General features: G+C 41.3%; 3 protein-coding genes across 3 annotated transcripts in view; all 3 read right to left on the bottom strand.

Annotated features, from left to right (window-relative positions):
* Positions 1 to 4,241: 4,241 nt before the first annotated feature.
* atpv0e2 (ATPase H+ transporting V0 subunit e2) lies at positions 4,242 to 17,051 on the bottom strand (the record flags this gene model as incomplete). The annotated part of the gene is made up of 3 exons (XM_083905857.1): positions 4,242 to 4,335; positions 9,632 to 9,679; positions 16,948 to 17,051. The coding sequence occupies 3 exons, from the start codon at positions 17,049 to 17,051 to the stop codon at positions 4,242 to 4,244; spliced, it is 246 nt and encodes an 81-aa protein (XP_083761983.1).
* A 9,379-nt stretch (positions 17,052 to 26,430) lies between these two features.
* On the bottom strand, positions 26,431 to 108,375 carry LOC310940986 (venom factor-like; the record flags this gene model as incomplete). The annotated part of the gene is made up of 43 exons (XM_083906057.1): positions 26,431 to 26,575; positions 37,327 to 37,474; positions 46,788 to 46,868; positions 47,141 to 47,224; positions 47,302 to 47,391; positions 47,675 to 47,780; positions 48,493 to 48,582; positions 49,748 to 49,835; positions 50,182 to 50,233; positions 50,584 to 50,674; positions 54,150 to 54,209; positions 54,296 to 54,451; positions 56,100 to 56,263; positions 56,408 to 56,561; positions 56,681 to 56,794; positions 59,357 to 59,519; positions 59,639 to 59,714; positions 61,958 to 62,161; positions 62,247 to 62,330; positions 62,845 to 62,905; positions 63,471 to 63,680; positions 73,423 to 73,562; positions 74,016 to 74,101; positions 75,408 to 75,615; positions 76,306 to 76,590; positions 77,914 to 77,982; positions 78,217 to 78,346; positions 78,468 to 78,623; positions 79,602 to 79,802; positions 84,933 to 85,151; positions 85,739 to 85,882; positions 85,978 to 86,093; positions 90,659 to 90,773; positions 91,609 to 91,711; positions 92,555 to 92,642; positions 92,725 to 92,807; positions 95,504 to 95,595; positions 95,734 to 95,804; positions 96,043 to 96,208; positions 102,580 to 102,769; positions 107,523 to 107,807; positions 107,920 to 108,176; positions 108,277 to 108,375. 43 exons carry the CDS (start codon positions 108,373 to 108,375, stop codon positions 26,431 to 26,433), a joined length of 5,724 nt encoding a protein of 1,907 aa, XP_083762183.1.
* A 12,751-nt stretch (positions 108,376 to 121,126) lies between these two features.
* Positions 121,127 to 121,480, bottom strand: part of yju2b (YJU2 splicing factor homolog B) — a 15,121-nt gene continuing 14,767 nt past the window's right edge. The window contains exon 10 of the mRNA XM_083905522.1: positions 121,127 to 121,480. This exon is cut by the window's right edge and continues 758 nt beyond it. The gene's annotated coding sequence lies outside the window, so the exon portion shown is untranslated.

Genomic DNA, 121,480 nt, shown 5'->3' with positions numbered 1-121,480 from the left:
TCTGTCAACACATTTTTACTAAGATCTACTCTGATCTCCTGTATTTCATCGCGACTGTACTCGATCCTTGTCATAAAGATCATTATGTAAGTGTCATATATGGATGTGTGGATAAAACAGCGCATAGAGAAATGATCTATTCAGCGTTGGACACAAGAGTGCGCTTGGAGCTGCGCACAATGCAGGAGAGAGAGGAGCAGAGTCAGCAGGGCCGGTGCGGGGAACAAAAAGGCCCACACCAGATGAGGGGCACCCTCTAGAATAGCAATGCCTTGACTTTAGTTTTGTAAGTACACACAGTCCCAGTCATAAGAACAAAATTGGATTAAAATACAATGTTACAGAATTGGCCTAATAATTAATTTTGTTTTTTCATATTTTTCTCAACTTACTTCATGAGTCACCATAATGGTCTTTCAAAAAGACTCAGAATGCCCCATTTTGACCTAAATTTTTCAAAAGCTCCGCATGCCCCGCATTTTTTTTTTCAAAATATTTCTTTTTTGGAGGAGGGGGGGGCTGCGGCCCAGCCTCACCCAGACTTTAACTCATGCGGTCCCCAGGCAAATTGAGTTTGAGATCCCTGATTTTGACGATTTACATTCAACGACATTATCTTGATTTGATTAGTCATCATCATGTTTATCTATTCTTTGTAAGTATACTCCAATCAATTCTGAACAAAACAATCATGAACTGTCAATACAACAAGAACAAGTTTGTGACTTCAGAGAATGGGGTGAACTATGCCCAGAGTCCCCGTTGGTGGGTGAATGAGAAATCCTCATCTCTCAATAGGGCCCCTTCCTAGACTCAAAGAGTTCCTAGAACTCTATATGGTCTAGATGTGTCCAACTTCAGAAAAGAAAACTCCCAGTCGGATTTAATATTACACCTTTTTAACACCCACATATGACCTCCGTTTCTGGACGACGTCACCTGGACAATCGTAAATCAAAAAAGATTTGCTTGTTTTTGTCTCAAACTTAACTTGGTTTTCGTGCGAGACCGTGGTGTGCTCTCTGGATGTGAAGCTCTGTTCCTTCAGGTAGCTGGAGTTCTAGCTGGTGTTCTACATAGTTGCTAGTGGAGTTCCCCTCCGTCTCCTCCGTAACGCCGAAGTTCTGGATATTGTTTCTCTTTGATCCCCCTTCGAGGTCGGTTACCTTTTCTTGCACCTTGCGTGTCTGTTCCAGCATTTCCATCATCACTTCTACCGCATCTATTTTCCAACTCTGCTATGAGCTCCTGAGCCTCAGCCATAGTCGCCTTCTGTGTCTGTAGCTCATTTATATTATCTGCTAGCTTGCGCTCGATTTCTTGCTGAAGAGTGGTGATTTCTTGTTTTCATGCTAATTGTCCACATAGTCATTATTATAATTATTTTTATTATTATTTTAAACCTTCAGGGAAGGAGTTTGGCAACACATTGATAATCATGGAGAATGCCTCAGAAATTATTGAATTACTTTCAGTTGACTCTGAGCTATGTGGAAATGTCTGTATGCATCTACGTATGTATGTATCTTTCATTCCTAAGTGGATTCCACCAGGAAATATGAGAATGTTAGCAGAAAATTCACAAAAACAAATATGAGACACATAGTTTCTTATTTTCTTATTTTTATTGGGTGATTCACATACAGTGTCACTCACACAGAAGAATTTACTTCAAACTAATACAAGGTCACATACAGAAACTCACCAACAATTAGATTTGTGATTCAGTCTATTTGTTACCATGGTGATTCCATCTCCATTTGTATGTTGGAAGGAATACTTACTACATACTACAAGATAAAACTGTCTGTGGTTTTCAAAATAACTGAACTAGTTGATAAGAAAGAGAATAATATCACAGATTTAACATTTTCCATGGTGACTTCACATCCAGTGTGAGCTTCTCCGATCAAATGAGAATAATGCCCTTTAATGTCTGATAAATCACTGACTGTGAAAATGTGACTGCTCTGTTTCAGTTTGCAGCACTTTTCTTTTACAAAGTCAAAGCTGGGAACAAACTAGGTTTCTGTGTGTACATGTGATTCTAGAAAATGTCTGTCTTCTTTTTTTCCAAGAATCTCTTGAAAACCCAGCTCTTCCAAGAGCATCATCTGTCCTAGCACTTACCCTACCCCTCCTTCTCCTTCTGCACTTAGATCCACCTCAGCTCTCTTACCTTCAAGATGACTTATATGTAGCTTATTCCTCTCTTGTAAATCACTTTGGATAAAAGTGTCTGCTAAACGCTTAAATGTAAACAACAGGAGAAGCTCTGAATAATTTACAGTGCCTAATCCTGCCGAATACTTGCTCAAATGGGTCCGCCCCTTCCCTGGATGTTACAAAGATTCTCCAGCTGTTGTGAACGCACCTGACCCTGTTAATCTGCTGCATTCATCATGCAAAAACAAATTTTAATCACTTAACAAAAGACTACTAAAATCTACATCAGCTTGAGTTGCAGCTATATCTGACTGTGGGACATCCTTTTCCATGTTGATTCTCCTGCACCAAAATCCATAGAGAAAAAATCAGGGTTTTCTAAATGGACTTTGGTGCAGGGAATGAGGAGTTGCAATTTTGCAACACAATCTTCAGTTTGGATCTGGAAAAGGGCATCAAGCAGAGTCAACCACGACTAAAAAAAACCTGACCTGTCACTTTAGCGGCAATGTGCACCCCCAATTCTGAGAACATTTTTGTCTAAAAACTGCTAAAATCAGCTTTCTTTGGCATGGGAAGATATGATCTGACGTGGTCTCATCCTATGTGATGGCCCCACACATTGTACAGTGCACTGCTGTGCATTCACTGACAGATGCACACACCACCACCATAACTATCAAAGACGGCAGAAGGAAAAGATACAACATAATTTGGTCTTTATAAAAAAGTAGCTGTATATTGATTTAGATTTTTTTTTGGGGTGAAGCAAAGTAGTTTTAGAGGAAGAGAGGAAGGGACAGTGTCAAGGAGGGAGGAAGAACAGGGGTGTAGCTGTGGCGATGACTGGTTGATGAGGAGGCACCAGTGTTTGTATTTAAAGTATATATTTGCCACAATGATGTGGCAAAAAACCTACAAAACATTAAAACATGATGACCAGTTAAAGCTTGGGTCAATAGTTTGTTTCTGAGATATCGCCATGTCCTTGCAGTGTGTGACCAGATTTGGCACAACGCTTACTTGTGTTTTAAGGGCGGAGCTTTAACAAGAGAGCCAGGAAGGGAGTAGGGCGTATTTGTCACATTGTAGCCTGCTAGTGGTGGAAAAAAATGCAGCCTACTTTTGTTATTTTTGTGTGCTTTAAATGCAGTTTCACATCTGCACACAGTATTTTATTTAAAAAAAAGGGTAGAGGGGAGCTGGAATGAATTGTGTGACAGGATCACCATGGCAACAAGGGCCCTCGCTGTGTCAGGTATGAGAGGAATGTGGGAGGCAGATTGGTGCTGAAATGGTCATAAATGGAGCCGATCACTCTTCACTTTTTCCAGCTCTCTGAGATTGTCATTGTCAGTGGCCCAAGCACTCCCACATTCACACACTCACACATGCACCACATCACAATTCTATAACAAGACCATGCGGACACAGCGGTTATTGTGACAAGCTACCATCACAGTCTACAGCTTCACAAAACAGTAAAGAAATGTCAACAAAAACAGAGAAAGACAAACGCATTTCAGGATTGTACATTTCATACAGAAAATATCTACTGCTGACAGGTGACGTCATTGTTTCAATGGTCAGTCTCATCATTAACAGAAAGTGTTTCCTGATTGACTGAGTCATGAGATGAATTTGTATGAATTGTCATTTTATTCTGATAAATTAATCTGATAATAATAATCTGTTAAAATTGCACACACTGTACTCTATACTCCTCCAAGTCTGCAGAGAAGACTGAAGGAGGTCAGGAGGTTTTGCTGATGGGAGACACAAAGTGTTTTTTATTTTTTATGTTGAAATGAATTCAGCAAACCCAAGGGGTAGGAACGAAGGGAGGTGTCACGTCGCATTGTCCTGAAGAAGAATGAAAAATGAGTTACTATCAATGACATTTACCAGGAGGGTCAGAGAAACACTGTGGAAGCATTAACACGATATGGGCTTTGGGACTGATGCTGATATTACAAAGTTGAATGTGACAGATAAAGGCACATCCACTGAGGTGCAGGTTTTCTTTATAGTCTAAATTTGGTAATTTTGTACCTTGATCTGTTGCTGTGACTTGTTTATTCCCAGAAGTAGCGTAGATACCATATAGTCTCGTTCTTCAGCTGAGGGCCGAACAGAGGGTTGGCTTGGGCCAGAATAGCTACCAACCAACTAAAGAGTAAAGAGAAGCAGAGAGAGAGGAAAGAGTTACCAAGAGGGGGAATTCATGCGCAAAGACAAGTATCTGTGATGATGTTTAAAGGCTGTTGCATTGATAATAATCATATTTAATATATCTGTCAAATACACTAAATACTGTATGTGGCCAGCCATGGCAAAACCGGGCAAGTCTACCGAGGGACATTTTGAGTTATTTTACAGATATTTTACAGAAAGTGTGATTTATAAGCTTTCCAACAAAGTCCAACACATGTAAATCAGATAATATTTGAAGAAGATATGGCCATTTGAATGTAGGCTCTCCTCAAACTGTTTTAAGGAGAAATTCAGACACCGTCTGGAAGCCAAGAGACAGAATCATCACATTTACATAGCACAACCCCCTCCTGATCTAAGCTTTCAGTGAAACCACAAATACTATTGTTGTGAGCTACACTGCTACACAGAACAATACATTTACAATACATTCACAAACTGGACATATAGGAAGGGGGATGGCTTATTATGTGATTTCTTGTCCTCACACTCGTGTAGTCATATTTCCATCATCTGTTTTTGTTGTTTCATAAAAATGAAAAACAAAATATACTATAGATACATAAGAGAGAAAGATCAAAGATAGACACATATTTCTAATAGCAAATTGTATTTCCTTAGTGCCTGCCGCCGAAAGCTAGTTGCTAAATCATTGTGCCATTCACACATGATTCAAGCACATCAGCACATTTGCTAGAATAACAATGCATCCACATAACCTTCTGAAACACACAATGAATTAATAGAAGACAAAGCATGTTTTAATCCCTGTATGAGACTTGGAATGAACACTTACGTTACGTAGATTAACAACGTTAATGAAAACTCGCCCCATAAAAAGATATAAGATTAATAAGAGGTTCAGGGTGTTGGTGTCACGTCATCATTTCTCTTTCAGCCACTAAATAATCAATTTCTTTGTTGTTTTTGCGACGATGAAGTCTGCTAACGTTTATGCTAACACATTAGCATTAGAGTTATTAGTTATTAGAGGAAAGGAGGCGCTTGTGCTTAACGAAGCAACACCAGGATCTAGAGGCAAAAATCTGGACTTCCGAATTTGTTCGGCCCAGGTGAATAATAGCAGCGGCTCTTAACCCTTTTAGCACCACAATAATAGATTTTATATACTTTCAGGGGCAGTTTGAATTATTAAAATTGCACCAAGTAGTGAGGAGTTATGGTAATTGTCACCGGTGATCTCCGTGGTTGTAATATATAATGTAAAATATAATTCATATAGTGTACAGTGTATAGAAATATAGACTGTGCATATCAAACTGTAGGTCCTTGAAATGAAAAAAACTCTTGGCTAACGTTACTTGGGTATTCATGATATCATACAGTTAAGTTTAGGTTGAATTAAGACGTTATTGACGATATCAGGATACACAATAGATGGAAGACTCTCCTGGTCGTCATTGATCCAAGATGAGGGAGCCAACTCGTATGGATCTGCACCGCCAAGAATCCGTGACATTTCCAAATATCGTGCCATTTCTTGTTGACCAAGTCCTTCCCTGTATGCCTTTGCACCTATAATTGCACCTATAGTTGTGAGGAGCTTTCTGTGGTTTCTGACATTTTCCATCAGTTTTTAGCTCAATGTACCTTCAATATTGCCGCGCATCCGGGTTACTGCCCCGAACGTGACGTAGGTGAAAACCCTCTACATGAATCAATGTGCGCCCACACCTCCACATGCTCCTCAAGCTCGATCCTGTGCATTCACTGCTTCTTCTTTTAATTTTACAGCGGTTGGCATCCATCTGCAGCTTATTACCACCCCCTTCTGCTCTGGAGTGTGGACCCGCGACAGGCCACCCTCACACCATACACTTGCGCACACATACTCTCACCCTATATAATTCCCCAATTTTATCCTATTTTATACCCTACTATTCTGACTTCTTTTTACTATTTCTTCCTCATTTCCATTACCCCGTTTAAGTTCCATTCTTGATCCCCTAATTTCCTTCGATTATTTTTCATCACCTCTCTATGTGCCTCATATGCCCTACACCTCAAAAGTATGTGCTCCGCTGATTCTTCCTCTTCCTGACACCTCTCACACAGTCCTGTCTGATGATTCCCTACTAATTTAAGTGATTTATTCAGTGCACAGTGCCCTAGCCTTAACCTCATTATCACTACCTCATCTCTCCTGTGTCTCATACCTGCCCTGTTTACCCTGACGCTGTTTTGTATTTGATACAAATGCCTCCCTATACCCTCTCTATCCCACCTCTCTTGCCACATTTCATTGATTTCCCCCCAGATGACACTCTTTACCTTGGCCTTACTGACACTCACTTCCATCTCTACTCTTCCTTTCCTTAATGCCCTCTTTGCCAATTCATATGCCCTCTCATCCCCCTTACCCGTACATGCGCTGGTACCCACATAAATCTAACTTGACCTCCTCTCTTCATTATTCTATTCATAGACTGCAAAACTTCATACAATACGTCCTGTCGGCTATTAGAATGAAATTAATTCATGCTCAACAGAACTGATGATGAATCAGCAAATCAGAACCTTGTTATGCTTAGCCTCTTCCACCCATCTTAGTGCTACCAGCACTGCCAGCATATCCACCGAGTGAACCCCAAACATATCTGATGTTCTCCTACTTAGTCCATTAGCTCCATCCATATATTAGTATAGATTCACTATACTTTCCCATTACATGAAATTTAAATGCACTTACCAAATATATTTGACCATTTCCTTTTCTTTTTAAGCTCTAGATAATGGCAATCTATTTCTGGGCCCTCAAGCATCAATAATGGCGTCACTAGATAAACTATTGTTTGGCTTATTCTCATTTCTAAGACTTCGTTTTCGTTCGTTTGCGAATAGATTTCCCACTCTCCCAAAATGTTCCCTCTGACTCTTCCCATTTTCCCAGAACTCCAGCAGTACCTCTCTCGTTGGGTAAAAATCACTGTGTCCCTTCAAATTCACCCAGTACTTTACCATCATCTGCTTCCTTCTCAGCTCCAGAGCCATCTATCCCATCTCTACCTGTAACGCAGGTACTGGCGTTGTCTTAACAGCCCCACTGCAGACTCTCAGTGCCTGTGCCTGAATCACATCCAGCTTCTCAAACCTTGACCTAGCAGCTGATCCATATGCAATACTGCCATAATCGAACACGGATCTAATTAAGACCATATACACTTCTTGTTATCGCTCCCCAGTCCCTGTGGAGTTAAATTTGTTCCACTGATATTTGTAAATGTGCAAATTGTGATCCACACATATTTCTTGATTTGTATGCGTGTTTTGAGATCCACAAATAAAAAAAAAAACAATTTGTAACTTGCGCCAGAACACGCATTTCTCGCTTTTGTGAATTGTGATTTCACATTTGTGGATCGCCAGAACACACGTTCCTTGCTTTCCACAGTTAACAAGCAGTTTGAGGAGTGCCTACATTCAAATGGCCACATCTTCTTAAAAAAATATCAGATTTACATGTGTTTGACATTGTTGGAAAGCTTAGAAGTCACACTTTCAGAATCTGTAAATAACTCCAAATGTCCCAAAGTAGACTTGTGAACGCTTTTGCCATGGCTGGTCACATATGCCACATTCCTTCCTCTTTTCACATGCCTACCTTTCGGCATAAATTACGATAACAATACATTTTTGATATATTGCCCAGCCCTAGTTGCTGGGCAACTAGACGGTAACAAAGTTTTTGTTACCGTCACCAAGCTGGCAGACCCCGAAGACTGCTGGCTCCTTTAGCTTAGCTCGTACAGCAACCACACATTTAATTACAGGACTCCGTCTGCGTTGAAGAATGGCACTTTTATTTACAGCACTGCAGGGTGATGCACAGCCTCTCTTGTTATGATGCTACTCTCTCACAACAACTAACTGAAACACATGACAGATATTCGCTGCGGCTCGCCAAATGTGTCCAGCCATGGCAAAACTGGTCACAAGTCGACCGAGGGACATTTTGAGTTATTTACAGATTCTGAAAGTGTGATTTCTAGAATTATTTAAACAAAATTAGGCATGCGCATAAGTTTAGGCACCACTAAAGAAAACATCTGTGCATCCTTCTTTTGCAGAAATAACAGCCTCTAAATGCTTCCTATAGCTTCTAATTAGAGTCTGGAATCTGGCGAAAGGTATTTTGGACCATTCTTCTTTACAAAACATCTCCAGTTCAGTTTGATGGTTTTCCCTGGCACAACTTCAACTTTGTCACTGATTCCTGGACAATGATCTCCAGGAATCTCTGTAAATCATATAAACTTTATTTTACTTTAACGTTATATCACTGTGTTTGTCTCCTTATGATATATTTAACTGAAATGTCTTATCCAAAAAACCAATGATTTATAAAGGAAAATCATAAAAATGTACAGGGGTGCCCAAAATTGTGCATACCACTGTACGACTACACGAGTGTAAGGACAAGAAATGATAACAGAATAAGTCTCCCCCCCCCCCTTCCTATATTTTTTAAGTTATTTCATATTATGTCCAGTTTTTTTTATGTATTGTATATGTAGCAGTGTAGCTCACAGCAATAGTATCTGTGCTCATACAGAGAGGTGTGGTTTCACTGACAGCTTAGACCAGGAGGGGGTTGTTCTATGTACATGTGATGATTCTGTCTCTTGGCTCCAAGAAGGTGTAAATCCTTGAGGCTAAAATTCTCCCTAAAGCAGTTTGAAGAGTGCCAGATTGACATGTGTTGGACATTGTTGGAAAGCTTAGAAATCACCCTTTCAGAATGTAAATAACTCAAAATGTCCCTCGGTAGACTTGTGACCGGTTTTGCCATGGCTGGACACATTTTATGAATCAAGTGATTCCTCAAGAAAATAATCGTCACATGAATCATTACTTGTAATATACTGAGGGACAGGTTACTTACTTACCTGCAAACAACTCATCAGAGATATACATTGATATTACAGAGCACATGCATGTGTTTTAATGTTTGTTCTCTGCTCTTCATGAAGTAAAGACTGTGTTTAAATATTTTTTAATATAACTATTTTATCACTATTTATCTTATGTCACACTATGCTTTGCAATATCACGCAAGTTTTCTAAGCTTTCCATAATGCCTCAGTAGATGATATTTCATTTAGAAGCTGCAACACTTAATCACAGAATAATAAAACAAGTTATCATTAAATCATACACAATTTTAACAGAGTAATAGAGTCATATGAAGATGTAAGGTTTTAAAAAGCTTGGAGGAGGAATTTGTACTTACAACAGGTAGCAGCAGACAGCTGTGAGGATTAGACTGGTTACAATCACGCTGTCAAAGAGAACAAAGTGGTCACTTTGATTACAGTGTATATTTAGGGTCCACAAACACAGGCTTAGACAATAAAATCAATACTCATGCTTCTCCCAAGAGGTTAAAAAAAAACTGGTAACGCTTTCTTTTACAGTCCCCTAATTACCTGGTATTTAGCTGGTAAATTCATGGTAACACTAAAGTGTTGCTAGGTAATTACCAAGGGTAATAAGATAAGTAAATACAGTGAAACAGTTGCCAAAATACTGGGTAATGCACGGTAATGTACTCGGTAAGTAAAGTAAAACTGTACTGTAAAAGAAAGCCAAGCTTGTTTCCATGTAATTACACACATTTTTAGGGTTAGGTTTGTTAGATTACCCCTTGGGTAAATAGCTAGTAATTAGGTACCTGCTTATTACCAGTTTATAACCCAATAATACACTTACATTTACCATAGTTTTGCCATAGTTTAGCTGTACATACCTTCTTATTAACAGCAGTAATAACACGCTATAATTAACTATATAGTTACCAGGTAAATGCCCAGTATTTTGGCAACAGTTTCACTGTATTTACTTTCTTATTACCATTGGTAATTACCTAGTAACACTTTGGTGTTACCATGAATTTACCAGGTAAATACCTGGTAATTAGGGGACTGTAAAAGAAAGCGTTACCAAAAAACTTAATGCATTTTCTTTATAAGCGACTTTCCAATACTCAAGGACACTTTATAAAGACAAACAATTATATAAAAAAAAAACAGACAACAGGACAACACAGTGAACAGATAATGGAGTGAAATTACAGAGAGTAAGCTATTTAGAATAAGTGGGTTTTGAATCTTGATTTGAAGAGGGGAAGAGATTTGCAGATGTCAAATGGTAGTCAATTCCAGAGATGAGGAGCAGAGTGGCTGGAAGCTCTGTTCCTCATAGTGCTGAGAAGGGCAGAGGGCACAGTGAGACAGATGGAGGAGGAGGATCTGAGGTCGAAGAGATATGGAGGGGCGAGTTTCTGGATGGCCTTGAAAGCATACAGGAGGATTTTGAATTGAATTAGGCCTGGGTGATAATACAATAACGATATGTATCGCTATAGCCATTTCTGCGATATCAATAGAAAAATGTTCAATAGGACATTTGATGAAGTCACTTTAACTTCGTTAGAAAAAAAAAGCTTGAAAAATAGATTGGTTGCATGAGCAAACTACCTTGTAACCAAGTTGCTACAATGCTTGCAACCTGTAGCGTGGTCAGAGGCTTTGGAGTGGCAGTCAAACAGCCAATCACTGAACAGTCAAGTTTGGTTGTGCCATCATGTTCCCTGTGTCTCACTCACAACAACAGCAGCATGTGAACAATGTCAGAAATTCAACTTGTACCCAATTTAAAAATGTGACAATAGCCAATAAAATAAAATCTGTGGAATATTAGCTTGATTGAATAGTATCTACTGGGTCCACCGAGCCTCTGAAGATAAGTACCCGCGGCGGCCTTAAATCTGGGCTGAAAAATCTGTTTTTCTTCAATAACATAAAAAATAATGAATTGAATGTATATTATCAATTAAAGTTGAATATAAACATATACCTTATGCGTCATTTAGTACCAGTTCTATGTACCAGTAAGTGTAATTTCTTTGGGACCTCAAGGACTGAATTGAATAAGAAATTGGTCCTAAATTGTAACTCACAATATTAGGTATTGTTGTATCCACCTAAAACTTGATATGTGAGACCACAGACCTGCCCTGAACATGTCTGCAAAATGTGACCTCCCAATAGGAAGTGGACCACACTAAACAGGTCATGTAAAAAATTACTCTGGCTCCACAGCCCGTCAGGCGCAGGGACAGCGCCGGTAATAAATAGTAAGGAGGACAAATTCAATGCACACGTGTCGACATGGGCGCACAACGACTTGCACGATTCAAGCTTGAACCTGTTAAAGCGCCCATAGACCAGATGTTCCAAATCACACCGTTGTAGTGTGTGTATCTTGTTTGTCTAACGCTGGGTTTTATTGTATTCTTGGGCTCTGCATGTGCTCTGAAAAAGCCTGGAATCGTGATGTAAGGATCACTTCTCCTAAACAGCGGATCCTCCTGCTCCGGGCACTAGTCCGGGCACATCCGGTTGCATACATTGAACCACAGAAGAAGAAGAACATCAGTTGTGGAGGTGTTTCACTTGCAACAGAGTCTTCTGACTCGAGGTCCAACTGCGGCAGGGAGTCGTGACGAAGCCATTTTTAAACATTGTTAAAACAACGTTTTGATAATGAGTAGCAGTGCATCCACCATTCCAGAGGGGGAGCTGCACTTCCAGGTACCTGGCCAATCACAAGACAGTTGAGAAAGCTCTCCTTGGCTGGCCAATCACAACACAGTTCTGTCTTCATGGGGTGAGATTTCAGTCTGAAACAGCGCGGCTGTCGAGAGCTTCAGTGAGGAGAGATTTCCATCGGCTCATTTGCAGCAACTAGGAGCTTTTTGACCATAAAAACAAGTAAATGTTTGTAAGTAACTCACATATATGTGCCATAGGACCGAGTGGTTGGAGCTTTAATACCACTTGCGGTACTAGTTATTATCGGTGCATGTCGGGCTGTGAAGGCAGAGTAGGGACAGGTCTGTTCAGGGCAGGTCTGTAGTCTCACATCAAGTTTTAGGTGGATATAACAATACCTGATATTGTGAGTTACAATTCAGGACCAATTTCTTATTCAAGGTCCTTGAGGTCCCAAAGAAATGACACTTTTGCCATATCTCAGAAAATAATAATGATACATGAGACATAAAACTGGTACTAAATGATGCGTAATGTCCATGTTTATATTCAACTTCGATTTATAATATAAGAATAATATTATTTCATTATTTTTTATGTTATTGAAGAAAAACTGATTTTTCAGCCCAGATTTAAGGCCGCCGCAGGCACTTAACTTCAGATGCTCGGTGGACCCAGTAGATACTAGTCAATTAAGCTAATATTCCACAGATTTTCTTTTATTTGCTATTGTCACATTTAAAAATTGGGTACAAGTTTAATTTCTGACATTGGGGCAAATGATGCACCCTAAACCTCAGTGACCCTTGACTTCCATACACAGGTGAATCCAATCATGAGAACTAAGGGTATTTAAGGAGGCCAATTGCAAGTGTTTCTCATTTTCTGCATCTTCTCTGAAGAGTGGCAACATGGGTGCCTCAAAACAACTCTCAAATGAAAACAATGATTGTTCAACATCATAGTTCAGGGGAAGGACGCAGAAAGCTATCTCAGAAATTTAAGCTCTCAGTTTCAACTGTGAGGAACATTGTGAGGAATTGGAAGACCACAGGTACAGTTCTAGTTAAGGCCCAAAGTGGCAGACCAAGAAAAATCTCAGATAAGCAGAGGCGAAGGTTGGTGAGAAGTCACAGTCAACCCACAGACCAGCTCCAAATACCTACAACATCATCTTGCTGCAGATGGTGTCACTGTGCATCATTTAACTATTCAGCACACTTTACCCAAGGAGATGCTGTATGGAAGAGTAAGGCAGAAGAAGCCTTTTCTCTGCATCCGCCACAAACAAAGTTGCTTGAGGTATGCTAAAGCACATTTGGACAAACCAGCTTCATTTTGGAATAAAGTGCTGTGGACTGATGAAAGTAAAATAGAGTTATTTGGGTAAAACAAGGGCCATTATGCATGTATTGAAAATAACAGCATTCCAAGAAAAACACTTGCTACCTACAGTAAAATTTGGTGGCGGCCTTAAATGCTGCCACCAAATGCGGCAGGCATTTAAGGCCTGCTGCAGCAGGCCTTAAATGCCATGCTGTGGCCCCACAGCATGGCATCATGCATGGCATCATGCTGTGGGGCTGTGTGGCCAGTGTAGGGACTGGGAATCTTGTTAAAGTTGCGGTCGCATGGATTTCACTCAATATCAGCAGACTGTGGATGAACAATGTCCAGGAATCAGTGACAAAGTTGAAGTTGTGCCAGGGCTGGATCTTTCAACAAGACGACCATAAACACTGCTCAAATTCTACTAAGGCATTCATGCAGAGAAACGAATACGTTTCTGGAATGGCCATCTCAGTCCCCAGACCTGAATATTATTGAAAATTTGTGGTGTGATTTAAAGCAGACTGTCTATGCTCGGCAATCAGGAGGCTTCTTAAGCCTTTGCTGCCCCAGTCACCAGCGTCAGATTGCTTTTGCCCTACAAGTGGTAATGTCAATGAGTTTATTTTGTGACATTTCCAACTCTGACTTCTGGACTACTCACTCGTGCTGTTCTGCCTCAGGTCGCTACGTCTCCTGCTTCCCAGAGAGCTGCGGATTTACCACCACTCATCTCAGCCATTGGACTCTCTCCTGTCTCCATTCATCATTGTGAGTCTGTTCCATTCTAGACATTCCTTGCTCACTGATTCTCGCCCTGGGCTCTCGCCATATTCCCAGTTCAGCTGCATCGTCTCTCCAAGCCGCCCCCCTTTCATGTTCCCGTTGCATTCGCTAGTAACTATATTTGCAATAAACCTTGTTAATTCCTGATCTGTCTCCTCTGCATTTTCTGGTCCAACCAGTCTCTCTACTAAAGAGTGTGACATAACAATCTGACCACCAATGGACCTGGCAGACGGGCATAGCTGGCAACTCGTGATGACTCTCTAAATTTAGATTCCCTTATTGACCTAGCGATTGGTCGAGACAATCGGCTCCGAGAGAGACGCCACGAAAGAGCCAAGGCTCAATGCTTTTTTGAGGGGTTACATCCTCTCTCGTTCACTTCTCACCCCGCATCCGTTAGCCATCAACCCGCGTCCTCACCTCCTGTTACTGCCGGTAATGATACTGAACCCGTGCAGCTGGGTCAGACTCGCTTGACACCCCAAGAGAGACGTATGTTTACCTTATTTTAAAATAAATAAATAATATTAGGTGTTTGGTACGGAAGCGTATTGCCCCCAGACATGTACCAAAAAAAGTGCGGTGCTCAGTATTACGTTATTATGGGAAACTATTAAGTTTCAACAAGAAACTATCGTATTATTTCGAGATAAGATATTTTCTCGTTATAAAGAGAAACTGTCACATTATTTTGAGATTTAAGATGTTTTGACGTTATAACAAGAAAACGTCTTATCTCAAAATAAAGTGATAGTTTATCGTTATAATGAGAAAACAATCTTATCTTGAAATAATGTGATAGTTCATCGTTATAAAGTAATACTGAGCACCCCACTTTTTTGTGTGTGTGGCAGCAATACGCTTCCGTAGTTTGGTCTATAACAGCAGTGTGTAAAATTTATGAAACTTTGTGAAATGGCAGGATGTCAGAAATGTTATGTACAAATTGGTATATTTTAATTGAGTCAGATTTTTCAGAATCTGTCGTGTTTAAACAATAGGTCCAAATATAAAGTTCCCACACCTTGTTAAGGTTCCTACACCTTGTTTGACATCAAATTCAAGGACTGAATGTGCTGACACAGCTTAACTTGGGAGGACTATTTGTAAGAGCTGCTTCACCCACATCCACTTTTATTGACTTTCAGCACGCAAGTGAATGTGATTGTCCTTGGGATCCTGGTCAAAGTCAGTCTTTGTAATTTTCTTTGGTAAATACACAAATCTTGGAAATGTAAATTCTCATGCATTCATTTGCTTTCACTTGCTTAACGTTATTCGCTCATTGTTCTGCATGGAATCTCATGTCAACGGTGGAGAGAGACTGTGGACAGTGTCCACAACACCGCTAGTAGTTATGATTCGACATTTATTTAATTTTTCAGCATAAATTCAGCAGAATTCAGCATGAGCGGAAAAGGAAGTAGGAAAATAAAACATCAGGTTTACTTTTTAAACATTAAACATCCCGTGTTGACACAAAAGCAAGCCTAGTTGCACACTCAACAACACTAGTGAGTAAACAATCAACAACAGGAATGGCAAGCCGGATAATCCTTAAGCAGTCGTCTTGAACTGGAAGTATAGCCATTACTCTTTTCGTAAATCAAATTAAAGGAAATACTTTATGTTAAATGCACATTATGCCCTGGACTAAAGTGCTCCTCCATGTGGGTGTCAAGCAATTCTGACCTAATGAAATGACTTTCAGTGTCACACGCTTCCATGAAGACAGTGCTACGCAATCAAAACAACTGAAGCTTGATATCTTTTTGTCCCAGACCGAGCTTAACAAACTCGTAGCCAGGTATTGGTTAGACTCCCTTTGTCCCACAGCAACATTAAAAAAGTTTAGATTTCTGTACACTGTACATTTCTGTAATTTATTTATGTGTCCATTTCATTATAACATTCAGATTTATCATAAATAATTGAATATGCCCATACATTTTAATTTCTGTTAAATAGGGGGTGAAGGTGAGGTCCAAAATCTTTGAGCATTTAAAATGTACTTGAAAGTAATGCAATAGTTACTTTACTAACTAATTCAGTTACTTTTCGGGAGAGGTAACCAGTAACTGTAACTAATTACTTTTTTAAAGTAATATTTCCATTATTGTACATGACTGTAAATATGTAGGTTTCAAACTGATGGTTTGACAAAGTGTACTTCAACAGATTCAAGTATTGAATATGTTTTAAAGGTACAGTGTGTAAAATGTATCAGCATCTAATGACCCTGCTCCTGATGTAAATATAAAAGGCTCATTCTGGAATAATGAAACAACAGCAATTCATACAACCAGCTGATTGTGCTATTGTATAACACTACATACAATTATTTTCTCTTAAATTTCTGGCAAATAAAAATAATTTAATCTCGGGCTGCAACAATCTTATTGTTTGTCTGCTCCATATAACAAAGCAATCATTCAAATTGAATCATTTTTGGTTTGTGGATATTTGAGAACATAATAGTTTCAAGCTTTGACAAACATTGATCAACATTTTATGGACCAAATGATTACTCATTTAATCAAGAATGAATCAACAGAGGAATCGATGATGAAAATAATCGTGCAGCGTTTATTTCATCACAGCTGTGCTCTGGCGCGACCTAATGGCGATACGAGGTTACATCACATGTGAAAGGACTGACTCGCTGAATGGATGGATGGAGGGATGGATGATAGATGGATGACGCGCACGGCCTCCATCACAAGCTCATGTTATAATAACAATGCTATACGTCTGAATGTGTAACAAACACTGAAAATATGAAGGAAAGAAACTAATGAGTGAATGCGGATAAAATATGAGGGAAAACATAATCGACGGAAACGGCAGCCAATTAACGCCAGTAAAGACCACCTACCCTCGGTTGGGTCCTTTAGGCACCAAAAACGGGGCTACGACCCCCACCAGCGCCCAAAGCGTGGTGAAGCAGATCATGGGCAGAGCGAGAGAGTGGTACACCATGGCTGAGTACTCCAGAAAAGCGACGCTCTCGGGAAAATTCTCGGAAAAATCGCTCTGTCCTCCTCCTAAGTCCTGACACAGAGCATCAATGGCTGCTGAACCAGACTGTCGCTTCCACTGTGTCCCCGCCCACTTAAGCCGATGCAGTATGTGATTGGTCCATGCCGGGAAAGTAACGGGCTCTGATTGGTGGATGAGGCTGTCCGTCAGTATTACAGCGGTATAACAGAACAACTCCAGCAGACTGCAGGCAAGTGCATCTGCATAATATGCATCTCTTTATTCAGGATCATCACAGAGGAAAACACCCAAGTAAACCAAAAGAAACACAACAAATTAGAGGAGGCTATTATTTTTAATTGAACAAATTGAAGAAATAATTTCACATACAGTATATCAATATCACAAAATGTATTATGCATCATATATTACAGTAATTTTGTGTTTAATTTAAAAATGTAGTATCTTCTCTTTGTCAATCGAAACAAAAAGGAAACAAAATACTGGAAGTTCTAATGTGAAGATATTTATGTTATGAGCTCATGTGATGCTATTTTATATAGCACCTTTTCATAAACAGCAATGCAACTTGTTTCACAGTATATTAAAAAAAAAAACAACATGGAATTAATGTTTGTTCGTCTCCATTGACCTGTGATGGACTGATGACCTGTCGAGGATGTGACCAAGCCTTTTCTCTTTATGACAGCTAAAATAGTCTCCAGCTCCCTGTGACCTTCATGTGCGGGATAACGCAGTAGACCATTAGTGAATGAATGAATTAATTAATGAATGAATTAATTAATTAATAGACAAGTAATAATTATCCTGTAAACATTAAACAGTAAAAAAAAAAAAAGGTATGCTGATAAGCTAAATTGGATGAAAATAAAAAGTATTTTTACTTTTTACTATTTTTGTGAACTGACCACATTTCAATGCCCTCAAATGAACCTATAGCACTATAAAATAAAGGAATGTCAGTTTCTGCAAATATAGTGGGTCTGAAATAGCCACATATAGTTTATTATGTTAACAGACACCCCCCTCTTTTTCATTGTAATATTTGAACCTTTATTTGAACCTTTATAAAAAACAGTTTTGGAGAAAGCACTACTACTTTGCACCAGTAGAGGGTGCTATAACACCAGTGGGATCTTACAAATTACAATACAATAAAAACACCACAATAGGTATATGGAATGTTTTGAGTAGTATAATTAAAAATGTAAAAGAAACAATAACTATCCTCAGTATTTTCTAGTACTGTAATGAAAACAGTATTAAAAACATGAATGAAGTAGTTAGGGGTGTAACGGTATGAAAAAAAAAAATTGAACCTCACGGTTATTGTGACCAAAATTAGATCTTTATGCTAACGTGTTAGCAGACTTCATCGTCACAAAAACAACAATGGATTATTCAGCGGCTGAAAGAGAGCAGGACAGACACGGTAGTTGTCTGAGATGATGACGTGACGCCTGCACGCCTGTATACTGTTATGGGTGAGTTTTCATATACGTATACGTCCTGAGGGCTGTCGTCTCCTCCTTCAGCGATGATTCCAGCTTCGATAAAGTTTGAACATCAGGTTGTAGGCTACAGAGTGCGCCTGCGTGGCAACTTCAGCAGACGGAGACGCTGGAAAGGCTCACGGTGCCTACATTATAAGAATTTTTTTTATTATCGTCAAAAATGTTATCGCGGTTTACCGTTACACCATATTGGTTTTGCTTAATACTCTCTCACAGTGTAGTCATGTATTCTAGCACTACTCACTCTGGAAGAACTTCTTCCTCAAACTCCTACACACTTTCTATGTCTTTCTTCAGCCCTTCTCTGAAGACGTGTAGCCTTTGTGCATTTTTCAGATTAGCTTTTATTTCATCCATGGTAACTTCTACTGGTATTCCCCACATCACTTTCTTCCACCTATGTCCCCATATATATTGGGACATGGACACAATTCTCCTCTTTTTGGCTCTATACACCACTACAATTTTTTGAATCTAACAAGATGTGCTTTATCTACACACTTTCAGCTTCAATGTGAGGGTATTTACATCCGAATCAGGTGTAGGAATTACAACACTTTCTATATTTGCCTCCTGCTTTTTAGGGGACCAAAAGTAATTGGACAACTGACTGAAAAGCTATTTCATGGACAAGTGTGGGCTAGTCCTTCATTATGTCATCTTCAATTAAGTAGGTACAAGTGGTGGAGTTGATTCCAGGAATGACATTTGCATTTGGAATCCAAGGTGCTGTCACTGTCAGTAAAGCAAGCCATCATTAGGCTGAAAAATCAAAACAAACCCACCAGAGAAATAGCAAAAACAGATGTCGCCAAATCAACTGTTTGGAACATTCTTAAAAAAAAAAAAAAAAAAATGCACCAGTGAGCTCAGCAACACTAAAAGACCTGGAAGACCATGAAAACCACTGTGGTGGATGACTGAATAATTGTTTGAAGTGAAGGTGAGGTGTAGAAAAACCCCTTTACAACAGGTGGCCAGATCAAAAACAAACTCCAGGAGGTAGGTGTATGTGCTTCAAAGTCAATCAAATCAAAACAATCAAATGAAGACTTCTCCAGAGTGAATACAGAGGGTTCACCACAAAACGTAATCCATTGGTGAGCCTTAAAAACAGGAAGACAAGATTAGAATTTGCCAAACAACACCTAAAAAAGCCGTTATAATTCTGGAAGAACATCCTATGGACAAATGAGACCAAGATCAACTTGTACCACAGTGATGGGAAGAGAAGAGTGTGGAGAAGGAAATGAACTGCTCATGATCCACAACATACCACCTATAATTGACTGCAAAGGATTTGTAACCAAGTATTAAACAATGAAAGTTTGATTTATGATTGTTTAGTTTGTCCCATTACTTTTGGTCTAAAAAGTGGGAGGCACATATAAAGTGTTGTAATTACTACACCGTTCACTTGATTTGGGTGTAAATACCCTCAAATTAAAGCTGAAAGTGTACCGTTAAAGCAAATCTTGTTTCATTTCAAATCCATTGTAGTGGTAGTAGAGCCAAAAAGAAGAGAATTGTGTTGTCTCCACATTTATGGACATTTTAATTTATATTATCCTTCTCGACACGCCTTCCTCAGTCGTACACAAGAATACATCAAATTTATTGTGAAAGTCCAACTGTCTTTTCTATGGCCATGTTCTCAAACTTTAGCGAAATTTGACCCTCCGTGTATAAAAGGCTATTTTTTATAGTGCACATAGCCCCTGCTTCCCGCTGCCACGGGAAGTGAGAACAGCAGCGCTGAAAGAAGAGAACCCAGCAGCAGCAGTCATCAGCAGACTCTCCCCGAGCCGTCAGCAGTGATATGAGTGTTTCACTGCCGTGTCTCGTATTGGTTGGTGTGTACAGTGTGTCTTCTTACAAGTTTGACGTTGTTCCTGTGTAGCTGTGTGTTGTTAGGATGTTTAGTAGTGTTTAGAAGTTAATTGCTCGTTGAGAGCCGACATGCGTGTCTGTGGTGAGCACTTGTTTCTGATCAGCGGAGGGCGGGGTGAATTACATGTTTCATGCCTATATTCTATACCAGGGGTTTCAAACTCAATTTGCCTGGGGGCCGCATGAGTTAGAGTCTGGGTGAGGCTGGGCTGCTGACCCTTGCCTTGATCAACAAAGAATGGGATGGATGGACTTTGACAACCAGAACTGGATTCAAACTGCTTTTTCGGTATTTGTTAAACAGATAACTCAAAGACTGAGAAAATGTGTACTGAAGTGGCAAACCATTGTTGTACCAGTCAGTAAATTAGCTTCTCCGAACCTCTGGCTGTTGCATTTTACAAACTGGAGACCATAGTCTGTCATAGTCATTTGGCCTGACTTATCCCATCCTTGCTGAAAGACCACAGTAAGAGCATTTGTCGGGGGAGACCTGTCCTGAAGTGGATAGTCTTTCTTTATTTTCATGGCCTCATCTGAAGGTTCCTGTTGCAGATGGCCTGATGGGGCCTTTCCAAATGTAACTTTCCTGGGAAAAAATGTATGATCTTCTTCATTATCTGAGTGAGGACCCCCTGGGGTAGGTATTCACTCCGACATTCACTCTGAATGAGTGCACCTCTTGCAATGTCTGAAATAGACAGACAGTCTGACATATTGTTGTGCCATGCCTCCTAATAGGCCAGGGCAGTCCTCGTTAGTATAATGGACAGTATCTCCGCCTGTCACGCGGAAGACCGGGGTTCGATTTCCCGACGGTCGACCACTTGTCAAGGTACTGTTCTGTAGTGTTCAAAAGCAAACTTTCAAAGTCTCCATGAAACAAATTTTGCTGACCCTTATCTTGATCAACAAAAATCAAATAGATGGCAACCGCAACTGGATTGAATTAACTTTTTCTGGATTTGTACAATAGAGAACTCAAAAACTGACAAACATTGTATTTAAGTGGCAAACCAATGTAGTTCGAGTCAGTAGATTAGCTTCTGTGATCCTCAGTTGTGCAATTGCTGTTGCACTATTCAAACTGGAGACCATATTGTGTCATAGTCACTTTATCGGACACACCCCAGATAGATAGATAGATAGATAGATAGATAGATAGATAGATAGATAGATAGATAGATAGATAGATAGATAGATAGATAGATAGATAGATACCTTTTTACCTTGATACATCACAATAAGATCAATGTGAATGTTAGCTAAATTCGCCGCAATCTAATCAAACGTTCATGTTTCTGGACACTGTCGACAACAGAATTAAGGAATAACAGATGCATCAGGTGAGCTGATCTCTTTAGTTGACTGCTCAAAGAGAGAGAAGAGAGTTCTGTAGCGGGAGTTCATAATCTGTGCTGCATGGAGGGTGACTGCAACAGTTTACTCACATGCTGGATTTGGTTGAGGATGTCATACCATATGGCTGTACAAATGAAAAATCTGTAAGATCCTATCCCCTCAGCCAAAGACTGGGCTTCAACTCTCACCACAGGGTCTGAAGTAGTTTCCCTCACCTCCAGAAGAGCCCCTCTGACTTGCCTAGCCTGGTACCTTACTGCCTCAGTGCTTTTTATCCTGCTTTCCCATCTCGTCTCTGACCATGACTTCAAAGTGGTTTTAACATGATTCAGCAGGGTATCCCATCTCTGGGTGGAGGCTGAGAAGAGTTTGAATAGCTTTGTTAAATGTCCAAAGTAGCTGGTGGCTTCTGTTGTGCTCTTTGCAGCATCAGCTATCACCAGATTTAAAGTGTGGGCACCACATGCAACAACAAAAAGCTCATGGGTTCTGCTGAAGCAACCGAGCCTGAACACCTTTATTCTTTCCCTTCATGTTGGCACAGTTGTCATAGGATTGTCCTCTGCAGTTCTCAAAGGGGATGTTCAGCTTCTCAGCCTGTTTAGGATGAGAGATGACAAACTTTCCCCTGTTGTCTCCTCTGCCACAAGAAAGCCCAAGAAATGTTCTTTAACGTGGTAAGTCTTCTAGTGATCCTGTCCTGACAATGGCAGAGAGCTGCTCCTTATGACTCAGATCAGGGGTGCAATCTAGAATAATAGAGAAATATTTCATTGTTTTGATCTCATCCACCATGCTTTCCACTATTTTGGAGCTGATGGAGTCTATCAGTTCATTTTGGATTGTTACCCAGATAATGTGTGTGACTGCTAGCTCCACTTTCCACCCTCCCAACATGCTGCTTCATTATTGGATCAAATTTGGCCATGAGTTCCACCTCTTTCAGAAAGTTGCCATTGTTTGATTTATTTAATGTATCTGTGGACCCCCTTAAAGCTATGTTTCTTTCAGCTAAGGACTGAATTATTGCAACCAATCGAGAGAGAACATCACGCCACCTGTTTCTCTCAGCCTCAGCGAGTGCCATCTCTTGCCTCTTGCCATGTGGGTATTGTGCTCCCAGCTATCCTCATGAGCTTTCAGCAACTGGCTTTCCAGTCCTTCAGTCCCTCTTTATTAAGTTTGTAATCTTTTGTAGAGAACATTTTGCAGCAGAAGCAGTGCAAGCTATCATTCTTTTCATCAGCCAGCTCCTTTTGATTTTTTCCCCATTAACTAAGACTCTTTTAAAAAGGTCATGTTGACACCTTCTCCCATCGTTGTTTTGCGGAAATGTGTAACTGTTTTTTGTTTGAAATGGTCCTCTGTGAACTAACTCTCTTCTTAGTTTGTCTTTAAGAAGAGATGGCCAGTCAGCAGGGTCTATAGGTGCAGCCTTTAGTCCTGATGCTGTGTCACTGGGCTGTGCAGAGGTAGAAGGGACAGCAACACCTGATGCTGTGTCACTGGGGGTGGTACTGAAATATTGTAAAAGTGCATCTGAAGAGAGAAGAGAAGTATATGTGACAACTGCATGTTACATTTTACAGTTTTTGACATTCTCAAAACTCTAAGATCGTTTGGCACAACAGTCTTACAGTTCAGCACAACACCATAGTTCACTTGCAAAACTGTTCACTCATGCTTCAAAATTACATGTCTTTCCCATATAAATAGTCAGTGTCACCAAAATGCAAGAGATCCTTCTCAATTGGTTTGGCTCATTTCTCGAACCAGACCGGACATTCTCCACACTCTTGGTGCTTTTGACAAAATAACCTGGATGGTTCAGCGCAACACCATGGTTCACCTGCAAATGCTCATATCTCTCCCAAAACAGTTCATTCATGTGTCAAAACTAAATTTCTTTCTCATATAAATAGTCAGTGCCCCCATTGTGTCCATTTGGCATTGTGTAAGCACTGCAAGTCAAAATGTTTAGATGTTTTGTCACTGTGGCAGAGGACCATTGAAATATCCCTCATGTCCACCTCTCAGTCTTAGCCCAGTCCTTCATTGACAATGGTTACTCTACTAGTTTGTTTTTTTGCCATGTTAACAGAATACAATTGTGTAGAATATTGAAATTTTTTTAGGATTTTATGGTTAGAGTACCCTCCAAGGTTTGACATCACACAGGACACTCATACTGCCGAGCAAATTGTAACCATTTTTATTCACAGATATAAACTAACGTCCATACATCAGAATAAAAAAAAGTCAAAGAAAATGTATACAGCACAATATACTGTCATATAAACACAGGAGAAAAAAAAGAAAGAAAATTAGCCTAAAATGCTGTAAATAAGGCTGGATATTCAAAACTAACATTTCTTGAAGACTTTTCTGTCCTCCCCCTCGCCCTCCTGGCCATCCACACACTGCTGAATGTCTGGCCACAGATTCTCTTTCACATCATAATGTATATTCTCCATTGTGATGCAATGAGGGAAGAAACGGCGTGGATGTCACCCCTGCACTGATCTCCTGTAATATCATCACATGCAGTGTCCATTGCATGAAGCAGGGACCTCTGATTTTGAGCCTGATGCTCATACACTTTCTCCCGCCAAGCAGAGAAAAACTCTTCAATAGGACCTACCAGACCTCTTAATGTTCGGGCTCAAGTCAGAATGAAGGTGGTCCAAGAAAATGAGGAGCTTCTGTGAATTTGAGGTCAAGGTCAGGTGAAAATAGAACTTGACTAACAAAGGAGGAGTTTCACACATCTCAGATGACAGATCTGATCAAACAATATGTGTCAATTATGATAAATTTATCAAATGTTCCAAGAGATTCATATATGATATTCATGGTATTATATTCTTGACTAACTCTGACAATTGAACAGACTATTGTGCAAGTGATGACTTACACAATGAAATGATGCTGACATGTTTTGCAGAGAACAACCATTAGACTGAGACTTCGACAATCAGTTTAGATCAACAAGATCTATTCACTTGGAAACTGTGCTAAATGTAGGCTAACTGTGCTAACTGTGTGCTACCTGTACTTAATCATTTGCAAAGATGTCTAAGACGATTGCAATTTGATAAATGAATGAGAAATGCAATTCTGTTGTGGACAATTGCGAAGTAGTTTGGAGATTTGTCCATGTTGCTTTGAGAATGCAATTTCTGTTTCAAGAAATGAGCCAAACCAATGGAGAAAAACTGTAATAAAAAACAGATGCTTGGTGTGCTATACATGAGACTAATATAGACTAATAATGGAAAATGTGATGAGATTCATTCAACTTTATTGCCATTGCAATGCAATTCAGTCTAACCAGAGTGCAAAAACCAGAAAAGTGCAGTGAAATGAATATATATGTATATAGCCTATGAATGATATGGGAAAATTAAGGTATGAAATATTAAAAGTAATACACTTTAACTGCACTTTAACACTGATGTAAACTTTAACAAACATAAACTGTGACACCTAAGACTCAGTTATTTATTCATTATTAAACAATGTTGCTATCGTTGTAAACTATTAATTTCATGCACTTCATCACATTGACATTACTGTACCTCTATCTCTTTCACGTTTTTCTTCCTCTTCTTTCCTTATTTTCCTTCCTTGGGTGCCGGATGGCTTCAGTCTTTTGGACATAATTCCGATAGTGTCATTAATCTTTTTCTTCGTCTCGGAGTCACGGACCGGTCAGATTCAGGCAGCTGGCCTCTTGACTCTGCCCCCCTCACAGAGGGCAGGTACAGAGCAACGAGCCAGGCACCCAGAAAAAAGGCTTCTGCATTATTTAGTAGTCTTTGCTATGACTTTATGTTGCTGTGGGCTTATATAATATTTCAAAATAATAGTAGTATAATGGCATTGGTAAAAGAAAAAGGAGTATTTATATATATATATATATATGTATATATACATATATATATATATGTATATACATATACATGTATATGTATATGTATATGCATATACATATGCATATATACATATACATATACATATACATGTATATGTATTTATTTTATTCTCCCCCCGTTTGCGGCGCCCCTAGCATTTGTCTATACTGCCTATGCTCAGGGCCGGCTCTGACCCAAAGCATACTGCAAAAGCAACCAAAGAGTTTTTTAAGGCAAATAACTGGAATGTTATGCAATGGCCAAGTCAATCACCTTTATTTGTATTGTGCCACAATAACATATATTATCTCAATGCAGTTTAAGATCAAATCCTTACAATTATTAGAGAGACACCTGGGCAAGTGACAGTGAGGAGAAAAAAACTCTGACAGAACCAGACTCAGAGTGTAGAGGAGCATGAGAGGAGGGTAGTGAAGGAGAAGTGGGTGGAAAGAAGAATAGAAGAGAGATAGTGACCAGACCAGAATGTGAGGTGTATTTGAGAATGATAACATTATTAACAATAATCATCATCACTATCATCTTCTAACTCCGAATGTGACCCTCAGAAAAGGACATCCCATTGATGAAAGATGGATGATGATAATAGTAGCAGTTGGTAAGAATCACATTTGTGTAACTTTGTGTGATTTTAGTGTTGTGTGATTATCATGAACTCTACAATCTGCAGCCATTGATGGACAGTTCATGTGCAGCGTCATGCAGGCTCTTGCATTTTGCCTGCAGGCTGGGACTGCTGGAGCACTCTGTAGACACAGGCCAACGTTCCACCCATGTGTCCTTTCCCAGCATGTAGATGAATCTGACAAACACAGAGCAAAACACAGGGTTAATATATTTATATTACCCTCATGATTGAATATGAGGATTTTGTTTTCCTCATTAAGAAAAATGCAAACTCTTGTTTTTAATGTTACACCACATCTGATTCTGAGGTAAATAACAGAGCCTCTCATGGTGCCACAGGATTCCATTCTTCTCTTATCCTCTCCTCTTCAACCTCTACATGTTCCATTTGCACATATCGTCCAAGAATGTAAAAAGTCCTTTCAGATATACTTGGCTCTTTCCTCGAAAGACTAACCAAATTGAATTACTCTGTGCTTAATGACTGAATCTTCAGTGGGCATGTGCATTTCAAATACTATATTGTCAGGCAGTTTGTGTGTGTGAAAGTTGGCGTACACTCTGCCCTGTACCTCAGGGCAACCATTAGTTCAAACCAGGAAGTCAGTCCGCATGGCAAACAAATCTGACAAGGAGACGACAGGCAGGGATCAAACCAGGAAATCAGTCCACGACAGGGACGGAGCTACGAGCTGCCCCCTTAACTTTTGTGTTTTAAAAACTTAACTTGTAAAAACATCCACCACTATGTCCACAAGCTTTTCAAAGAATTGAAACAAACAATAAATTGACCAAAATTCAATAATTGGAAATATAACCTTAGGCTCCTGACTCACTTAGCTACAGCCCAAAAACACTCTCCAGGAGGCAGGTGTAAGTGTTTCAAAGTCAACAATCAAAAGAAGACTTCACTAGAGTGAATATAGATGGTTCACCAATATACCATTGGTGAGCCTCAAAAACAGGAAGACAAGATTATAGTTTGTCAAACAACATCTAAAAAAGCAAGAGCTGAGCTGCTTTGGCGGAGGTCTGCGCTCTCCAAGTGCTTTTCTAGTTGATGATGTACCTGCTGACAAAAGCAGCAGGATGAATTCTGAAGTGTTTCGAGCAATATTATCAGCTCATATTCAGCCAAATGCTTCAGAACTCATTGGATGGCTCTTCACAGTGCAGATGGACAATGACCCAAAGCAAACTGCAAAAGCAACCAAAGAGTTTTTTAAGGCAAATAACTGGAATGTTATGCAATGGCCAAGTCAATCACCTTTATTTGTATTGTGCCACAATAACATACATTATCTTCTGACTTCCCACCAGGCTGATCAGGATGGTCTCTCTGTGGAACCAGGGTCCAAGATGTGGCGAGCCGGCACCCATGAACGCTATTTGGGGCCATAACCTGCCCAATCAATGAAGGTACTGGATACCTCTTCCTCGCTGACGTGACTTGATTAATCGATGCACTGTGTAGGCAGGGCCCCCATCAATGAGCCCGGGGATGGGGGGGGGGGGGGGGGTGGAGGAGGGCTGGAGTTGACTTTCTTTCACCGGTTTGATCTTGGAGACATGGAATGAGATAAATCCTCATGGAGCGAAGAAGATGAAGACGAACTGCAGCAGGGTTGATGACTTTACTGATGGGGAATGGCCCCAAATCTATGGGCCAATTTTCTAGACTCCACCTGGAGAGGGAGGTCACGAGTGGATAGCCACACGTTCTGTCCAGGTGTGTAGCACGGTGCAGAGATCTGACATTGGTTGGCGCTTTTCTGGTACCGATTAGGTGAACAGAGGAGAGCAGAACCAGCCCCTAGCCAGGTGTGACAACAGCGCCGGATGAATGCTTGGACGGACGTTCAATGACATCGGTTGATTCTGGAGACTCTGTGATCCTTGTACTGCTGGACCTAACTGCAGCATTTGATACTGTGGACCACAATATTTTAGTGGCACGCTTGCAGCACCTAGTGGGCATTAGTGGTAGCGCCCTAAATTGGTTTAAATCGTATCTTAAGGGAAGATCTATGTGTGTACGCCTCGGTGGCTCTGAGTCCCAATCTGCTCCGCTATCATATGGTGTTCCTCAGGGCTCAATTTTAGGGCCCCTGCTCTTCTCCCTGTATCTGCTTTCCCTGGGTTCCATCCTAAGAAAACATGGCATCTCATTTCATTTTTATGCAGATGACAGTCAGATTTATGTCCCACTGAGAAAGAAAAATGCCTGTCTGCAACCACTTCTATTATGTCTTGATGACATAAAAGCATGGATGTCACTGAACTTTTTAAAATTTAATGAAAAGAAGACGGAAGTGATAGTGTTTGGTCCAAGCGGCTCTAGTGAACCCCCCCTGCTGATTTGGGCCCTTTGGCACTGTGTGCGAAGCCTTTAGTCACAAACTTAGGTTCTATTTCATCCTGAAATAGAACCTACTGACCGCCAGAGGCGGTTAGAAGCACTGGATATCTCCACCTCGCGCATGCGCATTTCGAGTACCTAATATCAACATAGTCACTTGTGACCCTCCCCGTGACACCGGGAAGGCTATAACTTCCGGTGTCATCGGAGGCTCAGTTCCTTTAATCTTCTCGCTGCGCATGTTCTTGCAATTTGTGCTGAGAGAAAAAGGAAAACTTCGTTTACAGCTGGCTGCGTGCAGCTTCGCGACGACAGTCGGAGCCGCGGGGAACCCGTCCTCCAGAGGCTGTGGCCAGCTGATCATCTGAAACCAGACGACAGAAGAGAGTAGCAAGTCTGTGTCGGTGTTTGTTGGCGAAGGCAGCGTGTTCGCGCCCTCTCCCAGCGTTCGCTGTCCTCATTGCTCTCAATGTTTGGGTGTTTATCGTTGGTGTGTTAGCCGTTAGCTTTGCTCGGTTCTAAAACACCGCTCTGTGTATCTTACTGGGACGGTAGTGTTCTCGCTCCCGCCTTCAGTAACGCTATCATTTATTGTTTCTATTGGCAGCAGCGCTTACGCTCGGCTTGATTGATATGCTTTATCGCCGTAGTTATTGGTGACGGCGGTGTATTCGCTAGCCCGCTCCCAGCGCTCATAGCATTTTGATTTTGCTTTAGCGGTTTAATACTACCGCTTCAATTAGTTAATTGGTCTTTACCTTACCGGTGATAGTAGTGTTTTCGCTCCCGCTCCCGGTAACGCTATAATTTGTTATTTCTGCTGGCGGCAGCGTGTGCGCTCCGCCTGGTTACTGTACTTGTCATCTCCGATTGCTGGTGAAGGCAGTGTGTTCGCTCCCGCTCCCAGTGCTCGTTGTAGATATTGATTTGCGTTAGCGGTGCTAGGCTACCGCGTTATTTATTTATTTGACCTTACCGGTGACGGTAGTGTTTTCGTTCCCGCTCCCGGTAACGCTATAATCTAGTTATATTCTGTTGGCGACAGCGTTTGCGTGTCTCCTCCGATTGCTGGTGGAGGCAGTGTTTTCGCTCCCGCTCCCAGCGCTCATAGCATTTTGATTTTGCTTTAGCGGTTTAATACTACCGCTTCAATTAGTTAATTGGTCTTTACCTTACCGGTGTTAGTAGTGTTAGTAGTGTTTTCGCTCCCGCTCCCGGTAACGCTATAATTTGTTATTTCTGCTGGCGGCAGCGTGTGCGCTCCGCCTGGTTACTGTACTTGTCATCTCCGATTGCTGGTGAAGGCAGTGTGTTCGCTCCCGCTCCCAGTGCTCGTTGTAGATATTGATTTGCGTTAGCGGTGCTAGGCTACCGCGCTATTTATTTATTTGACCTTACCGGTGACGGTAGTGTTTTCGTTCCCGCTCCCGGTAACGCTATAATCTAGTTATATTCTGTTGGCGACAGCGTTTGCGTGTCTCCTCCGATTGCTGGTGGAGGCAGTGTTTTCGCTCCCGCTCCCAGCGCTCGCTGCCTCATTGCCGTTGTTTAAAAAAACAACGCAGGCTTCCTTATATCTGTTCATTGTTGCTAGGCAGTGTGTTCGCTCCCATTCCCAGCAACGCTGCTTCGGCTGCCTTCTTGATGGCCCACCCTTGTGTCGCCTGTGCGGCTCCTCTTGTTCCCGAGGACGGTCATGACCACTGCCCTCCTTGCCTCGGTCTCGAGCATTTGAGGGAGGGCCTCACTGAAAGCGCCTGCATGAACTGTGGCCTCCTGCCCTGGGGGCTCAGGGTGGCTAGGGTGGCGGAGATGGAGCGGGCGATGGCTGACGACCCTTCCACCTTAACCGGTCTCCCCCCACATCAACCTGACCGTTCTCGGCGTCGGCGTGAGGGAGCTGCGGTGGTAGGTGCCCCCCCCAAGAAAAAGGGGAGGGGCAGGCTGTCCTCCAAGGTGGACGGTTTGGCGGCTGACATGGAGCAGATGAAGTCGCTCCTCCTGGCCCTTCAGCCTGGGACTACTGGGGTGCTGGCTGGGCTACAGCCTGGCCCTCCCTCGGAGAATGTGCCTTTGCTTGATGATGCCTTATCACTGGCCGCTTCATCCGGTCTCTTCCATGAGGCTGTTACCGAGGACGATGCCTCCCGCACATTGGGGGAGGCCTCTTGCTCTTCTGTTCAGAGCTCTCTGCAGGGGACAGCAGACACTTCCATGGGGGCCATCATGCGTATGGCTCTTGCTCGCCTACAGCTTGACGTTCCGCAGACTGACTTGATGCAGGCTAGCGCCTTCTTCAGGCGCAGCCCTGCCCCGACCACTTTAACTGTTCCTCCTTCAGGGGAATACCTGAAGGAGCTTCATGCCTGTTGGAGGGACACGAGGGCACTTTCTCATTTAACCTCAGATGCCCGAACCTTAGCCACCATGCAGGATGCAGCACAGGTTGGGCTGGGGCGTATGCCGTCCGTTGAGCCAGCCATTGCCTCCCTCATTTTGGCTCCTGATGAGGCCTTGAGGCCAGATGCCAGATGTCCCCGACCACAGTGCAGGGTCACAGACGACCTTCTTTCGAAGGCCTATGATGCGGCAGCACGTATGGGTCGTATTGGGAACTCCCTCTCCCATCTACTGCTGAGCCTGTCAACCTCTCTGCAACAGGCTCAAGTGGATCCTTCACTGCAGAGTCTAAGCGATGCCTCTTTACAGGCATTCGCTTTCATGTCGAGAGAGTTAGGACGGACAATGTCCACTCTTGTCCAGACTCGCCGCCAGGTTTGGCTTGCTCAGTCGCCCCTGTCTGAGTCATGTAGGAAGGTTCTCCGTGCTGTGCCAGTGGAACCAGGGGATCTTTTTGGCCCAGCTGCCTTGGAAGCACTGGAGAGGGCGGCCCAGGCCACGCAGACCAGGCAGCGGCTTTCTGGCCTTCGCAGAAGAGTCTCCACTCCTAGCAGGTCTAGGGGCCCCGCTGCTGTTCCCCGGCAGCACTCTCAGCCACCTGCTGGTGGCCTACGGAGGTCTCAGCGGCCTGCTCAGCGGCCTGCTCAGCAACCTGCTGACGGGTTTCGGGCCCCTGAGCGCCTGCCGTCTTGGCAGCCTCGTGCGCCGCAGCCTATCCGCCGTCCCCCCAGAGCCTCCGGAGGCCGGGGGGGCAGGCGCTAGGGGTGCGGGGCCGGCCGTCGGATGTTTTTCCCATCAGCAGCTCAGTTACTGGGCTGCCTGTACTTCAGACCCGTGGGTGGTTTCCACCTTGACCCGGGGGTACGAATTGCAGTTCCGACGCCGGCCCCTAGCCTTCGGCCGGGTCAATATGACTGTCGTCAGCGACCCGGCGAAGGCCTTAGCTCTAAGTCAGGAGTTGTCTGCCCTCCTGGCCAAGGGCGCAATCGAACCAGTGGACCCTCTGCTACGTCCCGGGGGGTTCTACTCGAGGTACTTTCTTGTGGCAAAGAAAGATGGCGGATTCCGTCCCATTCTCGACCTGAGGGGACTCAACAGGTTCCTGAAGGTTCTGCCTTTTCATATGCTGACTGTGTCAGACACGCTTCGTGTGGTTGCCAGGGGAGAGTGGTTCACCACTGTCGACCTGAGGGACGTATACTTCCATGTCCCAATTGCATTGCACCACCGGCACTTCCTCAGGTTTGCCTTCCGCGGACAGCATTTTCAGTTCAGGGTACTTCCCTTTGGTCTCTCCCTTTCCCCGAGAGTTTTCACCAGGGTTGTAGCAGCAGCTCTGGCACCCCTGCAGAAGCAGGGCATGAAGGTCCTGCCGTATTTGGACAACTGGCTGGTATGCGCACCGTCCCGACCCCAGGTGGCCCAGGATACAGCCCGGCTAATTATGCACGTGGGCCGGCTGGGCCTGAACGTGAATTTTCAAAAAAGCGGCCTGGACCCATCCCAACGGGTCATATACTTGGGGATGGTTCTGGACTCGGTAGCCATGATGGCCTCTCTGGCACCTCGGCGTGTGGACGATATCCTCCTCCGCCTTCCCCTCTTCAGGGTTGGCAGGATGGTGCCGTTTATTCAGTTCCTCCGGCTCTTGGGAAAGCTGACCACTGCTTCGTCTGTCGTTCCCTTGGGCTTGCTGTCTCTGCGCCCTCTTCAAATGTGGCTGAACAACCTCCACTTGGACCCCAAGTGGCACGGTTACCGGAAGGTCAGGGTGTCTCGGCGGTGCCTCCTTTCTCTGTCCCCATGGGGACAGAGGGAGTTTCTGTCCATGGGCGTACCGATGGGAACTATTCCATCCCACCGGGAGGTGGTCACAACCGACGCCTGCCTCTCGGGGTGGGGTGCGGTGTGGCAGGGCAGGACTCCAAGCTGTGCAACTGGCACTCGTTCACTTTCTACCTCAACTGGAAGGCAAACATGTGCTTGTTTGATCGGACAACAGGTCCACAGTTGCCCAGATCAACCACCAGGGGGGCACCCGGTCTGCACAACTACTCCGGCTATCTCGGAGCCTGTTGACTTGGGCATATCCCCGCCTGGCCATTTTGCGAGCAGTCTTCATTCCGGGGGAACAGAACCAGGTCGCAGATTTTCTGTCGCGACAAAAGCTCCCACCGGGGGAGTGGCATCTCCACCTGGAGGTGGTGGAGATAATATGGGGTCTTTTTGGCAGGGCGGAAGTGGACCTCTTCGCCTCGGCGGAGTCGGCACATTGCCCCCTCTGGTTCTCCTGGATGGAGGTGACCAGCCCCCTCGGCCAGGACGCTTTGGCTCACGATTGGCTGCAGAGACCTCTGTATGCTTTCCCGCCACTGCCCCTGATTCTTCCTACGCTCCAGCGGGTGCTTTTGCAGGGCCACAGACTCCTTCTGGTGGCCCCCTTTTGGCCAGGGAGACTCTGGTTTCCACTGCTGCGCAGCCTCTGCTGCAGCTCCCCATGGCGCCTCCCCTGCAGGAAGGACCTCCTTTCGCAACGGCGGGGTCAGGTTTGGCATCCGGATCCCGGTCGCCTCCAGCTCTGGGTTTGGCCGCTTCAGGGCCCGACCCTCTACTGAGGGAATGTACTGCGGGAGTCAGGGGTACTATTCTGAACGCCAGGGCCCCATCTACCCAGGTTCAGTATGAAAACAGGTGGAAGCTGTTCTCTGACTGGTGCAGGGATAAGATAGAAGACCCAGTGCGTTGCTCTTTGGCGACTGTTCTTGAGTTTCAGCAGTCTCTGCTGGATCGTGGTCGTTCTCATTCCACTTTGAGAGTCTATACAGCTGCCATTTCTTCCAGACATGAAATGGTCGAGGGTTCTACAGTAGGGTGCCACAGACTGGTGTCCCTCTTCCTTAAAGGGACACTGAGGCTGCGTCCTCCAAGGACCCTGAGGGCTCCAGCATGGGACTTGCCCCTGGTGCTGGAGGCCATGCGGTCACCTCCCTTTGAGCCTCTGACCCAAGTGGAGCTGAAATGGCTTTCTATGAAGGCTGCTTTTCTGCTCGCCATTACCTCCGCGAAGAGGGTCGGGGAGTTACATGCCCTGTCAGTGGCTGATACCTGCCTGCGATGGAACCCTGATGGTTCAGGTGTGGTCCTGTGGCCGAATGTGGCGTTCCTGCCCAAGGTGCTTTCACGTACGCATCTCAACCAGCCTATTCAGCTCGCACGCTTTGGCTCCCTGTCTGAGGAGGGTAGGTCGGAGCTGCTATGCCTGGTCCGGGCACTAGAAGCTTATGTTGCTGCTACGGCAGGTATACGGCGGTCGGAGCAGCTGTTTGTGTGTCATAGTGGCCCTAACAGAGGTTGTGCACTTTCCAAACAGAGGCTGTCCCACTGGGTTGTCGATACCATCATGCAAGCCTATAAGGCCAGTGGCTGCCCCCCGCCATCCGGGGTGAGGTGCCACTCCACCAGAAGTGTCTCTACATCATGGGCGGCGCTGAGAGGGGTGCCCTTGGAGTCAATCTGTGCTGCGGCATCATGGACGTCGCCTGGCACATTTGCACGGTTTTATCGTGTCAACGTCGCTGCTCCCCATCCGATGGATGTGATCCTACGTCCGAGCTCTACTGTCTCTGATGAGTGAGGTGGGTGTCAGATTCTTTGTGACCTTGTTGGTATGAGTCATCCAGTGCTTTAAGCACCGCCTCTGGCGGTCAGTAAGGATGAAATAGAACGAAAGTTACGAATGTAACTACGGTTCTATGAATCCTGGATGACCGCCAGAGCGTCCAGTCACTCAGAATCCTTGTGTTCTCGCGAGAAGATTCTGGGAACTGAGCCTCCGATGACACCGGAAGTTATAGCCTTCCCGGTGTCACGGGGAGGGTCACAAGTGACTATGTTGATATTAGGTACTCGAAATGCGCATGCGCGAGGTGGAGATATCCAGTGCTTTAAGCACCGCCTCTGGCGGTCATCCAGAATTCATAGAACCGTAGTTACATTCGTAACTTTCGTTTTATTATGGACAGTGATTTTAAATTGGACAGGCAAATTGGGGCAACAGTAAAGTCCAGCTTCTTCCACCTCAGGCAGCTGGCAAAGGTGAGGCCATTTCTGTATCAAAAACACTTTGAAACAGTAATCCATGCCTTTGTTACATCTCGGCTGGATTACTGTAACACTCTTTATCTTGGAGTCAGCCAGTCCTCCCTCTCACGTCTCCAGTTGGTCCAGAACGCTGCTGCTCGCCTCTTAACTGGAGCACGTAAGAGGGAGCACATTACTCCCATTTTGGCCTCCCTTCACTGGCTGCCTGTGCATTTTAGAGTTCATTTTAAGATTCTTTTATTTGTTTTTAAATCTTTAAATGGTCTTGCCCTGCCTTACCTCTCTGAGCTTCTCCATCCTTACACTCCTGCTCAGTGCCTCAGGTCAGCTGACCAGCTGCTCCTTGAGGTACCGAGGTCTAAACGGAAGCTCAGAGCTCCATTGCCGGTCCCAAACTTTGGAACGCCCTCCTGCTTCATATTAGACAGGCCCCCTCACTGTCCATTTTTAAAACTCATCTTAAAACACATTTTTATTCTTCTGCGTTCAACTCAGCCTGAGACTCTGCTCTTGTTTTAGTGTTTTATTGTTTTCATTGTTTAAACATTTTTATTGTTTTATAGCTTTATTGTTTTTTATTGTTTAAACATTGTTATTGTTTTATAGTTTTATTGTTTTTTATTGTATAAACATTGTTATTGTTTTATATTTGTATTGTTTATAAATATATATATATATATATATATATATATTTTAATTGTTTTATTGTTTTTATTTTGTCTCCTATGTTTTATGTGCCATGTTTTATTTATTGTACTGTTAAGCACTTTGTACCAGCTATAGCTGCCTAAAGCGCTCTATAAATAAAGTTGAGTTGAGTTGAGTTGATATACCCAGATGCGGTGGGTTACCATACAGAGAAGAAGCCCATCCAGAGCTACTTTTGTGTTCATCATACGGCTCAGCAGTGCCCTCTGGATCCCTGGTGAGCCCTGTCTTTTAATCGGACAGGAGGATACGTAATGGCCTCCGCCCCCACAGTGCATGCAGCAATTCTCCCTTAGACGCCTCTGCCGTTCCGCCACCAAAAGCCTGGTTCTGCCTAGCTGTATAAGTTCCACTGCATTGCCAGAAGCGGTGGGAGGGATAGGAATGTGTCGCCGGAGGACCTGGAAAACTCTGGGGAGGACTGGACACCGCTCTCTCTCGTCTCTTCTCCTGTAGATGCCCATCGATGCAAAAGGCTGTGGCGATAAGAGCGTCTAATCTTGCCGGAAGATCTCAAGCCGCCAGCTCGTCCTTGATGTCATCCGAAATTCCGTTATAAAAGGCATCAGTCAGAGAGGCAGCGTTCCAGTCGCTCTCTGCTGCGAGTGTCAGAAACTCGGTTGAATAATCAGTTACTCTTCGCTTTCCTTGAGTCAGGTTGCATAATCCCAGAGCAGTCACCAATAGACAGAGAGCTGACTGCTTCTCCCACTCCGCTGTGCCCCAGTCTCGAGCCCGACCAGTGAGCTGAGTAATCATAAATGCTACTCGGGACCTCTCGGTGGGATAATTAAGAGGTTGAAGTTCAAAAATCAGTGAGCATAAAGTCAGAAAGGATTGGCAGGTACCTGGAGTGCCGGTAAATCGTTCTAGAGCACTCAAGCGGGGTTCGAAGCCAGCACCGGAGGATGTTATCACTTCTTAGAATCAATCGTGCAATATTGTTCTTGGATCTGTTCTAAGATTCCATTTTTAATTTTTCATTTTAATTTTAATTTTTTGTCTTGCATTTCTATACTTTGGTATATTTATACCAAGTATAGAAGTGTAGTATTAAGTGTTTACCTTAGTTTAAGATCATTCTTAAACCTAAGTTTATATTTTTAGTCTGTACATTTTAAACTTAAATTTTATTGTAGCCTTTTTTAAATTATATTTCTGACACTGTTAAGTTTTTTTTTTGTGACCAGGGAGATGTGCAAAGTAAGAATTTCATTGTGCAGTGTGACGTCTGTCTTAACTGAACATATGACAATAAACCTCTTGAATCTTGAATCTTGAATAAGGGGCAGTCAAAATGGGAAGGTCCACAGGTCAGAAGCAGGTTCAGACACTGTTTCCCACTCCCTGCTCCTTACCTGTTTGTATCGCTGTCGATGTTCCACAGGTCTACTTTGGGTCCGATGATGAGGTATTGTGAGCCCTGCTTCAGGTCTAAACCCTCTCTGCATCCTCCATGAGACATGAAAAGCCTTTTCTGGCCGACTTCAACTCCAGCCTCTTCACCTGGTTGGTAGAATAAGTTATAACTTGATATAAAGCATTGCAAAAGCAATTCAATTCAATTCAATTCAATTCAATTTAAGCATGAAACAGTCGTACATTTGGTGAAGCTGAGTTTATAGAAAGGATTTCACCAGTTGGAGCTTGTTACGGCAGGTATTTTCAAAAATGGAGACTTTCCCCTTCATTTGTGCCTTTCGTTAATGCACAAACGGCGATGTTGCCTCTTATAACGATTATTTCAAAAAGAAAAAAAAACATTATGTCTGTTGTTGCATTTGCATGTAAACTGTGGTATATGGAGAAAAACAGTTTTAGGCGATCAACCCTGCAAAAGTGCGACCTTTTTATTTTTGGTTACGATCATGGAAGCATCCCGGGTGGCAGTAGCATTTATGTTGGTGCATGAACTTTTTACGTGTTTGCATTTACCAATACAGCTCCTATATTACGTCGAGAGGCAGAGACATATTAGTGCTCGGAGGTCAGCACTTTCAGAACTTCTTCTGTTCTTCTTCGCGGGTTTTGTGTTATTGTCTCAGAGTAGTGGCGTGAGAGTTATAGGATGTCGCGATCATCGCTGCTGTCACTCTGTCACTTGAATAGTTACATCCATATATCAGTCGTTGTTGTTGTTGTCGATGAGGATTCTGATTGGCTTGTATAGCTTTCTCCTTCTTCCTACACTGCCGCATACAGGCTTGGCGTAATTATGATGGCTCTCAACATCATTTTTATGCTGTCATATTTATTATAATACAAACATCCGTTAAATATAAATATGTAAATAACAAAATATCTGTTTCTTAAAATATCCAGCTAGTGTAAACACAGTATCAGTCATTATGTGACATCAAACATCACTTACTCTTTCTCATTTGCAGCTTCTAAGAAGACTGAACCAGCGGCAGAACCCACCTTCCTGCATGGCTGACCACCCTGGCCTTGAACCAGTTTGTTTGAATATTTTCTCTCTGCAGAATGCATTGAACATTTACAAAGCAGACTATGGGCCTTTACGCATCAGGGGAATCAAACAGTAAGTATTCTTTTGGTATTTGTATTGTCTTTTGTTCTTGTAGCAACAGTATAAGTATATAAATTGAATTTTGCCACTTTGTTCCATTACTTGTTTTCCATTTCTCAAGGTAAATTGACTCTTCTTAAAATGTTACAAATCAAACACAACGAAATATACACTTCGGCACAAAATCTAATTCTTACTCAGCACACTTTATTGGCATGTACACTTACATACGTGACAGAGTTAAAACAGTATGAATAAAAGCACAGCAAACAACTACACAAAGACATATTTTTAAAAAGTAGCTAAAAAATGTATATGTATAATTAAACATTTATATATACACACTCTTTTCAGCCGTAATTAGATATTTGGCCTACAGGAGCTTTGAGAGCTGGTGTTGGGGTTTTCGGAGACGAAAACTTTGTGTGCCACTGGCCAGCTGTGTGGTGCTACAGATACGGAGAGAGTTCCCTTACGCTGAAGACATCTACGTGGGGTTCAGACCGGCCCTTGACTGAACCTCGTCACATAGAGCTCTATCACCTCCTTCTTGTCCGGCTTCTCAAACTGTGCAGACCGATCTTCAGGGATGGACATTCTCATAACTGCATCTGTGTATGGACCAGGCTCCAGAAACACCTTCTCCAACACCAGGTCCACTATTTCATCCATGTAGTCTGCAATAACAGAAAGTGCAATTTTGTATTTAATTTGTTGTGTTTATTTATTTTACTAGTGTAATTTATATATTTGTATATTTGTTAAAAAGAAAACTTACTGAACGTTGGCTGCTCTTTCACTGGCTTTGCTGTGCATTCTCCTTTCTATGGTGGCCGACAGGGGCAAACGCACTGCAAACCCCAAAACACCAGCAAAGAAGAAAACGCCAGCAAATAACAAAACGCCAGCAAAGGAGAAAACGCCAGCAAATAACAAAACGCCAGCAAATAAAAAAAGCTGGCAAATAACAAAACGCCGGCAAGTAACAAAACGGAAGTGCTCCGGGTCTGTGGGGGCGCTGTCGTGCAGGTCTTCGACCAACCTGTTGACTCGCAGTGTTGGGGAGATGGGCCAAAACTTTTATTTAAATAAACTTTATTTAAACTTTTCCAGTATACATATACACATATACAAAAGACCTGGGGCCTCATGTACAAAGGTTGCGTATGCACAAAAACGTGGCATACGACGTTTTCCACGCTCACGTTCAGATGTATGAAACGTGAAATGACCGTGGAAATGTGCGGTGGCCACGCAAACTTCATGGCTGGCGTACGCCCGTTTCTACAGCTATTGTTCCTTTGGCGACAGTTAGTGGTGATGCTGGGAAACTGTTAATAATGTGAAAAAAAGTAGTCATCAGAGTGATGTGCGCATCAGAGACACACTTTTGAACAATTAACGCTTTGCAAATGGAGCAATCCGACGTGAGCGAGTATTTAGGGAACGCGAGGATTTACTTGCAAACAATAATAATTGGCTCAGAAACCGATTTCGGTCATGAGTGAGCCAGTCAACCCTGAGCCGAGCCATGCCAGCTGTGTGGGACGGAATCATCCTAATGTCATCCAGGTACATCAAACTCCCAGTCAATGCTGTTAAAGCGGAACTAGACCGGAAGTTCCTATTATCGCTGTTTTTTTTGGTGTGTATCTGCGTCATTACCTTGTTTATGAAGCCTGACGGTTCGAAACAAACAGTTCAGCCATTGCTGAGAACGTTGTGTTTTATTGAAATGAGGAGCAGTGCATCCGCCGTTCCAGAGGGGGGCACTGCGCTTCTGAGAACGGATGTGCTGGATAGTACTGGCCAATCACAAGACTCTGTCTTCTGGGGGTGAAAGTTCACTCTGAAACATCGCAGCTGAAAAACACTGTCAGAAAAGAGGATTTCTATCGGCTAGTTCACAGCAACTAGGAGGTTTTTGACCATAAAAACAAGTTAATATATGTAAGTAGACCTCCATAACTAACATATATGTGCAACAGGACCACTCTTTGTGACCTTTAAACAGGCCAACATTAAAGCGCAATTTTCAGCGAGAGCCGGTTTCCCTCCGGTTTGCGGAGCTATTGACTGCACACACATTTCTATAAAAGCGCAGTCACAGAATTCGTTTAAGTTAATAGGAAACATTTTCATTCCATTAATGTACAATCATACGTGATGCGCAAATGTGTATGCGCTATCGTGTAAGGTGGTCTGGTCCAACGCATGACTCATTCATTATGACTAACAGCAGGGTTGGGAACAGGCTGGAGGCTGGAACAGTGTGTTATGGGTGGCTTCTGGGTAAGTAAATAGTTTATAATAGTTTATTTTAATTGTCCCGTATGTAAACCAGCGCAATGCACATGTGGGCATGTGCGCATTCAAATATCATGTTTTTGGTTTTCTATATTTTCTGCTGGTGAAATTAGAGCTACAGAGCTTTCTAACAAGCCCCTGATCGTCTCCCTGTGTTCAGTATTCATGTCAGTAAAAGCGGGCGTAAAGTTGGAAATGTCAGCCGCGGCGCACGTCTGCATTCATTAATTGTGAGAAAAAAAATAAAAAAATAAACATGAGTCAAAGTGTTTAATATCCTGCCATCTTTACGCACGAGCGATGTATGAGCAGCTGATTGTATGATCTGTGGTCACTTTGCTTCAGCGGTGAGCAGAAAACCTCTGCTACACCTCCACCTTCAGATCTGACCATTTCTTTACAATCTGTGTGTGTGTGTGTGTGTGTGTGTACCAGGGTACCAAACAAAATCTCCCTGCGCGTTTTCATTCATTCACTAGAATCTCTTGCTCAGACTGTGTGAAATTCTTTTACTTTCCTTTGTTCAGTGCGTTATTTGATCAAAGAGGTGAACCGCAGGGCCTATTTAAATTGATTTGCATATGTAAATGGGCGTGGACAGGGAGGAGTTTGGCACCTCTGCATGTGCGCTCAATTCCACGTTGATTTGGGATGTACAAAGGGAACGTGCTTGGATCCATGCGTATGCACACTTTGATACATCTGAATTTATTTGTGCGTACGACAGTTTCTGGGTTTTGATTTAGTAGGAAATCCACGCAAGTCTTTGTACATGAGGCCCCTCAAATGGAATATAAAATTGCATTGGTGTTTTGTTATTTGCTGGTGTTTTGTTACTTGCTGGTGTTGTGTTATTTGCTGGTGTTTTCTTATTTGCTTGTGTTTTGTTATTTGCTGGCGTTTTCTTACTTGCTGGCGTTTTCTTATTTGCTGGTGTTTTCTTATTTGCTGGCGTTTTGTTATTTGCTGGTGTTTTGTTACTTGCTGGTGTTTTCTTATTTGCTGGCGTTTTCTTATTTGCTGGCGTTTTGTCATTTGCTGGCGTTTTGTTATTTGCCGGTGTTTTCTTATTTACTCGTGTTTTGGGGTTTGCAGTGCGTTTGCCCCTGTCGGCCACCGTACCTTTCTTCCACTTGAACAGCAGCTCACCATCAGACAGTCTGTATTTTCATTGAAGTGCATGCCTGCCAGGTATAGTGTTGGGAGACAAAATAATAAAATGCTAAATAAGAATAAGAACACATTGTACATATTTCTTTTATCACCTCTTTGTATTTAACATGTAAACATTAGTCAGTTTCTTTTAAATTAATGATTTACATTACATTATTTAGCTGCATAACTGGCTTACTTTGGTGTGGCTGTATGTCCATACGTAATAACAAAAAAGATTAATTTGATTGATGTCGAAATCACGATTAATAGACACGGCATTGTAAAGAGTGTCCTTAATATAGGACTGTTTTGCAGTGGGACTGACTGACGAGCTTTATCGCCTGGTCATAGAGCACTTTATGATTCAATAAGTTGGTCGTGTTGCCTCGGGGAGCAGACAAGACAGCGTGAGAAACTTTGCAAACAACTTCCTTTTGCTCGACGTCCGTCAAATTGAAGCCGAAATGTTTCCAGTTAACTGATATTGTCCTACCTTTGTTACCTTTCTGCCATGCTTTCAATCGCTCGCTGCTCATATTATTGATACACACATATCACTCGCTAGCTGCAGCTGCACGTAACTGGTGCATTCAAGGTGTTTTTCTAGCATAGGAATTTACATACACGACCAGCTACATCATAAAGTCTCTGCTCGTGCCAGCAGCGAACCATACAATACTTGATAAGCATACAAACGTAAAGCCAATTTCCCCTACCACAAAAACAGTATATTTCAACGAGTCAAAATACGAACCTAACCTGACAAGGCGAACACTTCCGTGAGTCTCTAAACACAACAAAGACGACTTGGGCTGCAGCTAACCGCATTTAGCCTTAGCTGGCGTTACATGAGCAATGACAAAGTAAACATCCCTTATTAGAAGTTATTACTGTTTGTTAGGCCGGAGGCCACGTCTCTGCTCGTGTTAGCAGCAAAACATACAAGCATGATACTTGAGAAGGATACGAACCTAAAGCCAATTTCCCCGACCACAAAAACACACCACAGTACATTTCACGAGTCAGCCTACTGCACTGACACGGCATACACTTTCATTGTTCGTGTTAGGCGAACAATGACAAACTAAGCATGCGCTTTTTAAAGAATACTTACAGTTTGTTCCACTGTAGTCTCCCCACGGACAGTTGGTCCTGCTCCCCGTTTCATGTTCAGTCTTCTGCTCAGTCCAGAATTGTACTGACCGAGGTTCAACAGTCTGATGCGAAGTGGTGCGAACACACAAACACATGTTTGCTGACTTTATCCGGCACATTTTTTTCATACATAAAATGTATCCACTGGACACACAAATCCTATGAGGCTGGAAGTTTGTGTAAAACACTGTGCTCCGCTGTGCAGCCACCTCTTTGTTGACATGACTGCACTCTTCCTCCATCGCCTGCACTCTCGTAGTTCGTAGGGACAAGGAGGAGCTAAGGTGGAGCTCTCGAAGTACACTTCCTGGTGGGGTGGTGAAATGCGCACTGTGTCGTCACGAGGCGGGAGGTTTAAACATTGCGTGTTTTATCTCCTATACTTACACTAGGGGGAACCACTAAAACATGACTGAGTCTTGGTTTTACACATTTTGGGGACTGGTATGGCCTCCATGAGTCCCAAATATAAGTATTAAAATGACTAAAAGGTTGATTTTGCATAATATGGGTCTTTTAAGCGGGCCTGACTGAACTGGAGATGTTTTGTAAAGAAGAATGGGCCAAAACACCGTTCGCCAGAATTCAGACTCTAATTGGAAGCTATAGGAAGCGTTTAGAGGCTGTTATTTCTGCAAAAGGAAGATGCACAACATTTTTCTTTTGTGGTGCCTTAACATATGTGACCCGCCACGGACCAAGCGGGAACAAGTCGGCCCAGTGCAAAAGGAAAACGTTTTTTGTTTTCAAAATTAGGGATTTCCGTTTTTTTCAAAATTACACAAGTTGAAGTTTTGAAGAAGCCAGTACATGCTTCAAATCACAGTATTGTGGGTCTTAAAACCATAAACTTTGTGTTTGAATTAAGGTTGTTTTAACGCTGTGAAGTTTGGGTGTGGCATCTCACATTCCAGAGCTTTTGTTGCTTTTTCATCCAATCAGCTGACGATCATGGAGAATACACATGGCTAATTAATATGCACGTACAGAGAGAGAGAGAGTGTCTGGAACGTTCCAGCAGTTATGTGTGAGTGTGTGTGTGTGTACAGTGCGAAATTAAAGCATGATTGATATCAAAGCAGTTGTCATCAAAGCTTTGTTGAACAAAGAAAGGCAAAGAGAACAGGATAATATCTGAACTGTGGCTGAACATCTTCGCAAAGACAGAGAAAGCACAGGGACTGCTTGTGTGTGGAGTGTTAGCATTTTAAGCTAGCGATCTTTATGCTAACGTGTTAGCAGACTTCATCGTCACAAAAACAACAAACAGATGATTATTCAGCGGCTGAAAGAGAGCAGGACAGACACAGTAGTTGTCTGAGATGATGACGTGACGCCAGCACCGCTCTGTATTCTTATGGGTGAGTTTTCATATACGTAACATTATTGTTCAGTCACATACAGGGTCGTTTTTTCTGGTTATTGTTTCACTTGCTCCAGCACAAACATGTGCTGAAGTGCTTGAATCATTTGTGAATGACACAGCTTTGTGTGTGAAGTATTGACTGTGATGCTAATGATTTGAGTTGTGAGTTAGGACATTATCAGCTCATTCAGGAACAGACTGATCCATCCAAACTACACCACAGAGCCACTTCAATTTATTTCATTAGTGTCTGATTTGATATTAGAAATATGTGTCTGTCTTTGATCCTCTCTTAAGTATATATATTATATTTTGATTTCATGTAACAACAAAAACAGATGATGTAAATACAGTGGTATGCGTGGTATGGTAGTGGCACCCCTGTAAATGTTCATGATTTTCCTTTATAAATCATACATTTTGTTTGAATAATTCTTGCACACTTTCTGTAAATCATATAAACTTTATTTCACGTCTCAATTATGACTGTTTTTGTCTATATGATTATATTTAACTGAAAAGTCTTTTTCAAACAACAAATGATTTATAAAGGGAAATCATGAACATTTACAGGGTTTTGCATACCACTGCATGACTACACAAATGATAACAGAATAAGCCCCCCCCCCCCCCCCCCATATTTTTTAGGTTATATAATTTCAAATCTTAAGAGGATATTATGTCCAGTTTTTAATTGTTCATTGTTCTGTGTAGCAGTGTAGCTCACAACAATAGTATCTGTGCTCAGAGAGGTGTGGTTTCACTGACAGCTTAGACCAGGAGGGGTTTGTGCTATGTAAATGTGATGATTCTGTCTCTTGGCCCTCAGAAGGTGTAAATCTTTGAGACTAAAATTCTCCCTAAAGCAGTTTGAGGAGTGCCTACATTCAAATTGCCATATCTATCATAAAATTATCAGATGTACATATGTTTGACATTGTTGCAAAGCTTAGAAATCACACTTTCAGAATCTGTAAATATCTCCCTAAGTAGACTTGTGACCGGTTTTGCCATGGCTGGACACATATGCACTTTACTTCACTTCTCAAATATCACCGTGTTTGTCTCCTATATGATATATTTAACTGAAATTTCACATCCAAACAACCAATGGTTTATAAAGGAAAATCATGAAAATTTAAAGGGGTGCCCAAACTTTTGCATACCACTGTATGACTACACGAGTGTAAGGACAAGAAATTATAACACAATAAGCCAACCCTTCCTATATTTTTTAAGTTATTTAATTTCAAATCTTTTTAGGTGTATTGTTCTGTTTAGCTCACAGCAAAAGTATCTGTGCTCATACAGCGAGGTGTGGTTTCACTGACAGACCAGGAGGGGGTTGTTCTATCTAAATGTGACGATTCTGTCTCTTGGCTCTCAGAAGGTGTAAATCTTTGAGGCTAAAATTCTCCCTAAAGCAGTTTGAGGAGTGCCCACATTCAAATGGCCATATCTTCTTCAAATATTATCCGATTTGCATGTGTTGGACAAATCTTAGAAACACTTTCTATATGTAAATACCTCAAAATGTCCCAAATCTGTCCACCACCGTCAAGACCATACGTACCATGGCTGGCCACATATGGTCTTGACGGTGGTGGACAGATTTTCTAAGATGGTTCACTTTATTCCCCTGCACAAGCTCCCCTCCACCAAGGAAACGGCGTAGGTCATGTTAAATAACATTTTTAGAATACACGGTTTCTCCAGACATTGTTTCGGACCGAGGACCTCAATTTGCTTCCACCCTCAAACCAAAGGCCAATCAGAACACAAACCAGGAGCTGGAGACTGGTCTCCGCATCACCGCCTCCCAAGATCCCGAGACATGGTCCCAAAAACCTTGCCCACAACACACTCCCTTGTTCATCCACTGGTCTGTCTCCATTCTACATCGCCAAGGCGATCAATCCTGCCTCTGTCCAGCTCAGGTCAATGTGTGTCCACCCCACCCTTCATGTCAGCCATTTGAAGCCTGTCCTCTTGTACATCTGCCAGATCTGATTGTCCTCCCGTGTACAGAACCTTTGCCTCTAAACTCTAATTATTGACTGAATCGTGTTCTGAATCTTGCATTTGGGTCCTTTGTCCTGCCCAGCCCAAGTTCTTGACATAAACACACCTGAGCTTAAAAATACTCAGAACCTTTCAAATCAGATTGAATTCATGAAATTTAGAAGAGGTTTGGGTTAGGGTATTTAGTTGTGATGGTCAAGGTTAGGGTAAGGGGATAGGGAATGCATTATGTCTATAACAGTCCTCACTATGAATGAAGCACAAACATGTGTGTACTGACTCACCCAGCTTAATGACTTGTGTGATCTCCACCTCATATCTGTCATAGTAACTTCTGCTGACACTCAGAACCTTCACCTGAAAAACTGTAGCACATGAAGAAGAATACTTTATTCTTCAGCTCACTCTGATCAACCGACCAAACATCAATCTAATCAACACTGCTGCTGTGTGTACATGTATTTATATCCTTGTGAGGACATTGTCTGGTCCCCATAACTTTATAAGGCTTTTTCAAGGTTAGGACCTGGTTTTAGGGTTAGGCACTTAGTTGTGATGGTTAAGGTAAGGGTAATTGGTAATTTTATCTCTGAGTGTCCTCGCTACAAATGCTTTGCAAACATCTGTGTGTGTATACCATGGTGTAAGCTCTTGCAGGCAAATGTCTCTATGTCTTTGTTATGGAAATGTTCACTGTCAGCCTTGGAGATGCAGCAGTCACCTTGAGAAACAAAAAGACAAGTGAAAGTGAAAATCACACAAACAGACTTTTGGCAGCAGGTCTGTGTAGACACTAACCCTGTGTGCAGCGGCAGACATTGTCTTTGCAGATCTGAGCAAGAGCCACTTTGTCCTCGCTGGGAGAGTAGGTACGACTGCAGCGGTGATCTAAAGACAAAGAAGGGACAAATAACAGGTGACACCATAATATTTTAACTGAATTACTACTTAATTACTTTTTTATTTTAAAATTACTTACTGGGTGGAATTGGTCTGCATGGATAGAGCTATCTATTTGTAGTAAATTAACTTAATTTGTGAAATAAATGACAAACCAAGAGCGAGATAGTTAACATCCATGGTGTCATAACTAATATATAAACTTCCTTTTCAACTCAAAGCTACAAAGAGGAGTGATGTGAGATGTGATGGTGCAGGTGTGCTCTCATACCTGGGTTATAATACTCATAGACAGTAACTGGAGACGGCTGGAGGTGTCCCACTTTGAAGCTCTGCAGAAGCCTGAAGATCAGGATCTCTGGCTCCTTGTGTGACACCTGAGGAGATGTGAGGATGTGAGTAAAAATAACAAACTGAAACATGAAGACATTTGACAGAAGTTTTCCATGGCAACTTTATTAACCCCAAAGCCTATTTTGTAGGTCTCTGCTCGAAAATTGCGCACAAAGGAAATAAGTATATCTCTGCAACCACAAGGTCTATTTGAATACTTTGGGTGTCATAGGAACACTTGTGCGATTTCTTAAGATATAAGATGTACATGTGTTACTGGTGAAGAGCAAATGAAGATGGCACACAAATAAAAAAGACAAAAATTCAGGCTTGCCTAAAAAAAAAGCACTCTCAGGATGAGTGTCTTTGGAATGATGCAGCTGCAGCTCTAAACTTCAATCAAATCAGAATATAACATAATCTCTGCAATGTTTGACTTTCATCAAGTGAAGCAAAATAAAATTAGAGACGTTTTACTACAGAACGTACAGAGGAGGTCTCATGGCACATTTTAGCACCATCTGAGCCATTTGTATTCTCATGTATAAAATGACTTATTTCAATGTTATATCACTATTAGTGTTCAATAAAAAAGTTGTAGTGTTAGTTTACTCAGAGTGTCTCTCCTGTTCTGGGCAAAGATAAGTCACTACGATAAATTGCCATCAATCAGATTTTCCCTGCCATCAATTCACTGTATATTGATACTGATACTATAATTATACTGATCTGGTCCACAGTGGAGTGTGTAATTACCTTGAACAGGTGGAGGATCAGAGAGCCTCTGTCGCTCAGGTTATCAACAATCTGGAAGTTATTGATGTAACGGTCCACTGAGTTGGACAGCTGGACACAAATACACACACACACACACACACACACACACACACAAACACACACACACACACACACACACACACACACACACACACACACACACACACACACACACACACACACACACACAGAGAGAGAGATACAAATGCTTATAATCCCTCAACAATTAATGTGATTATTTTGTTCAATCCCTCAAATTAGAGCCGAGTCCACCCTTTAATCACATTGTTTCATTCCAAATTCATTGTGGTGGCGTACAGAGGCAAAATGACAAAATGTGTGTCTTCGTCCAAATATATATGTGGACCTGACTGTATTTAAGGTACAAGATAAAGTAAACTTTATTATCTGACATCCATGGTGATATTGAAAGTTTTTACGGCAGCCTGTGCTCTAGTGGATTTGATTTGGCAGAGATTTTTTCTTTCTTACATTTTCTCTTCTTTGGACTCGCACTAGGAATACACTGGATGTCCCCTCCCCCCATGACTCAGGTCAATTCATAATGTCCACTTCGTCCAATCAATGTGAATCATCACACTGGGTATCATGCTCAGAGGTACACTAGCTCCCACTAGCACTAGCTTGAAGCTGTCAGCAATCAAACCGGCAAACCATCCAGTTACAAGCCAAGTTCCCTTTCCACTAGGCCACGGGCTGCCATAAAAACTTTCGATATTGTCATGGATGTCAGATAATCACCTGTATCATTAAACATTTCAGCTGCAGCAGGTGAACAGCTTGAGGATATTGGCAGACCTCTTTTTTTTCTTCTTTTTTTTAAAACAACAGTAAATCAATGCAACTCTTGTGGCTTTGAAATAATAGTTACACCATTTGGACATAGAACTCAAGGAAAAACTATATTAGGCACGTAACAAAAGGCTAAACTAATAAGATCTAAGCCCGTCTTAGTCTGTTATCTTTAAATATGGCCATTGCTTAATCTCGCCGCTAGACAACCTTTACATTGAAATTAGTCTCACTGTGTGACTCACTCCCAGTACCACACGGAAAATCTGCATTGGTGTGGAAGGCTGGGGTTCAAATCCATTATTGTCATATGTTCAGCAAAGACAGACGTCACACTGCACAATGAAATTCTTACTTTGCATGTCTCCTAAGATAAGATGCACAGTACAAAATCAAGTGAACAGTGATGGAGGTTATTTACCATCTCCAGGTCAGAGTTTTCTGGGGTGAAGCCAGTGGGCAGACTGATGTCCAGAATCACCATCCTGACGTCTCTGGGTCCCAGAGCTCTGTGGAGGATAAAGAGACAACAACACAAAGCAGGACGTCAACATTAGTGAAACTGCAGTTAGACATGTAATCATTTATCAAAGGGCAAAAAGAAAATTGTAATACTTTATTAGTGCATCTCATAGATTGTGAGGATATTTGCCATGTTGCAACAGAGTGCGTTGAAAATATTCATAATAATAACATGAATAATAATAACATGAATAACAATGTTAATAATAATATAGACTAGAATGTAAACAGGATTAGACACAGACAATATTGAATGAATAAATGTATATTACAGCTCAAATGAAGTTCCACCTGTAGTGCAGTTCAAGATACATAGGACATAAATGAACTCACCTCACTTTGATGGTGATTTGGAAGTAGTTTTCCACATCTGCTGAATGCTTTTCTGTGACAGAAATGTACAACATATTATTTTTATTGTGCATAGATTCCATTTCTAAAGAAGCATATTCCCATCACACCAGAATATAAACATGGAATTATTCATTTAATAACTGTGCATGCCCATCATCAAAAATGTGTTTGAGGTTGTTAGGATGTAGAATCATTTTAAAATATGATGAATTTATCTTATTAGACCTAGTAAATGTGTATGTTATATTAACACCAAACTGTCCATCAACACACAAAAAAATCATTAATTAATAACAATGATAGGGATGCATTTTTGCCACCAATTCTCTTCCATATATTTATTATCTGGTGAAGTGAAAACTATCTAAAAACTAGAGTTACCACTGGATTCTTCGATGGTGATGCTGAGTTCAAAGTGTTCACATGGCTTTTTCTCGTCCACTTCGTGCATTTGGTTGTAATAGGTCACAACCTTAGATTAAAGGCATACACAAATATATGAGATGACACATAATCATTGCAAGAGAAAATGTTTTATTTTAAAGAGTCTGAAATCCATCCATTATTCATTACTTTGTGCAATTTACAGACAAGGGTCTGTAATTTGCACATATACTGTGTTCACCATGTTTGAGTGTCTCTCTGTGTTCATGTCTGTGTGAAAGTCAGTGAAAAGCCCCCTTTCCACCAACACTAACATGACCTTATTTACCTGGGGGAAAGATGTCCTGGTAATCTGTGTGGTTTGCATTTTTACTGCACCCCAAAGTTCCAGAAAACAACACAGACTTGAAGTCCCACTGAACCTCCTCCTCAGCAAATATGTTCAAAAGAGTCTGACCTTGCATTCTGTCCACTTGTCGTACTATTTTTTCTTTTGCTCCATATTTTTTAAATAACTGCAACATGAATATGTTCTTTTTTAAGGTCTCATTTAAATGTGGGTCCCTTGTCCATCAAGTCTGTAATCATGAGTAGGTATTTACAGAGGTATGCAAAAGTTTGGGCACCCCTGTAAATGTTCATGATTTTCCTTTATAAATCATTGGTCGTTTGGATAAGAAATTTCAGTTAAATATATCATATAGGAGACAAACACAGTGATAGTTAAGAAGTGAAATAAAGTTTATATGATTTACAGAAAGTGTGCAAGAATTATTTAAACACAATTAGGCATGTGCATATGTTTAATAAATAAATATTTTGTGCATCCTCTTTTTGCAGAAATAACAGCCTCTAAACACTTCCTATAGCTTCTAGAATCTGGATTCTGGCGTAAGGTATTTTGGACCATTCTTCTTTCCAAAACATCTCCAGTTCAGTTAGGTTTGATCGTTTGCGAGCATGGACAGTCCGCTTTAAATCACACCACCAATTTTCAATAATATTCAGGTCTGGGGACCGAGATGGCCATTCCAGAACTTTGTATTTGTTCCTCTGCATGAATGCTTTAGTAGATTTTGAGCAGTGTTTAGGGTCGTTGTCTTGTTGAAAGATCCAGCCCAGACACAACTTCCGCTTTGTCACTGATTCCTGGACATTGTTCTCCAGAATCTGCTGATATTGAGTGGAATCCATGCGACCCCAACTTTGACAAGATGCCCAGTCCCTGCACTGGCCACACAGCCCCACAGCATGATGGAACCACCACCAAATTTTACTGTAGGTAGCAAGTGATTTTCTTGTAACGCTGTGTTCTTTTTCCACCATGCATAACGCCCCTTGTTTTGACCAAATAACTCTATTTTAGTTTCATGAATCCACAGCACCTTATTTCAGATGTGCTTTCGCATACCTCAAGCGACTGTTTGTGGCGGGTGCAGAGAAAAGGCTTTTTCTGCATTACTCTTCCATACAGCATCTCCTTGTGTAAAGTGTGCTGAATAGTTGAACGATGCACAGTAACACCATCTGCAGAAAGATGATGTTGTACGTCTTTGGAGCTGGTCTGTGGGTTGACTGTGACTGTTCTCACCATCCTTCACCTCTGCTTATCTGAGATTTTTCTTGTTCTGCCACTTCAGGCCTCAACTAGAACTGTGCCTGTGGATTTCACATTCCTCCCAATGTTCCTCACAGTTGAAACTGAGAGCTTAAATCTCTGAGATAGCTTTCTGTATCCTTCCCCTAAACCATGATGTTGAACAATGATTGTTTTCAGGTCATTTGAGAGTTGTTTTGAGGCTCCCATGTTGCCACCTCAGAGAAGATACAAAGAGGAGAAACACTTACAATTGACCTCCTTAAATACCCTTTCTCATGATTGGATTCACCTGTGTATGGAGGTCAAGGGTCACTGAGGTTACCAAATCAATTTTGAGTTCCAATAATTAGTGCTAAAGGTATTGAAATCAATAAAATGACAAGGGTGCCTACATTTATGCACATGCCTAATTTTGTTTAAATAATTCTTGCACACTTTCTGTAAATCATATAAACTTTATTTCACTTCTCAAATATCACTGTGTTTGTCTCCTATATGATATATTTAACTGACATTTCTTTTCCAAACAACTAATGACTTATAAAGGAAAATCATGAAAAATTACGGCCGGGATTTGAAAGATGGAAGGTCATCACACCAGATATAGATACACCGGAAACAAAACAACAGACATGCTGCGCGAGCCGGCCAAAGAGTAGTCGGCTTAAAAGTGACGTTTTGAGCGGATGGCGAGCGATGTGCGCTTCTCCGCTAGCTCCTTCAGCTTGAATTAGCGCGTTACGGCAACAACACATTAACACACACACGCACACACACACACACACACATGCACACACACTCTCTCTCTCTCTCTCTTTCCCTCACATACACACACACAAACACATTCTGCCTCTTTTGCTCTCTCACACAAAGACGCACACATGCTTACACTAAGACACCAAGCTATGTTTAAAGTTTTTTCTCACATGAGAGAGTGAGGCCTCTTTGAAGGAGTAGTGGACATAGAAGTCTTATTTGTTCATTCCTTGATGCATTTTGTCTTTTGCAACATATTGAAAAGAATTGTTGTAAATAAAAGGAAGTGGTTTGCTGCTCTTCCCAAAATTAATGACCGTGTTGAGTACTCTGTCTGGTAATTATTGTTTGGTACTCCTGGCCCTGTAATCGTCCCTAGTAATTGTGATCCTGTTGGTCCTAGTGAGTATTTATAATTATTCTTTAGCCTTATGTCCCCTTACTCTATTTATTAGACCTTTTGTGCAAAGGAGGGCTACATAAAACTTAGGCTCCAGTCTCTTAAAGTTTTAAGACGGTTGTCTTCCAGCTTATTATATTTCTATGACTTGACTTGTGACTTGCTTGACCTAAGCTATGACTTGACTTAACTTGACTCGACCCTCACAAAAATGACTTGGGACTTGCTTGAGACTTGAAGGTTAAGACTTGAGACTTGCATATGTGTGACTTTCTCCCATCTCTGGCATTTAAAGAGACACGCAGGCAAAACTGGCCGTTCTGAGCAGGGCTGTTTTGGCAGATTGATTGAACTGCTATGGTGCTTCATCCTTTTGGTATTTTGACCAAAGCATGTTCATTCGGACACCAGGGAACCAAGTTAACTTGTAGAAATAGGGTGTAACATGTCTCCTTTAAAGCCTTACATAAATCATATAACATCGAGTTAACAGGTCATGAAATTAACAAAATCATGGGAGTGTTCAAATGAACTATTTGCATGGACACAATTAACAATCCTATTTGAATGTGGTATATTTATTTGTATAAAAGGATCAAGTGTTCCCAATGGCTACTTAAATGTAAAAGGAACACTAGAGCACAATGGCTTCCAAACACGCCCAATAATAATGCACTCAGTCTGCACAAGACTGAGCGAGATGTCACCCTCTTTGTATGACACCAGTACACTATAGTTATTTTCTGACATCATGTAAGGCTGAATGTTGATTATTGCACATTTAAAAAGTCAGCAATGTGATCATACCTCCAGTATTCCCTCTCCACTACCACGAGCCTCCACCTCCAGGTCAAGATTTGCAGGCAACTACATGACAGAAGAGGAAAAAGACCTGCTCATTATACAGATCTGAATATCCCAGTACACTCACTAACTGATGTCTTTTGTCTCACCCTGGACGACTGAGCAGCATACGAGGTCCTGGGGTTGAAATGGTAGCGGATGTCCTTGCGTCCTGCGACCTTCACATCCACATCCAGATTGACGTCACCACGTGGAGGTTTGTTGATCTCATACTCAGACAGCGCCTGGAGAACCACCATGGTGGACTAGGAGAGGGCAGGAAGAAAAACAAGCATGTTTATGTTGACGCTGACCTTTGATTGATCAGTTTCAAAAGTTAAAGCTGCTGTATGTGATCTAAAAACATCACACTTTACACAACTCCATAAAGTAAACTATTTACTTTAACATATGAAGCCTAGCTGCATTGTGTATTGTGAGTTTGTTTTTCTTGTCCTCAGGTATTAAACACATCTGCACAATGCAATACTAACCTGGGGTCCGTTTCACAAAGCAGGTTCAACAAACTCTCAGTCTAACCCTGAACTCTGAGTTGATCTACTTTGAGATAGGAAACTCTGAGTTTTCCGTTCCACAACAGCCGATTTGAGTTAGTTTGTTCAACTCGGTGTAGTTTCACCTAGAGTTAAGCGCGTGCACCACAAGTATAAAAAGACAGTATCAATGTAGCCTGCGGCAGAGAACACTGCTGCTGATGCGGAAGTTTAAATGTCGTCCTTTGCACAATCACAATAATATTACAGGGGGAAACTGCTTGAGTTGTAGACTATTAATTTATTTCATTTAGGTGTAATCCCGTGGGAGAGAAGCGCAGTTGGCAGCAGTTTAAGATGAAACATAAAAACATTGTTCAAACAGGTAAGACCTCTGTATAATCTCATGGGGTTACCTCATGTTGATCATGTTTTACATTGTGTTAATAAGTAAATATGAAGTGGCTGTTTGACTGTACAGTTGTTTTATCCCCAATATAATGCTGTTTTTACACATAAATGACTTCTCATTTATATCATGTTCAAGTGCTCTGCATCTCAGATGTTCTATAAAAAACACCCATTTGTAAAAAAAGAAAACGCAGCGCAACACACAATTTCTGCTGGGATGTGAGAGCATGACTTTAGTTGGTAATGTTGGAAATGTAAGGTTTGATTAGGTTGTGAATGTAAATGATGAACTGTGACGTGAAACAGTGCCGCTCAAAAAGAGAAGTGTCTGGAAATGTAAGAACATCTATGCACGGTCTGATAATCATCTCCCGAGTAATATTTAATTCTCTGCGTAGTAATCGCAGGATCACTGTCAAAAGGACATGGTTGTGAAAATAGTCGCCACAATATTACTTCTAATGTAGACGCAGAACTATACTACGCCAAAACTCTGCTGACTGAATGAAATCAAATACCGTGTGTGTCTGAAAGAGGGCGGAGACAGAGAGAAACTCAAGGTTTGTTGAGAAAAACCTGGCCCTAACCAGGTTAGTTTCAAAGAGCATGTTACCATGGTAACTGACCGAGAGCTTAAGTTAACTCTCTCTGTGAAACAGGCTAGAGTTACTCCTCTTTCTCTGGTTTGACTTTGACCCTTTGTGAAACGGAAAACTTTCCCTCATTTCAGGGTTAACAGACTCAGAGTTTTCACTAAACCTGCTTTGTGAAACGGACCCCTGAACAGTAAGGGCAGTATAGTCATTATCATGACATTTTCAGTATTTAGCCATGGGTAAACTTTTCACCTCTCATCCAAGAGGCCTTTTCCACTGGTGGGAAAAAATATTTATGCTTATCTATCAAGGTGCATAATTAAACAATTTTTTCCAATGATTTAAATACTTTATTTTCTAGATTTAAACTTTCATAAAATTTGATTAAGTACACAGACCCCCCCACCCCGTACCTGAGTAGAACCGAAGCCGCCACCTTTTCTCCGCTGACTGTTCAGCCATTTGAATGGTAATGTTGCTTCCTGCATGCGTCCCAACTTCACCAGGGCCAGTAAAGCATAGCCAGTCGCCTCCAAGGTGAACAGTTTGTTGTGACTATCAGGCCAATAGTGGTGACCTGTTGGAGAGAGGGGGCGGTAGGATAGTATGATTCATTCTCTACCAAATTATCTTCTATTCACTTTCATATTCTTTATATCAGAATCAGTGTCTTGATGCTTTTGCAGGGTAGGGTACATCGGAAACACAGTGTAGCAGTTACCTGGACCTGCTGCTCTGAGTAATCTTTGTATTGGGTTGAAACGCTTTGACCCCAGCAATGCTAGCGCATAGGAGGTGATGGCCACTGTGTACGGTCTCCTTCCAAGCTTCATCAGTGACTTTTCCAGGAATTCCTGTGACTTTCTAATGGTCATCTGTCACAAGAGATGTTTGTATCCATCTATTCATCATACTATGGTGTTTACAGAAATAAAAAGTAAAGACGAAAAGTCACTGCTTGACTTAATCAGTTTGGCAGTTGATTATAAATTACCTCCACGTTCACATTTGGACCAATGCATCTGATCCCCGCCTGCTTAGCCTCAGCAAATGCTATGAGGACAAAGGCTGTCAGGGTTATTTCAGGGTCGTCACCCCTAAGGCCGCCCTGGAGATATAAGCAGTATAAAAATTCAGAGTTTTGTTAGGAGGTGAGAAGAAACTCCAATTCATTGATTCGGTGAAGTCATTCTACAAGTCAAGTATGGAGTTAGATTTGTGTCTTTATTATTCAATCAAAAAAAGTTTGCTTCAATCAAAAAAAATATTTTCAATCAAAGAAAACCCTTTTAATCAAAGAAAAAATGCAAAAATATATTTGAGACTCAAAAAAATGCATTTGAAAACTGTTTTTCTTTGATTGAAAATTATTTTTTTGATTGAAGTGATTTTTTTTTTATTGAAAATATATTTTTTTTGTTTGAAGCAACTTCTTCTTTGATTGAGTTATTTTTTAAGACACAAATGTCCTACCCATAATGTGGCCCAAACACAAAAAGATCACTTCAATCAAAAAAAAACTTTTCAATCAAAGAAAAACAGTGTTCAAATGCATTTTTTGAGTCTCAAATATATTTTTGCATTCAAACATTTTTTTTCTTTGATTAAAAGGGTTTTTTGATTGAAGTGAAGGTTTTTTTTGATTGAAAATATTTTTTTTGATTGAATAATAAAGACACAAATCTAACTCCATAGTCAAGGACCCACAGATGGGCTATCGGAGATTAATGGGGAGTCACCGTGTCAATCTGTAGATTCTTTTGCATCACATGTACTTGTTGTCATTTTTCCCAGGCATTTACCTAATATATTTCTGTATGTTTTAAATAATAAATACATAAATAAACAAAATGTGTAAAATGTAGTTGTGATTCATTATCAATGAATGTATCTTGGACATGGTCAGTTTACCTTTTTAAAATATGAATACATAAAGAAATTACAGTACAAATATAAACAAAAATAAATGTTTTGTAATAAAGTAAATATTATGCACACATTTGCTCTTTCCACTATTATGTGTGTTGGGTCAGGATAGTTTGTCATCTTTAAAACGTGAATTCCCATATAAAAGGTTTGAGAAACATTGCTCTATATGACTCTAAGTGGGGCGACAATTTACTAAATAGATGTAATGCTGGATTGAGATCTGAAACTACTGATTAAAACCATGTATTCAACCAATAGGGCTCGGGCATGTGACGTCATTACTTGGCGTGGCCGCCATGTTGGAGGCTTACTTTACTTCCTGTACTTCACTACTACTACATGGACCACTGTGCACTGTAGACGTACTCTTCTCAGTTGCTTGTCTTAGTTTTCTTAATTTGGCGTTACTTACCATCTCAACCATGTTTAACCGTTGCTGTGTCACAAGGTGTAACAGCGCAACACACAATCGCAATGGGAGAGATTAACTTTTCACTGGTTTTCTGCTTGGAGGCACAACCACGGAGACCTAAGTATCCGAATCGTCAGCTCGCTTCGATCGCGGCTGTAAGACGACACAAACATAACCTTCCACAGTATCCTGATGTCGATGTGGTTATGTAATTGATAACTGTGGGATTCTGGACAAACTGTTACCCGGGGATTTGGTGTTGGCCATTCGCGGCTTTGGCATACAGGACAGTGTGGGACTTATGTCTGCTGAGGTAAAGATCCCTGCGTTCACAAAAGGACGCTGTCAGCTGAATGCAAGAGATGTGGAGAGCACAAGAAAAACTGATCATCTCCGAATTCATGTGGAAAGGGTGATTGGAACCGTCCGCAACAAGTACATTATTTCGTCAGATAAAGTACGGATTCACATGGTGTTAACATGCCAGGATGAAGACACGACATTCTTTGATAAGATTGTGTCTGTATGTTGTGCTCTGACGAAAATGAGCCCAAGTGTTATGCTGAAATAAATGTGCATTAAATACAGCCATAAGTGTCTGTTGCATGTGAGCTTCCCACTCACAGTTCGTTCTGGAAGGACGAAGATACGGTGTTGTTTGCGTAAATAGTCTGTTTATTGTCGTCAATAACGAAAACAACTGTGTTCATTTGTTTTCGTTATTGCCGACAATAAACAGACTATTTACGCATACAACACCGTATCTCCGTCCTGTTTCTGCCGCTTCTCTCTCTCTCGCCACACATCCATACCCACAATATTTTTAAATACTATAAATAAATAGGTATGTATACAATATATAATACATGTATTTTGTATATATATATATATGTATGTATATATATATATATATATACATATGTAGTACTTGTGGGACTGTTATAGTGTTAGCGGATTTGACAGCCATAACTGACAGCTGCGGTGCGGAGGAACCTTATAAATAAGCTCAGGGAGTGCAGATTTTGTCCACATACCGATCCCCGGCTTCCCTATTTAACGTATTCTGGTAAATTCTACATCCTTTTTGGGATTTTAACAACTTTTTCTTTATTTTCTTTCTCCCAACTATGCTTCCTCTCCTCGTTCACTTGCTGTTTGTTTACATTCTCCCGAACATGGCCATCAACATGGCCACCATGTCCCAGAATGCAACGTGGTGCCCGAGCCCTTTGGGATCACACTTGGGATATTCTTTTACATGTAGCTACATACTTGGATACAATAATTCCTGAGAGAGTTGTGTTTGGCATGAGTGTGTGTGTGTCTCACGGTCATGGTAGTGCTGTAAACTGGGTTGTCTTCTGCATATTTTCCTGTGAGAGGACGGTGTTTGTTCTTCACCAGGTAGAGCAGTGGGTCGCACACCTGCTTTTCATTGACGCCGATGATGCTGTGAGCCATGGAAAACACCTTCACCACGTATGTGGTGATCCTGAAACACATGATTTAACCAAAATATGAATGCCTTTGTGACAGCAGATTGTTATGATGTGGAAGAACCTCTATTAGTTGGACTGTTCAATATCATTTTGCTTCTGCTGTTAATTTTACCAGGTACTTGCACCTTCACGCCTGTATGGGGGGTAGGAGCCATCAGACTTTCTGTAAGCCAGCTGGTTTTCATAGCCTGAAAAGACAGGGTGAAGGTAGAGTCTAAATGACTTATATCCTACATACATACATACATACATTCAGTTCAATTCTACAGAGCCCTGCTAGGGTCAGGTGTGGAAAAAATAAAAATCGTCTGTAAACCGTTCCCTGAGTTTAGTAATCCGTTAACTCAGTTTCACTCAAAGGGTCATATATATATAACAATATATGAATATATATGAATATATGCGGCTACAAAATCCTTGTAGCCGCAGCAGCTTCTCCAGTCCCGGAGAAGTGCCCCGTCAAAGTGCAGTGCCATTACGCACGGCCATTCTCAATAGCGGCGCCCTTGAAATGTTGGATCTTGACCACAGTCTCCTGTTGCAGGACTGCCAACTTTTGAGAAAACCTTGGAGTGAGACATCGTGGCATGCGGGACAGATGTATGGCTGGCCCAGTCGAGGTTATCACCACACACCCAATATATTTATTACTGCTTTATACAATATGCTTTACGTATTATAAATGCTTAATAGGCATAATGCTTTATAAAAGTAAAAATAATAAATGATGTGGACACCGTCAAGATTCGAAACCTACAACCTTGCTGTCCCAATTTCACTGACTTAGCCACTGGACTACAACTATTATTCATTATTAAGTGTCACAGGAGTGATCCTTTGAGGGAAACTGAGGGAACAGATTACTAAACTGAGGAAACGGTTTATTAAACTGAGGGAACGGATTACAAAACTGAGGGAACTGAACAAATCGACCGTGATTTATGGTTAAGACATAATTATGTTTGAAGACGACGATAATGACGATAAATACCATCGTAATTAACAGAGTGTTTACAACCGCGCACCAGGGGTGACAGTGGATTTACCTGCAGATGCCACAGCACTGTAAGCATCATCACCGTCACATGTGAAGCAGACTGTTACAGTCATTACATGCTGTTCTTGTTCTTCACACTCAATCAGGACTAAATCAAGGCACTGACACAAGTTGATATTACTTTATTTTCTTACTGTTTTTTAATTGAAAATAGTTATTCACTTTAATTTTAAATTTTTGTATCTAAATAAACTAAATTTCACAGGAAAGCCACAGGTGTAAGCTCTCAAATACTTTTTGAATTGTGTTCCTATATCTGCTACAGAGGCTGAGAAATCAGTCATTTAGTAGGTATTGAAGCTCCGGTTTTAGAAACATTTAGAAACGGTTTACAGGCGATTTTTATTTTTCCACACCTGACCCTAGCAGGGCTCCGTACAATTCAGCTTTGTTTTTTAGAAGAAAAAAAACCTCCCTTTTAACAGAAAGACAATCTCTGATTAAAAAGGTGCAACTCGACCTATTGGGTGAAACAAGAAATGGGGGACAGAGGAGAGGTGAGGGACAGAAAAGAGAGAATGGGAAAGAGTGAGGCGACGTAGAAACAGAAAAGAGAGAGCGGGAGCAGTTGTATGAAGTTATAGCTTTAGACAGCACATTTCAGAAGCAGTTATAGTATGTCTATAGAACTACAGTGTAATTTATAGAAGCAACAGCAGAAATTGTTTATAAAATAAATGTTAGTCATAGCATAACATTGATGCTAATATTACTACTCCTCCTGCTACTGCTACTACTACTAACAATAATAACAATAATAATAATAATAGCCTCAAAACAGGATCTGGATCCTGCAGCCTATAAGAAAGAACAGAGAGAGAGGGAGAGAGAGGAAAGTAAGGAAAGACACAAACCAGGGTGAGAAAGAACAAGGCTTATGACATAATAAAGTCATATTCACACTGTGAGTGTGAGAGAGTGAGTTTGAGTGTCCAACATTATTTCCACTGGCAGTCTAGAGATGGTTTAGGTTCCCCTGATCCTAACTAAAAGCTTCTTTAAAACAAAAAAGAAAAAAAAAGGAAGGTTTAAAGTCTAACTCTAAATACAGTGAGGCGAACCAACACTGGGGCGCTGGTTCCACAAGAGATGAGCCTGGTAACTGAAGGCTCTGCCTCCCATTCTGCTCTTACAGACTCTGGGACCCACATCATCAAGTGCTTTGTACGTGAGGAGGATTTTAAATTGAATTCTAAACTGTACATTGCCAGCTAACACTGTGAGTGATATGGTCTCTCTTTGCATTACCTTTGAATTAACTGGAGGGTTTTAACAGACTTGTTGGAACATCCTGACAGTAATCAGTTTTATCCATCCATCCATCACCCATCCATGCATTCTCATTAATCTGTGTGCTGTTTTCTGCTCTCTCACCTCTCCTAATGTATCGGATAGCCTCAGCTTTGCGCTGCACCCCCACACTCTCCCAGTTGTTCGTTCGGTCTAGGTAGAGGGTTGCGATGAGTGGCAGCGTGATTCTGGCCAAGTTCTGCTCCACGCAGCCACCAGGCATCTGGATAAGAGATGCCAGAGAGTCCTCACTGATGGAGTTATCTATGCTGTCAGCTAATACATTGCCTGAAGAGGACAGGAGGAAACACAAATTAGGCCATTCCACTTAAATTGAATTATAATCCATGTAGCCACTCTGCTCTTCACTGACCTCTGACATTGATGAAGGTTTCTGGAACTGAGTTTGGCACAACTGATTCCAGTTCGACCTTACGGACTCGAACTGTCTGCGTTCCTATTGTGGACAAGAGCAGAGCCATACAATTCTGTGCGATTCATAGTAATGTTGTATGTGTGTGCTACAGTATATTCACATTATTTGGTTGCCATTATTTAAGTGGACCCCCAAGTTGAATATTAAGTTATGACATGAGCATACAGAGTGTGTAATAATAAGAGACTGTGGTGCAAATGTGTATTTATGTTCAGCATTTTTCAAGTGGACTGAAAGTCAGATGAATACGGGGTTCACCTGACAGGAGTAAAATGACAATTACAATGTCAAAATCTACTGAGATATGAGTTGTGTGAGTGTGCCAAATCATCAGTGTGTTAGCTAAGTGTTTGGCTAGCTAAATGTGGTCGTGCTGATGTGGTTGTGTTTACACAAGTAAAGGATTTTAAACTCATGCACACTTTTATGATTATTCCTTTGTGCTCAATTCTACCAAAAGAAAAAAGTCTATTAATAATGCACTGAGTTGAGACTCCAACGATAGGAAATCATGCATCGCAGCAAACTTTCTTACCCCCAGCATCAGATGGATTCAACACTGTACTCCACACTTTAGTCTTCTGCACTCCTTCACGCTGAATGAATAAAAAAAGCACACCTTTATGCAAATAAAGTAGACACTGCCAGCAGGGACATAAGGAAAATTGATTTCAGTCAATTAATAAAAGCCTCAATTTATAGTCTATGAAGATCTTAAGATGATCTCTGCTGCTTTATCGTATGATCAGAAAGTCTTTTCCCATAGGGAACTGACATTTGTAAGTCTCCCAGACCAAAGTCAATAGAGAAAATCTGACCTCCCGGAGCAACACGTTTGTGTTACTTAAATAATCAGAAAATAGGATCTCAAACACAAATATATATTGTAGATTTAAGCACTTTATTGTCACATTGTGTTAGCCCCAGTTGTCATACGTTGTGCTGTGTTTTAATACACATTTTGCATTTAAGCCTCACATCATATCACGTCCAGGTGAACTTTCTCATGAAGGTCACCATGACCTGAATTTTTGACCTTCAACTGCCAAAATACATTCACTTCATCTTTGCGTTCAAGTGATGTTTGTACCAAATACAGAAGACAATTCCTTGCAATGTTCCTGTGATATTATGATCTCAAGGCAACAAGATGTGACTCACCACCACCCTCAGAAATTTTTGGATGCGGTCTCCTCCCATCAGGTCTCTGGCAACAACCATCACCTCCAGAGGAAGTTTCCCCACCACTAGTGGCACAATGGTGTACGGCACCACTTTAGAGGAGCCGGCTGGTAGTGTCAATTCCTGTGAGTGTCTGTCCTTGAAGGCAATGCTGCACATGTCCTCTGTCTTCATCAGCACTACTCTTACCTGAAAAGGCACAAATAAGTTTCAAGACTCATTCAGTTGTTCCACTTCTGCAGCTTTGCCCTGTTCTGTGCAGGTAACATCAGTATGTTTCGCTGGACTTCTACCTAACATTACGAGGGTTTTGACATGTATAGTCGCATGTTGTCATTCAACCGCTGTTGTCAAGGTGGTGCCCTAACAATAATGTGGGCTTCACATCGAATTGGCAAAGTTTTGGAGCTTCCCTCCTTTCCAGAAAGGTTTATTATTAGAACCAAAACGTGACAACAAGCAGTCAGGACCAGGAAGCAGAGTTGCAGTTTAATACGCTTCTCTGTGTTTCCAGTAGTTCAGTCGCCCCCTAAAGACAGTGCTATATATCATCATAGATTTAGGATTCACCTCTAGGGCTCCAAACATTAGACAGCCACGGAGAAACAGGAGAGTTATTCATAACAACCTCATTAAAATAAACACTAGGACAGTCTCAGAGCTAAAAACAAAAACTCCACTCCAAAACATTACTCGTAAATGAATTAATAAATGAACAGGATTTTAACTTTATCTGTTTAACGGAAACATGGTTTCAAGTTAATGATTACATACAGTGTGCTAAATACCCATTAATATTCGGGGGTCCCATCTTCCATTTGTTACGCAATACTATTTCACCACCCCAGGTGCCACGCTGCAGTATTGGCTATTTTATATATATATATCCCTGTCAGATGTGGGCTTGTGTGGGCCTTTTCCACAGCGCCATTTGGAAAGCAATTCATTAAAACATTAAAAATACAAAATTACAAATGCAATTATTTACATTTTGTCTGGTTATAAAGGATAAGAAAGCATGCAAAGTGTATTATGTATGTAGATCATATATGTAAAACTGTAAAAAGATCTTTAGGAAAAAAACATGTTTTTCAATTACACTGTAAAATGTCTAAACTAGGGCTGGACGATTATGGCAAAAATATTAGTCACAATTATTTTTGACTGATATTGAAATCATGATTAATAGATACGCTATTCATTGATTTCAAAACTTGAGTATTTATTGAACCACCAAAACTCAACTTTAGTTTAAAAGAACAGCCAGAAATACATTAGTAACAAGCAAAAAAAAACCTACTTGCACCGCTGCACAACTTGCAAATATTTACAACATGTAAAACACACTAATAGCCTGGAGCCGTTATCTCTTGATGTCTGCGGGACGTGGTGGGATATGGGACAGCATTATAAAGAGTGTCCTTAATAGAGGACTGTGTTGCGGTGGCTGACGAGCTTTATCGCCTGGTCATAGACCACTATATGACTGAACTTTAAGTGATTGGATAAGTTGGTCATGTTGCCTTGAAGAGCAGACACGACAGCGCGAGAAACTTTGCAAACAATGTCCTTCAAATTGAAGCCAAAGTGATTTCGGTTAGCTGATATTATCCTACCTTCTCAATCAAAGGTTGCCTTTCTGCCATGTTTTCAATCGCTCACTCCTATGGCAAGCCGTTTTAACATTTAATCGAACCACACTCCTATCTGTAATTACATTTTAGATAGCCATAATAGCATTTCTCCTCGTCAAAATTGTATTCTCACTACTCAGAATGGTAATTAAGGATATCCGCAATAACATTCTTACTAGTAGAAATTTTATTTCAAGATATCTACAACTTTGATTGTTCTAGTCAAAACTACATTTAAGATATCTAAAAATCCTTATAAAGTATAAGTGGCCGTTTTAACATTTAATCGACTAGACTGGATCTGTATTACAGATGTGTGTAATTTGATTCTTCCTCGTCAAAAAGAACATTTCAGATATCCACAATGACATTCTTCCTGTCCACAATTGTCATTTCAGATATCTACAACGTCATTATTCCTAGGACAAATTACGTCACTTTTGCCATTCATGTGTATTCAGCTTTCAATTTCAGATATCCACAACGTCATTCTGGATATCCAGAATGAACATTCTGGATATCTGCAATAGAATTCTTACTAGGAGAAACTCCCATTTCAGATATCTTCAATTCGATTGTTACTAGTCATAATTTTCATTTACCGTAATTGTAATGAAACCGCACTGAAGTGACGTCATTTGTCCTAGGAAGAATGACATTGATGACAGGAAGAATGTAATTGTGGATAACTGAAATTAAAAGCCCAATACACATGAATAGCAAAAGTGACGTCATTTGTCCTAGGAAGAATGACATTTTGGATAGGAATAATTGAATTACAGATATCTGTCAGTCTAGCTAAATATTAAAACGGCTACCCGTCAACAGATATCAACAATACTTTTATGGATAGCTGCAATTATATTGTTTCTAGTCATAATTCTAACTGTAGATATCTGAAATTAAATTTTTACTAGTCATAATACGAATTGTGGATATCCATGATGCCATTTTTACTAGTCACAATGTATTTTGGATATTCAAAATTACAAATACATTCTGGATATCTGGAATAGTTTTTAATTTTGGATATCTGAAATGAAAATTATGACTAGAAACAATTGGATTGAAGATATCTGAAATGGGAGTTTCTCCTAGTGAGAATTGTATTGCAGATATCCAGAATGTTCATTCTAGATATCCAGAATGACGTTGTGGATATCTGAACTCGAAAGCCCAATACACATGGATGGCAAAAGTGAAGTCATTTGTCATGAATAAAATTCAATTAATCGTCCAGCCCTAGTTTAGACCCCCCTCAAATTTTGCCTTTGAGGCTTTCAGGGGGTCTTAAGTGTTAATCAGGGGTATAGCCCCCCCAGACCCCTCTGTATTTCGCACAGTGATTACATATCTATGAAGAAGAAACGCCCCCCACGTTAATGCTCATACCTCCAGAGGAAATGGCAAAGGCGGAGGGATCACAGCAACATTTAACTGTACACTTTCTCTCACCCCCCCGACCCACAGGTACTAATAAATCATTTGAGCACCTTATTTTAAGTCTGTTAGACCCAAATATTAAACAAAATAACAGACTCTGATTAATTTTTCGACACCCCCCACCCAACCCCTACTCTGAATTCTTAAGTGAATTTGCAGATTTTTTTATCAGAATTAGTTCTCCGTTCTGACAAAATCATCATCGTAGGTGATTATAATATTCATAGATGTAGCCAATGACAGTCTTGGTTCATCCTTTAAAGCTTTGCTTTACTTGGCTTCAAGCTGCAGGTGAACAAACCAACCCACCGTCATAAGCACACACTTGAACTTATTTTAACATATGGTATTGACATACATAACCCTAGTATTAAATGAGAATCCCTTGTTATCCGATCACTGTCTGAGTGATCTCATTTGAAATTATGATCACAAATGCCACTGTCCCTAAACAGTAGCATTATTACAGTCGCTGTTTATCCAGCCATGTTTCAGTTATACAGAGGAAGACCATAGTAAAATCTCTCCCACAAAACTTAACAACATAGTTGACAGCACAAACTTAACACAAAGTTATAAACACTGTTGCCCCTCTGAAGAAGAGGGTTATCGTCTGAGATAAGTCTGCCCCGTGATACAGTGCCCAAACTCGAGCATTAAGGCTCAATACGCTGAGTTTAGAAAGGACACACATAACAGTGACATGACAGTGACTATGTCTTGTGGAAGAACAGCTCTGTGAACAGCTTATATAAAAAAAGCTCTGAGACAAGCAAGAACCTCTTATTACTCAGAGCTAATAGAGAAAAAATAAGAGCAACCCCAGGTTCCTCTTCAGCACTGTAGCCAGGCTGACGGAGAGACACAATGCAACGAATCCATCAATCCCTCTATCGCTGAGTAGTAATGACTTAAAAACATTTTAATGATAAAGTAGGAAAAATCAGAGATACAATTAACCACCTCCTACCCTCCAACATAACCAAAACACAGTTTAGTATGGCTAACTTAGACCTAATGGCGGCTCCAGCTATATATTTAATGAATAAATTCACCCCTATAAACCTCCCGGAGCTGACCGTACTGGTCTCCTCATCTAAACTAACTACATGTCAGCTGGATCCTATACCAACTAGACTCCTTAGAGAGGCTCTACCACAAGTTGGTAATATTTTACTAGATCAAATAAATATGTCTTTACTGAGTGCCTGCATCCCAAAGGCCTTTAAAATAGCAGTAATTAAACCATTTCTTAAAAAGCCCTCCCTCGACGCTAGCACTCTAACTATAGACCAATCTCAAACCTCCATTTTATTACAAAGATTTTAGAAAAAGCTGTAGCCACCCAGTTGTGCGATCACCTGCATAGCAATAATTTATTTGAAAAGTTCCAGTCTGGGTTCAGAACCCACCATAGTACAGAGACTGCACTACTAAGCGTAAAAGACGATATTCTTATGGCCTCTGAAAAAGGACTGGCTTCTATACTGGTCCTGCTGGATCTCAGTGCAGCATTTGATACTATAGATCATGAGATCCTGCTACATATAAGATGTTGGGATTAAAGGATCTGCACTTTCAACAATTCTGTCCCCTGTAGTACAGTAAGGAACTTGTGGGTCAGGATTTATCACGAGATGAACACATTAATCAAATATGTACCAGCCTTCTACCACCTTTGCACCATTAAGACAATTAGAAATATTATATTGTGACAAGACGAATCCATGCCTTTATAACCTCTGGATTACTGTAACTCCTTGAAGTCAGGATGAGAAGCCTTCAACTGGTCCAGAATGCAGCAGCAATAATACTGACTGGAACCAGAAGACCATATAATGATCATATAACTCCCTTCACTGGCTTCCAATGTCACAAAGTGGTGTTTATGTTAGTTTAGTTGGGGTTTTCAGGTTTTGTTATTTCACTTCCTGTTTTATTTTGGAGATGGGTTTTCTGCTGTCTGTGTTCACTGTCTCCACCTTCACTCCGTCTCCATTGATTAGTAACCACTTGCACCTGGTGATCATTACCACTGCCCCCCTCTCCCTTTGTTAGTTGTCAGTGTGTCACATATGTTATTCAGAGTAGACCTAGTATTTGATTCATGTGTTTGTATCGTTGTTCCCCCGTTCATGGTGATATCATAGCAAGGCTGTCGTTTTGATTTCAGTTTTTTTCACGCAGCACGGCTGTCGTTTTCTTTTCGATTTTTCACAGCAAAGCTGTTGTTTTGTTTTTTCACAGCGAAATGCGGTATGAAATCCAGCGATCACCACGGGCGGTACCCAGGGCACCCAGCCCTTTGGCTTTCTTCGTCAGAGAAGAGGAGCTCATGCAGATGGGTTGCACCCAGGTTTCACCAGTGGAATGACAAAGCCGTCGCCAGGAGCGAATATGTTATTATTGTGGACGTCTGGGTCATCTGAGATCATCATGTCTGGTAGGCAAACCAAGCACTACTCCTGGACACCACACTCAATTAAACACTCATTTGCTCCGTGGCTCCCCTAAGCGCACACTGACTCAAGTCACTTTTACTGTACATACACAACCACTTAGGGTGGGAGCATTTATTTACTTGGGAGCAGATGTTAATTTGATTGACAAGAGTTAGTGAAAGAAAAAAGAAAAACTTGTGTGCTCCCGGTTCCTGTCACGGCCCGGTTCCTTACTGGGGCAGATCTTTTCCAGATCTCACAGCAAACAGAGCCACTGAGCATGAAAACCTAATGAACTGGTTACTTTTCATATCTTGCAGTCTCTTACCCACGACATTGTCCTAGGTTTTCTTGGCTTAACCTTCTGGGATAATACGTACAGCCGGTGTCTTCTTTGTGGCAAAAAAGACAGCTCCCTCAGGCCATGTATTGATTACAGCCCCCTTTAGGGATGGGAATTTCAGACATTTTGAGAGTCGATTGTCGAAGTCCAAGTGTCGATTTTTTTTACAGCAGCAATGCGGGGGTGGAAACTATTCTACAGTGTACTACTTCGTTTTAGGCAAAAAAAACACCCCGTAATGTCCATTATTGACCATCAAAGCAGCGATAATAAAAATGAGGGGCAAAAAAAAGACGGCTTATTGTTGTGACCCCCACCCCCTTCTTAAACATTAGCGCAAGCTCGTTCGCACTGCACGCGCGCACACGCTTGGACACGCACAGCCACTGGAGAGAACAGCTGTTGTCACCATGTAGGCTAATGTTACAGGTAACTGACCACACACTCATCCTACAAACCAAAGCCTTTAAGCACCACGGACAGCGGCCGAAGCTCCATAGTTACCTTACTGACCCACCCTCACCTATTCCATTCACAAAAACGGGCCGTGACTCGTCCTCTAGCACCAATGCGCGCACCATCATGTGAGAGCGCAGGGAGCCTGGACAGCAGGCTCACCTTTTTCGTGCACAGCTTCTTTAACCACGTTGGTCGTGAACTTTACGTGTTTGCGACACTTCGACTTTAAAAAAAAAAAAAAATTGTTGAGGTGTGCACGTGTCGATTGTCGATCAATTTGTCGACAAAAAAGTCCCATCCCTAGCCCCCTTAACAACATCAAGGTAAAAGATCTGTACACCCTGCCTTAGATGAATTTTTTTTGATCAGCTGCAAGGAGCTAAGTTCTTCACTAAACTAGAACTCAGAAATGCCTACCGCTTGGTCCGTATACGGGAGGGGGATGAATGGAAAACCGGTTTCAATACGCCATCGGGTCATTTCGAATACCTATATCTATATAATCAATGCCATTTGGGTTAGCTAATGCTCCTGCCGTCTTCCAAGGCATGGTCAATGACGTTCTGTGGGATTTCTTGAACAGTTTTGTTTATGTATACCTGGATGACATCCTGATTTTTTTCGAAAGATTTAGAGTCACATGTCCATCAGGTCAACTAGGTCCTAGGACGTTTACTCAGGCACCTGTTTTTTGCAAAAGCAGAAAAATGTGAATTCCATGCCACCACAGGAACCTTTCTTGGTTATGTAATTTCCCAAGGGAAAATAGAAATGGATCCCGAAAAGGTCAAAGCAGTTCGAGATTGGCCAACTCCCGACTCCCGCAAGAAGGTGCAACAATTTCTCGGGTTTGCCAACAGATACCGTAAGTTCATTCGAAATTTTAGCTCTGTGGCATCTCCTCTGCACACACTAACTTCGGCTAATTCTTCTTTTATCTGGACTCCGCCAGCCAAAAGAAGGTTTTGTTACGTTCGAAACCCCAAAGGCTTTCGAATGTGTTAAACACGCCTTCACTTCCGCACCCATTCTCACCATCCCTGACTGCCAGCTCCAGTTTGTACTGGAGGTCGATGCCTCAAATGAGGGAATACAAATGTGTGACAACAGGTTTCATCCATGTGTGTTTCTCTCTCTTTTTAACCCCAGCAGAAACAAATTATGACATTGGAAACAAGGAATTATTAGCTGTCAAAGCGGCTCTGGAAGAGTGACGCCATTGGTAAGAAAGGGCACGGCTCCCGTTCATAGTTTGGACGGACCAAAAAAACCTACTTAGTACTTTCGCAAAGCTAAACGCCTGAACTCCCGTTAAACTCGTTGGTCTTTATTTATCTTTATCTTTATTTTTTTTAATCTTTATAACGTTAAAGATAACTTTACCCTTTCTTACAGACCCCGTTCCAAGAATGGTGAGTCAGACGCACTCTCACGGTTGTATGAGCCAGTGCCAAAAGCCAAGGACCCTGAACCCATCCTTTCACTTTCATGTGGTCGGAGCGGTCAGCTTGCCCATAGAGGAACAGGTCAAGCAGGAGGCCAGTGTGAGTGCCCACCTAAGGTTGCAGGTTATCCACTGGGCTCACACTTCCCTCCTGACCTGTCACCCGGGGGCCCTCTGAACTTCGTTCGTAGTCTGTCAGAAGTTCTGGTGGCCCTCACTTGACCGAGATGTCAAAGATTATGTGGCTGCCTGCACTATCTGTGACCGCAATAATACCTCCTTCAGACCGCAACAGAGTTTGCTCCAAACACTGCCGATTCCTAGTCGACCCTGGTCCGACATTTATCTTGATTACGTCACAGGTCTCCCTTCTTCTAAGGGAAAGACTACCGTATTGACGATTGTAGATCGATTCTCCAAGATGGTTAATTTTATAGCCCTGCCAAGATTCTGTTAACAGAAATAGTAAGACTCCATGCATACCTAATGATATTGTGTTGGACCGGGGTCCCCAATTCTCCTTTTGGGAACTCCGTCGGCAGACAAGCTCAGCGGATCCATTGTTTACACCAGGGATCAGCTGTTGGCGTTGCGCAACACCGCTCTCACTCTCTCAGCGCGGAATGGACGATTCCAACGTATTTAAAGAGAAAGAGACGAGGCTGCAGAGCGGGACGGAGGAAACGGGAGAGGAAACGTAGGTTCCGTCCAAGAGGTTGAGAGACTGCTTCGAGAAAACAATCTGGGAGACATTCTCTGATGGAGATAACATCAATGGCTTCAATGACTGTTTCACTGATTACATGAAATTATGGATGAGGAGAACGTCGCACCAACCCATAGGGTGCGGTGCTTTGCCAACAACAAGCCATGGGTGACCCCTCAACTTCAAGTCCTGCTGAACAAGAAGAAGAGGGTGTTTGCTTCAGGGAGCAGAGAGGAACTGAAAGAAGTCCAGAGGGAGCTCAAGAAGGTGATCAGAAAGGCTAAGGACATCTACAAGAGGAAGCTGGAGGAGCAACTGGAGCAGAGCAGGATGAAGGACGTGTGGAGAGGCCTGAAGAACATCACAGGTCATGGACAGAGTGGAGCCAGAGTCACAGCAGGGGGTTGTTTTGCTAGGGAGCAGGCAGCAGGGACAGAGACAGAAAGAAACTGAACAGGTTGGTCAGGAAGGCTGGCTCTGTCCTGGGCCACTCGCTGGTCTCGATGGAGGAGGTGGGACAGAGGAGGACAATATCAGACTGTCCTCCAACATGGATAACACACTCCACCCACTGCACCTGACTGTGGAGGGGCTCAGCAGCTCCTTCAGCGGCAGGCTCCGGCAGCCTCACTGTAAGACGGAGCGCTACCAAAAGTCCTTCATCCCCACTGCTGTTCGGATATTTAACTCCTCATTTTAAATGTCCACTCACTTACCTACTTACCTCTGCTTATGGTTGTAAATTTCCAACCATGTACGTTTTTGGATATTGTGCATTCTTATCTTATTTTTATTCTTATCTCAACTTTATTACTTACTGTATATTAGAGTGTAATTTTTACCATATTGTATTTTATTTTATGCTTTTTTGACTCTTATCTTTACGTTTTATTTCTGCACCTCTTGTCACCTTAACTGAGCTGTTGTAAATGTGAGTTTGGCTGTAGATGTCTATTCTGTATTGTTGTTGAGTTTTTTTAGCCTGTTTGCTCCCTCCATGTCCCTCCATGACATGCAGCCCATAAAAACACTTGTACCACATATCTAACTGATTTTTAATCTCTTACAGTTCTGCTGCCACCAGCAAATGGGATGAGGCCAGGACGGAAACGAGGACTCCGTCATCCCCAAGTCTCTGACCACAACAGCCTTCGCTACCCTTGTCGAGGGTCTAAGGACAGAGGATGTTACCAACCCTCTGAATTCTGTGAGACAAACTGTGTTTTGTAAACTGTGGGCTATAATAAAATAATAAATAATATAATGAAATTTGATTGATTGATCCTGGACAGGTCACCATTTATAACAGAAACAAGAATCTGACATGATAATTGATCATTTGTTATATTGGGGGATCGTGGTGTGTTTGCTGATATCCAATAATGCACGCCAAGAGTTGTAGAAGACACATCCTACAATATGTGATGTCATTGTGTTGTTTTTCTGAGGTGATGATCTTACGTGCAAGTCATCGTAGCCATAGTTATGGATCACAGCTTTAATCTCGACCTGCTCGTTCCTGGCGACTGAATACGGCAGCTTCAGGTCCACAAAGAAATGCTTCCACGCCCTGACGTTGTATGGCTCAGCCACACAAAAACCTAAAGTCATGAGATCAGAGAGAGAGCCTTTGAATGTCAACTTTTTGAACTTGACATTTTAAACATTTCACCTAAAATGTTCCTTTAATTTAAAAACAATAGGTTCTCTTTTTCCTTTTTTTTCATTCATAAGACAACATCACGGAGAGCAGAGAAACTCAACAATTCACACAATGAGCAAACACTGTAGGTATCAGTGGAAGAAATCTCTGACAGAACCAGACTCCACTGGTAGGGGTGAAGGGGAAAATGGTGGACAGAGGAAAGGTGGGATAGGGAGTAGAGAAAGGACAAGAGGGAGATGAGGAAGAGATAGAAGGAGACCAGGAGCAGATACACAACAATTGTATCAAGTTTTACGTTTATACAGGACAGTTAGAGTCAGTGATGACATGTTTATAGAACATTTAATATAATGATCAGAGATGCTTCAGCTCTGTCTCTTCCACATACCTGTATGAGGTGATCCACTGATGGCCAGAACTCCCCAGTCTGTAATGCTGTCAGGTAAAGCATTGGCCACATTCATAGTTGCCAACCTGTGGATCCAATTTATGTCTGTGTTATCACTAGAATCCAAACAAAATCACCTGTACTTTTGTCTGTCTATTGAATGACAATGCACATGGTCTGTGTTTGGAAGCAACCACAATTGTGTTTATGTAAAAAGCACATGTGTTTGTTAATTGGGTTTCTTGTCTGTATTGAAAGCAAACATGGCCGTACAACATGTGGATAAACGTGTGCAATCTTGTATTACCAAGGCCTTATTCTATGGTAAGAAAAACACTCCTTTACTTAATTTTAAAATAAATGAATGAAATACTTAAACATTTTAAATGTTCATAAATATCCCCTAAATTCTACACACTGGACATTGGAGTCATTGATAAAAGCTGGAGTAGGCAACATATTGTATTGTTTATTTTGTCATGTAACATCATAACTGAATTAACATGTTATATATGAATAAAAGCTACACACCTTCCTATGAAACCTTTATTTTTAAAATAATCACAGGAAATGAAATATGTCAATGAGGTTTGTGATGCAAAGAGGAAGTATGTGTGCCCAAAGTCATACATGTATTTATTTATTTTAATTTACTTTCTCACATTTTGTGTTTATCATTTTTCATATTGTGAATAATATTTGTATTATTATGATTAGTATATTATCCCATATTATTATTATTGTTGTTGTTATTATTATTATTATTATCATTGTCATCATTATTATTAGTAGTAATAATAATAATAAACAACAACAAACATTAATAACAATAAAAATAATAACAATTATTATTATTATAATAATAATGATATTAACAACAACAATAATAATAATTTATTTTCCCTATTTTGTGTCATTCCATTGGTGGAGTGCTTGTCTTTTACATTGTACACACGCAACGATTCACTCTCACATTCACACTGACAGTCAATTTAGAATGTCCAGTTAACCTGTGCATGTTTTTGGACTGTAGGAGGAATCTGGAGAAAACCCACACACAGGAGAGAATATGCAAAATTCCACCACACCACAGTCCACCACTGCATACACGACTGCCTAAGTTCTTATTACCTCTCTGTTTTGACCTCAGATGTGGATGTTTTGTTTTGGATGGTTCCATACACAGCTCATATTTCTGTTTGTAATTTCTGCATTATGTTTAAAATGCAAATTTTGCATGCAAGGATGGGCTACATTTTTATTATCGTTCTTCTAAACCTCTGATTTGTGGCCCTTGACTTGTGGTCCTCTGAAAACAAATGTTGTCCACCCAAGTAACTGCTGACTCTTTCTTCTTTGTCTCTGGTATAACCACTCCTCTAGTCCACTCACCCGTCTTTCTCTGCCGTAGTGGGCAGGTTCACGTTCGTCCACAGCCATGACTCATAGAACCTTTTGCGCAGATACACCTCTGTTTCATCCATGTACTCCCACTCTTCCTCCTCCTCTTCCTCTTCCTCTTCCACTTCCATTGTTGCTTCTACTGCTGACATTGTGTTAACATTTAAGTCCAGCCTGCGCCCCTCTAGTGGAACATTTCCTGGAGGTGGTGGGGGTGGTGGAGGTCGTACAGGTCGTACAGCCATGGAATACATAATTCTATCTTCTATATAAATGTGAACACATTTATATATAATTAGTGATTGTTAAACATAAATGAAGAAACAGCATTGTGCATGCACCTGATCTCTTTGGCTCTAAGTTCACATAACATCTCTTCACTTAAATGCAACTCATAGTACTGAAATTTAACATGAATCAGTACACTGTAGTACTGACATAATTCACTTGATGCCATCAAAAGCACAGTTCGATTGGTCAGAGAGTGAATGTCACCACTGGAAGAGTCATGAGCGTGATGTCCGACACAAGAAACAAACAATGCAGAACTGTAGTTCTGTAGTTTAACTGTATCAGTTAAAAAGACGTTAAAATCCTGAAAACTTGCGTTAATCTCCAACATTTAGCAAGGACATTACTAAAATCTCATTATTTAACAGAAGTGCCTGGTGTATTTAGTGTCAGCACGGCCGAAAGCCAGCAATCGTAAGTCAAATCACAACCCGTTCAGACGTATTTTATTTGTCTAGTGACTGTCAGACGGAGTCAGTTCTCCACCTACTTCCAGTTGGTAAAAACAACACCACAAGAGGGAAATAATTGATTTAAAGGGAAAATCCCGTTCAAAGTATTTCCCAGAACAGAAAAATGTTTGTGGTAAAGCACTTACCAATGTGGTGCCTCCCATATGGCATGATTTCCATTGTGAGAAATGGAAACCTGTGCAAGGGTACACTGGTTGTGGGTGGGGTTGTGGTCGTAGGAGGGGGCGTGGTGGGAATTTCAGTGTTAAACTCCTGGTCCCTGTAAGTGGAGCAGCAGTAGCGGAAAGCACGGATGCACTCCCATCCCTCTGTGATGTAGAAAGAGCGTCGTGTACAGGAGTACGGCATGGGCACCTCCCTCAGGCCATCCTTACAACATCGATGCTGCAGTTTCTCCTTGTAGTGACTCTCTGGAAACAGGAAAGTGACATAAGTGCTATCAATGGTAGAAGTAGCAGCGTTTGTCACATATTCATCTGCTGTCAAACTGAAACGTTTTTAGTCGATGGCAAAAATAAATGAATTAGCTTCACTGATCCAATATTTTTGGAGGGCACTGTAAATGTCGTTAAACGCACATGCATGTAGCGGTTGTTATCGACTGGTATTGCTCACAAAGGCTAGCCTAGCGTCCATTTTTGACATTACTTCCAGCTCCGACTTCCAATGTAAATGGAATGCATCATGAGGTAGCATTTCTTGTGAATTGCAGAAAAGTTGTTCAGGGTGTCCAGGCTGCTGTTTAAATACCAACTAGTTTCTGACCAACATTTAAAACTCCCATAGAGTGGTCCTGTTGCACATTATATGTTAGTTATGAAGGTCTACTTACATATATTAACTTGTTTTTATGGTCAAAAACCCCCTAGTTGCTGTAAACGAGCCGATAGAAATCTGTCTTTTCTGACGCTGTGCTGAGCTGCAATATTTCAGACATAAATCTCACCCCCAGAAGAGAGTGTGTTGTGATTTGCCAATACCCCGAAGTGAAATAATTAGCACACCAGCTCTCAGAGGCGCAGCTCCCCCCTCTGGAACGGTGGATGCACTGCTACTCATTATCAAAACATTGTTTTAACAATGTTTAAAAATAGCTTCTTCACGACTCCCCGCCGCAGTCCCTTTTATGACTTTGACCCAGAGTCAGACCCAGAGTCAGAAGACACTGTCGCTCGTGAAACACCTCCACAACGGACGTTATTCTTCTTCTGCGGTTCAATGTACGCAACTGGATGTACCAGGACTAGTGCCCGGAGCAGGACCATCTGCTGCTCCGTAGAACTGGTGTTTGCTTAACCGGACCTGTTTTTTTCAGAGATCTCGCTGAGCCAGAGATTACAATAAAACACAGCGTTCTCAGCAGTGGGTGAACTGTTTGTTTCAAAATGTCAGGATTCGTAAACGAGGTATTGACACAGATACACACTAAAAAACAGCATTTATTGGAACTTCCGGTCTAGGTCCGCTTTAATAAAATCACTGTGCAACATAAAAATGGGTTGCTGGTGGGGATGAAGCCTCACAAAGAGCTTTAAACGTATAAACAAGATGTATTTTCATGAATTATTATTATTACGCTGGATCAGAATGGACTGTAGCGTAAAAAAGAAGAAAAGAGATGCAGGATCAACAAGATTTACATGACAAGCTCAGTTAACAAGTATAACAAAAATGTTTTACTGTTACAGACTCTGACGCTGATGTCCAGGCTGAGGAGCGGACAGGACACTCACCCAGCTGCGCTTTACGCTGCAACAGGTCAGCAGAGCGCTTCCTCCTGGCACTGTCTGGACACTGCAAGTCTAAGGAGAGGAGAGGGAAGGACCATCAGGCATATGCAGACATTATAATTATGATTGACAGCAATACGTAATCAATATAAAAATACTGGCATATGATAATCATCAGTGTGGTTGGGTCTAAAATGTCTTTCGCCTGCCTCTGATTGTATTTTGTATGCGTCCATATGTGTCCCACATATACGTTCAGTACTTTCCAACTGTTTTGAAAGGTCTTATAATTAACTGGAAGGTTACCATGTCTGGTTTGGGTTTTGAACCCAGCGCTGGAGGAAACAAGGAGTCCGGCATCTCTGAACACCCCTGTGGCGTCTCTGCCTCCCCCGTGGGTGCAGCCAATATCTCCACGCTCAACCACACTCCATATCTGGAACAGGTTTAATAAAAAAAATTGTTAAAGGTCATTCAAGTAATTATTAATGGCTTTATTTTATTATTGTTTACGATAAACATAAACATTGAAAAGCGAGTTTTATGCAAGCATGCACCTTGCTCTGTGTGATCCTGTCCTTGTTAAGCAGATAGACAGCATTGTCCACAGCCACCAGGCTGACGTTTGCCCCGGGGTCACCTCTGACCTGAAAACTGAAGCTCTTCCCAGGTGTGTAGTCTCGGCGTCTTCCGTCCACTGGCCCAACTGTCAGCTATCACACCGAAAAAATTAAAAAAACACATTGGCATACAAAATACGACTAAGAAATCACTGCAAATAAAGAAAATATAATTTACACAACATTCACAACAGATCTGTGGTCTAAAATAAAACTAGAAATGAACCAGTGCACAATATGACAGTGGCCATTTTTTATTTTAGGGAAGATTGCACAAAAAAGGTTATATTTTACTATATTTGATAAAAAAGTGTAGTCATAAGTTATCTATGATGTCATAAGGCTGGTCTTATATTATATTGAAATTGAATATAAGACCATTTTCACATCAAACAAAAAGGGGGAACAACACCAATTACATAGGGTTAGGAAAAACATTGCTCCAAATCCTATTAGCCCAGCAGTAGATATTTTAACTTTAAAAGTTAAAATATATTTTAACTTTAAAAGTTAAAATATCTATTGCTGCTGTCCCTGGTATCAGTTACACAGCTTTATGTTTTGCATAGTGCATGTGGGCATGTGGGAAACTTTTCTAACATAAAATAAACTGTGATTACAACATTAAGAGTTGTTTGGGATGTTTTAGGAGCATTTTTTAAACAGCAAAGAAAAAGATTGTTTATGGAAAGTCCAGTTTCTGTGTGGATAAGGCCTCAGTACAGCAGTGTTTTTTTTTCATATCTGTGGCTATGCTACACACAGTGACACGTTTTACATGACAACTGAGCAGAACAAGTGAAAGAAGCCCATCGGAAGAGAGACAGCAGCAGTGTCTCAACTGAGAGTCTACATCCTGCAACGTCAGCTTCCTCCAGATATTTCTTCAGCTGCAGCTGACCAGAAGTCATGGCATTGTTAAATGCCCTAGGATGTGTAAGAATACCAGCTGGTGTCCACCTTCAACTTGTTCACCAAGTCTCTCTCCTTTATCAACAGCAGTATGACGCACAAGTTATTGCTAGAGATGCAGAGACTTATACAGCCACTGAACAACTTTTACAAACTCACCCCTCCAACACAGGAGTCTGCCACATCCACCCAGATAGAGTCTGTCACCACCTCTTCATGTCTCACCCAGGGGATGGTGTAGAAAGCCACAAAACGGAAAGATGGCATCATCTCCGGAGAGATTGTCAGTCCAATGCTGGTTACCAAATGACCAGTCACATCAACACGCTCAGCAATTATGATTTTACCTTTGTTCAGCACCTGCGAAAAAAAATTTTTGGAAGTAATTATTGATTTAATGTATAGTTCACATTGTTTAAAGTGTGTTTGTATGAGGTAGGCACATGTTGGAAGCAGCTTCAGACACAGACACTCTTTCTGAAAACATGGCTGGCAGCAAAGACACAAGAAAAACAGACTAGCAATTCAACAAAAAAGTTTTTAAAAAAATCTTGAAACCAATGTACCCTGAGAGGTATAACATATCAGTATGGGGATTGCATCATCACGAGACCAACCTGAAGAAACTTTTTCAACACACCTGTCAAGGCCAAAGAGACTGCTGGAAGGACTTCCCCCCCTTGATAACGATGGATGCAACTTAACTGAACAGGAACAATCAATCAGAGTAGGCTATTCAATACTGACAGAAAGCGCATATGTTTGTACGAGTGGTAGTCCTGGTGCCAGCTCAGTACAGAAGGTGGCGGCTGAAAACCGAGGGGGTGGGGGGCGATGACCTGAGGCATAGTGTGCTGCACTTGCCGTGCTTCTCTGGTTCTCCTAAGAAATAAGATTCCTACAATATGGAAGTCTGCTTATGTTCTTCCCTTACTGAAAGGTGGTGATCCCTCCACAGTTAACAACTATAACCCGATCTCTAAATTGTGTGTTCTCTCCAAAGTTTTAGCAAAATTGGTCAGTGACCAACTTAAATGCTTTTTAGATGCTCATGGCCTCCTTCTCAGGTTCTCCTGTTGCTGCCAGGCTCTATGGGACGGTAAAGTTAAATTTGTTAAATTCAAGGAAGGAGATTACACGTTACAAAAAGACAATGGGTTTTGTCATAGCACGTGAAAAAAAAGAGGGATCGCTTTGTGGAGGGCAAAAGACGAGCCCATGGAAAGAGTGGTGACCGAGGGGGAAAAGCCCTCCTGGTGGAGCTGGGATATTTGTCCCAATACGTGAAACACTGAGAGATGGACAGTCATTTTGGGATCAATGTAAGCGTTATGCGGAAAGTTGTTGTTTACTACTGTTGCTAGGCAGCGGACATTTATTTGGCAGCTCAAGTTGAATATTTTGGTTATACTGCAACGAACAATTCGCTGAGTACAAACAAGGCTTTACAGGCGTAAGCACGGTATAACGTCCACAACCCAACGAGAGAAGCGCCATTTAGATTCCTTCAACTGGGTAAGTGAAACAAATGAAGAGCTGGGGCCCGTTTTCACAAAAGTAGGATTCAGATATCCAGGATGATTGACTGAGCCTGGTTCAATGAATCCAAAACAAGGGTGTCCAGGCTCAGTTGGTTCCAAGCCAGACCAAGCCAGGATGATTGGACACGGATTAATCATGCCAAGTGAAACCAATCCTGGATAAGTGTACACAGCTTCCTCAAATAGACCTCGCTGTCGATCGCAGATTCTCAGATTCACCATGACAACTGCGGCGTTCTTTTCGTCCTCGGAGGCTGAAATCCTCATGGAGGCGTACGAGAAAGTGAAAGACCAAATCAATAAGAAATGAAACACAGCCGCGATAATAAACCAACGAGAAAAAGCAATTGCCTGAATGAGTAAGTAGTGCAGAAATGCACATTAATTCCTCCACCGAAACCATCACATTTACGATCCAAAAAGTTATTTAACATCTCCAAAAACGTAGTTGTAGCTCTGATAATGAGTTGAAATTGTGAGTGAAAATGTGTAAATGTCACTTCCTTTACATTGTAAAATACACTTTGTGTGTGTGCGCCACGTGCGTGTGTGTGAGAGCGTGCAGATGCATTTGAGTGTTGTAGCACATAGCACAAGTGCCCTGACTAATACTTAACAATGCACAAGCATACATTATTTTACCTACAGTATGCCTACAAACACATTATCTGTGCTGTCCTTCACAATGTGTCCTGCCTGAGGAAGCAGAGGGCTTCCAGAGTGCCATCACACATGGACTGGGACAATCCTGCCATCTATTTCAGTTAATATACATTCATATTCAGCCTCTTATGATGTTTGTGTTGTATACTGTATGCATACAAGCTTCTGGGAGGCATCCATTCATTTGTCTTTTCATTTGTGTATGGATTTGTCCTGCATTCGTTTCAATGTGCATTCATTCTTATGTTCTATAATATGCTTTGAATTGGTGCTTTCTTCAGTTTAGATATAGGAGCTGATTTACTTGCTTTGATTTATCTTTTTTCAATAAAGCAACATTGTGTTACTCTTTGATGTGTTTTTATATTTCTATTGTGTGTATAAATATACAATTATTATTAATTGTTTTCAATAAATAAATAAATAAATTATTGTAATCAATTATTACAAATGTTTAGATAATGACCGTGGGTTAAGTTGAATGAAAACACTAAGTTACATAGGATTAGGAAAAACATTACATTAAGTGAAAACATAGTGTAGTGGACAGTGGAATAACTATTAGTTTCCATTTGTGGTGACTGCTGGCTGAGATGAGGGATGAGATTTAATAAATCCTGGAACTTAGCCTGCTCCAGACCAGGCAAACTCAACTCTGGCACAGATATAACTGTCTGAGTACTCCAATTGATTTTAAATCCAGATCAGGGTTTGGTGTTGTGCACCTTTACATGAGAAGTCTATTGCCAAAACTTGATTTCATTAAAATCTGGACTAAATTGACTGGTACTGACATTATTGTCCTATCTGAAACCTGGCTAAAGAAATCCATCACAGACAAAGACATTGCTATTAAAGGTTACAATGTTTATCGTTGTGACCGTCCCAAAAAAGGTGGTGGCATAGCAATATATTATATTGCTATGCCACCACCTTTTTTTGGGTCAAGCAGAGATTTCATGTTACTGTTCAATCATCTCTTTCCCTCAGCAGTCAATTTGAATTTCTTGCTTTGAAGTTGGAGCTTCTAAATGGCCACGTTCTTAACATTGTAGGCTGCTATCCACCTTCTGTTAGTAGTGAGACTTTATTCTCATTGAATAAACAGCTTTTGACTTTAGACTTCAATAAGATTCTTCTCACAGGAGATCTGCATTGGAAATGGTTATCTTCTGTTTCTGACAGTTTTAAATCTATGTGTGATTATTTTAACCTAACACAATTAGTTAAAGGGTCAACACGTCCAAACCTTAAATGGAAATCCTCTCTACTTGATTTGTTTTTAACTAATTCTCCTCATATACGTATATTCAGATATGAGTATCCATGAGCAATCATTGTGTTTTAGATACTATCAGGCAAGCTAAAAGCAAAAGCAAAAGCAAGGCCAAGTATTATTTTTAAATGTGATTATAAACATTTCTGTGAGGAGGGTTTTCATCATGATCTATGGCACTTTGATTGGTCCAGAATCTCACTTTTTAATGACGTAGAGCTGGCCTGACCTGCCAAGCGGGTGTGGGCATCCTCATTGCTGAGGGGGTTGAGAATCAGCAACTCCAAATCTGAGACCATGGTCCTCAACCGGAAAAGGGTGGAGTGCTCTCTTCGGGCCGGGGATGAGAGCCTGCCCCAAGGGAGGAGGAGTTTAAGTATCTCGGGGTCTTGTTCACGAGTGACGGAAAATGGAGCGAGAGATCGACAGACAGATTGGTGCGGCGTCTGCAGTAATGCAGACTCTGCGCCGGTCTGTCTTGGTGAAGGAGGAGCTGAGCCAAAAGGCGAAGCTCTCAATTTACCGGTCGATCTACGCTCCTGTCCTCACCTATGGTCACGCGCTGTGGGTAGTGACCGAAAGAACGAGATCGCGAGATAGGGTGAGAAGCTTGGTCATCCCCAACAGAAGTGGTTAAGACCGCCCTATTTAAATGAGGAATATTGCGCTAGTCAAGGGTTGTCAACATGGAGAAAGAGAAAGCACAGACTCAACGGACACGCAGAATGAAATTTGAAGCCACTGAACAGAAAGTACAGCTGACGTTCTGCGATGAGCAGGTAACTGGGATCGAGGGACATGTCATCCTTGTTTCCCAGGTCGGTATTTTGGACAGCTCCATCATTACCTGACCTGACGTATGAAACAAAGTAACAAACTATGGACTATGGATGTTGCGGTAAAAAAAAGAAAAGGTGCTGCACTCTCCTCCTGACTCACCTGCAGCTCACTGACAGCTGCCAGGGGGCGCTCTGCTGTTTCTCTGAAGATCACACATAGGTCTACTTTCAATGGATGAGTGACTTTTTTGTCAATAAGTAAATAAATAAATAAAGCAGATCATCACAACGGCATTTTAGTCCCAGTCCGTCCCTGGTTTCATCTGTGTTAATTAAAGGCCTTCTATTATTATTATTTATTTTTTATTATCATTATTATTATCATCTCCCTTTTTGAATGATGCTAATAATACATTATTGTGTGATTTTATAATGTCCTAAATGTGTTTTATACTATGTATTTTATGTTATACAATGTATCTTTGTTTTACATTTTTGAAGCACATTGAGTTTACGCTTGCTGTATGAAATGTGCTATATAAAAAAAAATCTGACTTGACTTGACTCTGATCAGTATGAAGCTGCTGTGTTTTTATGGAGAATGCTGGATGACTTGTAGGCAGAGACATCTGTCTATACATGCTTTTGCTTATTTATTGGGTTTTTATGATTCTCTTTGGTTTAATATGTATGGCTGCTGATTGTTTGTCTGTAACATTGTTGTACTTTGTTTGTTTGTAACTGTGCTGCTGCCTGTCTTGGCCAGGACACACTTGAAAAAGAGATTTTTTAAATCTCAATGTGGTTTCTATTGGTTAAATAAAATAATAAAAATAAAGAGCAAATAAACAGCATAAAGTTATGTTATTTAATGTATCCTTATTGTAACGTTTCACCTGCAGTTTTCAAAGCAAAACAAACCTCAATTTTCAGTGAGAAGATTCTAACGGCATCATAAAGCACCAACTATGCATAGACTTTAGCTCGTATAGATTTTATTCATTAAGTTTTTCCTTGTGTCCCTGCTGGCAGCCATGTGTTTACTGAGAGTGGGCATCCATGTGTAAAGGTTCTTGACACAGGGGACACAGTTACAGCGCTAATTATGTGGTAGAGACCTTGTAAAAAAAAGACAGTAAAAACTGAATTATGCCTTGAATAGTCCTTTTCTTCTTTAAACATACTACTTGACATTGCCTCTGCATATTGTAAATAAAAGCCATTGTCTCACCAGGTAGGTGATGTGTTGTGTGGTGAAGTGTTTGCCTGTCTGCTCAGCAATGACCACGGTCAGCTTCAATGACAGTGTGTCTCCTACAGACACTGTGTCAGTTCCTTTGGAGATATACAGGTAATTTTGCTGCCGCCGGTTAAAGGCCAGGTATGGATGAATAGTGATCTGGGTTTTGGCTTGTTGATCTGGTCTCAGACCAGCCTGTGTAGTCTCAGCCTGAGAAACAGAAAAAAAAAACAAAAAAAACAATTAATAGCACTTTTACCATCTTGTCAACCACTTCATACATATTCATATAGTGCATCTAATGTCCCTCCCGAGTCACTTTATGTCAATGCAAATGGAACTGAATTTCAATCATTTATTTAATGTCTAACACTTTATTCTTCACATAAGGGGCGTTGGGGGGGAAATCCCAGCTGGCACAGGACACAAGATAGGGGTACACCTTAGACAGGTCACCAGTCCATCACGGGGCCAACACACAGAGACAAACAAACATTCACTCTCACATTCACACCAACGGTCAATTTAGAGTGTCCATTTAACCTCTGCATGTGTTTGGACCGTGGGAGGAAACTGGAGAACCTGGAGAAAATACACAACCACACAGAGCCTTGTTCCAATGAGGTCACAAACCCATGGAACATGGTTGGATCAGTACAGAACTGACTAATTGTATACATGGATGGTTAACTGACTATTTGTATACAAGAATCGATGGATAGATGGATGGATGAATGGTTGACTGAATAATTGTATACACAAATGGATGGCTGGATGGATGGCACTCTCATACTAACAATGATGGTTTGAGGGCGTTGATCGTGGGGCATGTTGACGGTGGCTCTGGTGGTGCCGGATGAGACGATCAGCGGCGTGTCCAGTAAATTCAGCTTGACCGGCACATTACGGGACGGGGTCCCATCATGCTGGCTCACCTGGATCTGGATAGTTTGAGGGGTACATTTTTCTGTGTGATTTGTTTTTATTCACTCTCAGCAAGTGATTTGAAATGGTGATCTCAGAAGTATATTCTTACTGTGAGGTCAAAGGGCAAGCCTGGCTGAAAGTACTTTGTTGTTCCTTTGAAGGAGATGACATACGGAGACTCCACAATTTTAATTCCCATCTTTTCAGCTTCAACTAGGTCACTGCCTACACAAGAGAAATACCAAAGTACAATTTCAATAATCAGTAATCGACCGTCACTCAGAGGTTTCCTCTAATATTTTTATGTTGATTTAGATTTTTTTGGACATACTTTTTCATGGTTCTAGACAACACTTTACTTCTTCAGAGTGTATTTCAGAACAGTTCTTGCTAATAGAGTAAAACATGTTTGAAGTTTTAAGGCATAACAGCTTCATTAGATTAAATGTGACCATTTAACACTTGACTCAGAGAAAACATTTTTTTTTAAAACAAGACAAAAAAGAGGGCAAAGGAAGAAGACTGTGCACAAAGTATAGGAGATACACATAGCGTAACCCTCTTCTGTAACCCTTTCTTTTATAGTCCCCTAATTACTACGTATTTACCTGCTAAATTCATGAGTAACAAAATAGTGTTACTAGGTAATTAGGTTGTTACCAATGGTAGTAAGAAAGTATATACAACTAGCATCGCAAGCGGTATCAACGGGTTTGAGCTTGAAATGTGCAAGTTGTTGTGCCCCCACCTCAACACCCGCGTCATGACTTCGTCTCATGTTCATTAACTGTCCGCAATACTCTATATTATCAGCGCCGTCCCTGCGCATGTCGGGCTGTGGAGGCAGAGCAATGTTTTACTTCCTGTTTATTGCGTTGCACTTTCTGTTGGGAGGTCATCTTTTGCATGTTCAGGATAGGTCCCTGGTCTCACATATCAAGTACCGTGCAGATCAGTCAATGTACAGTAAAGTTAGAGGGCACTTCCTGTTTAAAATGGCTGACTTCCTGTTGGGTCAAAGGCGTGTCCATTAACATGTTCAGGGAAGTTCCCTTGACTCACATATCATGTTGCGTGGAGATCGAGCAATGTACGGCAAAGTAACATTCCACTTCCTGTTTTGGGTGGTTCCACTTTTTTGCTGACATGTTCAGGGCAGGTCTGTGGTCTCACATATCATGTATTAGGTGGATACAACAATCCTTGTTATATCAGCATAAAGAAGTGTGAAAAAAGTGTGTGCTTATCTCCAGCAACCAGGGGATGCTGTTTTTTTAATTTAATATTTTACTTTAGACTTCTTCAGGGTCGGACTGTCATCAATCCAAGGAAGTTTGGTTCAGATTGGAACAGGATTTGCAACGTTATAACAGTTTGTCTTTTCTTGCACAGTAAATAGCATAGTCTGCCACCACCAGGGGGAGCTGTTTTAGAAATTGAATATTGTCATATAAACCTCTCCAGGGTATCAATCCAGGGAAGGACATTGGACCCTGAATCGCGAAGTTATAAGTGTTTGTTTAAGCGTTTTTACAAATCAGAATGCTTGGCAACTTTGGTGCCCCCTATCTTGTACGCCATGCAACATATTGAAAAACCTTCAATAACTTTTGATCCTCAACTGCTCCACAAAGTTTGAAGGGGATAGCACAAATGCTCTACGACAAGTTCGTTGGAATACAAAATGTTGTTCTGTCTGCTGTCACCAGGGGGCGCTATTTTCAAAATTGAATATTTTCATATAAACGTCTTCAGTGAAGGACTATCATCAATCCAAGGAAGTTTGGTTCAAATCGGAAAAGGATTCTCAAAATAAATATACTTTGTTTTTGTTTATAATTCTGTCACCCCCAGGAGGCACTGTTTTCAAACGTAATTGTTTTTTCATAGTTGTCTTTAGCAACTATCGATCATGAACCACAGCAAGTTTGGTTCGGATCGGACCTTCCATTGCAAAGTTATAAGCGTTTCCTTCATAATCAGAATGTTTGTCAACTTTGGTGCCCCCTATCTCGTACGCCATGCGACATTTTAAAAAACCTTTGATAACTTTCGATCCTCACCTGGTCCACAGTGACCTCACCAAGTTTGAAGGTGATAGCACAAAAGCTCTACGACAAGTTTGTTGAAATATCAAATGTAATTATGTATGCTGTCACCAGGGGGCGCTGTTTTCTAAATTGAATATATTCATATAGACATCTCCAGAGCTGGGGTATTATCAATCCAAGGAAGTTTAGTTCAGATCGGAACAGGATTCGCGAAGTTATAACAGTTTGTTTTTTTGTCGCAAAAATCCAACTTTGCACCCTGGCCATTAGAGCACCGTTGAACAATGCATTATCATATTCAGCATGTTTCATCAACCATGTTTTTTGAGTGTTTTCACCAATTTTGAGTTGGGTACGATAATCTCTGTAAAAGTTACTCCAGAAATCGTAAACTGTTTTTGGTATATTTTCTGTCACCACCAGGAGGCGATGTTTTCAAACTTGACTATTTTGGCATAGGCGTCTTTAGCAATGGCCCATCATCAATCATTGCAAGTTTGGTTCAGATCGGACCCTTCATTGTTGTGTGTTGCAAAAAATCGGAATTTTCACCAACTTTGGTGCCCCCATCTCGTACACCATGTGACATTTTAATAAACTTTCGATAACTTTCGATCCTCAACTGCTCCACAGTGACCTCACCAAGTTTGAAGGTGATCACACGAAAGCTCTAGGACAAGTTCGTTCAAATACCATTGGTGCGAAATCGCCAAAAATAGCTGTTCAGCCCAAGATGGTGGCCTTCCTGTATGAGATACAGCAACGCTACATCTGACTTTTTGGACCGCCCTGACATGATAAACATGTGTACCAAGTTTTGTTCATGTATGTGAAACATGACAAAAAGTCACCTGATGAAAGCTGTTTTTGCAATTTCGTAAGCGTAATTTTTTACGCACTTTCCTCAATCTACTTTCAGACGTACATTTACACCAGGTCTGAGTTTTCGGTGTTCAGGCCTTCAAATAAGCGATTTACTATTGCTAAACATAAGAATAAGAATGAGCTGGGATGACAGTCCCAATACATGAAACACAGAGAGACGGACAGTCATTTTAAGCTATATCCTAAAATTCAATGGTGGAAAGTTTTTTTTCATGAATGAAAGAATTGTCCAGATTCTGGAGAACAATGTCCAGAAATCAGTGACAAAGTTGAAGTTGTGCCGGGGCAAACCATCAAACCTGACTGAACTGGGGATGTTTTGTAAAGAAGAATGGTCCAAAATACCTTCCTCCAGAATCCAGACTCTAATTAGAAGCTATAGGAAGTGTTTAGAGGCTGTTATTTCTGCAAAAGGAGGATGCACAAATGTTTTCTTTTGTGGTGCCTAAACTTATGCACATGCCTAATTTTGTTGGAATAATTCTTGCACACTTTTTGTAAATCATATAAACTTTATTTCATGTCTCAATTATCACTGTGTTTGTCTCCTATATGATATATTTAACTGAAATGACTTTTTCAAACAGCCAATGATTTATAAAGGAAAATCCTGAAGATTTACAGGGGTGCCCAAACTTTTGCATACCACTGTATGACTACACAAATGATAACAGAATAAGCCATAATAACTCGGATTGACAACAAGCCGAAGGGCCTGGTTTGCAAAACTGGTGAGCCGGAGAACTCTTTTGTACTCCTTGGATGTACTAAGTAACTTTCTGCAGCAATTAGTCTTGGGTTTCTTCCACCCTCTGGCTCATGGGGAGTCAGTAAACGGCGTGGATGTGGGAATCTTGTGATGATTATATCGGTCACTGTCGAACCCCCCTCCCCTTTTTCCCCAAATAATTTAGCCCTATAAAAAGTAGAGTAGTACCTTCTCTTGACATGGCAAATAAAACGTGGCCTTGTGGCGTCATCTGGAGCAAATGGTAATTCTAATCTTGTAGCTTGTGGTGAGCCAACATTGTGATAGATTGTGATTATGACTGACAAAGTCCATATTTTGATAATGAATAGGATTTGTACTTTCAAAACCACAGTGATAACTAAATAAATAATCAACTAATTTGATAATCGATTAATTGGTTTGAGTGTTTTATATAATAAAACTAGCTCTCGGATTTTTCAGCTTTTTTTCTGGTGTATTTGCTCCATATTAGTAAAATATCATTACAATTGAATATTTTTGTTTGGTGGACATAACAAGACATTTGAGAACATCATCATTTTGAGGTTTGGGAAACACTGATCAACATTTTTTTTTTAAAGTTTTCTCCCATTTTATGGACCAAACAACTAATCTATTAATCGAGAAAATAATCAATACATTACTGGAGAGAGCTTCAAGTCCATCCAAGATGAGGAACTTCCTGAGTGGTTGGTTATTAAATGCTAAAAAAGTTCAGGACTTATGAACACATCAACAAATTCAACTCCTGGTCACTTTGGTGTTTTCTGCCCTGAACAGTAGCTCCATGCTCTACTTTTCTTTTACATGACGTCAGTTTGTAAAGGGTTAAAGGTCACGTTGAGACACATGCTGACCTGTGGTCAGCGTACATGTGCACATTTCATAAACCTAGAACTGCACAGAGAGTATCATCGATCTACAGCCTGATTACGACACTGTGGAGAGTTTGCTTTTGCTGGACCGAGGAAGCAAAGCAAACTAAACAATAGAACACAGTGAAACAGTGACCAACAGCATCCTGTAAACACTAGAAAGATAATATATAGTCAAAAAAAGGAATGGATGGATGATAAAAGGGTGATAGTTTCTGGTTTGTGTACCTGACTTGGTGAGCACAGAGGCTTTGACATACACAGAGCTGCCAACCAAAGACCTCAAGTCAGGGTAAACTGCTTTAATCTCATTCATGCTGAGTGTGACGACTCCTCCATCCAGCTAAAGGGAAATAAGACAAGGGGGTTAAACAAAAAACACTCTTCTCCCGTTGTGGTGAATCTCTTTCTTTTTCCAAGAAGATCAAAGCAGCAGCTCTTATTTTTATATATATATATATATATATATATATATATATATATATATATATATATATATATATATATATTCCAGGAAATAGACAATTATAGACAGGGAATCGCTGTATGTGGAGGGCAGTATCGGTGAGGGACAGCTGTTTTAATAAACGTTTCTAGATAGTCCTGTATGTCCTCTCCCATGGATCCCTCAGTAATTCCATGGATGCGTATGTTATTCCTGTGAGGTGAGACTGTGCCTCCATGTGCATTAGCTGGGCTAGGATGCTCTCTCTCTCTCCCTCTCTCTCTGTATATATAATATACACATATAGAGAGAGAGAAGAAGAAAGAATACCTCTTTGTCGACGTTCCACTCCTTACGCTCATTTTTCCCTCCCATTTCTTGTTCCATAAGCATCTTTTCAGTCTGTATACTCAGTACTTTTATAGGGGGAATGTGACCACCCAGGAGCTCTTGATTAATGCGGCTGCTTGCTTTAGCGCCATACTGGAAGTCCTCAAGGTCTCTGTAGTTTCATGTAGTCGGCCTAAGATGACTCCGCCCACTTTGAGGAGGTACTATATTAATGGAAACCCATACGGGTCGATTGTGAATTTATTTGCTTTGTTCATAATAGGGCCGCTACTGTATAGGCCTTTTTTGGCATAGGCATTTATATTATTGACTTTAGGTTCCTCATGTGTGGATGTAATCAGTGAGAACAGCTGGTGAACTGTGAAATGAAACAGCGACTTACATCTGGCACCTGTTTCACAGAAGGTAACCGTATCATCTGTCTGTTGATCTTCACTCCAAACACCACAAAAGCCTTTCCCTGGACCGGCTCACCATACAGGTATCTGAAACACGGTTAAATTGAAAAGCTTTAGAGGCACAATACATACTGTACCCTATACATGCTGTATACTCCGACCAGGCAAAGTCAACAAAAAAAAAACCTAGATGTCTTCTAGTAATGTCATTCCAATATACCCTCTGATAACAGACTGGTTCTAAGATGTAAATTGTGTGTAGAAATCTCTTTATTAATGAAGCATAGGTTCCGCATGAGATGCATACACTGAATTAAACAGAAGGCTGAAATGAGAATAGACTGAATGAGTTCACTGAGAGATCTCTGATGTCTCTGCCTGGGACTCAAAACTTTATTAAATTTCTTTTGAAACTTCAAAGGCAATTATCTTCAGGGGCTTGGTGGTTAAGCTATAGTAGTTATTATATATAACTAATATGTAAATCTAATAAAGAACAAATTCCTCTAAACAAAATAAATTGTTTGCCTTTCACATAAAAGTGGAAACCTAAATACACTGGTTTTGAAACAGTTGAGTTGTGCCTCCAATCGGAGCTGATACACATCCATTCTAGTCACTGTATCAAAGTTCACAAGTGTCAAAGGCTCCAGTTTACTTTTCAGAATAAAAGATCCCATGTTGACACCACAGCAGATTTCACTTAATTACATCACAGAAAGAATCCTTGCAAGCTCAGCATGTTCCAGTTTATTTGGTCGTTAGAAATACTGCTCCATTTGTTGTGTTTAGACAGCCCGAGCCCATGTAATATGATAGAAATTAAGCTCGTTGGGTCCCATCAGATTCGGGCAAAGATCTGCAGTTCTAGTCCACATGACCTTTTTTTTCTGAACACAATTGACCATAATGTAAACATGTGGGACCAACCTGGCTGAGATCTCAACCACCAGCTCACTGTCGGAGAGGTCAAGGTAGGACTTCCTGGGAGTCAAGGTGACATTGAAAGCAGGAAGCACTGAAACACAACAGGCCGTAAAAATAAAGCAAGAGTTCGAGAGCCATCGAAATGGTAGTAACAGATGTAAAAGGCAACTTACCATATTTCTTCACCTCAAACTGGGAGGTGAATGTGTTCTGCTGCCAGTGGTCGAACTTTGCGATCACTGTCCATGTTCCTTCACTGTAACACAAGTCATATAAGAGGAAACATTTGTAAAACAAAGAAAACAGAGAATTTTATGTTTTAAAAGTGTAATATATCATTGCTACAGTAAACACACTTTTCCTGATTTTACAAAGTTTGGAAATTAGTAGCTAAAATTGCTCAAGCAGAAAAGTTACATATACCAAATCATTTAAATGTCTGAACTAAACTAAACACAGGAGCCAATGGGAGCATTGTCACCAGCGAGTCTCATTTCAGCTGCTTTTCAGAATTTCAAGAAACATCAAAATAAAACCTTCCTCCACGTTTTGCTTAAATCATTGTGGTTTTACTTTAAAGGTACATTTTGTAGTATCTCTGGGGCTATGTTATCAAAAATGGAATTTAGTATTCATATTAAGGCCACCTGCTTTGTATAATCGCTGTATAGTAAGTATTGTATCATTTTCGTATCGTTAGAATAAGCCATTTATAATAACATGGTCACGGGCCGCTACCAAAGGAGCCTCACATGGACAAGCCCTACAATATAAAACAAGCGTCGCTTTACTTGTAGCGGAAGTCCTGCCTCCACTGACGGAACAGGAAGACTGAGGCATAAATAGAACGGAAAGTTGTAGTCCGCTGTAGAGATTTGGGGGTAGCTCTGAGCCTCACTCATTAGGTGAAGAAGCACTGTAGAAGAAGAACAGACCCGGCGACGCCGAGAGGATGTTGGAAGAGTTAGTTTTGAGAGTTGAGAAGGCGCGTGTACCGTAAATATTTCCTTGTTATAAAGTGAAGAAGTGGGATCCTGGTAGGTTGAGTGGGAAGTGACTGTGTGAGTGTCGGCCAGCGGCCTGTATAGTTCCGGTAGCGTAATTTTCCCGTTTCTTTCTATTGGCTGGGGTGCCAGTAGGAATCTTTTGGGTGTCATGCTTTTGTCGTGTAAGTGGTTAGTGCTGACAGTCTGTCTGGGGGAAGGAGAGGGGAGTAGCCGCGGTAGTAGGAAGGCGATGTCTAAACGTGATCGATCTCTTACTTACTTAGAAATGGAGGGAGGCAGGGCAGTGAAAATGTCCAGGGCCGTGAAGGAACATCGGGTCTTGTTCAAACTAAAAGATCAGATGGCAGGAGGATTTCGAGCGATGAACCCGCTTAAGGTGGCTGAATTCTTAAAAGGTGTAACTTGTAAAAATATGGAACAATTAGGGCTAGCAAAGAAAATTGGGACAATAGGAGGGAAAAATGTGGAAGTGGTTGTCCTGTCCAAAATAAAAAAAAATAATCCACGGTGTGTATGCTGATATGTCGGAGAGAGAAATAAAGCCAAAGCCAAGGAAGGTGGAAATAAAAATACCCCCGTGTTGCTTACTTTTGAAGGAAGTCCTCTCCCAGCTCGAGTGTTCATAGTCAGAGAATACCTAAGACCGCCCTTACATTGCTTTAAATGTCAGAGGTACGGACATGGGAAGGGGAAACAGGCGGTGTGCTAAGTGTGGAGGGAATCATGACATCTAGCAATGTGAAGTATCAACTCCTAAATGTTGTAACTGTGGTGGAAGCCACTTGGCTTCCTTTAAAGAATGGGGTCACTTCGTAAAAGCAAAGCAAGTTCAGGAGGTCAGAGATCAACATAAAATCTCTTATGCAGCAGCAGTAAAGAGAGTAGAAGGGCCCAGGGGTCCAGGCAATGTTGAGAGTACTCAACATTGGGCGGGTCCTTGATGTCTCATCTTCCATCTTCTGATATGCCTAACCAAAGCATATTTTGTTATAGGTGTATATAATACAAGTCTCATTCATGGCATGAATTACTACTCCTGTAGCACTTTTTGACCAGCAGGGGGGTTTGTGTGCACATGAAGCCTCAAGAAATGAACCTACGTGAACCACTCGGCTGGAAACCCTCAAAGTCTAAAGAAGCCTCATCTGCCCATCACTACTTATTACTAACAGCAATAGATACAAATACATACTTCTAATATTAACTGATGATAGTAATTGGCTTACGGGTTCAAAAACATATTATTTCAAACTCAAACTCAACTTTCTAAGCTGAATAGTACTTGAGATAGACGCCTTTTAAGGCCCTGTGTCACGATCCACACTCTCATTCACATTCCACAAGATCTTCCGTTGTTTTCCCTGCTGCTCCGTGTTTTCTCCTTCTCTGCAGGAGGCGTGGTTGACCTACTTCCAGAGGACGCTGGTGATTGACTCCACCTGTGCGGCTCCACCCTCACCTGTTGTTGTTTCACCTCAGCCGGTAAAGACGTAACTTACCTCGCTACTAGAAACTCTTTCACTCCTGCAAGATACTTACCTTACGCTTCTCCAGGTCACCACGTCTCTTGCCACCCGAGAGACACGGGGCTCCAGTGGATTCCGCCGTCTTCTGGGATCACTTCCGCCTTCTGCCTTCTCGTCTGGTGTCCTCCTCGTCTCCAGCGGTGCTGCCACTTCACTTCTCCGCCCATCTCGTCTCTCCTGCCGAGACGCTGTCTCCTCCTGCTATCCAACTACTTCGTCTGAGACAGTGCCTTCGCTACACGCCAACATTGTCTCGTCTTCTCCAACAGAGTCCTCCTATTCTACTTAGTTGTTTCTTTGATGCCATCTTGAAAATGACCCCTTTCCCAAGGTCAGATTTTAGATTTTTTTTTAAACATCCCCCCTTCCGATTTTTTGACAAATCAAATCCAGAATATAAGTAAACAAATTAAACTTACTTTACAATTTCTGAGAGGGGAAATGTGTGTGATAAGATGCCGTTGGTGGCTTGAGTCCTGAGCAGCTGTGTAACCACCACACCGTCTGGATTCTGAAAAACACAACCAGACGCTTCAGATAAAACCCATACATCAACAGGATATTACAGTTTAATATCATTTCCAAGAATTGGGAACTTTTGAAGAAAATATCTTATATCAATAATTTAACCATTCCTTTGGTTCTTTACCTGAATATCAATTGTGATGGAGCCCTCGAAGGCCTTAAAGAAAGGAGAGGACACAAAGGCTCTGACGCGAACTGGAGAAAATAAAATTAAACAATGAAAAACAACCAAAGTTTTAATATTCTTATGAAGTTGATTTCAAGATTTAACCCTCTGCAGTCATTAACATTAACATGATCATGTGACTGTGAGCAAGAGCAATGTTTCATGTGTCCTCTTCTCTCAAGACAAAACACCAACAACAACAAAAACATTTTAAACCCTGTGTGAAACTGCACTTTGTACCACATGGTTTGCATCTTCACTTCTCACCAGTATCTCCAGGGTTATAGATGGGTTTGTCTGTCTGAATGAAGATGTATCCAGTGTGAAAGGACACCATCAGTAACTTCTCCTCAGAGTGGAGGCCACCAAAGTTCACCTTCAGATGCACAAACTTGTTTTTTTGCTCCTCACGATTCAGGCGATCAGAAGGAAGCTGAGAGGAAACAGCAGCAAAATCAAGATCAGTTATTTCTTTTTCTTTTTTTTTCTTTTAACTTGTCCTTCCCAGTACCGGGGCTATGTAGTATGGTTGACTGCATGCCCTGTGGTGTTGTGTGTACAAAACAGACAGAACATACTTCACAGAACATAAACAACATTAAACAATTAAGGTAATACAAAACAGACAGAACATGCTTCACAGAACAGAACATAAACAACATTAAACAATTAAGGTAATACAAAACAGACAGAACATGCTTCACAGAACAGAACATAAACAACATTAAACAATTAAATTAATACAGAAGATACTTCACAGAACATAAACAACATTTGATTGACATTCAGTTGTATAATAGGTATGGTTTCTAGTAATCGTTAACAACCATATCAGCTAACATAACAGCTATATCTGTTCAGATTTATCTTAAAGTGTAGCCGGGTGCGTGTGTGTGAGAGCATGAGCGCACACGTGTGTAAATGTGCAGGTGTTGTCATAAGATGTGGTTGGAATCTGAGTGGGAGACCGAGTCATTGTCCGACCAACCCCCAGAAGCGAGCCAATAAGGACCTCGATGCCCGGGGCAACCAGCAGCCGCGCAGGGCAGGAGGAGCCCGCGGCCACGGCCCCCCAGGATAGCCACGCATCCACCCCACAGAAGACCAGCCGGAGGGGTCCGGGGCGGAAGCCCCCCCACACAAGGTCAGCCCACGGGGGCAGGCGGCGGTAAAGCTATGGACAGAGGCCAAGCCACCCCACACAGGCAGATCGAAGAGCGCCCCAGGGCAGGGCCAACCACCAGACCACAACCACAACCACCCCCGCCACACACCAGAGACCGACCGCACGTCCCCATCCCCAGAAGGGGCAGTTAGAGGCCCACATAGGACCCCGAGCTAGGGGGTCCCCGAAGAAGGAAGACGGGAAGACCCCCAAGCCAGTCCAGGGCAGAGCTCCCAAGCATAGGTGGGGACAGAGGTCCGAGGAACCGCCATGCCCGACCTTGTGGCGCCCCAGCCAGGGGCCCCACCAAACATCCAGGAGTGCTGATGCCCAGCGCCAGCTCCCACCGGGGAAGCAGTCAGCCGCCCACCACTGCACCTTCAGGGAGGTGCGCCGTGATGGACAGCATCAGGTCAGCAATGCTCCCCAGTTCCCCCAGCCGAGCGAAGGTGACCCTATCCACCCACATCCAGTGATACCCCCAAGCCACTGTAGCCGCCCCCCACCCAAACAGCCAGCCCCCAACTCGACAGAGGAATGAGCAGGGGTCGGGTAACCGGGAGAGTAATCATGCCCAACCCCCAGCCCCCGCCCACCAGGGGATGACTTGGTGTGTGTGTGTGTGTGTGTGTGTGTGTGTGTGTGTGTGTGTGTGTGTGTGTGTGTGTGTGTGTGTGTGTGTGTGTGTGTGTGTGTGTGTGTGTGTGTGTGTGTGTGTGTGTGTGTGTGTGTGTGTGTGTGTGTGTGTGTTTGTGTGTGTGTGCATGCGTGTGCAATGGGGTATGAGGTATGGTGGAAACTAGTGTATAATTAAAATGGACGAGGAAGGAGTGGCACACACAGTGGCGTATCGAGTGTATTGTGTGTAGTATTTTGTATTGTATTAGTTGTAGGCCTGGATTTTTTATAATTTTGAATGTATTAGAGGATATTTGTAGCCAGAAATTTTCGTCTGGGCTGCTATCGTTTCTGTTAATAGAATAGAACAGATTTAATCTGTATATATTCAATCTGTATATATTCAGAAGACATGTTGCTGTTGATGCCATATTGTTCCACTAAATTCTGAAAGAATTTGTTATCTTGGATAATTTGTTCTAGGTGTCTTATTCCTTTTTCTTGCCATGATTTTAGTTTTAATGTTGTTTTATTCCGCAGGATGTCTGGATTATTATATCCAGATTGGGGTACATTTACATGGGACATGTGAGGACCCAGTGAGTTTAATAAATTCCCACCAGGCTGACAGGGAAGTATTTATATTTATGCTTTTAAAGCACTGGTGCCGTTTGATGGTTGTGCCTATAAATGGCAGATCGGAGATTTCAATTTCTTTGCAGTGTTTCTTCGATGTCAAGCCACAGGCTGTCCAGTGGGTTGGGTTTAATCCATTTTTGGACACACTGAAGCTTATTTGCCAGAAAGTAATAGTGGAAGTTCGGATGTTCCAGACCCCCATAGGCTTTGGCTTTTTGGGGGTTTTTCAGCTAATGCGTGCTGGTTTGTTTTTCCAGAGGAATTTAGTTGTGGCAGAGTCTAGTGATTTAAACCAGCTTGGTGAAGGTTGGGTCATTGAGAAGAGGTAATTGATTTTTGGTAAGATCTTAATTTTTATAATGGTAACTATTCCCATAAGTGATAGAGGTAGAGAATTCCATCGTAGGAGGTCATCCTCTATTGATTTTAAAGTAGTGGAGTATAGTTTAATTGTGTTATATCTGGCAGCCTGGAGGAAAAATGTATACCCAGATATCTGATGTTTCCTGACTTCAGAGCACTGGAAGGTGATGGTTTGAAGCTATAATTGATAGGTAGGATAATTGTGTGGATACCTATAATATTTTTATTTGCACGAATTGCTGCTGCGAGCGGTTCAATAAAGATGGCAAACAGTGACAGAGAGAGTGAACAACCTTGTCTGGTGCCCCTCTGGAGGGTGAAATTTGGAGAAGTTTGATCATTTGTCCGGACAGAGGCGCTGGGTGAACTGTACAGAATTTTGATCCAGGAGATAAAGTTTTCTCTGAATCCAAATTTTTGCATTGTAACAAGAAGGAATTCTCAGTTTACTTTGTCAAATGCTTTTTCTGCATCTAGTGAGACCACTGTTGCTAAATTGCCAAGTTTATTGATTGTGCAGTAGTCTATCATATTTACTAGTCTGCGTGTATTAGTAGTTGAATGTCTATCCTTAATGAATCCTGTCTGATCTGGGTGGATTATGAAGGGGGTTATTTTTTCCAATCTCCTTGCTAGGGCTTTGCAGAAGATTTTAAGATATGTGTTTATTAGTGAGATTGGACGATAGCTGGATGTGAGTGAGGGGTCTTTATCTGGTTTGAGGTCGAGACAGATATGTGCTGTGTTTATGTGTGGGGGAAGACTGCCACTTTCCTTAATTTCTATGACCATTTTATAGAATGTTGGTGCTAGTGTAGGCCAAAATGTTTTGTAGAATTCCACTGGGAATCCATCTGTTCCTGGGGCTTTCCTGTTTGGCATATGATGTAGGGCATCATTCAATTCAGCTATTGTGATATGGGACTCCATAGACTTGACCTGTTCATTATTAAGTTTTGGTAGCTCTATGGAGTTTAAAAATGTGTTTATGTCTGTACTAGATGAGTTATTGTTTGATGAATATAAGTGTTTATAGAAATCTCTAAACATTTTATTTATTTCTTCTGGTGCTTGTGTTAGTTTACCGTCTGAATCTTTTATGGATTGATCAATTGTTTTTTCTTTATTTAGTTTATTTAGTTTAAGTTGGTTTGCTAGGTATCTACTGGATTTATTGCTATGTTCAACATTTTCCAAGCGTAATCTCTCCAGTTGGAACTGTGTTTTTCTTTCTGTTATTTTGTTTAATTCAATTCTTCATTTTCTTATATTGTTCAGAAGGTGCTCATCTTTGGATGTAGCGTAAGCAGTCTCTAGTGTTTGTATGTTATCTTCTAGTTCTGATTCCTGTAATTGTTCTTTCTTCTTTTTAAATGAGGAGTAGGAGATTATTCTACCCCGCATTACTGCTTTAGCAGCCTCCCAGAGGACACCTGGTGGTGTTCCTGGCAGGTCATTAGTGTCTAGAAATATTGACCAGTCTTTTTCAAAGTATTTGATGAAATTTGGATCCTCTAGTAATGGTGTATTAAATCTCCAGTTTCTGATTGGTGGTGTGGTGGTCTTATTAGTTGTATTTAGTGAGACTGGTGCATGGTCACTGATAGTGATAGGGTGGATCTGAGTGTCTGTGATGTCTGAGAGAAGTGAGCTGTTAGTCAGAAAGAAGTCAATTATAGAGTAGGAGTTGTGTACAGGTGAGAAAACTGTATTCTTTGACAGCTGGATGACAAGAGCGCCAAGCATCACAAAGACCATAGTCATTCATGTATTGTTTAAGTGTTTCTGTCGATTGCCAGTTCCGTGTTGTTCCTGCCTTACAGAGCCTGTCAAATTCTGGCTCGAGTGCCATGTTGAAGTCCCCTCCCATTAGTGTCGTGTCTAGGTGAGTGGACAGTGAGGTGAAGAAAGTGTGGAAAAGGGAGGGGTCATCAACATTTGGGTCATATATGTTCGAAAAACAGAAGTCTGTGTTATCGATTAATAGGTTGAGTATTATAAATCTACCTCCTGGGTCTGTTGTAGTATTTTTATGTGTGAAATCAGGATCAGTTATGATTTTTTTTTTAATTTAACCTTTATTTTACCAGGAAAGTCCCATTGAGATTAAAAACCTCTTTTTCGAGGGAGTCCTGGCCAAGAGGCAGCAAAAGTTACAACGTTACAATATACAAACAACAAATAAAATTATGAAAAACAGTTACAAGTAAAAGATGTCGTCTCAAGTGCTCTCAGTCTGGATTTAAAAGAATTCAAAGAAATCAGTTCAGTTAATTTCCAGTCTTTTTGCAGCATGTTCCAGGTAAAAGGAGCAGAGTATACAAAAGCCTTTTTTCCCCAGTTCTGTGTGGGCAAATGGAACAGACAATAACAGCTGATCATTTGAACGTAAACCATAAGAATTAACACTTCTTAAATCACAGATGTAGGATGGTAGTAGCCCAAGTATGGCCTTATAAATAAAAGTGCACCAGTGACCCAGCCTCCTGGTGGACAAAAAAGGCCATCCCACTCGAGAATACAACTCACAATGATGGGTCAGGGCTGTTAGTTATAAACCTCAGAGAAGCATGATAAACATATACTGATCTACTGCTGAGTTTGTCACTTTTGGTAAATATGAACAAAAACGTTGTATTTCATTATATATATTAAAATATTATAGACTAAAACTGGCATTAAATGTATTAGGTGAGCCTTTTCCTTTTTAAAAAAAAATATTTCTTTCCTCTGTGAACCTGCTGGCAGCCATGTTTTCAGTGAGTAGAACAGGGATGGACGGTGTATAGGGACGATTTGGGCGATGCCCTACCAACTAGGAGGATAAATATAATTTTTTTTCCTAAGCAATTCCAAAGATCCTTAGTACTAATATTACTTTTAGCCGTCTCTGCCAGCAAAGGCAGTTATTATCAGTGTTTTAGACATATTATCTGTCATTGTCCATGTCCAGATTTTTACCGGCTGCTTCTTACAGCTCAATAAACTACCCTCTGGAAAGGGCGACCAGAACAATTATGGCGGACAACTCGAGTGTCTTTAAGAGGTTTTATTCCAAACACAACTTAATACACTACTTAATAGGTTGTAAACCGACAAAGCATACGGTGATGACAATCGCACTTTGATTTCTTCTCTTCACGTCTCCCGATAAGTTGTTCGTCTCTCTGATAGCGGCGCTCTGAGCGAAGCTCACCGTTTTAAAAATTCACAGAGGATTGTGCTGGTTTGATCGGTCCCAGCACTAACTGATAAGTACACGTAGTTTTACCAGTGCCACGGAGTTCACGTTTTCATACGTGTTAGCTGTTTATGGCTCGTAGCAGCGGACAGCAGTCATTTGAGGCGACATTCATTAGCTTGTTTGCTAACATTGTTGATGTTTGTATTGCTCAGGGTTTAACTGCAGGTTAAACTTCATGCAAATAGACAACCAGACTGTTTTGTGACTATAAGATGCATTTAGCAACACATCTAAAGGTCAAATTATGCACTTTCCTTTACACTTGAATGAATAATTTGATTGCACTATCTTGTCCTATGTTTTTTTGTATGTATCTGGTAAAAGTTGTAAAAGCTCTTGAACCTTGGTCAGTTAATACTTGACTTAATATGCTGCCCCTGTCTTAATGTGGTTGATGGACACATCTTGTGTCCTGTTTAGCTATTTTACATCATACATTAGATTCACGTAAAGAACATTTGTTTATCAAGTTGCCATCTACTGGAAGAAGGACTCTGTTAATCATCTAACAACAAATTGATACTGTATTTCTTTATGCACCTATTGAATGGGTCACCTTAATCATTATCAGAAATGATAATGATTTTTCTTCTGGAAATTTTCTTCAGGAGCTGCCACTGGAGTAGAAGGCATGCCTCAGGGGTGCACATGGTGCATAAAAACCCTGATCTAACCTTAAATAACTCTTTATTTTGAATTATTATTATTCCTCAAAATATGCCTGTGTCTCTTTAAACTAGACCAACAAGGAAACCTGTTGAGCCTGCACACATACCTGTATAGGCTTGAGAGCATGGAAGCCATTTTGCTGGTTGAGTGTGACTGAGTCCTGAAGAAGCGCGGTGGTCTTCGAGTAGTCCCAGACTGAGATAGAGACAGTGACAGCACTGGACAAACCTTCAGTCTGCAGGTAGATGTTCTCCTGGCTGTCTGTCCTCAGCAGGTCTGGAGCTAGGAGGGTGAACCTGCGGGACAGAAACGTCACATACAGTGAATGGCTTTGGACAGCCTTAGCAAAGAGTTATCACTAACCTTAAAGGTGCCATATGTAAGAATGTGGCCAAAAACTGTTACAGTTGAGACTCTTCTGACTGCAATGATTGGTAGACGGCGGTAGGCGCCACAAGCAAAACATAATTTGCAGTCTGCAAAAGATGTTTTTTTAATGCAAATATTTTGTCTGTACTGTTGTTGTTGGTGAGTTCAGTTTGTTATGTGAACATTATTCCTGAGTCTCTGTGACATATTAGGAGGATTTTATGGCCAGTTGCTCTAACCCTATTACATAATGCTCCTTTGAACATAACCTATTAATGAAAAACCTTAAAAATTAACCTAAGCACAATTTAAACTTAACCAGTTCCTCAGAATTGAGATTCTGTCTGATTAATTAAATACAATTCAATTCAATGTTATTTGTATAGTGCCAAATCACAACATATAGCCTATACCTATATACCCTAACCCTAACCCTAACCCATCTCAAGGCACTATTCCTATTCCTTTTGAATAAGGAAAACATGCATGTGGGTTTAATGATTTTTTTTGTGAACGTGGGCCCCACTATAGGAAGGGAAATTCCTACCCTAAGTAGAAGCCCCCTTGATTATATTGATGGCTGCAGCTCATGATGACATTAGAGCAAATCTCGTTTAAAGAGGTTAAATTCTCCATTATCAAACCACTAACTTATATCTTTTCACTTTCATTAGAAACTGGCATTGTCCCAAATGACCTAAAAATATCCAAAGTTATTCCCATCTATAAAGTATTTTTTCTAATTATCGTCCAATCTCAATATTGCCATGTTTTCAAAGATCCTTGAAAAACTTGTATACAGAAGGACTTTTCAGCATATGAATTCAAACAATATTTTGTATAACCATCAATATGGCTTCCGAAAGAGTCATTCAACATACATGACTTTACTGCTTCTCACTGACCAAATACACTCTGCACTAGACGAGTTTGCACTAAGCGTTTTACTTGATCTGTCTAAAGTGTTTGATACGGTGAACCATGAGGTCCTTTTGTCAAAACTGTCTAGATATGGGTTTCAAGTTGATGTGTACAAGTGGCTCAAGAGCTATGTTGTAAATAGAAGTCAATTTGTTTATTTCAGAAACTGTATGTCCAACAAAAATGTTATGACCTGTGGTGTGGCACAAGGTTCAGTTCTCGGCCCATTATTATTTTTGATTTATATAAATGATCATGCTGCTGTTTCTAGTTCTATATCACCTACTTTATTTGCAGATGACACAAATCTTTTCTTTTCCCATAAGCACTTTGAAACCCTCATTTCTAAAGCTAACTCTGGACTCTTGGCTTATTCAAAATGGTTTCAATTAAATAAAATGTCGCTAAACATAAAGAAATCTAATTATATATAGGGGTAATCGTCAATGAAAAATGCTTGTGGAATGAACATATCAATTATGTGTCAAAAATAATAATTATTATTATTTTGATAAGATGACACGTTTTATCAAAATAATTACTTATTTATTTAACACTAGAAATACAGAGGGCATTCATTTTGACTGCTTTTGATTTTTGTAGGGTTATAACGTTAAAATTAAACATAATGAGACTGTGGGTCCCTGACTTTTCCTAAATATGTGTTTTAACAATGTTAGATTTTTAAAACAACAAAACACAAAACAGTTCTGGTCATGTCCACCTTTAACTACCATAGCTGTCAATTTGACGGTATATAAATCACGTAACATATTTAACATATTTTTGGATACTGACCCCACCCTTGAAGACGTCACCGCGACTACTGCTAGCTTGGTTGTAAACTAGCACACACAAAAACAACTAATGACGACTTCAAGAAGAAAAATGAATGTCCAGTTGGTAGTAGCTCTACTTCAGAGCATGAATGAGGCTGAGTCTGATTGAGATGCAGCTTCAGGGAGTGAGTGAGAGTCTAACGTCAGCTCTGACAGCGATTCAGCGATCCCTGTTCGCAAAAAACACTGATTGGAGTCTCGTACTCCTGTTTTTATTGTCACTTATTCAGGTATGAAGTGAAAATCTAAGTAAAAAGCATTAGTAAACAATGGTATTATCAAAATCAAAGTTTAATGAATAAATCAAAGCCTATACTGTATATGAATCAATCAAATTCAAATCAATCAATTCAAAACAAACAAACCAAAAAAAAAAAAACTGACACGCTATATTTTCTGGTGATGGTTCAAAAACCTGGTTTGCCTGTTGTGCCAGAGACCTCAGCACAATCTGACCCAAACTTCAATTTCCATTTCTCAATTAATACATTTTCTCACGTGTTAGAGTTCACATTTTGTTTCCGCATATTTACTATCACCTTTATTCACATTACATATCTTTTTTTTTTCAGTTTGTACTTTGATTATTGAAATTATATGCAAGTTAAGTAGTTGGTAGTTCTAGTAGGTATGTAATTCCCGGTAGTTCGAGTGTTAATGGTGAGGTTCTCGATAAGCCTTTCCATGGTTTCTAACCTCTCCAGCACTGACTCTGTACTGTACTTTATCATATATTATCTATTATATTGTTGTTTCTTTAATGTGATATAGTCCTTGTTGTAATGTACTACTAAAGTGCAAACAATAAACAAACAAACAAACACTGTACATAGATAACATCATGCAGAGCAGAGAAACCCAACAATTCACACAATGAGCAGCACTAGACATCAGTGGAGGGAAAAAACTCCCTAACAGGAAGAAATCTCTGTCAGAACCAGACTCAAAGATGTGCAGCCATCTGCCTCGGCCGGTTGGGGTGAAAGGACAAATGGGGGACAGAGGAGAGGTGGTGGACAGAAAGGGGGAGAGAAAGGACAAGAGGGAGGTGAGTTAGAGACAGAAGAAAGAGACCAGGAGCAGATATACAACAGCTGTATCAAGTCCCAAGTTTATACAGGACAGTTAGAGACAGTGATGACATGTTTATAGAACTACAGTCATTTATATAAGCAGGAGCAGAAATTGAAAATTAGCTAAATGGGAGGAAATTAAGCAAAATGTGGGAAAAGTGAGGTAAAAATTCAAAATATATCAGCTAGAAAAGTGTGAATTAAATTTTACATTCAGCGCCCCATTAATGCGTGCCATTATTCAAATTAAAATGCATGGAGCTGCATTTTGTGACTGATAAAATTAATATTTAAAAATGCATTTTCATTTTCAACTTCAGGACTGCTCATTCATTTAAGATTTAATTTTCAAAACATCCTCCAGCAAAAAGGTATCAAAATCCAATTTGAAATGTCAAATTTGAAAATTACAATGCGTTGTTGCTTTGTCACACAGAATAAGAAGTTTTGAAGTTGAATATGAAAATGCTGTTTGGAATATTGATTATTAATTGTATTTATGAGTCAAAAAATGCAGCTGTATTTTGAAAATGAAAAAGCATTTCTGCTAATGCATTTTAATTTTCAAATTTGACATTTCACATTGGATTTTGTTACCTTTTTGCTGGAGGATGTTTTGAAAATTAAATCTTAAATGTAATTGTCTTCATCATTTTAATTAAGTCACAGAATGAGCAGTCCTGAAGTTGAAAATGCATTTTGAAATATTGATCATTAATTTTATTTGTGAGTCACAAAATGCAGCTCCATTTTGAAAATGAAAAAGCATTTCTGTTAATGCATTTTAATTTGGATAATGGCAGACATTTGCTTCCAGACTAACAGAAATAAGGTGAGCACTAACACCAAAGCCACACTGAACATAGACACACACGCACCAGTTGGACTGGATTTCCCTGAGCACCACAGGCACTTTGCCAGGCAAATACAGCATAAAGATTGATCCAGGTGCGAAGGGTGTCGTCCATCCTGTACGCCGTCAGCCAGTAGCACTCGGAGCTAAGATAATTGAATTGAGTTCCTTACTGAAGCAGTAAGGAACATGCCTCCACCAACAGTCAAGGAAGGTGTCCGTTGCTTCTTAGGGTTTGTGACATACCTGTCAAAGATTATTCCAAACTTAAGTGAATTGGACGCTCCACTACGGCAGCTTGTGAAGAGCTAATATGAGTTTGCATGGCAACCAGCGCAACAACAGGCATTTGACAGGCTCAAGCAGCTATGCACAGACTCCCCACTACTCAAGTTTTATGGTCCAGCAAAGCCTGTAGTATTACAGTGGTATGCAAAAGTTTGGGCACCCCTGTAAATGTTCATGATTTTCCTTTATAAATCATTGGTTGTTTGGATAAGAAATTTCAATTAAATATATCTGTGTTAAAAATATCACTGTGTTTGTCTCCTATATAGGAGACAAACACAGTGATATTTGAGAAGTGAAATAAAGTTGATATGATTTATAGAAAGTGTGCAAGTATGATTTAAACAAAATGAAGCATGTCCATAAGTTCAAGCACCACAAAATAAAACAATTGTACATCCTTCTTTTGCAGCAATAACAGCCTCTAAACACTTCCTATAGCTTCCAAATAGAGTCTGGATTCTGGCGGAAGGTATTTTGAATAGAATAGAAATACTTTATTCATCCCCAAGGGGAAATTGTTGTGGCACAGCAGCAAAATACAATACACGAAAAGAATTCAACATAAATAAGTGTACAAAAATATGTAAAGAAAATAGTGCTAAAAGTGAAAGAATGAATGACCCATAGGATCAGGTGCAATGACATAAGGGAGAGACTAATGTAGTCTGTCTAATATACTAATATTAATCTCATGAAGAGACACTGTGCTGTTGTGCAATGAAGCAGAGTCAGTTTTACAGGGATGAGTTGTAAATCCTGATGGTTGATGGCAGGAATGACTTCCTGAACCTGTCCTTGTGATAGCGGAGCTGTCTGAATCTCCTGGAGAATGTGGTGGAGAGGGTGATCAGAGTTATCCATGATGGAAACCAGTTTGTTCGGCATCCTCCTCTCCACCACCATTCCCACGATGTCCTGCTTGCAGCCAATGATGGAGCCGGCCTTCTTAATCAGTTTGTTGATTTTGCTTGTTTTACCAGCTCCCATGCTGCTCCCCCAGCACACCACAGCAAAGAACAGTGCGCTGGCCACAACAGACTGGTAAAATAACTCCAGCATTAAGCCTCAGAAAGAAGAGCCTACTCATCCCCTTCCTGTACACAGCACTGGTGTTAGCCTTCCAGTCCAGTCTGTTGTTCAACCTCACACCGAATTTGTAATCCTCCCCCAGCACCCTCGGCGGTTGTGGAGCTGACCTCTTCCTCCTGAAGTCCACCACCATCTCCTTGGTCTTGGTCACAATCATAAGCAGGTGGTTCTCACTGGCCCACTTCACAAAGTCAGCTACCACTGTCCTGTACTCCCCCTCCCGTCCATCCTTTATACACCCCACCACCGCAGAGTCATCGGAGAACTTCTGCAGGTGGCATGACACAGTCATATTGAAAGTCTGAGGTGTATATGGTGAACAGGAAGGGGGACAGCACAGTTCTTTGTGGGGCTCCTACATCACTAACCACCACATCAGACAAACCACGACCCCCTTTCTTCTTACCACTCAGCGCAGGATCTCTGTACGGCGCCATCTTCATGGTCAGACCGTTTGGATCATTCATCTTTCCAAAACATCTCCAGTTCAGTCAGGTTTGATGGTTTCCGAGCATGAACAGCCACAATTTTCAATAATATTCAGGTCTGGGGACTGAGATGGTCATTCCAGAACATTGCATTTGTTCCTCTGCATGAATGCCTTAGTAGATTTTGAGCAGTGTTTAGGGTCGTTGTCTTGTTGAAAGATCCAGCCCCAGCACAACTTCAACTTTGTCACTGATTCCTGGACATTGTTCTCCAGAATCCGCTGATATTGAGTGGAATCCATGTGACCCTCAACTTTAACAAGTCCCTGCACTGGCCCCACAGCCCCACAGCATGATGAAACCACCATCAAATTTTACTGTAGGTAGCAACTGTTTTTTTTTCTAAAGAGAACCGGGGGCGAATGTGGTGCCAACTTCAGCGTCGTCACGCTGGCTATCCTCCTGTACGCTGACGTCAGATCCATGTGCAGTACAGACAAACAACAACAAACATGTGGATTAGAATCCATCCGTCGCACATTCAAGTTGCCCTAGCTGCTCTGATACCTATCCAGGAGTCATTTCAGCAATTACGCCGAGTCAATGTTTTGGTTTTCGACTGTGGGCTACTCAGCGCTACTAGAGAGAAGTAGAAGGACGTTTCAGCGCATGCGCGCGCTCCTGGTCTTGTTGTATGGCAGTGCTTCACAGCGCCACCTAGCCACCTGGCATGCATACTACATCAAATTTCACACACTTTGCGACCCGAGAGAGAGAGGGAGAGAGAGAGAGACGGGGAAAACAAAAAAGCATGCAAATAGCATTTATCACGGCCAGAAAATGATCGAGCTAATTTTAATTATCGTGCGATTAATTGATTTATTGAATATCGCAACAGGCCTACTTCCAACACCGCACAATTGTCCGTGCACAAGTCATTAGGCCAGTTTTTAAAATTCCAAAGATATGTTTGTTCAAGTGTGGTATCATTGTTCGGTCTCCTAGGAGACACAGTCTTGGCGATCTGGGAAGTTCACAATTCAGCCATTTGCCTATACAATCTAAAACATTTTTCCACAGGGGAAAGATCTTCGAACATTCCCATAATGCATGTACAAATGTACCACTTTTTTCCCCACACTTCCAGCATAGATCATGTTTAAGCAAACCCATTCTATTTAGTCTCGATGGGGTAAAATAATATCTGTGAATTATTTTATTTACTTTACCCCATAAAGTCATACGTAGTTTACTCCAGTTGTCCAAATTAACTTGAATTTTATCCAATAGTTTTTCCATGTCAGTTGTCATAATTTCCCGTATGTCTTGATCTAATTCTATACCCAAATATTTCATCCCTTTTGGTAACCACTTGAAATTAAAGGTAGATAGCTGACTGCATGAGCATGTTTGAGACACTGGCATAGCTTCTTATTTGTGCCAATTGATACAATAACCAGAGACTTTTGAATATGTTTCAATAATTTCTAGTAAGACTGGCACAGAACTGGTCGGATCTTGACTCAATACCAGAATATCATCAGCATAAAGAAATAATTTGTGTTCCCTGCCTCCTCCAATTACCCCCTTAATTCTTGACTCTGCTCTTATCGATGCAGCTAATGGTAATTAGCCCTAACCCCTTTCTCGTTGATCTGGTAATACTGAAAAACTGAGATATTATTCCGTTGGTAAAGACAGCAGCCTTAGGGTTTGAGTATAAGACTCTTATCCATCTGCAAAAACTATCCCCAAACCCACATTTTGAGAGAGTAGCAAATAAAAAAGACCATTCCACCCTATCAAAAGCTTTCTGCGCATCAAGTGATATGGCTGAAACAGGCTGGGGGTTTGTTCTATTCATCCAAATAATCTCCTCATATTATCAGCTGATGATCTATATTTTATAAAACCCACTTGTATAATAATAATATATTGATAATAGATAATATTTTGCAGTCAACATTTATTAGGCTTATGGGTCTATAGTTAGCTGGGTCTGTTGAATCCTTATCTTTTTTTAGTATTAATGATATAATGGCCTCATTAAAACTTTATGGGAGTGAACCATATTGAAACGCCTCTTGAAAAACCTCTGTAAGAAATGGACAAAGAATATCAACATATTTCTTATAGTACTCCACCGGGAAGCCATCCACACCAGGTGATTTCCTGGTTTTCATACCCTTAATTGCAGTTCTAACTTCAGCTTCTGTTATGGGAGTATCCAAACTATCCTTTTCCCCTGAGGAAAGCTGTGGTAACTCCACCTTTTGGAAGAAGGAGTTCAGGTCTTCGTCATTAGCCGAACATGTGGACGTGTACAAATCTTCATAAAAATGTGTCACGATCCCACCTGCACCTTCCTCATATTTTTATTATTATTTGTGTTTGTGTACTGCTGCTGCTCTTCCTTTCCTTCCTTCTCACTCTGCAGGGGGCGTGGCTGACCTACATTCCCTCAGACGCCGGTGATTGTCTACACCTGCGCGGCTCCGCCTCACCTGCTCCTGATCAGCAATCAGGAGGACTTAGCGGAGCTGTTCCTCTTCACCGGCGTCAGATCGTTTTTCACCTTCAGTTGGTAAAGACTATGCTGTTCTTCTGTCGCTTTAAACTTACCTACTGTTGGATACTCACTCGCCTCTCCTCGCTCCAGGTCGCCACGTCTCCTGCACCTCCGAGAAGCCACTGGTCGCTTTCCCGTTTCCCTATTCTCCTGGGAATCTCCTCAGTCGACTCAAAGCCAGTGAGTTTGTTCCGTGCTGGAACGCCGCCATTCTGCCGAGCCGATCCTGTAGCAGCTGCACTTTCACTTCTCCATCTCTGTCTATCATTCACTCACTCACTTCCACTCGTTTTGTAAGTCGCTTTATGTTATCCTTTTGTTAATAAATATTACTCTTGTTTTGAAACATGCTTACCGTCTCCGTCTGCTTCGGGTCCACCTCCTAAGTAATTCCTGACATAACGATCTGACCAAACATGGACCCGGCGGACGTTGACGCGCTTAGGCAGGCACTCGCTGCACAGGGTACGTTGATCGGCCGTCACAGTCAGATTCTCGCTGAGATCACTAATTCACTCCGGGAGCTAACGGCTAACACCGCTAGGTCTGCTAGTCCTCCTGCAGCTGCAGCCACTTCTTCCTCCGCCAACTCGGGGAGGAACGCTGTTCCGGGTAGCTTCGGGTTATTCACCTCCACTCCCTCACCACGTGAACCATTCGTGCCCATTCCCGAACGTTTCTCTGGTGAGATTGGGAAATGTTCAAGTTTTTTATTTCAATGCTCTCTGGTCTTTAATTAACAACCCCTCACATATCCAAATGACAGTGCTAAGATAGCCTTTGTGGTTAATTTGTTGTCGGGACGAGCTGCTCAGTGGGCAACAGCCACACTGTGTAGCGCCGCTCCATCCTCCGTCAGCTATGTTTCATTCACAAGCAATCTCCGTAAAGTTTTCGATCACACACTTCAGGAGTCAGACATAGCTACGCGATTAATCAACACAACCCAGGGTAACTCTTCTGTCGCTGATTTTTCCATTCATTTCCGTATCCATGCCGCGGAAAGCGGCTGGAATGATTCTGCAATTCGTGCGATGTTTATCAGAAATCTCAATGGGGACATACGGGATGAACTAGCCACTCGTAATGATTCTTTTGACCTCGACTCACTTATCGCTCTATCGATTCAACTTGATAACTGCATCCGTGAGAGGCGCCGGGAAAGAATCACTAGTTCACGTCAAGTAGCTAGCTCACCTCCGTTAACTCCAAACCGGTCACAGACTCCCTCACACACTCCTCCATATCTTTCTCTACCTCTCTCTGATCCTCCTGAACCCATGCAGCTTGGTCGGACTCGGCTCACTTCCGCAGAGTGAGGCTTAAGAGTGGAGCTTGCTTATACTGTGGGGCTCTGGACCATTGGCGTAGCTCCTGCCCCATTCGGCCAAAAGACTGAGCCCGTCAACACACGCAGGAGTGTTGGCGGGCAGAGCTGTTTCCTGTCCCAACCACAAACGGGTCTCTCTCTCTGGCAAGATTCGTTGGGCGCAGCAGTCGATATCCCTGTCCTGTTTGGTCGATTCCGGGGCCGACTATTGCTTCATCGACCTGCAGACTGCTAACCAGGCTGGGATTCCCACGGTGCCTCTCCAGGAGCCCAAAAAGATCCTCGACCTGGACGGCAGAACCCTGGCTACAGTGACGCATCGCACGCAACCATCACCCTCGTGCTCTCCGGCAATCACCATGAGCTGATGCAACTGTTCCTCATTCCCTCCTCGTCGGCACCTATCGTTTTGGTTCTTCCCTGGTTGGCACTTCACAACCCCCGATTCAACTGGGCAACGGGGCAACTGTCTGGCTGGAGCGTTCCCTGTCACTCCCGGTGTCTCCACTCCGCCATTCCGTCTTCCGCCATGGTTCCCTCCGCGACACCAAGAGCTCCAGACCTTTCCACGATCCCCAAGGCTTACCACGACCTCGGGGAGGTCTTCTCCAAGGAGCTGGCTCTCTCCCTTCCTCCTCACCGCCCGTACAACTGTGGGATCGACCTCCTCCCTGGTGCTACGTTTATTCACTCACTCACTTCCACTCGTTTTGGAAGTCGCTTTATGTTATCCTTTTGTTAATAAATATTACTTTTGTTTTGAAACATACTTACCATCTCCGTCTGCTTCCGGGTCCACCTCCTAAGTAATTCCTGACAAAATGTTTGAAAACTTCATTAATTTTGTCAGCTGATGTAAATAGTTTATCATCTTTTCTAATTGCTGTAATGGTATTATTTGAATCCAAACGTTTTAGTTGTCTTGCCAATAATCGTCCAGTCTTTTCACCATTTTCATAAAAATGTGTTTTGAACCTAAATAGTGACTACTCCGCTTTTTTATAATATATTTCATGTAGCTCAAATTTTAGTCGACAGATTTTCCTGAAACGTTCTTCATCATATTGTTCAGCTAGCCGCTTATGTAATTGACCTATTTCCTCTTCTAATTGTTGTACTTTTTTCTTATTGTCCTTTTTCTTCCATGAGCTATAAGCTATACATTTCCCCCTAATAAATGCCTTAAGTGCATCCCAAACAGTGGCTAATCTTTCAGTTGTTCCCTTGTTAATTTCTAAAAATACCTTAATATCCCCACCAAGTTTTGCCGCAAATTGTTCATCTTGTAGTAGACCTGTATTTAATCTCCATCTTCCAACTTTACCTTTATCAGAACGCAAATCTATATGTAATTCAACAGGTGCGTGGTCTGTTATTGCTATAACTCCTATATTGCAGTCTATCACCAAATCAACCAGTGAGCTATTTACCAAAAAAAAATCTATTGGTGAGTAAGATCTGTGAGAATGAGAATAAAATGTGTATTCCCGTTCTTTCTGATTCACGAGTCTCGAGATTTCTATCAAGCCCAGTTCTTCCCGTAGAGTATCCAACGTTGCTCTGTCTCTGGGGGATGTACCTACTCTGAATTTGCTGCGATCCAGATGGTGATCTATTGTTTGATTAAAATCTCCCCCCAAGATAATCTGGCCATCTACATTATCTAATATGTTATTGACCTCTTGCAAAAAGGATGTGTTTTCTTTGTTTGGAGCATATAAATTGCAAAGTACCACTTTAAATCCATTAATAAGTGCTTCCACAACTAAAATTCGTCCATGAGAGTCTTTAAATTGATTCGACACAACAAAATGCAGCTTTTTGTTGACAAGGATAACAACCCCACAGCTCTTGCTTGATACTGAATTATGAAAAACTTGGCCAACCCAGTCCCGTTTCATTTTTATAGCTTCATCTTGGTCTCCAAAGTGTGTCTCCTGAATATACAGTGGATATACAAAGTCTACACACCCCTGTTCAAATGCCAGGTTTTTGACATGTAAAAACATTTCATCAAGATAAATAATTTCACAACTTTTTCCACCTTTCATGTGATCTATAACCTGTACAACGCAATTGAAAAACAAACAGAAATCTTTCAGGGTGGTGAAGTAAAACTAAATTACTGAGATAGTGTGGTTGCATAAGTGCGCACACCCTTTTATAACTGGGGATGTGGTTGTGTTCCGATTTAACCAATTACATTCAAACTCATGTTAAACTGGAGTCAGCGCAGACCTGTCACCAATTAAAGTGCTTCTGATCAACCCCAAATAAAGTTCAGCTGTACTAGGAGGCTTTTCCTGACATTTTTGTAGCCACATATTCCAGCACAAGCCATGGTCCTCAGAGAGCTTCCAAAGCATCAGAGGGATCTCATTATTCAAAGATACCAGTCAGGTGAAGGCTACAAAAGAATTTCCAAGGAATTAAATATACCATGGAACACAGTGAAGACCGTCGTCATCAAGTGGAGAAAATATGGCACAACAGTGACATTACCAAGAGCAGGACGTCCGTCCAAAATTGATAAGACGAGAAGAAAACTAGTCAGGGAGGCTGCAAAGAGGCCGACAGCAACACTGAAGGAGCTGCAGGAATTTCTGGAAAGTACTGGCTGTGTAGTACATGTGACAACAATATCCCGTCTCCTTCATATGTCTGGGCTATGGGGCAGGGTGGCAAGAAGGAAACCTTATCTGACAAAGAAAAACATCCAAGCCCGGCTTAATTTTGCAAAAAGACATCTGAAATCTCCTAAACACGTGGGAAAATGTGTTATGGTCTGATGAAACTACGGTTGAACTTTTTGGACATAATTCCAAAAGATATATTTGGCGCAAAAACAACACTGCTCATCACCAAAATAACACCATACCTACAGTGAAGCATGGTGGCGGCAGCATCATGCTTTGGGGCTATTTTTCCTCAGCTGGAACTGGGGCCTTAATCAGGGTTGAAGGAATTATGAACAGTTCCAAATACCAGTCAGTGTTGGCACAAAACCTTCGGCCTTCTGTTAGAAAGCTGAAGATGAAGAGGAACTTCATCTTTCAGCACGACAATGACCCAAAGCACACATCTAAATCAACAAAAGAATGGCTTCACCAGAATAAGATTAAGGCTTTGGAATGGCCCAGCCAGAGTCCAGACCTGAATCCAATCGAACACATGTGGGCTGATCTGAAGAGGGCTGTGCACAGGAGATGCCCTTGCAATCTGTCAGATTTGGAGCGGTTTTGCAAAGAAGAGTGGGCAAATATTGCCACATCAAGATGTGCCACGCTGATGGGCTCCTACCCAAAAAGACTAAGTGCTGTAATAAAAGCCAAAGGTGCTGCAACAAAGTATTAGTTTAAGGGTGTGCATATTTATGCAACCAGGTTATTTTAAGTTTTTTATTTTATATTTTTCCCCTTTGAAGGTGTCGGTTTGTTTTTCAATTGCGATGTACAGCTTATAGGTAACATTAAAGGTGGAAAAAATTGTGAAATTATTTGTCTTGCTGTCATTTTTTTACATCATGAAAACCTGGAATTTGAACAGTGGTGTGTAGACTTTTTATATCGACTGTATGCAATATCTGTGCCTTTAGATTTAAGATAGGTGAGTATTTTTTTTTACGTTTAATTGGTGTACTGCAGCCGTTAATATTCCATGTTACTATGTTGATATGTCCACTACCCATTGCCCCCAAAGAGTATATACACCTGCCTTCTTTTGCCCTCATCCTCAAATCTACCCCTCACTTCTTCAATACACATTAATGCCTTACTCCTGCCATCATGAAAATGATAACAAAAACACCTCCAATACAAAATAACAATAACTCAAAAAACACTGTCTTTAAAGAGAACATGACAGTATACTAAGCCTTAGGCCTGATGTGATTCCAGTCTGTGTAGGTCCTGTAGACGGTTCCTCCCTCTCTCGTCAACCGTCCGGTTGCAGCAGCGCCCTGAGAATCTGCGTCCCCGCCATATCTTCAAAATAAAGTTCCACTCTCCCATAATATGGGAGAGTGGAACGAATGACTGTGTGATATGAACATAATATGTTCATATCACACAGTCATTCGTTCTCCGCGCTTTGAATATTTTCCCGAACAAAGGTCTCAGCCTTCTTCGGGTCGATAAAACTCAGTCTCTCCCCCTTCCATGTAAACCTCAGGATTGCCGGGTGTGCCAGCGTGTGTTTCACCTGCTGATCCCACAGAGCCTTCATTATTGGGGCGAACTGCCTTCGCTGGTCAGCGCGCTCTTTGGTCATATCCTCGTAGATGGAGAGTGTGCAGTCCTCCCATCGTATTCCTCTCTCTTTTTTCGCAGCCATCAAAACTTTCTGGCGGGCCGTGTAATGTAGAAATTTCACCAGTATCACCCATGGTGGATTATTATTACCTGGCCGTGGCCCCCCACTTCTGTGGCTCCTCTCGATCTCATACTCATCCCCCTGTAGTCCCAATCCTTCATTCAGTATCTTCTTTACGTAGTCATTCATTGTATTCCCCGTTTCTTTTCCTTCTTTCAGTCCAATCATCCTAATGTTTTTGCGTCTCCCTCGATTTTCCTGATCATCGACACGACTCCATAGTTGTTCCACTTTCTGTCTTAGCACTTTGTTATCATTAGCCATGCAGGCTGTGCTATATGTCACCGATGCGATTTTCCGCCTCTTCGAGACGAGTTTGCAAAGACTAAACAGTATATTTCATTAAATACTCAAAAGACATCTCTAGCAGTGTTTCTTTGACAACCACTTTCACTTCAAGATGGAAATTGTGGCACTGAGACCATCTGTCCCAAGATGAAAGTCTCTGTGAGTGAAAAGAGCATTTTTTTTTAACATGGTTTAACTCTCTTCCATGTAGGCTACTGCACTTTATTTGAATTTTTTGAAACAATACAATACCGTCGCGTCATGGTAGGTGCACAGTATATTTTCCCTTTTTCTTTTGTCCTTTGCCAATCACACCCCTGAGTGAAGAAATGGTCAGAGACCGCATAGTGTTTGCCACCAACTCACTGAGTACAATTCCAAGCTACCTCACCCCCAATACTTTGGATCAATTCACAACGGTTCAAGTGATGAGACTTAAACTATGAAGAACAATTAAACAATAAGATTTATTCTGTCTATCACAGGTATTGGTATTCAGCGCTGGTCTGCTCTGACGTTGCTCCTGCATGAGCTTTAGTCAGAACAGCAACAATAGTGAGATTTACACAGACATTTATACAATGTGCATGACATCATTCTACTGTCATTCTAACAGTAGTAATCAATATTAATTAAGACTAGACTGGAACTATGTAACAAAAGAGGACAAGAAGGAAATGTGTCAGCATTTAGATAACAAAACAACAATCATCGTGAGTTCATCAGGCAAAGGTTGAGATGTGACTATGGCTGTGTTTTACATGAGAGTTTTAATTCTAAACCAAATAAATTAATTCCGCTTTTAAAAATATCATGTTTATATATATCATGATGATATCATGTATCATCTTTTTTTGTACAAAATGTGATTTTGGGGAAAAATAAAAAAAAAATTATCCGGGCCCAGACAAGCCCCCATGGGCTAACCCAACAACTCAAAGTTTATACCTGGCCAGGTATAAACTTTGAGTTGTTGTTTCCTTTATACACACTATACACGCAGGATCTCGAGAACTCGCATCCGTTCGAGATTATCGCGCGATCTTCCGTGAATACCGCTGGCTGTAACGCGCCCGGTGGAAATCCGGGGTTACAAATGCACAAATGTTGTGCATGTGCTCAGATTATGAAACACGGATGTGCAAACGTGTTTCGCACCTACTGCACCGCAACGATTGGAGCAAAAGTGTCGAGTGCATGACTGTTGGAATTTGTGATGCACAGGATAGGATTTGTGTACCTGCAACAAGGATTTGTGAACCTGTAGCCCTATTTTGTGTTCACAAGGTATAAAAAAAACATGTACAACTTCAACTTTACGGTTACACATTTGTGACTTTCGTGTGCGCATGGGAAATCTGCAGTTAAATGTGACTTTTGCACCAAATATACCTTCACAATTTTCAGAGCAAATGGAAAATGGAGCATGTGTTGAATAGATTTCGGATTAAAGGTTTTGTTGATTGCAGAGAAATTTCATAATTGTAAATGGGAAACGGTGTTCTTGAGTTAAGTTATAGTTGATATTCCTTCTAAAAAGTTGTATGAAGTAAACTGATGGCTAACCCTAAAAACTCAGGGGCTGCATTTTAGTCTGGACAATAGACTTAATATCAAAATGGATGATACAAGTTAATGTTCACTAATATGTGCCATGTTTTATCATCGATGATCCTTTTAATGTGAACACCATTTACAAAATAGCTATCATATTCCACTTCCACTCAAATAGACTCCTTTTTGAATTGTCTATTTGAGTTGCCCCCTGGTGGCTAATGACTGTACTGTACTCCTTGGGCTTCTTCTTTTTTTATATACAGACCATGATCATCAAGACGCAGGAAACAGAGATGTAGCTATAATTTCCTGATTGGATCATTTCTACAACGAAGGGCAAGTGCAACTCTCTCAGTAAAGATAGAGAACTGATGGTGATTAGTTCTCACTGAGACAGAGAATTTGAGATACATTAGAAGAATTAAAATTAGAATCAGAAGAAGAAGAAAAATAGTCCAACAGAGGTTTGAGTGGGTGTCATATTTGCTGTACCTTGGTTTAGTACTGAGTTCTTTTGGATCCCTGTAAGAGAAACAGTAAACACACAGCTGTCAGTCACAACACCGACAAAACCAAAACACTTACTCATGCTGTTTTATGAATTCTGCAAAAGATGAAAATCTGAGGGCAGATTCAGAAACACAGATAGAAAAGTATTTTACACAGTCAGAGTGTAACATACAAGGTACTAGAAAACAGCCAAACAGAAATAGAAAACAGACTGAATAAAATGATAGGAGAGACTTTTATCAGAAATATATGAGAATTAAATAATGATGAGTGTGCTTTTTTACATTTTAGCATGCTTATTAGTAGCAATTTAAGATTACAAAAGAAAAGTGTAAACATGCCAGAAAGGTAAGGATTGCTTTAAATGGGCCATTAGCTGTCAGTGATACACACACACACGTACCTGCCCCTGACTCCCCCGTGGGGTCTGTAAGGAATCAAGTTTGTTCATTAGCAAATATATCTGCATTGATATAACTGATGTTCTCACAGCAAAAACCCTGAATACATTACCTCATATGACTCAGCCACTGTCCATTTGAGTTGCGAAGAAACAGGAGAAATAATATTTTGTGTAGCGTCCACGGACTCATGTTGACTGATTGAGAGCTAGTGGACTATGGTCACCAGAGAGACAGTTCACTTCCCCAAGTCGACTGACCCCACTTTAACTGAAAGGAGGGGTGACGTTATTGGTTAATAAACACCCAGTTCTACAAGTTGTGCGCTTGCATACAAAAGGTCAGCAGGAGAAAAAGATCTCGATTTCACAAGAGAACTCACTGTGCAGAAGCAGAAACTTTGAATGTGTCTTTTGTTGTTTTAACCAGTTTAATCCACATAAACTCATCCCACTGAGCCTCTTCCTGAAGAGAAATGCTTAAAACATCTTTGTTTGACCTTGACAACTTTATCCAGATTTACTTTGTTAGGTGAAATATTATTGTATTATATCAGCACAATCAAGTACTTGTGTTTGGAGACCTGTTGGACCTCTATGAACAAAAGTGTACATTTATGATTGTCCTGAGGGGCTGTTTATGATGAAGCAAATGCCCCCAAAAGTTACTCAGGACTCCCTGAGCATTTGTTTCCAGGATTTGAGTCAAATGTCTGGATTTTGGACATTCACCTGCTGTTGTGAAAGTGTCTGAAGGCCACATTATACTTCTCCGACTGCGTAATGCGTTATCCGACTGCGTAATCACGGAAACCCCTCGAGCCTTCATACTTCTCCGTCGTGGTCACGGATACGGACTGGAATTTCCCACCCGATCAGTAGGGGTCGATACGCAAGGTTGTTGTTCTTTTGGTTACAGTGAGCAATGGCGTCCGAGAGAGAAAGACTGTGGCCATTTCTCAATATCCATACTTGTGCGTACTTGTCCGTACTTGCGTACTCCCATACTTGTGAAAACTTCATCAGCCTCGGTGGAACAGAGCAGGATAAAATACAAATATAAATATGATGATAAAATATTAATATTTGTATATAAAATATAAATTAATATTTTTCTGTGTCCCGGAACGGAGTTTTAAAATCATTTTAGGCAGGAAATTGGCCATTTAGAGTCTAAACATGTGCTGTGTGTATTAAGATATGACGCGTTTATAGTTTGGCAGCGACGTTGTCGGCGATCAGCTCCGCCTCTGTGGACGATTGGTGCGCACTGTGAGCCAGCACAGATCAGGAATAGCTCAGCTTGTCTTGAGGACCAATCACAGCCCTTGCCATCTCCGTTGTCCCTTGACGGAGTGACAGACACTTAAAAAATATTTTGTGCAGTCAGAGACGACGCAGAGGCTCTTCGACAGGCTCTCCGTCGACGCAGAAGGATCTGAGTAACCTAAATAGAGCACTTTACACAGGAATATAAATTGGGCTCGACGCAGACAATCTCCACCTGTGTTCCTCAAATGTGAACAGACAAACAGCAATGTTTGGAAATTTGGGTGAGTGGATTTTCCAAACCCACATCTTATGTGTAGAAATGGGCTGCAGTAGTATAAACACTGTGGTCCAAGATGACCACCAGACTTTACCTCAAGTACATATATAGAAGTTTTTTCTGCGGCAACAAAAACATGATTTTTATTTTAAACAATTGTACAAGCATACTTCTGGGTTGTACAATCCCCTTCATCCAATAAACATTTAAATGACATGCGTCATGTAATGAAATGTCTTCTGTCTGAGCAATTATTGCATACATGAATCATTTATGAGCTACCCACTTTTGCTGGGGCTATACACTTCCTGAAAACATCAAAGCTATTGTTCTCTCACTTATACACACCAGAGTACACTGTTAAATATGGTGAGTATAGCTTGCAGCACACTGTGAGGTTCTGTGAGTTCTGTGGGTGACTTTGGTTCAGCAGTTTATGAAGTGGCACCAACTTCCTGTTTAAAAAAAAAAAGGCTTTCTAATAGAACGATAATGCAGTGAACATATTCTAAAGCCTCACCAAATAAAATCAGTGCCTGCTAGGATCTGATATGACTCCTTAACAATATT

The sequence above is a fragment of the Microchirus variegatus genome, assembly GCF_963457635.1.
Source record: "Microchirus variegatus genome assembly, chromosome: 19".
Taxonomy (NCBI): Eukaryota; Metazoa; Chordata; class Actinopteri; order Pleuronectiformes; family Soleidae; genus Microchirus; species Microchirus variegatus.
This window is presented reverse-complemented; position numbering and strand designations above follow the sequence as displayed.